General features: G+C 46.2%; 5 protein-coding genes and 1 long non-coding RNA gene across 17 annotated transcripts; 5 read left to right on the top strand and 1 right to left on the bottom strand.

Annotated features, from left to right (window-relative positions):
* Positions 1–41,876: 41,876 nt before the first annotated feature.
* Positions 41,877–45,834, top strand: DCD (dermcidin). Its single transcript, XM_001092492.5, has 5 exons — positions 41,877–41,996; positions 43,032–43,070; positions 44,484–44,585; positions 44,930–45,019; positions 45,666–45,834. Exons 1-5 carry the CDS (start codon positions 41,939–41,941, stop codon positions 45,707–45,709), a joined length of 333 nt encoding a protein of 110 aa, XP_001092492.4. The 5' UTR covers positions 41,877–41,938; the 3' UTR covers positions 45,710–45,834.
* Positions 45,835–55,830: 9,996 nt separating this feature from the next.
* On the top strand, positions 55,831–59,967 carry LACRT (lacritin). Its single transcript, NM_001038659.1, is given in 5 exon segments — positions 55,831–55,942; positions 57,529–57,582; positions 58,392–58,529; positions 58,937–59,038; positions 59,827–59,967. Coding segments are annotated over 5 exon segments (414 nt in total). The 5' UTR covers positions 55,831–55,884; the 3' UTR covers positions 59,889–59,967.
* A 21,569-nt stretch (positions 59,968–81,536) lies between these two features.
* On the top strand, positions 81,537–83,753 carry LOC144332928 (glycosylation-dependent cell adhesion molecule 1-like). The gene is made up of 4 exons (XM_077954454.1): positions 81,537–81,614; positions 82,285–82,329; positions 83,108–83,317; positions 83,569–83,753. The coding sequence occupies exons 1-4, from the start codon at positions 81,551–81,553 to the stop codon at positions 83,697–83,699; spliced, it is 450 nt and encodes a 149-aa protein (XP_077810580.1). The 5' UTR covers positions 81,537–81,550; the 3' UTR covers positions 83,700–83,753.
* An 18,982-nt stretch (positions 83,754–102,735) lies between these two features.
* Positions 102,736–103,513, top strand: LOC144332927 (uncharacterized). The gene is made up of 3 exons (XR_013401151.1): positions 102,736–102,816; positions 103,121–103,202; positions 103,388–103,513. It is a non-coding gene; the product is annotated as an uncharacterized LOC144332927 (long non-coding RNA).
* A 229-nt stretch (positions 103,514–103,742) lies between these two features.
* PPP1R1A (protein phosphatase 1 regulatory inhibitor subunit 1A) lies at positions 103,743–112,882 on the top strand. Its single transcript, NM_001266966.1, is given in 7 exon segments — positions 103,743–103,932; positions 107,991–108,051; positions 109,058–109,095; positions 109,491–109,554; positions 110,145–110,300; positions 111,145–111,251; positions 111,801–112,882. Coding segments are annotated over 7 exon segments (516 nt in total). The 5' UTR covers positions 103,743–103,848; the 3' UTR covers positions 111,807–112,882.
* A 71-nt stretch (positions 112,883–112,953) lies between these two features.
* Positions 112,954–142,584, bottom strand: PDE1B (phosphodiesterase 1B). 12 transcript variants are annotated; one of them, XM_077952629.1, is made up of 16 exons: positions 142,434–142,538; positions 141,532–142,346; positions 125,178–125,291; positions 122,824–123,006; positions 122,578–122,644; positions 121,838–121,954; positions 119,444–119,584; positions 118,936–119,036; positions 118,703–118,828; positions 118,474–118,575; positions 116,976–117,096; positions 116,565–116,646; positions 116,099–116,207; positions 115,506–115,636; positions 114,864–114,984; positions 112,954–114,349 (listed from the first exon to the last, which is right to left on the bottom strand). In XM_077952629.1, the coding sequence occupies exons 3-15, from the start codon at positions 125,279–125,281 to the stop codon at positions 114,881–114,883; spliced, it is 1,488 nt and encodes a 495-aa protein (XP_077808755.1). In that variant the 5' UTR covers positions 125,282–125,291; positions 141,532–142,346; positions 142,434–142,538; the 3' UTR covers positions 112,954–114,349; positions 114,864–114,880.
* Positions 142,585–143,082: the final 498 nt, after the last annotated feature.

Here is a 143,082-nt window from a genome sequence, read left to right as displayed (position 1 = left end):
ACACATTTCCTCAATATTGAAGAAAGAATATATTTTTACATTTCTAATTCTAACTGGGATTTTTTTTCTGAGTTAGAAAAAAACTACCGGCTTTTCTTGCATTTGTCTTCCATCCAAACATTCCCAAGTTCTTTTATGGTTCTTTTATAGGTTTTTGTTAGCAGACTACCTGAGATTTTCTGGAAATGTATCATTTAATCAGCTAGTCATCTGTAAACGAAAATAAAGTTTCTCTTTTTTACTATATTAATTCTGATCATTTCCTTTTTTAAAAAAATATGTGAGATAAAACCTTCAAAATAATATTGAGTAATAATGGAGATGGTGAGCACCCCATATTTTCCTCATAAAAGTGGCAATTGCTTTCATATTTTGTCATTTATAAAATGTTTGTTACTAATTTTTAATATATAGTCTCTATAGTTTCCTGGCTTCTCTATTTTATCTAGAGTTTAATTCAGAATGGCAGATGAGTATAATAATGACCTTTAGAGAATCTACTAAGTTGAAATAATCTACTAATAATTTTTCTCTTTGTATGTGTTGATGTGATAAAATGTATTAAAATATTTCTTAATAAGATTTTCTATGATGAATCATCCTTACGCTTATTTATATACTCTTCTTAATTATAGTACACTGTTCTTTTAATACAATGCCCACTTCATTTGCTAATATGTTCTAGAATTTTTGCCTCTATGTTAACAGGTAAAATTCTTTATAGTTTTATTTTTATATTCCTTTTTATTAGATTTTGATATTAGTATATTCATGCCTCATAAAATGAATATAAAATGAATTGGGGAGCCTGTCTTCTTTTTCTATGGACTGGAATAATTCAAATAACATCAAATTATATGGTCTTTAAAGCAGCCCTACTTCAAGTGTGGTCCTCAAACCAATGCCAGTCTGCCAAATGTACATTCCCAATCCACAACAAGGTAAACACAGTGTTTTAATTTCCTTTTGATGCAGTAACAAATTGCCACAAATTTAGTGGCATGAATGATACAGTTCTGGAGGTCAGAATTTTCAAGGAGCTAAAAATCAAGGTGTCAGGAGGGCTGTGCTCCCTCTGGAGGCTCTAGGGGAGAAGCTCTTTCCTGCCTGTTCCAGTTTCTAGAGGCTGCTCACATTCCTCAGCTCATCTAACTCCCACCTCTGCTTCACTCCTCAAGTCTCCTTCCCTTATAAGGACCTTCAAGATGGCACTGGGCTCACCTGGATAATACAGGATAATCTTTCCGTCTCAAAGTCCTTAACTTAGTCCCCTCTGCAACGTCCCTTTGCCCTGTAAGTACCATATTCATAGGTTCCAGAGATTAGGGTGTGGACATCTTTGGGGGGCATTATTCTGCCTACCAAGAATTGCGAGTGTTTAGAAATTTCTATTGCAGTTCCACAGAGTAATTTTATGTCTGCTGAATCTACTAATAGAAAATTGGGGTTTGTGTTTTGCATGGCTTTTTGTTTTATTTTTAATAGCAAAATTATACTGATACAGATATCAGTCTGCAATGTTCTGAAAATTTTTAAAGTTGATTCTTCACCTGAGAAATTTTGAGGAACACTACCTTAAAACTTAGATACAATTCAGCTCTAAAGTCAGCAGATCCCAGTGCCTTTTTAGTACTATGTAGGTTTTAGTCATCTTTTAAAATTCTGCTGTGATTCGACTGTTCATTTTTCTAAATATTCTTTAATCAATTTTGATAATGTATATGCTACTAGAAAAACCAATACCAGGTCAGCAGTGCCCTGTACTACTCACAGCCTTTTGGTTGTTATAGATTTAGTGGGCAGAGGAAGAGGTAGAAAGAAGGGGAGACCATCCTGTCAACACACCATCATACGCACTACCGCCATGTCAGGAAAGTTGTGTGGTGAGCAGCTAGGTGTGGCCATGTGGCTCCCATGTGGCAGATGGGATGGAATCAGAAATACTGAATGAGATAGATGAGAAGACTTGTTAAAGGGGGGCAGACGAGCTCCTTCTGCTCCCTTCAGAATGGTTACAGGGTCCACAGTTTCAGCACTCACTAGAGACCATGAAGTATCCATGAGGGTGAAAGCCAAACCTCAGGAGAAAATCCTCCTGAGGTTTCATGCATCAAGACTGGCCAAGGTCATTCACATCTGGTGATTTTCTCAACAGTAGGCATAATAGCCTTCCTTGCCATGGGGAACTGAGACACTAGTAATCCATGTTTTGAGCTTGCTGCATCGTATTACTCCCGTTGTCACTAGTGGTAACACTGAAAGAAGTGCAGGTCTAGAGCAAGAAAGGCACCAGGAGATGGAGTGGCTTCAGCACTTAGTTGCCATGACAACAATGGTGCGCTGTAAAAATCATAGTCACCTGGCTTCTTCTTACAGTGCTAGAGTGTATAATTAGGAGAAAGAGTGAGAAAGAGAAAGAACTACGAATATACAATCAGGAACATGTAGAGAACAGGAGGCCTTCGTAGCAGCTTTGGAGGATTCTCCCATTTCCTGCAGTCACATGGAACAAAGGGCTGAGGACCACAGCTGGGTCTGATTGGAAAGGTTTCAGAGTTGCAGCACCCGTTAAAGGTTCAGCTGCTCCAGGTCTCTTATGCGAAAGTTTGCGCACTGGTGGGAAATGAGAGGAAGCTTGGAAGGAGGGTGTTTGATCAAATGTGGTTGAGGATGAGAACTTTGAACCCTGATACCCCTGAATCTCTGTGCCCAGCAGAAGCAGCTTACTGCTGTGAATTCACTCCTTAGCAGTAAATTGGAATTCACTCTGTCTCAGCTTGTCATGTGAGGATTTGTGCTTCCTGGGGAGTTCCCTGACTTCTTGCCAGCCCAATAATGCAAGGAAAGATATGTTCTATGCAGGTACTAGTTGCTTTGTAGTGGGAGAAAATTTCAGAATATCTAGTTCATCATATTGACCCCAGTCTTTCTTGAACTCACTCCAATCAGGTTTCAGTTCCCCATGAGTAGGGTCTCAAGATTATCAATCACCTTTTGATTGATTAATCCTCACTTTGTCCTCCTTGACCATCAGCAGCCTATGACCTAGTTAATCACGGCCTCCTTGACCTACTGTATCCTGCAGGCTTCCAAGACATGCCCCACTCAGTTCCCTTGCTCTCTCACTGGGCACTGCTGCCCAGTCTCCTTTGCTGGCCCCTCCCATCTTCCTGACCTTATCCTCTTCTCCATCTGTACCATGCCCAAGGTAGTCCCACGCAATCTTTTGGCTGTAAACATCCTCCAGCCCAGAAACACCCCCAGAACTTTAGCCTTATGTATCAAACTGCCTGCTTTAAAGCTCCACCAAGATGTCTATTAAGCCTCTCAAACTTCACACAACCAAGACAACACTCCCTCACCAACGGGGCTCCTTCAAGAGCCTTTCTCAGTTCAGTCCATAGCAACCCCATTCTTGTAGCTGCTCAAGCTAAAAACGTGGCATCATCCTGACTTTGATCTTAGTCAAAGCTTATCTGCTTGGGCTGATATAACAAATTATGGTAGACTGAGTGGTTTAAACAATAAATGTTTATTTCTCACCATTGTAGAAGCTGGAAAATCCAAGATCAAAGTGCCAGCAGATACAGTGTCTGGTGAGGGCCTGCTTCCTGGTTTGCAGACAACAGTCTTCTTTTTTGTTGTATCTTCACGTGGCAGAGAAACAGTCATCTCTTTGAGGTCTCTTCTTATAACGGGCACTAATCCCATTCATGGGGGCTCCACTCTTATGACCTAATCACTTCCCAAAGGCCCCATCTCCAAATACCGTCATATTGGGGATTAGAACTTCAAAATATGAATTTTAGGGGGACACATTCAGTCCATAGTAGCAATTCCTCTCCCTCTCTCTCTCTCTCTCTCACACACACACACACACACACACACACACACAATGTTTCAGCAAATACTGTCAGATTTATCTTCAAAATATTATAGATTCTGACCACCTACACCATCTCTTCCACTACCAACTGGTACAAGCCAACGTTACCTCTCCCTGGGATTATTACAAGAGCCTTCCAACTGGTTGGTAGAGGATGCTAACTGTCATCCAAAATCCATCCTCCCCTTCTTCCTCAGGGACAAAAACCTGGACAACATGTGTAACAGATAAGCTATATTTCCTAGCTTCTCTTGCAGCTAGGTGTGGCCATGTGGCTCCCATGTGGCAGATGGGATGGAATCAGAAATGCTGAATGAGACAGATGAAAAGATTTGTTAAAGGGGGGCAGACGAGCTCCTTCTGCTCCCTTCAGAGTGGGTACAGGGTCCACAGTTTCAGCACTCACTAGAGACCATGAAGTATCCATGAGGGTGAAAGCCAAAACTCAGGATGTTGAAAAAGCAATACAGAGGCCTGCATCCTTGATGACTCTGTGGAGCTACCTTAGCAGCTCTCAACCGTGACCTCCAGATTTTTTAAGATGAAAAAAAACAAATCTTAGATTTTCTGTAACATGTAGCAAGCTGGGTAGATAAGCTTGTCTCTCTACTTCTTCAGTCTATTCTCCACATAGCAGCTAAAATGATCTAATTTTTTTTTTTGCGACAATCTTGCTCTGTCGCCCAGGCTGGAGTGCAGTGGCATGATCTCAGCTCATTGCAACCTCTGCCTCCTAGGTTCAAGCCATCCTCCCACCTCAGCCTCCTGAGTAGCTGGGACTACAGGTGCACACCACTACACCTGGCTAATTTTAAATGGTCCTTCTTAAATATAAGTCAGATCACATCCATTCTCTACCCAGAATCCTCCAGTGGTTTTGCTTCTCACTCAGGGTAAAAGCCACAGTGCTCACAGTGGTCTGCAATATCCTGCATGGTCTGCCCCCCACTGCTTCTTCCACTGCAGTTCCTACCACCGACCCTCCCACTCACTCCACTCTGCCATGCGGTATTCTCACTGCTCCCAGTGTGCCAGGACGCTGCCCCTCGGGACCTTTGCCAGGCAGACTCTTCTCTCAGATACCTGCCACACTCACTTCCCCACCTTCTGCAGCCCAGATGCCACTTCATCCAAAGGGTCTTCCCTACCCTTCATCCCCAGCATGGGATTCTCCATCACCTATCTCCATCATCACCTCCTGGCATATTATAGTTGTTTATTTTCTGTGTCCTCCTCACAACCCCCAGCAAAGATATAAGTTCCATGACTACGGGCACCTAGTCCGTTCTGATCACTACTCTATCCCAGCCAGGGCCCAATTCGGAAAACAGAAATCAAACTCACTATTTAAAACAGAAGGAATTTAAAGCAGGCAATAGTTACACAGAGGAGAAAAAGACTGAGAAACGACACGTGGCACAATGAAAGGGAAAGAAGAAGGTGAAGTAACAGGTGAGTGTGAGCAAGTCTGCCCCTTGAGTTACGCTGTGGCTCACAGGCGACAGGAACGAGGAACTAGACAGAAAACCCTTGCAGGAGCTAACCTCCCTCCGGTTTCCAAATGAAATGTAGTGGAGTTGTTTATCTTCTTCCGAGTGTCTGTCTCTCCCAAATCTGGGCAAGGCTTGCTGAATGCACCACACTCAAATTTACAGTTGTGGATCACAGAGACAGACACAGGTGTGCACACACACACAAACACATCTTACAGGCACAGGTGTTCACTGGTCATTGCTCGATGTCCCTTGTCAACCCTAAGAGAAGAAGACACAACCCGGGACTCCATTTCAACCCTCCACCCCAGCCAGGGAGAATGATTTCATGGCCGCCCTCACTCACTAGGTCCATTCTCATCTAAGGAGGGAGGTGTCTCCAAGAAACTTCAAGCCATTCCCTCCTGCAGATAGAGAAATAGGGCCACACCGGGAACATGTAGTGGAAGTTTCCAAATCTTCCCCCAGAAATCTGAGAGTTGTATGATCATCCTTAAACCCCAGAGGGGCCATCCTCAGTAGTCCACACAGGGCTCAGGCTACCTTGCCAAAAGAATCGTCCTTCAGCTCCCATTGTCCCTGTATCCTTCACCTGTCCTCAAATCCATTGATCCACCTTTTCCTGCCTGGGGACATTATTATACTTTGCTCTTTGGCAAGTGTTTTTCCAGGGTTCGGTGCCAGCACCCGCCTGGTATTTATTTTGGCATTGCTGTCACCCTGCAGTACACTCTCCCAAGGTCATAGAAAAAGTGGGCTGGCGAAGGCAAGGGGGCAGCGGTTGCAGGGACATGGACCTTGCAAGAAAAGATTCTTTTTCAAGCCACTTGGGTGCCTACCTCTCCTGGATAGATGATCCACACAGCTCCAAGCCCTAAGCCCAGAATGTCACTCAGGAGACTTGAGAAGGCAACAGAGCCACAGAAAACCACACCGTGGGCATCCTTCCGACTCAGTCTCGTACACTCTCTGCAGGCTCCTGTGGACTGGGAGCCTCACCTGTTTACATTCCTGCTGCTTGGGACACTTCTCCCAAAACTAGCCCTGGAAAATTAAAATTAAAGTGAATCATACATACAACAAGTGCACACACAGGCAAAATAGATACACAACATACATATACCAAACACACGGACCCAACACAGACACACATGCACACATCCTCAGACATAGCACATGCACACACCTCACACCCCTCATACACTCTTACACCAAAACCCTCAGGCTGCCAGCCCCTCTCCCTCTCCCTGCCTCCCAGGCAGATGCCACATCCTGTCCTGGCTGACACTGCAGTGTTTACATCTAATGCCTCCCCTCCTCTCCATACCCATTGTCCTTGAACAATATCAGACCCTTAATCTCCCTTAATCTCCTCCTTCCATTCTTCCCCCTTACGATACAAGCTAATTAACCTCCATCAGAACTAGAGGTGGGAACCCTGCCACGCCCATCTCTCAGACACAAGCGCCCAGGAAATCCTAAAGGTCACTTGGGAAATCAGGGGCAGGGCTGGAATTCAAACCTGGGGACCCTAACCCTAGAGCCTGTTATGTTGCCTCACCCATGGGGTCCTGGCCTAACCTTGCTGAACTCACAGCCACAGCTCCATTCTTCTTCCTGCCTCTCAAAATCGCTATTCCCAAGCTCCCCTGAAAGGATGGACAGAAAGCTCCCTGACTTTGCTTTGCTCCCTACCTGGGAGCCCCCATTCACCACTCAGGAGCTTCTCAATGCACAGTCTACTCCCCTGTGACAGTTAAGAGACCACCTCACCCACCCCCCATAAGATCAGCTGTGCAGCGCTGGACCCACAGCACCAGCCCTGGGCAGGCAGGCAGCCAGAGGGCTAGGAGCACACCAGGGGCTGGGGAGAGATGAGGACAGGAGCCTAAGGTCAGTTTCAGATCTTGCTATGAACAAATGCTATCGACCACTGCCAGGGAATCACCTAACCCTTCAGTGGGACCCTGCTTATTCTGCCAGTCCTTACACTCTCCCTCTCTCTCTCTCTCTCTCTCTCTCTCTTTCTCTCGCTACCCCAGTACTTCCATCTTAATTAGACTCCAGAGACTTTTTAAACCATGACAAAAGTAACTGACTACAGACCTCCTGTCATGTAGGAGATTGACAGCTTTCATCCAGGGACAGATGTTTTTCATTTATTTTGTTTTGTTTGGGGTTTTGTCTCTGTTTTTCTTTCTGTCTGCCTTTTTCTTTCTTTCTTTCTTTCTTTCTTTCTTTCTTTCTTTCTTTCTTTCTTTCTTTTCTTTCTTTCTTTCTTTCTTTCTTTCTTTCTTACAAATACATCCTGAGCACCTCTGAATGGCCTTTGCTGGAGAGGACTGAGGTTCTCCTAGGCCACAGGAGACTGAGGAGAACTAAACTAACTGGTGTGCAGACCAGTGCCTGGCAGGTGGTAAGCACTCAATAAATACTTGTTTTGTAAATGAATGAGTGTCCTCAAAAAGTGAAAGAAATTAAGAAAGGGGCCTGAGGTGACAGACAATAGCCAGGAGACAGTCCAGAGAGAGAAGCCTCGTGGGGGGATGAAAGGCCTGAGAGGAGTGGATAGTGAGAAATTCTGTCAGCCATGGCCAATAAACTTAGGCTGTGAGTGATTAATAGTCAATACAAAATTGTTTGTCATGCTGTGATGTCAACCCAAGCCTTCAGCAAGAACTTGTCTCCCACAACAGGGGGGACTGAGAGAAAGGAGACTAAGTCTGGTATGGGGGCAGTGGGGGTTTAAAGCTGACAGAATAGCTGCAGAGAACAAGGTACTAATGAGAATGGCAGTGGTGCAGGAAGAGGAAATCAGGGAGAGATGATCATTCAAAGCCCCCAGGGATCTGCAGATATTTGGGAAGAGTGGGCTGGACTTCTCCTATATGTGATTTTTCATGTATTAAAAAGAGAGATTAAAGAAGATTAGAGGACAAGGAGACTCCTAGACTTGAGATAGATAAATTATAAATATACAGCCATAGCATACACCCATACAGAAAAGCTACGTACTTACAGCAAGATGTAAAGCCAGAGTAAGGAACTCACCCAGCTCCACTAGGCACAACACACTCTGCTACACACCAGACAGGCACATTCCTTCCCTCCTCCCTGCTGTCTAATGGGTGTGGATGGAATGATATCCACCTAAGCCCCCTCCCCTCTATCTCTGATTCATGAATGAAACTGAATCCCTCCATGCATCCAGCTGGCCCATTCCTTGTGACTCCCTCAGAACAGGAAGAGGGGGAGGGAATGGAATCCTACTCCAGAGAAAACCAGAGGGAATCCAGCAGGGATTGTGGCCATTTAGGACATTTCAGGACACAATGACCTCCTGAGTTCCTGGAATCTCAGCAGGGAACAGGAGCCCTTGTGTCCTTCATACCCCACTGGGCAATTCTTTTCTCCCCAACCCCAGCTCACATGTGAACTAACAGGAACATAAAAATTGTATCTGTCCAAGTCATTTCCATAAAGGAATTGGCAACTCCTTTATCTGGGCTTGACTCCCTGGGTGCCCCCAGGGATTAAGGGGTGGGTCAGAAGGACTGGAGGTTGGCAAGGACCCAGCCCTAACTCAGGCCCCATCAGTTCTTTGGAATTGAATTGCCAAGAGCACATAAAGACAGAGAGCAAACAGGTGACTCTCTTTTCTCCTATTTAGGACTCTGTCTTATAACAGCCTCCCTTAAAAGAAATCATCCCACTCTTCAGACAACAACTTCCACCTCACATCTATGTTGTTCTTCACTTAAAATCAGTACCACTAAGCTCCTTTATCCTGGCTTTGCCCTTCCCCTTCTACATCCCAGATTCACAATGAGCAGCCTCTACCAGAGGCCCGCACTTCTACCTGCCCTCATTTCCATCGCTGCCACACAGGCTTCTTCTTTCAGGAAGCCCCCTAAAATTCATTGCTTCCCTCACAATTTCCCAGGATCTAATGACGCCTCAGCTCCCCATTCCTCTGGGACAAAGAAGTTTAGCTTTCACTAAATATGTCAGTGGCCTTGCTAAAACCAAGTCCAAGACATGAGATGGCAAGGTGAGAAGCTCAGTTTTGTCACAAATAAACCAGAACTCCTAAGTGGCCATTAGCCTCCTCAAACTAGTCACTCTAAGAGGCAAAGCACTTGTTCCAAAAAAGCAGCCATTGCTCCAAAAATATTTGTAGGGCCTCCCTTTTATAATAACTTTTAGAATCTTTTTAGCAGGCCATGCAAACCAGAAAGGCTTGCATGGTGTAGCCAAGCCCTGTTTTCAATTGAAATCTCTCTCCTCTTATTCCTTACCATTAAATGGCAATGGCATTTGACTGTTTCCAAACATCAACTCAGCCTTTATAGGTCCATAATGTGTTATTCCAAGACAATTGAAATCCTGAGACATTCATCTAAGATGTTTTTCTGGTAAATACATATAAAACTCAGCCTCTTTGCCTTCTGGGCATGCCCAGTGACCTTGACCAAGGTGACTGGTTGGCTTGTGTCCACTCAGGGAAACAGCCTCCACTGCAGTGCCTATAGGTGCTTGATAGAAAGACTGTGAAGTCAAAGTGCTGGGTATGAGATGGCTCGTGTAATAACAATTAATATCAGTGTCTTGGATATGCAAAGTATCTCCTCCATCAGATGAGGAGCTTCTAGAAGGATCTAGGTCATTCTCTCCTACAGGATTCCACATTCTCTACCCTCTGCTGTCTAGGACTGGTCCTTGCACGCAGTGTAAGGACTAGAGAAAGGACATGCAGGACACGGGGGCAGTGAGGCATGTAACCATCAGACCATCCACCAGTCCTCTGCTGAGGGCAGCCTCCCAGCCCCACTACTCACAAAGGGGTATATTTTTGTTGTTTTGTGTGTGTGTGTGTGTGTGTGTTTGGTTTTTTGTTTTTTGGTTTTTTGTTTTGTTTTGTTTTTGAAAAGGAGTCTCGTTCTGTCACCCAGACTGGAGTGCAATGGTGTGGTCTCAGCTCACTGCAACCTCCACCTCCCAGGATCAAGCGACTCTCCTGCCTCAGCCTCCCAAGTAGCTGGGATGACAGGCAAATGCCACCATGCGCGGCTAATTTTTTGTATTTTTGGTAGAGACAGGGTTCCAGCACTTTGAGAGGCTGAGGCAGGCAGATCACCTGAGGTCAGGAGTTCAAGACCAGCCTGGCCAACAAAGGAGTATGTTTTTAACCATCTCATTCTATGCCTGTCCCTCTAACCCCATTTGGGACTGATATTGAACTTGGGCCACTTTTTTTAAATTAATGAAAAAGTATTGACCAAACAGGCCCCTCTCCTTCCCCTTCATCCCTGTTAAGCGTATTCCCCTTCAACTCCTCAGCTTCAGGAGGAGAGAAAGGCAAGCAGGGCTGGAGCTGGAGAGGTAATTTCTTGCTGCAAGTTCTGAGTTGGGAACTCTGAGGGCTAATTTCCATCTGAGAAAAGGCTGGTGCTCAGTAGGACTTGCCCTATTGTGTTTTCAGGGATCTAACAAGACTGACTTTGGAGACTGAGAATGGAGTACCCACCTCTACCTGTATTCCACCAGTGCACACACACACCCCACCTCCACTCTCCCTCAGATTCCTCCACTCCTGCCAAGATCATGCTACCCTGTTAGCCATTCACACTGAATCCCATGGGCATGCCACCCTCTCCCTCGGCCTTAATCCCCACGTTCAGCCAAGGGCCAGATCTTGTCCTTACAGACACTGCTGTGTTTATTCAACACATAACCTTTTCTCTAGCCCCACTGTTCCTAAACTACCATCCCTCTCTTCTAGGGACTTCTTAGCACAGGTTACATTGATCTCAAAATCTTACATTAAGTTCAGTTTCATTCCTAGGCTGTAAAGTTTTTGAGGCAGGGAATCTTACTAAACCAATTTCTCTGACTCCAGTGCCCAGCAGCTGGAGGGGGAGCCACAGGAAACAGCGTTAGGTGGGGTTGAACAGAAAATGTAGCTGGGACTTCATTTGTCTAGCAGGTACTAGGTATCCGAGAACCAGACCACACACCCGCCTCTTGTCTAGCCTGTGTTGGGAGGAGGAAAAAAGATGAGGTTTATAATGAGCTTGATAGTAAAGTTTCAAGAATAGACCTTAATAACCAAAACACCAGAAAGTCATGGGATCTTCCCAGTGTACCATTAAAAAACAGGAAAGGAAGATTTGACCAGAGCATTCCTGGAGGCAATGATTGCAGGAAAAATGAAACCATGATATATTTACCCCACCGAGTTCAAACTGCTCCACAAACTAGTTACAGTTGTTTACAAAAATCAAATCAACCCACAAAAGACAAAGATTTGCCCATGTTGACTCTTGAAGGATCTTCTGAAGCATCTAGTAAAACTTCAGCTCCATTGCTTTCCAGTTACATATCCCCCACGAGGCCAAGCTGAAGAGCCAAGGGCATCAGGGGAGTGAAGCAGCTTGGCAGAGACCAGTCACATCAATCACAGCAGTCATGCTAAGACGCCTCTCGTAGACACAACCTGTCTACATCTGGACCTCAATGAGTCAGAGTCATTTTCTCCTTTTTGGAGTCTCTATTACCCCTTCCACTCCCAGGTAAGGTCTGCACGGGAGAAGGCAGAAGAATGGGGAAAGCTGTTCAGGAAAGTCTAATGGGTTGAGGATATCCAACTTTGCAAATAGATGGATATTTATCAGCTCTAAGAGGACTTAGTGGAGAAGAGGCTTTCGACAGGACACGTGAGAGGGGAGGAGTCTTCTTTCTGACAGGCTGCAAAGAGTATCCACCCAACAGGCACATTCAATTTCTTCTTTTCCCTTACATTTTAAAATGACATTGCATCTGAGACCTAATGTATATAATAGGGAGAAATGCCACAGAACACGTGCCCTTATGTCTCAAATCTCCATTTCTGTGAATCGTTTACCATTAATTCTTGAGGTCAGGAGTGAGGCAACAGGAAGAATGGCAAATGATAAGTAATGATGTTTAGAAAGACCCTGCTTTGTGGCAGTTTTGTGTTCGTGTCAGAGATCTGATTTCCTCTTAGAAAAGACACGCAATTCCAAAGTTTGCAACGACTGGTTCGAAGGCTCTGCTGCTGGAGATTGTTGGGGTCCTGGGTTCAGAGTTCTTCTCTTTGCCCACCCATCCGTACCCATACACACACGGACACACACATTAACACATACAAACACACACACTCACACAAACCAGTGTATTCCTAGACTCAAGCCCTCAGACATGCAGGACCTACCCATTTCCCCCACTTCTCTCATCTAATCAACTCCAAAGTCCATGCAACCTCTGAATATTTATCCAGCACATGCCCTTTACACACTGACCCTAAAGTACATCAGATCCTCATTCTCTCTCTTTTGGGAGATCCCCCATAAGAAGCCAGAGAAATCACAAATTCTTTATATCAATTTTAATGCTGACTATGAATCCTTTAAGAATAGGAACCTGCACATTTCCCCCTCCGTAATCGGTGCCTGAAAAAAATTACCTAAAGGATAAATAGGGCCCAAGTCTAGCAATCCTGTCCCATCTCCTGCTATCTCCTCCACCCCATTCTACCCCAACACTGCCAGGAATCTCCTCCTGAACACTCTCAATTACAGAACCAGCTGACTCCTAGGCCCTGCAATTCCTGATCACTTTATTTCCACTTCGTGGTGAGATCAGTGTCTCCTGCAGACCTACTGGACCTTCCTCCCTGTCTCCCAGCCCCTACAAGATGCAGCCTTTGAGATAGGGCAGGGCTGCTCACCAACAAGCCAGGAAAGGTGTCTTAATCATGAGGCCTGTCCTAGAGAACCTCATACAGCACACTCCACAGGGTGCCAGGGAAGCCCACAGCCAAAATTCCTTGCCCACACTGGAAAGGACTGGGGGAATTCAGAGAACTTCAGGAAAAGCGGTAGGTAGAAAGAAATTCCCAATTTGAGCTTTAAACGATGAGTAGATTTAGACACGCTGTGAAAATAAGACAAAAGTTCTCAGGACAACAACATGGGAAAAGTTATTAACTAATGAAAAACTTGATAAACTGAGAAATTTTCAAAAAAAATCTTGTATCAAAGGCATGAAGTCCAAATGAGATTGAGGAGAGGAAAAAAAACTAACAGCGTAGGTGGGGCTAGATCAGAAAAGGTCATGTTTGCTCTGCTAAACATCAGAGTTTTATCCCTAAGAGCAATTAGGAGGCTTTGGAACGTTTTAAGCAGGGAGTGACAGGATCATATTTGCATTTTAAAAACCATTCTGGCAGGCATCCTAACAGGTGTGCGGTGATAGCTCACTGTGGTTCTGACTTTCATTTCCCTGATAATTAGAGCACCTTTTCATACAGCTTTTGACCATTTGTATGTCTTCTTTGAAGATATCTCTATTCAAGTCTTTTGCCCATTTTTTAATAGGGCTTTGTTTTCCTGCTATTGAGGTGTAGGAGTTCCTTATATATTTTGGATGTTAACCTCTTACTAGGTATATGGTTTGCAAATATTCTCTTCCACACCAGAGGTTGCTGTTTTACTCTGTTGGTTGTTTCCTTTGCTGTATAGCAGCTTTTTAGTTTGATAAAGCCCCACTTGTCTATTTTTTACTTTTGCTGACTGCACTTTTGGTGTCATATCCAATAAACCATTGCCAAGACTAATACCAAGAAGCTTTTTCCCTATGTTGTCTTCTAGGAGCTTTATAGTTTCAGGGTCTTACATTTAAATCTTTAATCCAGTCTAGGGGGGTTTTGGGAATGATGTAAGATAAGGATCCAATATTCTTTTGCACGTTTTTATCCAGTTTTTCACACCATTTGTTGAAGAGACTATCCTTTATATTATTATTGTTTTAGGCAATATCATAAATGAGATTGATTTCTTAATTTCCTTTTTTGATAGTTCATTGTTACCGTATAGAAAGGAAACTGATTTTGGTGTGGTCATTTTTGTATCCTGCAACTTTATTAAATTTGTTTATTAGTTCTAATAGGTTTTTTTTTTTTTTTTTTTTTTTAGATGGAGTCTTGCTCTGTCACCAGGCTGCAGTACAGTGGCGCAATCTCAGCTCACTGCAGCCTCCAACTCCCTGGTTCAAGCGATTCTCCTGCCTCAGCCTCCCGAGTAGCCAGGATTATAAGCACGCACCACCACATCCAGCTAATTTTTGTATTCTTAGTAGAGACGAAGTTTCACCACGTTGACCAGGATGGTCTCAGTCTCCTGACCTCGTGGTCCAACCACCTCAGCCTCCCAGCATGCTGAGATTACAGGCATAAGCCACCGCGCCCAGCCTCTAACAGGTTTTTGTTTTGGTTTTTTTTTTGTGGATCCTTTCAGGTTTCTCATCCTTCCCCTGAGTAGAGAGACACGTTGGCTAGAGAAATGTTGTAAAATTGATAGGCAATGATAAGTGCCCAGTGTAAACTTGTAGTAATCAATTTAAACTAAGACCAACTAGCATATGATTTTCTCCAACAATGGTCAGTTGAAGAAGGCAGGAGTGGGACAGTTATGTATGTGCTTAAGGACTCTGTGACAGACTTCTTTTCATTTAAACTAATATATGATCAATTTTACACAAACTGCATTTTAAAAATATATCCAGGAAAACAACACTGGACCATCTCCCATACCCTGAGTGTCAATCCTTTGTACCCTTCCCAGATTATTGCAGACCCACTCTCTAGGGAGATGTCAGCCTTGCTGAAAGTCTTCATATGATACTTTAACAATTTGGGTTTTATTTTGTTGGTTGCTTGGATGGTTTTGTTTTGTTGTTGTTTTTCAAGATGGCGTCTCACACTGTTGCCCAGGCAGGAGTGCAGTGGCATGATCTTGGTTCACTGCAACCTCCACCTCCCTGTTCAAGCGATTCTCATGCCTTAGCCTCCTGAGTAGCTGGGACTACAGGCGCCCGCCACTACACCTGGCTAATTTTTTGTATCTTTAGTAGAGACGAGGTTTCACCATGTTGGCCAGGCTGGTCTCGAACTCCTGACCTCAGTTGGTCCACCCGCCTCAGCCTCCAAAAGTGCTGGGACTACAGGTACTTTAACAATGTGTATGACAGTCAAATCATTCTTAAAAAATAAGTCAAATGTTTTAAATATTTGAGTCCATTGAAAGATCAGTATGTGATTCAAACTATGATCCAAAAACTCAAAAAGTCAGGGAAGGTTGAGATTATTGCCTGACACTTTGTGAAAAAGAACAATGAAGCTTTGTTTCTGAATTCTCCATCCCTTTTGAGTTCTATAAAGCATGGATTCTGGCAACAGAAGTTCCAAAAATCCTGCCTTGACTTCTCCCTCTTTAGAGGGGTAAGACCTGACTACAAAGGGATATGTTTGTCACCGGAAGTTTCACTGACGTTTTCCTCCTTTTCTGAACGGTAAGATTCAGACAGCCATGCCCTGGAGCCACAAGGCCAGCTCAGTGCTCTAGTTTTAGGGACCTGAGTGGACTATCTCTGACAAAGAATCATTTCAAGGGATTAAACATTCTGATGTATTGATTCTGATGACTGGATAATATCCTAGAGGTCCCAGAAATTGTCAGGCAATGTGATTAAACATCTCTCACCTAAAGAGTTCATGGTGGACTATTTCTAGAAGACCATTAATTCCCAACACTTTTAGAGAGAGAATACAGAAGATAACAGAATAATGATCACTTAATATATTTGAGTAAATTTTAGTATAATTCAAGTACAATTGTTGAAATTTCTAGAATGTAATATAATAGACACAGCCTGCTTCAAAACCATACATTAGAAAATAACATCAGTAGAATAATTACTCTGGGTATAAACTCACAGATTGTAATCTGTTTCTCAGTCATATCTGTCTGTAACACCATGTCACCAGTTTTATTCTGAAGAACATTCTTTTCAATATGATCTTGGGTTTTCTTTTTTGTTTGTTTTCTTTTCTTAAGAAACCACCAGGCGCGGTGGTTCACGCCTGTAATCCCAGCACTTTGGGAGGCCAAGGTGGAGGGATCACGAGATCAGGAGTTAGAGACCAGCCTGACTAACATGGTGAAATCCCCTCTCTACTGAAAATACAAAAATTAGTCGGGCGTGGTGGCGGGCACCTGTAATCCCAGCTACACAGGAGGCTGAGGCAGGAGAATCTCTTGAACCTGGAAGGCGGAGGTTGCAGTGAGCTGATATTGCGTCATTGCACTCCAGCCCAGGCGACAGTGCGAGACTCCGTCTCAAAGGAAAGAAAGAAAGAAAGAAAGAAAGAGAGAAAGAGAGAAAGAAAGAAGAAACAGGGTCTTGCTCTGTCACCCAGGCTGCAGTGCAGTGGCACAATCTTAGCTCACTGTCCCACCATCTCGAGGGATCTTCCCGCCAAGTAGCTAGGACTACAGGTAATACACCCCGGCACCAGGAAAATTTTTTAATTTTTTGTAGAGACAGGGGTCTTGCCGTCTTGCCAAGGCTGGTCTCGAACTTCTGGGCTCAAGTGATTCTTCTGCCTCGGCTTCCCAAAATGCTGGGATTACAGGCGTGAGCCACTGCGCCTGGTCTTATATTTTATTAAAATTGCCAATAACCTTTGCCAAAGTTGTGTTTTATTATTTAAAAATTCAAACTTGTTGACATCGTCAATTAACTCTTTTCTGTAGATCATAATATTTTAGGTGAGAAAATACTCTGTACACGGTTGCTGAAGTACGTGGCAAACAAAAAATTCTGCCAGAAAGAATATTCTAAAGTTTTTCTCATTGAAATGTGTAAAGATTTTTACCCCAGATATTTTCACAGATACTCTCTTTTTATCCTGTTCAGAGAAGCATTGCTTAACAAATATTTTTAAAAGACAAGATGAATTGGTAAGTTATCTTTGTTTATGGTTCTTTGAATGCTTCACCAGATTTAGATGCTGAAAAATCACAGGCCTCAATTTCACCAAGTTCCAGAATACAGTATCAATATATTCATTTAAATATAGAAGCTCTATCAAAAGATTCTTCCCACAAGGTTGAGATAGTCTAAAATCTCAAGATTAAACCTTGTAAACTGTTTGAGTACTCGTCATTTAATTTGTTCAGTTGTTCGCTCGCTGTTGCAGATAAATTTCACTGTCTTTTTGTTTGCAAGCTTTGTTTTCAATCATTGAAATTTACTGAAAGATTCCAGTGGTGAAGTTTTCAGCACTGCAGTTGAATATTTTGATTAAAGATTTACAATGATTCTTAAACAAAATACACTCAACAATTCACAGATTAATGTCCATGAATATGTAACAATAGTTATTCCGCTAATTTTTTAAACTCTAATATCAGCTTCCTCACAAATTACATATATATACAAACACGTACATATATACAAAATATATTAAATATACACACTTCACATATATGTATATATAATACATGCATACATATACACATATATTTATAAATTTTGATAATCATCACTCTATATTTGGACTGGTAGAATATTATCATTTACGTGGCCTCAATTCTAAATTACATGTGTACCACAAGTACACACCATGGGTACTTTCTACTCCATTTATTTTTTATTTTAAAATATTTACCATATATTATGGCATACCAAAAACCTTGTTCACATTATCATCACAAAAACAAATAATTTTATCTTCAAAATTAAACCTTTTAACTAAATTTACAATAGCATTAACAACAATGTCAAATGAACTTCCAAAAGCTTTACTTTGAATCCAGGACTTGGCTGCAAAAAAAAAAAAAAAAATAGAATCATTACTAGAATTAACTGATTTTCTACCTAAAACACTTGAGGTCACTGATACAAAATCGTCATTTTTTAACTATTTGCAAAGTTTATTTATTAATGGAGCTAATAAATTAACAGCTATAAGTTCACATTTCATACATGCTCAAGAAAACTCAGAAATTCAAAATTGTAAAAGTTATTTAGAATAGCCATCTGATCTAAGCAAAAAGTTGTGCTTCTGTAGAGTAATACAAAAATGTGACTTCAGCAGCTGCAGGTATTAAATCATTGTTGCCTTCTCAAATAACTACTAACTGAGAGTTGATGCTAAATACTTCTTTAGCAAACTTGTGCTTTCTGGCTTTCATGTGGTCAGTGATAGCACTATGGTCTCCATAGTGGATGGTAAATATCAACATTTTGTACCAGTTTTATATTCATCAAAAGCTTTCTCTAAAAAATGAATATTGAGTACTTAATTTTTGTTTTTTTGTTTTAGTTCATTGCTGCCAAAAGTGTTCACAATTTAAAAAGCAATACCAAACAATAAAATAAGTAAATGAAAGTTGTACCATATAATGAATGACAAAACCACTGTAGCAAGGGCAAGCAGGCTATTTTCTGTAGGTCTATTGTGTAACTGATCAGCCTGTTTTTTACATATATCTCACATAATTTCCCAAGTTTCCTGCTGGCTCTATCAACCTATGCCCTGATATACTGCACATTTCCCAGCTCATTTTACAGGCCATTGAACAACTGGAAGGCACACCAAGTGGTTGGCAGGGGAGCAATATCAAATACTTCTCCCACCACCTCCAAGACCTGAACGTGAACACTGTCTCTTATTGTCCCAATATGTACACTATTTTCATCAGGGAGTGCCCTGCATGCTGTCCTTGAAAGGAGGGTGTTAGTCAAGTTGCACCTAGAAAAGACAAGAAGAAGAAAGAAAAGTTATCTCTAGTTGTATTCCAGATTTAACTATGCATGAAAGTAGTTCTCACTACAAGACCAGACTATGGCAGAAATTCAAAGGGAAAGCCTACCAAAACATGTCAGTTTATTTTTATGTAACCATTAATAATAATAACACTTGGTTAAAGTATAAAAATCCAGTCACAATGCTTACCCAGACCAGACACTTGGGGAGGGGGGCAAACAGCCCTAAACTGGGACTGTCCCAGACAAAACAGGACATGTGGCCACCCTACCTTACTCAATATCCATGTTAAGTATTTTATAATGCCTGCTTTCACCACGTGAAATATAAAACCTTACAAATTCCCCAACTCTTAAAAATATTATTCAAGTACGGGGTATTTGTTAAGAATGTATCCAAAGTGAATAAGATGCCCAAGCAGGATTGCATTAGCAGAGCTCAAATAGTAGTCCTCCGTTTCACTGATTAACCTTCTACACTGAGTTGTACTGATACTGGTCTCTAGGGGAAGAAGCTCCCTCTTCACTCATTTTCAAGGAGGGGAAATGCTTGGTTGATTGGTCAGATTCTAGACCATCATTAGGCCATGTTTTCTAGTTGAGGACCAGGGCAGAATAAATGTACCTGTGTACATGAAAACCTCTCTATGACTCATTTTCCTTTGACACTGATGGTGTGAATTTCACCTTTCCTGAGTGACAAGTTCCAAGATTTAATCTTAAGCTTAACAAATGGAACAATTTAGGACTCTAAACCACACAAAATGTATTTCCCATGTGGCCCAATTAAGCTTACTAAACTTCTATACTATGCTTTAGGACCAAAGATTCAGACAAATAATTTAATCAATCCAACAAAAAACATATTTAATGCTTCTTATGCCAGCCATGCTCCAGATGCCAGGAAATCAACATTGAACAAGACAATCTTGGTCTTGTTGGAGGAAACAAGGGTGACAAAGGTTAGAAAAATAAATTTCTTAGTACATCTTAGAATAATAAGCTCTGTGATAGTCTATTAGAGGGTGCAATGAAGTCTATTAGAACTATGTATGCCTAATCAAAAATTTCAGGATAGAAGATTCCCAGAGAAAGTGATATAAAATGAAAAATTACTCAAATATGAGTATTGGAGGAAAAAAGGAAGACAATGTTTCAGAAAGAAGGATCAGCATGTGCAAAATCCCAGAGATAAGCGCAAACAAAGTGTGCTCAAGGAACTCAAAGAAAAATGCATGGCTAGGACATAAACTAACAGGTGAAATGTGGAAGAGGTGGTACGAAGAGGCCAGATCATGAAAGACCTCAAAAGCCTTGTTTCACTGATATTTTTTAAAGGTCCAGGAGAAATTAAAGTGCAAGAAAGAGTAGCGATAATCAACAGAGCAATATTCCTGAGAAGGCAGGAGGAGACAGGAGTCAGATCTTAGATGAAGGGTTAAGTTTTAGGCAAGAGAAAGAAAAACTCTCACATAGTTACTGTAAAAAAGAAGGAAAAGGTGGACACAAGTACATGAAAGGTTATAGATATATTGGTAGGAAATAAAGGGAATTTGTGCCAAAACACTTATATTTTCTCTGTGTGGCTGATGAGGTCACTATGTGTGTGTGAGGCAGGATGTAGTGGCATGGGTGGCATACAGAGCTAGAGGAAGACCCAAAATTCTTTCTATGGAGAAGTAGAAACAGCACTAACTAGGGAAGCGTTGTAGGTTTGCTTGGAAAGAGTTGAGGGCCTAGTCGAGGTTACAAACCACAAGTTTATAATGTATAATCTTTTTGGTTTTATATCCTTTTTTCCCTAAAAGTGCTCAATAGCCCTGGAATAGGACAGAGAGAGTAGATAGCTAGATTCATTAAGGCTCAGAATTTACCAAACTTTGTAAAAATGAAGCCAGGAAGTGACACAGATTGGCAAAAAACTTCTCTAAGTGGTAGACCATGTAATTTAACCTGGAAAGGAAAGAACGTGAAGACTGGAGTAGGCATACAGAAAAAGAGAAAATAAAATGGTCAGGGAACTGAAGTTTGAAAAATAGATATAGAAGAAGTATCAGAATGAAAGACTTGGAAGGATAGGTGATATGTGGTGAGGGTGTGGGTGTTTTCAGAATTGGAGTAACTCTAAGAAATGACCAGGGCCACAGATTGACCATGGGAGATGGGGTAAAAGTTATGATAAGGTAAATTCCTACTTTTACCCCAACTTCCATGGTTCCCTAGATCCCAGATTTCTGGGTAAGCCATGGTCATGATCCATGAAGTTGTCCAGCAGCTTAAAACAAAAAGGAAGACCACCACTCAGGAGTCAGTCTTCCATGAAGGAAGGGGGGTGACTGGGAGCCCAGCAGGTGAAACAATGAGGAGGGGTAGCCAGATGACCCAAGACTTCTCCGAGGAGGAGGTATTAGTGGTATGACTGGATGGACACTGCAGTGGAGTCTACAGTGATCCACATGTCTGTGAATTCCACTGCCCAACCTGAGAAGCATGGCTGTGGGAATGAGTGAGCTGCACTTCAGAAGAGACTCAGGGAGAACCATGTTTTCCTACTGGGATTGCATTACTTAATTTAGTTAATTTCTGCTTTTATATCTATTAATGCCCTCTTCTATTTTTCACATTGTTTGATTAGACATTTTCTAGTTTCTAAACTCGAATTTATTTTTGCTACATATTCTTTTCTTATAAAATACTTAACACCAGGGATCCTGTAAGAACAGCTGGCTGCAAATAAAGGTGCACAGCGTTCACATATCCATTTCCAAAACAATCATCACTTAAGGCTCTGTTTTCCTTTTACCTAAGAAAGATTGTTCTTTTTCCCCAGGGACTCATTTTTTAAACTATTATGATTTGCCTTTCATTTTTAATGTCTAACTTGCATTATACGGTGGTAAGGAAAAGTGGCCTTTACAATTTCTTCTTCGGAGAATGGATTGAGGTATTCTTTGATACCTAGTATTTAATCGATTTTGTAAAACCACGCAGGTATTGCAAAAATGTTTATTCTTTTCATTGGCTATAACATTCAAGCAAGTTTGTCAATTGTGTTACTCAAATGTTCTGTATGGAAAATTATATTTTGTCCACATAAACTTGTCACTTTCCGAGACTTACAGATCGATGTCCCCTACAGAGAGTGTGGCTCTGTCCGGTAGTCCTCACAGTCATCAGAGTTTTTGCTTTGTTTCAATGCCAGTGTGATGCATAAAAGTTTGTAACTGTTGTATCTTCTCAGTGAATTTTACCGTTTTTAAACATATGCCATTTAAAACAGCACTTCATGTTCTCTTTAATTATTTTGGCCTTGTGTTCTATTTTGCCAGATAATGTTGCTATTCCATTTACCTAACGTTTCTCTCTCCATCTCTTTATTTTCAATGTTTGTGTGTCACTTTATTTCTGGTGTGTCTATTATAAAAGAAATCTATGACTGCAGTTCACCTTCTAACCCTGCCATTTATTTATTCTTTTCTTGTTCTTTGTTTCCTTCTGAATCTTTGCTGGATTGATCAAGTTCTTTGTTGTTGTTGCTCTTTTTTTACTCTGCCATGTTAAAAGATTTATAAATCAGTTAGAATTCAGTTCAGCTGCATGGAATAGAAACTCCAAAATAAGCAGCTTAAAGACATAAGCTTCTCCCCAGACCCTAAGTAAAAGAAGACTAGAGAAAGGCAGCCTAGGACTCCTGGTAGGAGGCCCCGCTGTCTTCAGGAATCCAGCCACCGTTTTTCTTTTGGCCCCATCATTGTCAAGGACATAAGGACACGACTTCTGTTCTCAAGGCCATAAGGCAGTTGCGATGGCTCCAGCCAACCCGTCCCATTTCCAAACAGTGGGAAGAAAGAAGGGAAATGGGCACAAAAACAGGTGTCAGCTGAGTCAGCTCCTTTTAAGAAATCTTTGCTCATATTTCACACAGTACTTCCATTTACATTCAGTCAAGTGGCCACTACTAACCGCAACTGTGGCTGGGAATGTTATCTTTTAACTAGACACCTTACCCCATAACTAAAATTAGAATTCTATTACTTAGAAAGAAAGCAAGAATGGATATTGAGTAGGCCAGTAACATCACCACCACCATCTACATACTATACCCATTCTATAAAATTTTTAAGTTTCTAACAAACCTATTTAAATCAATGCTTGTATCAGTATCAACAACTAATAACCAGACTTTACCTTCCTCAAAAAATGAGACCTGTATCATGTATAATTTATCCCTTTTTCCCTATCTTGTAAGACTTTAATAGTATCTATAACTTTATTTCAGATATTGTTGATTTTTGTTATTAATATAACATAACTGTGTTATTTTATGTATTATTTTATATATAATCATATAATTCTACAAATAATATAATTATTTTATTATATAATAGATGTATTTCTATTTTAGGATTTCTTAGCAATGGTATTAAACACAATGATAATAACAAGAATTTTTTAGATTTAACTATACATTCTGTTTCTCTGTTTACCCCTCTTTCTCGTATATCCTGTTCTTTCTTGAAATTGTATTGTTTGTAGACCAGATTTTCCAAAATGGAGCATGAGTGATATATTTTCATAGTTCTTTATTTTGGCCTCGTATTTGACTGGCTATAGAAGTCTAGTTATAACTTGGCAGGCTCCAATCCATTGTCCATTAATTTTCTGGAGCAGGCCAGAAGCCTGGTGCTAATCTTATTTGCATTCCTTTGCAAGTGACTTTTTTCTCTGAAAATTAGTAAGATTTTTTAAACCTCTGAAATCCAGAAATTTCACTCAGATGAATTTAGGTGTGGGTGTCTTTCAGAATGCCTATCTAGCACTTAGTGTATGTTTAGATCTAAAGTCTTGAAGATATCTTGCTATCAGGGAAACTTCTATTATTTCTTTGACCCTGTCTCTCCCACCTGTTTTCTTCTCTTTCACTTCTCTTAAATGAGTATTTGGTCCCCTGGGCATATCCTCCATATCTCTGAACATGAGTCCCATAATTTCTATTGTCTTTCTGCCTTCACATTACAAAAAAAAAAAAAAAAAACCTTAATTTCTAAATCACTAATTTATTCTTCGACCATGTACCTGCAGTTACTCAGCCCTTCTATTAATTGCTTTCTTCTTATAATCATTTTTTAAAATCATAAGTCTTTTTCCTTTAGTGATTGGCTCTTCTTCATGGAACTCTACCTTAGCTTTATTGATTTAATATCCACTTAATTTTTTAAGCAATTAGCATTTTATCTGAAATGAAAAGGTTTGTTTCATTGTTGATCGGTTATTCTGTTTATTCATCATGGTTCTTCTTTTCTTTTTCTTTTTTTATTTTTATTTTTCCTAACCACTAGGCTACGAGGGAGGTTCTTCTTTTTCCATACTGCTCATTTTCCTTCAATATTTAGTAATTCTTTGTTTTAAATGCAGTACCTTTGGTTCTTCCTCTCTTGGCACTTTGCAATGCCATAGACATCTGGCATAGGTTTCTATATGTCTGTTTCCATGATGAGTCTCTCTCTTTCTCTCTCTCTCTCTTTCTCTCATCCTCTCTCATGGAAGGTGTAAGGGGTGAATAGGATGAGGATGCTGACAGACAGATTTCCCAATAAGGTTGGATGGTGGATGGTGAATGTATGGAAGTGGAGTCAATAGGCAATCCAGTGTCCCTTTGTAAAGAACATTCCTCCTTTCTTTTCCTTTCTCTCTCTGTGACCATCTGAAGGCCCAGAGTTACCACAGGTCGTGCTCAACTCCTTCCTCCATTTGCTCACTCCAGGGCAAACCCTTCAACCAGTCACTCTGTAAACACAAAAAGAGGAGTGGGGAAGACGCAAATGACCAGAGACTGGCGAATAAGCAAATGACACTTCCTAGAACGGAATGGAACAGAAATGGCTGTTCCAGGAAAAGTCATTTGCTTATTTACCTTTATGATTATCCCCTGGGCCAGTTTCACCTTGGCCTTATTGATCCCTGGCTTCAACTTTCTCCAGGGTTCCTTGGGGAAGAGCAGGTCTCATCTCTGCAGTAGCCCTCCGCTGCTTTTCTTTTTGCTTAAGTTTCTCCATCATCTGATTCCAGAAGCTTTCTTTCTCTTTTAGCTTTTTAATTAGAAGAATACTCAGTGTTCATTTATTCACCAAATATTTATTGAGGCTCATATCTACAGAAGTGAAACTTTTAAACACAGTTACCAAAAGATAGTTCTGAGCCACCATAGGCCTCCTCCCACAGGAGGCTCCTAGCCTGGAGGCAAACAACAGAACACGTGCTCCCCCAGACAGCCTGGGTCCCAAAGGAAGGAAGAAAACAAGGCCCCCTGCTGGCCGCGTCTGCCACGTCTTTTCTTCCAAACTCCACACTTACTTTAAGTCACTCTTACTTAGAGGTAAAGAGAGACCTCAACTGTTGTGCCTGAAGTTTCCTCAACATGGGAACATTTGGAATGAAGCAAAACTGGTCCCTCCTCTAACGATATACAACAAACAAAAGGTTAGCAAGCAAAGTACTTAAGGAGCTACATCAGAGAGATCAAGTTTTTTCTAAATAGCAAAAAAAGCCAAAGGACATAAATGATTCATAGGAGAGAAAATACAAAAGACTACTAATCCTATCAAACTCACTGGTAAGCAGAGAAATGCAAATTAAAGTATTACCAACAAAATATCATAAAGCTTTTGCCCAACAAGTTGGCCAAAATTTAAAATATTGACCGTATCTAGTGGTGATCAGGATATGGGAAAGAGGCACTTTCACACACTATTGGTTAAGACATAACTGGAAAAACTTCAAGGAAGACAGTGTCAAAGATCTATCAATATTTTAAATAAACATATTCTTTGAACCAGCAACTCAACCCCTAAGAGTCTATCCTTCAAAATTATTCATACATGCACATAAAACAGCATTATTCCATTTCAGCTTTATTTATAATAGGGGAACATTGGAGACAACCTAACAAATCCATCAATAGGGAAGTGGCTAAATAAAATGAGTATATTCATCATTAGAAATATTAGGCTATAGTTTTAAAAGAATGAGATACAGCTATACATACTAATAAAATAAGAAAGATATACAAGAGAAAAAGTCAAACTATTAAGACGTAGAGCTTTAAATAGAAATGGAATCCTGTTTTAAATTATAAAATGATAATTAAATTATGTCAGTATATTTATAATGCTAAATACGTTAGCATTATAATTATATAATTATAATCCTGTTTTGAATTTTTAAATCAATTTTAAATAAACATATGTATTTATGTTTATAAATTGGTGGGAAAAGATTTGGAAGACTACACAGAAAATTAAAGGTGCTGCTTATAGAGAAGAACCAGTATTCAAACCTTCATGATAGCCAAACTCCATTGGCTTACCACCAGTCTCTCAAGCAGTATTCTAATCGTGGGTTTTCTTATCTCCACGACACTATGACTGTTGAAGTCAAGAAGTGAATCCCCAGGGTCAGGACACTTCTTGGTAGAATCTCAACAATTCAAAAGGAAGGAAGGAATATCCAACCATCTGCCTCTTGGTCTCAAGTGGACCTTTTAGAATCCCTACTACCTTGATCATGTGGACAATTTCCTTCTCAATAAGCCCTCTGGTATATGTGGACATGCACACATGCATTGCACACACACATGTGCACACACACACATGCACAGTTAGGGCATTTCTCCCTGTTCTAGAAGCCTGACCTGAATCCTGGAAAATCTCAGGCCTTGGGATTGCAGTCTGATTGACGTCCAGACTTTATGGTCAGTGTTTTGCTCTGGGATCATACGGTGCCATTATTTTCCTCACCAATATTTATGATTATGTATCTACTTTGAGACTCACAATATTGAGAATAGCCTAAGGTGAAACCAGTATAATGAAGATGAACTCAATGTCCATTCTCTGTTTTCTGAGAGTGCTTAAGGACCTCACCTTTAATCATACACATGTTTGTAAATTGGTGGGAAAAGATTTGGAAGGATATATAGAAAATTAAACCAGCAACTCAGCCTCTAAGAGTCTATCTTCAAAAATATTCATACATGTACAGAATGTTTTGTTCTCAGAGATACTTTAAATAGTCTAATGTACGTGAAAGCACGTTGACTTTGAAATTCTAAATTACTTTGGAAATATTATTATTTTCCCCATGAACTTCCTGCAACACAAACATGTATGTTCATGCTGAATTGTATACTACACACACATACACACAACACAACACACACACACACTCTCACTGTCTCTCTGGCTAGTGTATCCGGTAAGAAAGGCTCAGCAGAGTCTATGACAGACACAAGCAAACAAGTAGAGTAGGGCATGCATCTTTTCAGGCCCAGCGGAGCATGCTTTTAGAAAGTCCTGAGCTGGAATATATTCTACGTCCATATAATATGAAAAAAGTTTTCCTGTCATATAAAACAAAACTACCAGATCTCTACTGGTCCATGAAGATGATAGTATGGATCTCCTATTTGCCATCTTTCAACAATTCTAATGGTACACATGTAACTAACAAGGATGCATAGAAAACATAAAATATCTCTCCTTTTATTTTAAATTACATGAAATCAATGTGCCAACCTTAATTAGCTCATGCCAAACAAGTTACGTGTCTCAATTAATACAAATATAAAATTTATTATTATTTATAAAATGGGATGCTTTGTAACATAGAACTGAAGATTTCATTAGCCTCTATTATAGAGTCACCTCTGAGCAGATTTTTATTATCATTGTTATAGTAGGAATCACTGAATAATTCTTTTAATTATGCAGTTTCAAGGTGGGTAAGTACTCACTCTCCTGAGGAAATGGTGCCATCAGACCTTTTATATGTGGCTGGACAGACCAGTTGATTTATGACCCTCACTAACTACAACAGATCCCTGGAGAAAGTGGGCAAATATGCACAAAAGCCAACAAGGCATCTGTAAGGAAAGGAATGAAGACACTGACCCCTTCTCTCCTGGGATTAAATAGTAGTGCACACCCTTCTCCTTGACTGAGGTTATTCCAACAGGGTCTTTGATAGAAAAGGGTACCAGAGGTCTCCAAAAAGGATTTCCCTACACAGGGCCCAGGTTAGGATGTTGCGGGAGCCGATTCCAACCCAACATGTGGCTCTGATCAAAAAGCCAGCAACCCTGGCCTGGTATTGGGTTTTGGGAACAAAGACAGGGCGTGAGATCAATGAAAGAACCTGACCATATTTTTGAAAAATGCTAAGACAGTGTGTGTCAAGTGTGTTCACCACAAAAATAACTATGTGAGGCAATGCACACGTTACTTAGCTAGATTTGGTCATTCCACAGTGTAAATTTACTTCAAAATATCATTTTGTACATGATAAATACACACAATTTTATCTTTTAATTTTTTAAAAAGAAAATAAAAGAGCCATGACATTCAAAACATCATTTTGTACATGATAAATACATACTATTTTATCTGTTAATTTGTTAAAAAGGAAAAAAAAAAACCCCAAGACCTTGATCCTTGGCACTACCCTGTGCTGGCTCTTCCTCATCACCACACTGGCTGCCTCTCTGATGCAAGAACTTACAGCCAGGCACTCACCTTCTCTGGGATTCATCAGCCTTCCCAACTGCTAAATGTGTGGCCTAACGACTAAAACAGAGGCCAAAATACATACGATGTGTCCTTGCTGAAGTTAAGACTAAGAAGATTAAAGCATCTCAGGTTGCCAAGAGGAACATGAGCAGTGCCAAAGACCATAAACTCACAGGGAAATTAGTACAGAGAACAGCCTTGAGTTCAAACGCCACAGGCCCTGAAAGAAGATGGGGGTCTCCAAGAACGAAGCAGGCAATGAGAGGCCCTCTGGTCTCCCTCAGCATGTAGCAAACCTGGGTGACTTACACCTGAGAGATGGTAACAGCTAGATGATGGCAGATTTCCAAATTGGTTTGAATTATGAAAGAGGAACTGGGTACTATACAGTAGTCCCCTCTCTGCAGGGATATGTGCCAAGGCCCCCAGTGGATGCCCGAAACTGCAGATAGTACCCTCTGCACACTATGTTTTTTTCCTATACATACATATATATGACAAAGTTAATTTATAAATTAAACACAGTAAGAATTTAACAACAATAACTCATAATAACATAACAATATCCTGTTCATGATTTTCTGGATAGAAGATTCATTCCTACTATAGACCTTAACAACTTCAGCATATGATTTTTCTTTTCTTATTAAATCAAGAACTTTAATCTTTTCACTTAAAGGAAGCACTTTATGGCTCTCTCTGACATACTCGAATTGCCAGCATCGCTACTCTCGTGCTTGGGACCATTATTAAGTAAGGGTTATGTGAACAGAAGCATTGCAGTAGCACAACAGTCATCTGATAACCAAGAAGGTTACCAAGGGACAACAGGCGGGGGGCATAGACACCATGGATATGCTGGACGAAGGGATGATTCACATCCTGGGTGGGATGGAGCAAGAAAGCATGCAATTTCATCATACTACTCACACACAAATAGTTTATTTCTGGAATTTTCCATTTAATATTTTCAGACCATGGCTGACCACAGGTAACTGAAACCAGGGAAAGCAAAACCTGGCAAGAGCCAAGACTAGGAATCAGCCAACCAGGCGTACAGTGCCAACCTTGGGAGGGTTATGCCAGGAAAAAGGAGCAGCCATGCATAGTCATGGGGTTGGGGACAGAGCACTGGCCTTTCACAAAAATAACTATATGAGGAGCCGTTAGTACTCAGAGTGGAAATTAAAGAGGTGCAGCTACTTGGGAGGTTTAGGCAGGAGAATCACTTGAACCTAGGAGGCGGAGGTTGCAGTGAGCCGAGATCACACCATTGCATTTCAGCCTGGGCAACAGAGCGAAATCCTGTCTTTAAAAAAAAAAAAAGAGGAATACCTGAGTATTCTGGCTGGGTGGGTAGCATTCCAGGTAATTTATAAAGAAAAAAGGCTTATTTGGCTTATGATTCTGCAGGCTGTACAAGAAGCATGGCACCAACATCTGCATCTGGTGAGGCCCTCAGGCTGCTTCCATGCTTCCACTCCCCGCAGAAGGTAAAGGGGAGAGTGTCTGGAGATCACATGGTAAGACAGGAAGCAAAAAGGTGGGGAGATGCCAGGCTTCTTTTAACAACCAGCTCTCCTAGGAACGAATAGAACAAGAACTCATTACATTGAGGATGGAACCCTCCAGACACTTCTCCAGCTGTTCTCGAGCACATCCCTTCTGTAGTCTGGGACAACAACTCACCACCACCACCACTACCAGTCCCACTAATCCCCACTCTCAGCTCCCAATCCCAGGAATCCCCTGCCTCCTCCTCCTTGAGTTAGCTATATCCTCCACAAAGCCTCTTCACTCCTGCTGATCTTCCTTTCTCGCCCCTGGAGTCTATACTCAATAGATCTCAATCTCTTCTGAGGCATCCTCCACTTCCTCTCTCCACCTGCTAAACTCTAAGCTTCCTGAAAGCCTACAACAATAGTCCATGGTGTATTGCCTGACACAGTGCAGGTGCTCAAAGAAAACAACAACCCAAGGCCCCAGCAGCCTGTGTTCTTCTCTGAGAGACCAGACTGCCGCACTCAAGCCAGAACCCCACCCACCTTCGCCTCAGGCCTCACCACAATGCTGAGCACCAGAACCACCCATACAGGAGGAAGAAGTGGACATGCTGCCCACGTCCATGTCTTCCAGGGCCTTGGTTTCTTGATTATTCCCACCATGAGACTCCCATCAGGCAGGAGGCTGCAGGAGAGCAGTCCCCACCTTCCTTCCAGGGAATGGACATAGACCGATGCTCTTTGACTCTCTCTCTCTCTCTCTCTCTCTTTCTGTCTCAGAAATATTTTTGAAGTTGGATGGAGCTCCCTGAGATTTAGTTAAATAATGAACAGAGCCTACACCTAACCGGGGACCCAAGACTACTGCTCAGGACTCAACACTGCCTGCTTCTGTATTCTCTAGCCACTTGGAAGCAACACCCTTAGAGTGAGCCCTCAGTGAGCCAGCAAGGCTAGGGAGGTGCAGGGGAGTGGCTGCGATAAGGTCATCTCTCCTTTGTCGTAGAAGGTAGAAACTGAGAAGAGACTTGTTTCTTTCAGCTAGTCCTTCCTGTGACAAATATACGCCAAATATGTTTCTACGCAATGTACCTTCTGTGTACATGCGCCGTGGCAATTACAACACTGAAAAAGATAGGGGCTGGCCTGGGCTTGGTGAAGGAGAGTGGCTTAAGGCGAGGATTGCAGAAAATGCCTTCTGGGGGCATGGAGGCCCTCAGAGCTTCAGGCTATTTCCATAGTGCCCTCTGCTGGCCCAGATTTTCTATGGCTATTAGGACAGAGCTCCTGATCCTGGAGACCTAGGGGAAGAGTCTGGGAGGCCGCTCCTGCCACCACTTTTATCCTCATTCACGCAGCCGCAGCCTCCACATATTGAGAATGGATCTTGGGACTGGGGAGAAGCAGAAAACCTGCAAAGCTGGAAAAACTGTTAACCCAGTGTTTTTCCAAAGCAGAAGTGTGTTGGGGTTGGGGGGAAAAGGGTGAGGAGAGAAGAGGGTGAAGACCAGAGAGAAGAGAGTGAAGACCGTCAGCCCAGTCGTGTACTTGGAATGCTCCCTGAAAAGGTGAACTGCCCACCCACGCGGGGCTCCAGCCCCTGAGTCTCAGGTAGTCCCGTGTCAGCCCAAGAGCCCTGGGAGACCTGGGAGACCTGGGAAGGCCCAGTCCACCCACCGGGACTGTCAGAACTGACGGGGGACTGAGAGAGATCTAGGGAAACCCACTTGTTTTTCACAAGAGGAGACAGGGGCCAACGGAGGGGTAGTAGCTTTCCAGCAACACCCAGCGAGCTAATGGCAGAGCCGTGAAAAGAATCCAGGTTCTCTCAGCCACTCAGCCATGTTCCCTGGAAATGGCATTCACAGACCGAAGGTGAACCAGATGCGTGGTAGGACGCTTCCTGTGGATGGGATGTCAGTCGTGGCCAGAGATGCACAGCTTCTAAGCATTATCTACAGCAAAACTGAAAACCATTCTATGATCAAGGAGGGAAGGTAGTACCAGGTGCCTCTGCTTAAGTATAAGGAAACCCAGGGTGGCTGTGTTATCCCTACATTAGCTCCAACCCTGACCCAAAATAGGTCCAGCGTTGTGACAGACACTGTCTTGCGGTGGTGGGGGGGGGGGGCCTTTATCACTCCTCTCACTCAGATGCTGTCCTCAGAGGAGGCTCGTTTTCACGCCGTTCCCCACACCCCTGATCCTCTTTGAAAACTGATAAATGGGACCTGGAAACAGAGATGCTAAGAGTTTTGTGCTGGAAGAGACAGGGGATATCGCCAGGCCTAGGAGCCAGAATCGTCCCCGTGAATCGTTCTGGAGAATGTCACTGCCGTGCTACCACATTCTGGCCCCTGAAATCCTCCCCAGCTCCGTGTATGGATAAAATGCCTTTAGATTAACACGTTTAACCCAGCAGAAGTGGTCTGGAATGTTTAGCGTGACTTTATTTATAGAGAATAAAGATGGAATTTAAAAGACAAAAACCAGATTCACACAGCCTGGGTAAACAGAATTCTAACCCTTCTCGGGAGCGCTCCCTGCAGGGCTCAGGGGCAGCCCGGTCTCCCTAGTACCAGCCTGCCCGTTTTGTTTTCTGTATGGCAGCCAGCCAGAAGGCTGAGGAGTGTATGCAAAGCTGGAGGGTAGGCGTTTGGGTGTACAGAGGAAAGGCAGAGAGGATGCCAGAAACCAAGACTCAGTATGGCAGAACAAGCAAGGGCCTGAGGTCAACCACAGCCCAGGGAGTTAATTACCTCACCCTTCAGGTGGGACTCTCCTCTTCTGCCCAGACCTTCCTCATGTCTACGAACCAATTGCATCATTCTTATTATTGAACAATTTATGACAAAAATAACTGTGGACTTCCTGGTGAGACACTCCTCATTGTTCCCAGGCCCTCCTCAGACATACAAACCAAATTTTATCATTCTTATTACAGAATAATTTATTTTAAGAAATAACTGGCTGTAGATCTCCTGCCCTCCAAAAATGATGGCATAATCTGTCCAGATGTACGTGGTTCTGTGCATAAGAAAATATTTCAGTGAGCTTCGGGTAACATCAAAAGAAAAGACCTTTGGGTGATGCTAAAAGAAAGCCACAAAAAGGCAAATTTGAACATTTAAAATATTTTTATTTTCAGTGTTTGAAAGGACTTCGTTTATAAGTGGGCTCCCTGAGTAAGATACCCAGAAGGTAAAGGAAAACAGCGAAGTAGCAGTTGGTCAGTTTCTTATTTCACTGTTATAAAAATGGCAGTTCCTCACATGATTACCATATCTGCAAGAGCTATTATGTCATCTGCAGACATCAATATTGTAAAAGTCAGAGATAAGTTTCACCTCACTAGGGAGTCAGCAACTCACAGAGTCAAGGCTTTATTTGTTTGGAGGACTAATGCTTGACAGAGTTTGTTGCAGTTTACCACAGGATGCAAAGTTTTGTCTCTGAGGCATGTGAGGTATGTGATGTACACAATTAGTCAAAATGGGGGCATACCCAGTGTTCATTTTGCATTCTCAGCAAAGAAAGATGAAGTTCCCCGGGATGGCAGGAGACAAAGACAACTAAACTACTTAAATGTATCTGTGACCCACACAGTATTTGGCATATGGTAGGCAATCAATAAACATGTATTGAGTGAACAAATGAAGACTAAAGTTAAGTAAATGGGTATGCAGTGCTAGGAAAAAGAGAACGACCAGGAGACACTTAACGTCTAAGAAGAGATGGTGTGAGGCTCCCCATAGCAGGGAACTTCAATGGCTCAAGTTCCCTAGGGCCAATTAAATTTGGGACATGGATGATTCATGTGCATGATTAAAGTGTTTTTGTGTCGGAATTTTCAGCAAAGGCAAAAGCCTTATGTTGGTGGTGCCCAGAGAAATTCAGAGAACGGAGCTGTGTCCATATTTGGAGGGATTCAGGGAACAGGGAATAGCTGAAGGAATCAAGACACAAATGAATGATAATTCATTAGAGAAAATCACAGGGCACAGTGATTTTAAGAGTTGAAGCTCCTGAGAATCTACACAGATGTTGACAAGGGAGTTGAATATCTCCCAGTGGGAAGGAGGATTAAGTCTATTCAACATGTATTAAAAATAAGTATTAGAGGGCCTGCTGCAGTAGCTAATGGCTATAATCCCAACACTTTGAGAGGCCGAAGAGAAAGGATTGTTGGAGGTCTGGAGTTCAAGACTAGCCTGGGCAACATAGTGAGACCCCCATCTCTACAAAAAAAAAAAAAATTTTTTTCAATTAGCTGGGCATGGTGGCCCATGCCAGTAATCCCAGCTACTCAGAGGCTAGTCAGAGAATTAGGTTTAGCCTCTGAGCTAATTGATTGTTTTCAGCCTGGGAGTTTGAGATTACAGTGAGCTATGACCACACCACTGAGCTCCTGGGTGACAGAGCAAGACTCTGTCTCTAAAAATAAATAAATACATAAATAAATAAAATTATTAGATAAAGCAGATAGATCTAGAGGCTTTCTCCACTGTCCCCACATTGAGAAAGCTGGACTATGAATGCATAAAACAGAGAAAACATGTTATAGCAAGAATTACACAGAGTAAATGGCAGAGCCAAAGATAAGGAATTTATCTCTCATAGTCTCCTTTGTACCTTCAATCTAGACCAGTTGCTTCCCTTCTCTCTGCCAGTCTGACAGAGAGGGATGGAACGACTTCTCTCTCAATCCTCCCCCTTGAAGAGTCTCTAAGTCTCTGAAGAGGTTATATGTTCCCACCTACCCAGCAGCTTCATTCCTGGTCATTAGCTCAGAACAGGAAGCAGGGAAGAGGTCAGAATTTTACCCAGAAGAGAGCCAGAGGGGCAAAGGGAACCAGGGCTTGTGGCCAGTTATGGGCATTTCAGGAAAACAACCTCCTGGAGTTCCTAGAATCTCAGCAGAGATTCAACAAAGCCAGTTGCTTCCTGCAAACCTCAGTGGCAACCCTTTTCCTCAGCTCCATTCCCACAGTGCCCCAAACTCACACATGAATTAACAAGTACATAAAAGTCCTATTTATCTAAGTCACCTCCATGAGGCAATTGGCTCTCCAAGCAGCTGGGGCTGACCCCCTGCCACTTCTAGGGATTAAGGGAGTGCATCACAAAGTTGGGGAGTAGCAGACCCTACTCAGGCCCTATTAGTACTTTAGAATTGGCTCCAGTTATTCAGAGGCAGGAATGGCAGACGACCAAGATGATTTTCCTTCCCCCCTGTTTAAAACTCCATTCTAACAATTTATCTTATCCTACCAGCTGCTGCCCTCAGCTCTGTTGTGCCCTTATTTTAAGGGTTCCCAAAGTCAATTCCACTCAGTCCATATGCCCCAATTATGCATCCAAGGACAGCACTGTTATCCTTATGCTAACCAACCCCCAGCATTGAAGGCTGTCACTTCCATCTCTCTCCACAGTCTTCTTGGTCCAGGAAGTCTCTCCAGATTAATTCCCAGTAACTTCCTAAGATCTGATGACTCCTCATTTCTCCAGACCCTTGAGATAAAAAAATTTAGAATGTCCTAAATGTATCAAAGACCTTGCTAAGGTCAATTTCAAACTTGATAATAAGGAGAGGAGAACTGATTTGTCACAAATAAGCCAGAACTTCTACATCTAAATGAGCACCGCATTCTTCAAACTAGTCACCTCGGGAGGCCATACTCACCCCAAATGTGCTTTCATTGCTCCAGAATTATCTCCCCTTTTGAATTGATTTTCAGAACGTGTTTAGGAGCCAGACAAGAATGGGAACCTTATGATGAAATAACCAAGTAGAGTTTTCAACCCAAATGTCTCTCCACTTTATTCCTCATCTTGGTCCTTAATGATCATTTCCAAATATTACTTTGATTTTTAGAGGTACATGATGTGTCATCTGGAAATTATTCAAAGCCAGGGATATTGATTCTGAAGATGTTTTTTCTGGCAATTGCCTATAAAATTCAGGCAGTTTACCTTTTGTTCATACCTAATGCATTTGACAAAGATGACTGGTTAGCTTCCACTAGCTCAGAGAAACAATGCATTACTGTAGTGCCAATGGGTGCATAACAGAAACAGCAGTGAAGTCAGTTAGGATCAGCGAGAGATGGCCAGGTAAAGGCCCTATGTCCATGTCCCAGATGCAGGAATCAACCTCCCATCCTCATAAAGGCAGGGTCGCCTCCTCCCTCTGCGTTCCACATTCCCCACCCCACTGTCTAGGATGGGACTCCGTACCCAGACAGAGAAGAATGAAGAACAGGGGAAGAATGTTCTGAACAGGAGAAGGGGCAGATTAGCACCCTAGCAAGCACCAGGGTCTTCAACCAGGTGTCCACAGACAATTGCTCCCTCAAGGAACCCAGAGAACTGGGGTGTTTTTCTTTAACCACATCTAGGAGAAAGGAATTGCAGTCTTCTGGGTACCATCCCTACCCCCATTCCCATCCCGTGCCTCCCTCTCGATAATGAGTAACAGGCTAAGCTTGATAGTGAATATTACAGACTTGTTTTAAATTCATGAAAAGCATCTTTTTTAAGTGTTGGGGGACGGGTATTTACCTTACAGGCCTCTGCTCCCTCCCCACAATCCCTGGGAGTACCTGCTCCTTTCTTTCCTGAGGCCCAGGTAGGGAAGGGAGGAAAGGAGGAGTACAGAGAAGCTGCTCCTTGGCAGTGCTGATTCCAGAACCCTGAGGGCTAATCTCCTCCTGGAAAAGGCTTGTGCAAATAGCAAGAACTGTTCCTGAGGGCTGTGTAATGATCTGCCCGAGATGACCTTCCAACTGAGAAGGGAGCATCACCCTCTGCCTTCACATACCTCCCACTCAAATGTGCGTGCACTCACACACACACACACACACATGCACACACACACACACACGGGTGCTCCCCATACTCAAGCCTCCCCATCTCTGGACCTATCACTCACTTGGTTTCAGATCTTCAGGAATGGAGCACGTCCTCTCCCTCACTCTCCTGACCATAATACCCCTCAGTGCTTCCTCTAACGTTTCCCCTCTTCTCAACATCCCTGAACTGCTTCAGACCTTCATTTTTCCCTTCTAGGTACTCCTTTATGGGTCACATTAATATCGAATTATTTAGCCTATCTTTATTACCAAGCCTAGACTATGAGCTCCATGAGCATGGATACCAACTCATACTTATCCCTCGGATGCCAGTACCCAGCACCTGCAAAAGGAATGAAGGCCCTGCTTACCTTTCTCTGAATTCTCCTTGCCCTGCACAGGTCTCTACCACCCACCTTTGATATTAAACTTAACTCACCTCCTGACTCCCAACTCTTAACCACATTATTCCCACACTGGACTTCTGAACCTACCTGACCTTTTCTTCTGAGGAATCAGCTGGAAGTCATTGGTTAAACAGAAGCTGATTCTGTCCAAAGTCAAGTATTCCCCATATCTTAACCTGTCTTCTGGACCCTTCCTGGGGAATCACACCATGAACTGCATGAAAATTGAGGGCCCAGTGCTGACCCTTTTTACCACAGAACACCAAAGAGACTCTCCACACCTTTGAAAACATGCAAGCTCTTTCCTGACCCAAGGATGCTTCTATGGCCTGAATTGTCAGGTTTCTACAGGCATAAGCCCACATTACAAGACAGAGAAAGAAGGTTATCAAGTTGGGGTTGAATAAACCCCACAGATATTCCAGCAATGAGTGCATTACATTGAGAGGCTGAAGTGAGAGGATCGCTTGAGCCCAGAAGTTTGAGGGTGCAGTGAGCTATGATGGCATCTCTACACTCCAACCTGGGTCACAAAGCAAGATCCTGTCTCTTAAAAAAAAAAAAAAAAAAAAAAAAAAAAAAAAAAAAAAAGACTGTATTTAAAAAGTAGTTCAGCTTGCCTCTGGGAGTTGGGTCAGGTATCACCTGGGAAAAAGCAGGAGGAAATTTTCTGGGTTACTGGTAATGCTTCATATCTTGATTGGAGTCTGGGTTACATCAGTAGATGCATTTGTCAAGACCAAAAAATACAGTTAATATGTATGTTTCATTGTATATAAGTTGTACCTCAAAGAAAAAAACTATAAACAAATAATAGTTTCTTAAAAAGCAGCTTAGTATATCTGTTTCCAACAGATTAATGTTATTAGTCTAATCTAAGCTTTATCCACCAGTTCACATTTCTTGCCCAAATTTTGAAGGTTTCTAGCCCCACTCACTTGTAGGTTTCTAGCTGCACTTCACCCAAAGTTACTGCATTCTAACTGTATGTCTGGCATCCTCACTGGGGCTGGGTAGCACAGACAAATTAAACATGGTCCTGCACTGCACAGCTCAAGTCTAGTGTGGAAAACCAAGCACTGAACAGACAATCCCAGTTCCGTCGAAGTGAAGCATAGATAAAGAGAAGAGCAAGGGGCTGGTGGAAGTGCCCAGAACTCTGACCTCACTTTGGTGGGGAGGCGAAGCAAGACAAGAAGAATGCCCAGAAAATCTTCCAGGGGCCAGGCTCAAGCCTGTCACCCTAGCACTTTGGGAGGCCGAGGTGGGCGGATCACGAGGTCAAGACATCGAAACCATACTAGCCAACATGGTGAAGCTCCGTCTCTACTAAAACTACAAAAATTAGCCAGGTGTGATGGCACGTGCCTGTAGTCTCAGCTACTTGAGAGGCTGAGGCAGAAGAATCGCTTGAACCCAGGAGGCAGAGGTTGCAATGAGCTGAGATTGTGCCACTGCACTCCAGCCTGGTGATAGAGTGAGACTCCATCTCAAAAAAAAAAAAAAAAAGAAAAAAGAAAAAGAAAATTTTCCAGGAAGAAGGCATTTCTGATCCAAATCTTAAAGGATGAGTAAGAAAAAGCTCTGTCATCTAATCGTAGGAGGGCATTAAAGACAATACAAGGAGGAAAATACGTGAAGAGGCAGACGCAAGAAAAAATTAAATCTGTGCAAGAAACTGAAAGAAATTTAATGTGACTGAGGCAGAGTCTTGATGAGGGAGTGAAAAGGGTTGAAACTGAAGGGACAGACAGAAGCCAGCTCATGAAAGATGGTGTGCGCTCTGCACATAGTTTGTCTACTAGAAATCACTTAGACAGCTGGGAGATAGAACTTGAGACTGTCAGAGGGAAAACCATTTGTGAAGCTGTTTCTTCAGTGGATATAAAAAATGGCAAGGATCCAGACAGAGGTTTCTGAGCCAGAGCCCTGGGATTGACGAAGAAGCAGCACTTGATAGACGCCAGTGTCCTTGTATATAGGGGGCCATGAGAAGGAAAAATGTAAAATTACTCTCAGATCTCTATTTAGATAACTGGGTGAATGTCAGTACTGTTAATCAGAATGGAAGATGGTGCAGGAGGAGGAGCAGGTGATGGTGGAGATGTGGGGAAGGTAGGTAAGGCCAGTTTCAACCCCTAGGGTTCATCAGTGTTTGGTCCATCCTGTTACCGCCCATCCATTGGTGGATATTAGTGTTCAGGAGAGGGGTCTGGGCTGGAAAGAAGATGTTGGAGTCAGAAGTGTGACTCCAAGAATGAGTCACACAGGAGAGTGTATAAGAGGAGAGAAGAAGAAGGCTAAGAATAGAACACTGGAGAATAAGGGGCAGGCAAGGTGAGTCAAAGTGGGACTGAAGGGTGGTCGAAAAAAGGAAAGAGAGAAAGAAAACCCCAGCACCTCAAAAGATGAGTGGCTCTAACAGTGTCAGAGCCCACTGAGATCAGATAAGATAAAGGCCGAAAAGTGGCGACTGTATCTGAGTACCTTGGCAAGGACGTCTCTCAGTTCCAGGGATGGTGGTGGAAACACTACAGGGTGATAAGAACATAAAGCAAAACACGGATGTTGAGGCCAAAAAAAAATGGAGTTGTTTTCAAAAGCTTGGTTGCAGAATAATTGGAAAGAAGCTAGACAGGGAGAGTATAAGAACATTTTGCTTATTTTTAAGATGTCTATATGTTGAAGGAAAAAAGCCAAGAGAGGCTCACAATAAACCACAAAACAGGAGAGATGGTGGGAGCTCAGATGGACTGAGTTCCCATGGAAGTGAGAAGGAGACATCCAGAGCACAGGGAAGAGCCCCAGAAAGTTGACCCAGAAAGTGGATCTGAGCTATTCCTGTTTGAATTTCACAAGTACCCTGGGTCACACTGTAGAGACGAGAGTCAGAGAGATTATGTGACATGCCAAAATCATTCAGCCTTTAACTGGTGGAGGACACCTTTGCTTCAATCCCATAGGCTAGGAAGAGCATGCTTTCTCTTCCAGGACAGAGTCCCCTGCTACCATCGATTGTCCCTTCATCTGTCTGAGATCCTTGCCTACTGTGTATCCCCTCAAGGCAAGACACAGTCTGCTTATCTCTATCTGTCTGGGCCCAGCACGATGTCTGGCACAGACAAAGCACCTCGGGAAACAAATCTCAGTCCATTTTCACCAAGTTCCCAGGAACAGGGCAAGGGCAGGCTCCACTCCATGGAGAAAAGACATCTCGAGGAAGTAACTGGCTTTGTCAGGAGCAGAAACTAAGTTTCCAAGTTATCCTCAGCTCCCCAGCTTGGGTCTGGAATAGATGGAGGAGGGAGTTGACCAGTTTTGGCATATGTCTTCCTCACACGAAACCTGTAGGATAAGAATGATCATTTCTCACCATCAAATGCAAAACAGCTGAAGTGGAACACGAGCGCTGGAGTCAGTAATACTGTACTGAATTTGGGATTTTTGCTGGAAGAGCAGATTTTGGGTACTCTTACCAAACACACACACACACACACACACACACACAGAGAGAGAGAGAGAGAGAAAGAGAGAGAGAAAGACACAAAAGGCTAATTATGTGAAATCATGGATGTGTTCATTTGCATGACTATAGTAACCATTTCACTAAATACGTGTATATCAAAACATCATGTTACACCTTAAATATTACCATAAAATAAAAGAAGAAAGAAAAACAATTGAAGTGGGGCAGGTAAATTGCCTCTCTGAAGGCCACACAGCTAGTAAACAACAAAATCGAGTCATAAACCCATTATCTCCAGGACTGTTTCTGCCACTTTAAAGCAAACACAAGTCGGCAGAAAGGGATTCTGAGGCACAGAGAAGCACCTTCGGATTCTCCACTTCTCTGAATTATCCACACCACTAGCCTCCCTCCCCCATCTGAAGGGCAAACTGGGAACTGACTTCATATTCTGGTTAACTTATCAGGAGAATTTTCTTGGGTAGAGGATCATTAGCTGGGAATGAAGACACCTTGGTCAGGGTCTACTGAGGTTGGAAAGCTCTGGTTACCATGTGGAGACCCCTAGAGAGGACAGCAGCCTCTCTGGATCTTAGTCAGGAGGGGTCCCCAAATACTGTGAGGGTAGCCTCCTGGGATAGGCTTAACCCACTCAAGGGAAGCCTCAGCCACCCCCACTCTCTCCTAAGGAGGCTGGATCTGACATCTTGGGGCCCCCTTCTGTTTCCAGGTGGAAGGAGAGCCTTCTGAGCACAGCCCTCCTGCCAGGGCCCTCTCTAGAAACCTCTCACAGTCTCCCCCAGGACCCCAGATGCGATCAGAGATGGGAGTCCCGGGACAAGCAAGATGGGAAGGGGAGAGGCAGGCAAAGGATGCAAGTCAGGACAGTGCCAACTCCAGAGCTGCTGTCCAGGACCTACCTGCAGGGAAGGCGGGCACTAGCAAGCCCCAGCCAGCCCTTGTTGACTTAACAGGTGGCTCTGAGGTGGGAGAAGAGGAGGAGGAGAACACACCACTGGAAGACTGGCTCCCATTGGTCCCTGTCATGCTTAAAAGAGGCCCAGAGAGGCAGTCTCGACACCTTAGATCCCAAGATCTCCAAGGATTTGGTGGCATACCCGCTCTAGCACACAGAAGCATGAGGTTCATGAGTCTCCTCTTCCTGGCAGCTCTGGCAGGAGCCCTGGTCTGTGCCTGTGAGTATGGCTCTTCCCCGACACCCAACCATATAGTCCCCAGAAGACTGGGCCCTGCCTTCATTTCCCCTTCCCCTCCTCACCAGAGGCAGTTCACCCAAGTCTGCCTCCCACTGGGTTCTCCACACAGGGACCCTGTGGTCAGAGGAAGCCAGGAGCCCTGTGGCCCCAGCCTGGCTCTGCACTGCCTCTCCTCTCAGTCTGCGATTGGCCCACTCTGGCATTCTTTTTCCCCTCAATGAACCAAGCCATTTCCCACTGCCAAGACTTTTGCTCATCCTCTTGTCTTTTCCCCTGCCCATTATTTCACCCACCCATGTCAACCTCACTCCTACTCAATTTCCAAGTGTCTGCCCCGCTAGCTCTCTCTGTCCATGTATTTCCTCACAGCTGCCTTGCTGAAGCCCCAGAATCATTTTGGTCCCTGTTTTTCATTTTCTTCCCTCCTATATTTTTCCTTCCTAGCACTATCACAAATGTAATTAAACAATTGCTTATGTAATTATGTTAATTCCTCCAAATCCCCCATTGAGTGTCAGCTTCCCCGAGCAAACACTGTCTTCCCCATAGCTGTATCTCCAGCCTCTAACACCATGTCTGGTGCATAATGCGTGCTTCATTCATGCTGTTGGAAGAATAAAGAAATGGAGGGAAGGTCCTTCTGAGGTCCTTCTATCAGGTGACAATCAGAACAAGTCCTGCCCTGTCACTAGGGCAGATGCTGTGATCATGCCCTCATGGTCATGCCCCTTCATAACTTGGACATCTAAGACATAGAAGAGAGTCAGAGAATGATTCCATTTCCATAAGGATGTTCTGAGTAGTCCAGGTCTGGGGAGGATAACAGAGAGAGGGATTTGGTTGAGATACCAAAAAGCATTTCTAATGGGCCCCTTGTGTAGCAGAGATTTCTCTCCTGTCTGGCCACTGCCACGCTCCTGAGATTAGAGGCCTGGGAACTCTAGGCAGCCCTGGCTGGATATAGCTCCTGCAACTGTACCCTACTTGACATGGTCACTGTTCCCTCCTTTGCAGATGACCCAGAGGCTGCCTCTGCCCCAGGATCGGGGAACCGTGAGTCCTTCCTCTTCCTCCTGCCCCAGTCCCGGGTGGGAGAGTTAATGACTGGGGATATGAGCGGAGGAAGTCAGAGAAGCAGAAGAAGGGTTCAGGGGAAGGAAAGTTGGGAGGCCGACCTTTAGGAGACATGGAAAAGGGAGACTTCCTGAGAGACTCATGCACTGGAGAAGGACAGAGCATGGGGGAAAGGGTAGCCCTCTCTTGAAGTAGAAGTGGAGTAAGAAAAATGGGAAAGAAAGGAAAACTTTTCTTGAGCAAGAGGAGGAACTTCACATTAGATGGGTTCAGAGGTTTTCATCTGCCCCACCCTCACCAACAATTTCAATTCAAAACCTTTCATGTGGTTCCCATTCCCCATCACGAAGCTTTCACCTCCTAGCCTGACATTCAGGGAATCCATGATCTAGATCCAGGGTACTTTTCAAACGTAATTTCCCTAGGCTCCACTGCTTGCATTCTCCACATCAAATGTTATACAATTGTTTCATCGGCCAACATGAGTAACTTTCTACTACCCAACGTTCCTCTTCCCAGGTGCCTTTTCAACCCCTACCTGTCCATGCTCTAACAAGCTTCAAGTCCCAGCTGCTCTCTGAAGCCCTCCCTGCCTGGTGGATGTGGTGCCTCTGTCCCAGTCTCTCCTTTCATCCCTCGCTCTTCTGGGCTTCCGGTATATAGCAGTTCTGTCTCTTTTCCTAGACTGTAAGCCCCTGAGAGAGAGGGATCTAATTCTCATTCATTTCTACTTCCCCAGCCATGTACACACTCTGGATAATTAATGGCAGAAAGATAAACTGTATTTCTGCACATCTTCACCGCACTGCAAGCCCCAACCACAGCACACGGCTGCCCTCCCTGCCTTCTCACATACAGCCCAGAGGGAACACCAGGCACCTTGGTCTCTTCTCAGATGCCCCTGCTGCGTTTTGCACCAGTGCGATAAGAGAAGTTTTGATTCTCCAGATAAACAAATGGATTTTTTATAGATGCAGAAGTCCCCCTCAGAGACTGCCAAATTTCTGTGCTCATCCACCAACCTGCCTAGAAGAGAGAAGCTAGTGCCCTCTGCAAAACCTCCTCACACTAGGTGGCTGGTATACGGAATGAAAACTAGGGGGAGTCTCTTTAAGGTGATCTTTCTGCCAACATGACTTCACTTTTCCCTGAACCATAACCTACTCTAGAAAAAGGCCCTGGAGGAGCAGGAAAAGTCTTGGAGGCAGCAGGAAAAAGCTTGAGGGGTGCTAAAAAACCTAACACATTATGAAAGTCAAGCTCTAGAGGAATTGGGAGAGAGGGAGCTATCCTCAAGCCAGACCTTCAGGGGGTAAAAGCACCACCTGCTCCCCCACCAGGGTGGAAAGAGTGGAGGTAGCTATTATTCCTCTCACTCCGTCACCCTTGCAGCTTCCCATGAGGCATCAGCAGCTCGAAAGGAAAATGCAGGTGAAGACCCAGGGTTAGCCAGACAGGCACCAAAGCCAAGGAAGCAGAGAGCCAGCCTTCTGGGTAAGTCTCTTTGCCAATGCCTGGTATAGAATTCTGATGCATGAAACAGCAAGATATCTGGGGGCCAGTCTGCACTCACAGGCACAAGCACAGGGACACAGCTACACCCATATTCGTAGGGAGGGGTTGGGGGTGCACACCTGCTTCTACACACAGGGTTTCTGGGCCATAGGTTTTGCAGCTAATACTGGCTTACCGACCTTCCCATGACAGAGAAGTTGGTTCCCTCAGCAAAACCACTTCACCTTAGGGGTGCCCATGGTGCCTAGGAAGCGGAGGAGCTCTCCTACAAAGGAAGTAGTTTTTCTGCTTCTATGACCTCTTCTTTTCTGAATCCACCCTAGAAAAAGGCCTAGAGGGAGCAAAAAACACTCTGGGGGGACTCGGAAACCTAGGAAAAGATGCAGTTGAAGATCTAGAAAGTGTGGGTAAAGGTGAGTATGTCCCCACTCCTCCCTCAGGACCAGCCTTGGTCTCCACCCCTTGCATGAGATCTGAAACTGCCACAGCCCCGCCCCCCGTTGAAGACCCCTCACTTTGTGCTTTCAAATGTCACCAATTCCTCATCTGGACTTAAATGGCCATTCTTGTCTGATATTGACACTCCCTGGGGTCTAACTTGCTTTTTTTTTATTGCTCTTGCCCCCTGCCCCTGCCAAGGTGGGGAAGAGGGTAGGTCTTTGGGGCTCCAATGAATCTGACCTCCATCCTTCTGACTTCTGTGTAAGCCCCTCCAGGCCTCAGTGAGTTTGGAAAGCAAAAGACAGAGTTGAGGAGGAATGGAAGGGGTGGAGCTGGTGCCTGGGGCCTTGGAATCCTTATTAATATTCTCTTCCCCACCCCTTCCACTCCCCCTTCCCCTCCCTACCCCTCCCCTTCCTCTCCCTCCCCTTCCCCATTCCTCTCCTTCCACCTCCCCCTCCCGCTTTCCTCCCTCTCCCCCTCCCCTTCTCTTTCCCTCCCCCTCCCCTTCTTTCTCCCTCCCCCTCCACCTCCCTCTCCTTCCCCAATTCCCTGGCTCTCTTTCCCTTCCTTTTGTCTTCCTACCCCTTTACCCCGTGTTTTCTGTGGCTGTCCTAGGAGCCGTCCATGACGTTAAAGACGTCCTTGACTCAGTACTATAGCTGTAAGGAGAGGCTGAGAAATGATGCCCAGGAGCAGCGGGCTTTAAGTCTTCAGCCCAAAACCTAAAAAAAAAAAAAAAAAAAAAAAATTAAAAATGGCTATTAAACTGAAAGCATCTGTAATACTTGGAGTATGTGTATGTTTTCCTTAAAAAGAGATGGGGTAAGAAACGTGGCCAGGAGCCCAAGAGGTTGGAGGAGCACCCTATGAGGCTTCAGTTGGCACCCTGGCCCTTCCTCCCAAAACACAGCTTCCAGACCCAGCCTTCCCAGAAAGCATAGTTCCAGCAAGTTCTTTGATTCATGCCCAGCCCCTCACCCATATCTGCAGGGTCTAAGCCTCAAGTCGCAAACTGGTTGCCTCCTTATCCCTCACTCTGCCTGCCCAATGCCATTTTACTATGCATCAGTGTTGAGTGGGACTTTTCCCATTGCCTTGAATTTGGCTCTAGGACCCACAGCTAGAATCATAGACCCCAAATACCCCACATTCCATGGAGAACTTCTGACATCTGGAGCCTGCCCACCACCCTGGGACTTCCTTAGAGCTAGAAAAGCCAGCCCAATCCCAATCAACCACAGGACTATCATTCTCTGCCCTGTGCAAAAGGAGAAAAGTGGAATCATCAGGATCACTGGCTCTGTGAGGAATGCAGTGCTCATGGCAAAGAGATTTTTCTTGAACACCTCCATGGAAGAAGGGAGGGAGATGCTTCTTCTATCCTTCAAGTCAAGTGAAGGGCTGTGGAAATCACTCCTAGATTGAAGGTTCCAGTCCAGGAGGAGACAGGCATCTCCCCCACCAACCTCTCACCCCCAGCTGAATGCACCCTCTAGACTGACCTGAAGCTGCCCAGACTGGAGCATAGTAGGACAGCTCTTGAGAAAGCCATGTCCCCAGGTATCAAGATTATATTAATTAGGGAAGGCTAATCTACTATAAACAATAATCCAAGATATAATTGCACAAACATATACAAGTCAAGGTGGTTTGCTCCAGATTTGGGGGCAAGAAGCAATAGTCTGTCTTCTCCACAGAGTCATTTAAGGATTCCAGGATGTCAGCAACCCTGCCATCTTCAATATCTAGCTTCAAGATCATTCTGTCATCTTTATCACCATTCCAACTACAGAAAGGGGGAAGGAGCATGGAACAGATTGCTTGGAGGTTTGTATGAGCTATACTAGCAAGTAATACAAGAACCCACTCCCCATGGCCACACCTAACTGCAAGGACTGGAAATGCCTAGCAGTAAGATGATCAGAATGAATGTTTATATCTCTGTAGCAACTTCTGCCACAGGGGAAAGTGAACAAAAAGGCGGGTACCTGTTTATCATCTGACATTTCTAGAAACAAGAAGTTTTTCATGGTAGCTCATGGAAGAGATGCAAGAAGACACTCTCATCCCAGGCTCCTGAGGCCACTGAAGAGCAAAGAAGAGAACTTAGGATTCCCATTGCTCTCATGAGTACATTTAGAAGAAGGACCGAAAGCCAAGAAGCTGTACGGGGGGCTTCCAGGCTGGATGGGAGGAGGCAGCACCTGGTGAGAGGGTTGAGAGTATGGGCCACTGGCCTAAGGGAACTGTCACTCTTTGAGGGGTTCCACAGCAATGGCAGGGCTGGAGTGAAACTAACCACCATTTATCTGGTGACCGCCACACCCTGCATCAGTGGAGGCCTCCAGAGGAGCGGAAGAATGTAGACCAAGCCAGGAGATCAGGATTTCTCCCTCATTGACTGTGATCAGTGACCTTCAAAGATCTCTGTCTTTCCCGTCCCACCTCCCCTGAGATCCAGAACCAGACCCCACCCCTTTTCATGTCTCTCCAGTGAAGCATATGCTGGGGAGAGGAAAGGAAGGTAAGATTTTAAACTGGATGGATTCTCAACAACCACAAGGAACTAGAACACATGGAATCCTCTAAATCTGTCATGAATAAATGGGAAAGGGAGATTTAACAACACATATAAGATGCCCCTCAATTTAGGATGGGGTTACAGCCTGATAAATCCATCATAAGTTGAAAATATAAGTTAAAACTACATTTAATATACCTAATCTACTGAACATCATAGCTTAGTCTTGCCTACCTTACACGAGCTCAGAACACTTACATTCACCTAAAACTGGGCAAAATCATCTAACACAAAGCCTATTTTCTAATAGTGTTGAATAGCTCATGTAATTTATTGAAAACCACAATGACAGTGAAAAACAGAATGCTTTTATGGGTACTAGAAGTATGTCTACTGAATGTGTATTGTTTTCTCACTGACGTAAAGTTAAAACGTTGTTAAGTCGGGGACCATACATATTTGGGAGCACTGTTTGAAGAAAAACAAACTCCACTAAGTCCTGCCTATTCAAGAAAATATTGTTTCTAAAAATAAACCCACAAGCATCAGGATTTGTCATCATAATGATGATCAAGGGGCCGTGCACAGTGGCTCATGCCTGTAATCCCAGCACTCTAGGAGGCCGAGGTGGGTAGATTGCCTGAGCTCAGGAGTTCGATACCAGCCTAGCCAACATGGTGAAACCCCAACTCTACTAAAAATACAAAAAGAATCAACTGGGCATGGTGGCATGTGCCTGTAATTCCAGCTACTCAGGAGGCCGAGGCAGGAGAATCACTTGAACCTGGGAGGCGGAGGTTGCAGTGAGCTGAGATCTCTCCATTGCACTCTAGCCTGGGTGACAGAGTAAGACTCCACCTCAAAAAAAAAAAAAAAAAGATCAAGGACAGCCATTTCTAAAGGGGTCTTCTGTTATGTATATTAAAAATTCAAATCCAGTTCTCAAAATGTTAAGGAAAAAGCAGAGACAGAAACAAAGGTAGAGCATGATAAAGCAAGCACAATTAAATGTTGACATTTGGGAGCTCAAGTCCCCAGTGGATCTAGAAAGAGGATGTGAAAATTCTTTGTACTATTTTTACAAATCCTCTGTAAGTCTGAAGTTATTTCAAAACAAAAAGTAGGTAATGCATATGTTAATTAGCTTGATTTAGCTGTTCCACAATGCACACATATTTCAAAGCATCACATTGTATGTGATAAATATACACAATTTTCATTTGTCAATTTTTAAATTAATTAATTTTAAAATACTACAAAGTAAAACTATTAAATGAAATGTTCAGAAATAATAAGAAAATCAGGAGTTTTACAAGAGAATCCAGATTTCCAATTTTCCTTGAAGAATTGAATGTCTGCAGCCATCAGCTCAAGGCAGAGGCAGCTGACCACTTTACAAAGGGCAGGCACACTCCAGTTTGCTCCAACTCAACCACTTCCTCCTGATTTCCAACACCTGAAAGGGAAGGACAATTACTATTTATCATCGCACGTATGCTGCTGTTTGCCTTGTACCTGGACTGCCTGGCTCATTAATGGTACCTGCTTGATTCTTGTAAGCATTGAAATTTGCAACCCTTAGCCCTGGCCTTTGACCCCAAGTCCTTTTCTGGACATTGCCAGATGAGGTAGCTAGACCCCATAGGAGCCATGAGAATCCTTTTTGCTTAGACCACAGGCAGGAAGAGGGCCCGCTTATTGGTCTTTGTGGACTCTTCCACAGCTTCCTAGAGCTTACCCCTTACTCCTGTGAAACTAGAGATTAAAAAAAAAAATCCTTCCCCTTAAGATCTGGAAAAAGTTTTCCAAAGATGCACACAACATGTCTTTTTTTTTTCTCTGGGCCCAGTTGATGTGCACTAAATCTTCCAAGATCAAAATGCTGAAGGGTACTGTCCTAGTTAATTTTATATGTCAACTTTGCTGGGCCACAATGCCCAGATATGTGGTCACCAAGATCAAAATACTGAAGGGTACTGTCCTAGTTAATTTTACATGTCAACTTTGCTGGGCCACAATGCCCAGATATGTAGTCAAACATTATTCTGATGTTTTTGTGAGGGTGTTCTTGGATGAGATTAACATTTAAATTGGTAGACCTTGAGTAAGGCAGATTGCCCTTCATAATTGAAGGTGGGCCTCATCCAGTCAGTTGAGGGCTGAATAGAACAAAAGATGGACCTCCCTGAGCAAGAAACACTTCTACCAGAAGGTGGCCTTCAGACTTGAACCACAACATCAGCTATTTCCTGGGTCTTCAGCCTGGCACCCTTCAGACCTGAACGACAGCTTTTGGACTTGCCAGCCTCCATAATCACATGAACCAATTTTTTAACATAAATCAACCTCTCTCTCTTTCTCTCTCTGTCTCTCTCTGCCTCAATCTCTCTCTATATATGTGTGTGTCTGTGTGTCTATAAATATTCACACTATATATAAATACATATATATACACAAATACATGCATATCCAATTAGTACTATTTCACTGGAGAAACCTAACGAATACAGGTACCAAGTAGTTAAAACTAGAGAAACTTAACATTAGAGAGGCCTCATATTTACTTTAAAATGGAATTTAGTATTCCAGCAAGGAGTTGTGTTTGACAGCACAGACTCTGAAGCTAAGAAGCCCACGTTGAAATCCAGCTCTGCCACTCACTAGCTGTGCCATCATAGGCCAGCATCTTAAACTGCCTTAGACTTAGTCTGCTTATCTAGAAAGTAAGAGTATTAATAGTACTTTATCTCATTGGGTTGTTAGGAGGATTAAATGAGATTAAAATGGATAAAGCTCTGAGAATAGTGCTTGGCATGTACTACATGCTGTATGTATGTTAAAGAAACAGAATTCACATTTTTAAAAATTTCACTCTATTGCTTTGTCTTTACACCTCCCCAATGGCCATGGTGGAAGAAGATCAGAGGCATCAGAGGAGTGTGGCAGAGCTTGTGCAGGACACAGGGCTTTGCAGAGAAGACGAGCCATGTCGAGCACAGCAGCCAGGGTAGAATGACCTTTGGAGATCAACGTATGCCTGTGTTCTCAATGCAGGAGCAGGTCTACCCTAAATAGTCCATGTCACTTCCTCCCTTTGGAGTCTCTGCTTCCCCACCAGCCCCCAGAACACGGCCTAACACACAGGGAAGGGAATGAGGAAAAGGTATTCATCACAGTTCTTACAGGAAGTGGTGTATCAGTGGAGAGGTCCAGGCAAAAAACAGATGGCACACTCAGGAGGGCATATATATATATACACAGACACACACACACACACATATATATACACACACACACACATATATACACACACATATATATATATATATATAAAATACTTTAAGTTCTAGGGTACATGTGCACAATGTGCAGCTTTGTTACACATGTATACATGTGCCATGTTGGTTTGCTGCATCCATTAACTCATCATTTACATTAGGTATTTCTAATGCTATCCCTCCCCCATCCCCCCAGCCCACAATAGGCCCCGGTGTGTGATGTTCCCCACCATGTGTCCAAGTGTTCTCATTGTTCAATTCCCACCTATGAGTGAGAACTTGTGGTGTTTGGTTTTCTGTCCTTGTGATAATTTCTCAGAATGATGGTTTCCAGCTTCATCCATGTCGCTACAAGGACATGAACTCATCCTTTTTTAAGGCTGCATAGTATTCCATGGTGTATATGTGCCACATTTTCTTAACCCAGTCTATCATTGTGGACATTTGTGTTGGTTCCAAGTCTTTGCTATTGTGAATAGTGCCACAATAAATATATGTGTGCATGTGTCTTTATAGTAGCACGATTTATAATCCTTTGGGTATATAGCCAGTAATGGGATCATTGGGTCAAATGGTATTTCTAGTTCTAGATCCTTGAGGAATTGCCACACTGTCTTCCACAATGGTTGAGCTAGTTTACACTCCCACCAACAATGTAAAAGCATTCCTATTTCTCCACATTCTCTCTAGCACCTGTTGTTTCCTGACTTTTTAATGATCGCCATTCTAACTGGTGTAAGATGGTATCTCACTGTGGTTTTGATTTGCATTTCTCTGATGACCAGTGGTGATGAGCATTTTTTCATGTGTCTGTTGCCTGCATAAATGTCTTCTTTTGAAAAGTGTCTGTTCATATCCTTTGCCCACTTTTTGATGGGGTCGTTTGATTTTTTTTCTTGTAAATTTGTTTAAGTTCTTTGTAGATTCTCGATATTAGCCCTTTGTCAGATGGGTAGGTTACAAAAATTTTCTCCCATTCTGTAGGTTGCCTGTTCACTCTGATGGTAGTTTCTTTTGCTGTGCAGAAGCTCTTTGGTTTAATTACATCCCATTTGTCTATTTTGGTTTTTGTTGCCGTTGCTTTTGGTGTTTTAGTCATGAAGTCCTTGCCCATGCCTATGCCCTGAATGGTATTGCCTAGGTTTTCTTCTAGGGTTTTTACGGTTTTAGTCTAACATTTAAGTCTTTAATCCATCTTGAATTAATTTTTGTATAAGGTGTAAGGAAAGGATCCAGTTTCAGCTTTCTACATACGGCTAGCCAGTTTTCCCAGCACCATTTATTAAATAGGGAATCCTTTTCCCATTTCTTGTTTTTGTCAGGTTTGTCAAAGATCAGATGGTTGTAGATGTGCGGTGTTATTTCTGAGGCCTCTGTTCTGTTCCATTGGTCTATATTTCTGTTTTGGTACCAGTACTATGCTGTTTTGGTTACTGTAACCTTGTAGTATAGTGTGAAGTCAGGTAATGTGATGCCTCCAGCTTTGTTCTTTTTGCTTAAGATTGTCTTCACAATGCGGGCCCTTTTTTGGTTCCATATAAACTTTAAAGTAGTTTTTTCCAATTCTGTGAAGAAAGTCATTGGTAGCTTGATAGGGATGGCATTGAATCTATAAATTATCTTGGGCAGGTGGCTCACGCCTGTAATCCCAGCACTTTGGGAGGCCGAGGCAGATGGATCACAAGGTCGGGAGATCGAGACCACAGTGAAATCCCATCTCTACTAAAAATACAAAAAATTAGCTGGGTGTGGTGGCAGGTGCCTATAGTACCAGCTACTCAGGAGGCTGAGGCAAAATGGCGTGAACCCAGGAGATGGGGCTTGCAGTGAGCTGAGATTGTGCCACTGCACTCTAGCCTGGGCGACAGAGCAAGACTCCGTCTCAAAAAAAAAAAAAAAAAAAATTACCTTGGGCAGTATGGCCATTTTCACGGTATAGATTATTCCTATCCATGAGCATGGAATGTTCTTCCATTTGTTTGTGTCCTCTTTTATTTCATTGAGCAGTGGTTTATGGTTCTCAGGACTCTTCTTTTTTTTTTTTTAAGACTCTTTAAGGAAAAATGTATCTATTATTTACAGAGATTCAAGTAAGGACTAGCAACAGCAGGAAGTCTGAAGCAGCATGGTTGGGGGGTGAATAATGTCACCTGACACCAAGAGATGGCACTCTGGAACAGGGACAGACAGAATCTGCAGTCAGAGAGAAACAGTCATTGCCACACCATGCTGCATTAAGTATCTGTGGCTGTAAAAATTATTCAAACATTTGGTAACTTCACACATCATTTCTTATCCACAGGTGCTATGGGTCAGCAGTTCAGGTAGACACACCCTCAGACTCAGAGTCTCTAATGAGGCTGCAGTCAAGGTATCGTCAAGGCTGCAGTCACCTCAAAACTCAGCTGAGGAAAGACCCACTTCCAAGCTCAATCACGTGGTAGCTGGCAGAGTTGAGTTCCTCACGGATAGCTGGACTGAGGGCCTCGGTTCCTTACTGGCTACAGGCTGGAGGCTGCCCTCAGTTTCTTGCCACTTTGGCTTCTCCACAGGACAGCCTCACACATGGCCATTCACTTCATCAGAGCAAGCTGAGAAGATCCAGAGACAGAGCGTGTGTAAACAAGACTAAAGTCATAGTCTCAGAAGTGACTACCTCATCACTTTGCCATCTTCTATTTGTTAAGAGTGAATCTTGAGACCCAGCTCAGTTAAGCGGAGGAAATTACAGCAGGGCACCAATGCCAAGATGTGGGCCTCACCAGGAGCTATCTCTGAAGTCATCCTACCACACATGCCAAAGCAAGGGAGGGAGCAGGAGGAACAAATACCTTGACCTCTCCCTCTTCCCATCCTCCCATCTCCCACGTGTCTTCCATTAGCCAAACTCAACTCGAAGCTAGAGGGCATGGGAGCCCAGGTGATACAGCCCATAGAGGCATCCTTCCAGACCAGTGCAGGGATGAGGCAGAGGGGAGAGAGGTACAACAAGCAGCCCATGAGACAACACACAGATCAGCGAACTGACAGTCATCAAGGAGGTCAGATAACCTAGAAGACAAAACATCACACAGAGCAGCACCTCACCCATATCCATGAGGTCTGCCTCTTTCCTCTAATCTATGCACCCAATTCTTTCCCAGGCTCTGTAATTTGGGGTAACATTTCTCCTGGGCCCTGTTATAGAGTAACGAAAATTTTCTATGTAGATGCTTGCCTCTTTAATTACTGAGGCCAGGAGGAAGTGTTGGAAGAAGATAGGACTATGCAGTGACATTTGGAAAGACCCTGATCTGTGACAGTTCTAGTGTTGACGCCAAAGTTCTCATTTCCTCTTAAAAAAGTCTTGTGCAAATAGCATAATTTGCTCCTGTTGACTTTTTTAATGTGCTCATGGAGACTGCTCAGGATCTAGATCTGTTTGGGATCTGCAGGACTTCTCCTTCCTCCGTGTACACACACGTGCACACACGTATGTGCATATACCCAGGGCACTGGTGCCATCAAAACTTTCTCTTATTCCTCAGCCTTCACCATTCCAGGTAAGGCCACCACCACCTTCAAGGCTCCCAGACCCAGACCCTCAGGCAGGTAGTAATTGCCGAGGCTTTAATGTCCCACCCCATTAATTTTATCTTCCTTTAGCTCCCGAAAAGATTAATGCTCTAAACTCTGGCACCCAAAACACCCTTATGTCGAAAACTCTTCAACACGCCCTTCTCACACTCATCTTCAGAGCTACCATGAAGCAGAGAAGCCTCCAGAGTCAGCCCACGTGGGGCTGGGTGAGTGCCGACACCAAGCAAGGGGAAAGTCACAAATTGACATCCAGCACCTTATTCTCCACCCTTCAGCCCCTCAGCTGGCTCCTGCTCCATGGCCCATTCTATTAATATTTAGCATTTAGCACCAGCCTGGACAAAAACCTACCTGGAAAGATGGCACAAGAACCCCACACAACTCCATAGAAGTTCGCTGTCTAAAAAAATGCTTTGCCATATATTATCTCACTTAATCTCCACCACTATGCTGTACACAGGAGCCACAACTCCTAGAAAACAAATAAAAATCCGATAACTTTTCAAATCCTAACATTTTCATATGACAAAGCCAGAACTCAAAATCCAGACCTCTAGAGTCCCAGATCAGGAGAGGAAGAAACCCCGAGTCAAAGAGAAGCTTCTCTAGAATAATCTGCTTTTCTGGATTATTCACACCATGGGTCAGCTCCCCACTTGAAGTGAGAACCAAGCTCCAATTTCAGTGAACCACCATCATGCTTTGACCAGGAGAGTCTCTCAGAAATGCGGGGTCCCATTGATTAGGCCTGAAGGTAGAGATTGACAGGCCTATATGAGCCTGGAGGAGTTCTTTTTAGGGGCTGGATAATGTCAAGAACAGAGAACAACTCCAGAGAAGGCACACGCGCCTTCAAACCCATCCCCTCACGGAGAGAAAGTAGCCAGGAACTCAGGCCTCAAGTGTTCTGGGTGTGGCCTCCCAGGGAAAGGGGCTCACTTTGCTTGGGGAAACCTTCAAACCCTGTACTGAGTCCTATGTAGACTGGGACAGAAGGTGAACAACATAATCTCCTGAACCCTCAACCTTCTCCTGGAGAGATAACGAGATTAAGATTTCTCTACCAGAACTCTCAACAGACACATCCCAGAAACTCCCCAAGTGAAATGTGCTCTGCCTACTGTCCCTGAGAGCCCTGGGGTGTGAACCCAGAGAGCAGATATGGTGGGGAAGGGAGGAGGGAGAAAGAAAAGGGATGGCTGGGAGTTAATAGAGAAAGGCTCCCATCCAGGACCTGCCTACAAGACTCCCAGGTATCAACCAGCCCAAGCTAGCCCTTGTTGACTTAGCAGGTGACAGTCTGGGGAAGAAGGGGAGGAGGATGTGGAAGTCACACCTCTCCAAGCTTGGTTCCCATTGGCCCTTGATATCCTTAAAAGGGCCCAGCAGTTTCAGCATCCTTATTCCCCGGACCCTCTGCAGATTCTGTGGTTATACTCATTCCTCATCCCGAAGAATGAAATTCACCACTCTCCTCTTCTTGGCAGCTGTGGCTGGGGCCCTGGTCTATGCTGGTGAGTATGGCCTTTCCTCTGCACCCCACAAGAATCCTCTCAGGCCAAGGAGGCCCTCACTCTTGCCTTCACCCCTCTCCTCCTCTCTCAGTGCTATTCTGGCTTCCCTGCCTCGGCAAGTGACTCCTCTCCCAGTTCTCCACACGTGGCCTCAGCACCCCACTGGCCAGGGGAACCCAGAACTCTCTGGCCTCTGCCTGCCCTCCCAGCTCATCTCCTCACACACCATTGTTTACCCACTAGGCTCAGCTACACTGGCTTCTTGCGGTTCCTCTGGGCCACTGCATGTAGTTGAGCAGGGTGTCCCCTACACGAGGGTTCCCAGGCAAGGAGTGGTAGAAGCTAAAATCTGGCCCACACTCTACTTGCCAAGCAGTGAGCCTGGCCCCTGACTGTGTCTCTTAGGAGGAAGGGATGCTGTTTTGTTGTTGTTGTTGTTGTTGTTGTTATTGTTGTTGTTGTTGTTGAGACCGAGTCTCCCTCTGTTGCCCAGGCTGGAGTGCAGTGGCGTGATCTCGGCTCACGGCAACCTCCACCTCCTGGTTTCCACTGATTCTCCTGCCTCAGCCTCCCGGGTAGCTGGGACTACAGGCACACACCACCAAGCCCGGCTAATTTTGTATTTTTATTACAGATGGGGTTTCACCATGTTGGCCAGGTTGGTTTCGAACTCCTGACCTCAGGTGATCTGCCTGCCTCAGCCTCCCAAAGTGTTGGGATTACAGGCGTGAGGCAACATGCCCAGCTGGGATGCCTTTTTTAATCCACAGAAGCACCACTTGGGCCATGATGATCCTGCTGTTCCTTGAACATCAGGATCTTTCTTCTTATTCTTTCCTCATCTGGAATGCCTTCCCTCTCCCTGGCCCCTTCACCCAACCAACTCTAATGCCACCTGGCCAATGATTTTTCATCTAGGAAATCTCAGTTTAGATGCAATTCCCCCAAAAAGGGCTTCCCTGCACATGTGGAACAAATCAGATCCCATGTGCCCTTCTCGCACCAGGCTGCATGTTCCCTTCCAGCACTGTCACACCAGTCATTAAATAATTCCGTAAAAGGACAGATGTAAGCTCTGTCAGGGCAGGGGACTTGTCTGCCCTCTTCAGCACTGCCCCTCCATCTCTTGGCACAGAGTTTTGCATAAATGTTGTGTTGAAAGAATAAAGGGAATCAGGGCTGGGGTCTCAATCCTGGAAATCACTCAAACATGGCCCCATGACCCCCACATACTGTCCTCCTCCACCACAGAGGAGGTTGAGCCCCTCTGACCATGGCCAGCTCCCTGACAGACACCTCAGGGAAGCCTCCCAAGCCAGGGGCCAGTCAGGAGGAAGGCACTGTTCCAAGAGACATTACATTTCTCAGAGGGGAACCTGTTTCAAAAGCCACAGGAGTTAAACATCAGAGAGTGCCCCACTAGACCCACTGATATGGTGGAAGCGCACGTCCAACCAAAAGGGAAATTCCTCCCCTTCTATCCATGAGCATTCCCAGGTGATAAGCTTTGGGGTTGGGAGGGGAGGGTGGTTCGGGTGGGTGCGGTTCGGTCCTTGCTCTCATCTGGTGTGTTTCCTGCATTGCAGAAGATGCCTCCTCTGACTCGACGGATGCTGATCCTGCCCAGGAAGCTGGGACCTGTGAGTCCTCCCCTCCCACCTGTCCTAGGCCTCGTTGGGAAGGTTTAACAGTTAGGGACATGAGTGGTAGCTGGGAGATGAAGCCAGTGGGAGGAGATCTGGATTCTGTGCTTGGTGGTAATGGGGAGGGGCAGGTAATATAATAAAGAAGGTAGCATGGGTTGAAATGGCACAAAGCTAAGGACAAAAGAGGATGACCCAGAGAGGCAAGGCCAATAGGGAGCATGGGGAAAAGGTTATTGTGAATAAAAGGGAGAGAAACATGAGGTTAAGTGGTAAGGGCAATGTCTCACGTGGCGTTAATACCTTCACCTGCAAACACCTCCCATTACTCCCAATTCCTTAGTAAGGTAACCGTTATCAGGCCTCTAACCTCATTTTCCAACCCCGTTTTCCATGACTCTCTTTTATGTCGCACCCGCATCAGCTAAACTGAACTTGTTTCCATTCCCCACACCTATCCCACACATGCCTTCGCCTGACCTCTTCCTCGCTGCCTGCCCCCAGCGAAGCCCCTTTGGAACATCCTTTCCCGCTAACATCCTGCCTTCAAGATCCAGCTTCTCTATGAAGTGCTCCCTGATTCTCACCATCCCCTTGCCCAAATCCTTCCCCAACCTTGTCCACTGCATTCCAAGAGACACACAGCATGCAGAAATGCTATCTCCCTTGAGGGGGCAGGGTTTAAGCCATATCACTTCTGTATCCTGGCACCCAGCACACATTAGGTATCCTGGGGCCCTGCTACCCATTCCAAAAGAAACAAACATTTTGGCTTTGCTAAAATCAATCAATTTGTGCATTCATAGCTAAGCCTAATGAAGAGATCTCAGATCCAGCAGCATCTGCTTCACCCCCAGAGACAACCACAACAGCCCAGGAGATGTCGGCAGCAGTTCAGGGGACAGCCAAGGTTACCTCAAGCAGGCAGGAACTAAACCCCCTGAGTAAGTCTCTGTCTCCATGCCAGATCAACAACCTAGAAAAATCTCTGGCTGCAGGCCCACATCACACTTGCATGCCCAGAGATAAGCCTGGTGAGAAGCAGGTAGACTCAAACACCTGAACACAAAGGCACAAATGGGATTGTTCACTGCACCCACACACAACATTTCCACAATAGTAGATGCTGCAGCCTGCACTATACATGGTTTCTGTCCTGGCTCACACAACTTCCTATGAAAGAAGTGCTGGAGCCCTCAGCAAAGCTTCTGCACTTTAGGACTTTGTGTAGGGATGATGTCCTGGGTGGAGTGGGGGCCGGGTGGGGGGCGGGGTGCAGGCGGGGCAGTGCAGAGTTCTCTTTAAATGAGGTGAATTTTCTGCTGATATGATTGTTCTGCTCCAAAATTAGAATCCATAGTGGAGAAAAGTATCTTACTAACAGAACAAGCCTTTGCAAGAGCAGGAAAAGGAGTGCCTGGAGGCTTGGCAGGTGGAAAACAATTCATTGAAAGTGAGTGCATCCCAAGGCAAGGCTTTGTGGGAATGAGAATACTCACCACCCACTATCCAGGGGTGGGAGATGGGAGAGAACTTGCCCCCATTTCCACTCTCACATATGAGACTTGGAATTGCCACAGCCCCTGCTGTTGAAGACCCCTCACTTTGTGCTTTCATATGTTTCCAATTTCTCACCCAGATTCAAATTGCTGGCTGGGCATGGTGGTTCACGCCTGTGATCCCAGCATTTTGGGAGGCCAAGGCAGGTGGATTGCTTGAGCCCAGGAGTTCAAGACCAGCCTGGGCAACATGGCGATATGCCATCTCTACAAAAAAAATACAAAACTTAGCCAGGCGTGGTGGTGTGTGCCTGTAGTCCCAGCTACTTGGGAGGCTAAGGTGGGAGGATCACCTGAGCCCAGGAGGCAGAGGTTGCAGTGAGCCAAGATCGTGCCACTACACTCCATCCTGGGTGACAGAGAAAGACTCTGTCTCAAAAGAAAGAATAGATTCAATGTGCCTTGTTGTCTGATATTGATTCCCCTGGGGTCTAACCCCCAACCTTCCCACAGTGGAGCTGCTTGTTTCTGTTCTTCTTGCCCCCTGCCCCTGCCAAGGTGGGGAAGAGGGTAGGTCCTTCAGGCTCTGGTGAATCTAATCTCAATCCCTCCAACTTCTGTGTAAGCCTCTCCAGAGTCTCAGTAAGTCTGGAAAGCAGAAGATGGAGTTGAGAAGAAATGGAAGGAGTGGAGCTGGCACCTGGGGTCCTAAAAGCCTCATTTGTCTCATCTTTCCTTCTAGATGGAAATGAATTTGCAAAAAAATTACTGAAGAAATTCGGTCTGCCAAAACCGTGGGCATGAGAAGCTGAAAAGAATGGGATCACTGGACTTAAAGCCTTAAATACCCTTGTAGCCCAGAGTTATTAAAACAAAAGCATCCAACTTGCTGTGTGCCTGTGCTCTATGGGATGGGCCCTGGAGGAAGGGCAAGGAGAAGAGCCCTCCCTGGACCAACACAAGGCATAGGATGTCCTGACCCAGGCCCTTGGCCAGTCACAGCCTGCCTAGAAGGCAGAGCCTCTAACAAGCCCTTTTATTCACTTTGAGCCACATCCACATGTGCTGAGCCTCCTTTGAGTCCAAATGCCACTCCAGTTGTCGTCCACCTCTTATTCTTCACACATTACTCTTAGTGACATTTGAGCATTTCCAAAAATTAAATCAACTTCCAAAGGACCAGGATTTATCATCCTGAAAATAATCAAAGCCTGGGCCATTGATACTAAAGCCACTTTCTGGTACCTTTATCGGAAATTCATCTCTCCTGCCTTCTACTCGTACATTCTACATTGGGCCAAAGTGGCTGGCAATGGCTAATTAGGTCAGACAGTAAAGTAATGAGCTACTACAGTGACAACTGGCACTTGACTGAAAAGACCAATTGAATCCATTAAAGTTATTCTTGTGATGCGGTGCAGAGAAGCCACTTTTGACTGTGTTTTAGATGTGTGAATTATCTTCCCCAAAGGACTAAAGTCTTTCAAAGGGGTCTCAGTCACCTCTTCCTCCTCCTGAAACTTTGTTTTCCTCCCCCACAGTTCAGGGCTGTGTCTTGCACACAGATGAACCAGGGAAGATCACTCATGACTTCAGGGGGCAAAGAAAGCAGTCAGATCTCCTTGCCAGACTCCTTCCCAGGCTGGGCACATGGTCTTCTGCTCTTTAACATGCCCGGAGTCATTGATTCTAGACTGTTCTTCTCGCCCCATCTTAGTTTATTTTCTGTTGCTTATAACAGAACATCTAAAACTGGATAATTTACAAGAAGCAAAATGTACCTCTTACAGTTCTAGAACTGGGAAGTCCAAGGTCAAGGAGGCACATCTGGCAAGTGCTTTCTTGCTGGCAGGGAATCTCTGCAGGATCCCAAGCTAGAACAGAGAATCACATAGTGAGGTGGCTGTCCATGCTAGCTCAGGTCTCTCTTCCTCTTCTTAGAAAGCCTCCAGTCTCACTCCTGTGGCACACCATTAATCCATTAACCCATTAATTCACTAATCCATAGATGATTAATCTATTCATAAGGGCAAAGACCTCATGACCCAATCATTTCTTTTTCTTTTTCTTTTTCTTTTTTTTTTAAGACAGAGTCTTGTTCTGTCGCCCACACTGGAGTGCAGTGGCTCAATCTTGGCTCACTGCAACCTCTGCTTCCCAGGTTCAAGTAATTCTCCTGCCTCAGCCGCCCAAGTAGCTGGGATTACAGACGCCCACCAGCACACTTGGCTAATTTTTTGTATTTTTAGTAGAGACAGAGTTTCGCCATGTTGGCCAGGATGGTCTCAAACTCCTGACCTCATGTGATCCACCCGCCTTGGCCTCCCAAAGTGCTGAGATTACAGGCGTGAGCCACTGCGTCCAGCATGACCCAATCATTTCTTTTTTTTTTTTTTTTTTTTTTTTTGAGACGGAGTCTCGCTCTGTCTCCCAGGCTGGAGTGCAGTGGCGCGATCTCCACTCACTGCAAGCTCCGCCTCCCGGGTTCACGCCATTCTCCTGCCTCAGCCTCCCGTGTGGCTGGGACTACAGGTGCCCGCCACCGCGCCCGGCTAATTTTTGTATTTTTTTTTTTTAGTAGAGACGGGGTTTCACCGTGTTAGTCAGGATGGTCTCGATCTCCTGACCTCGTGATCCGCCCATCTCAGCCTCCCAACCCAATCATTTCTTAATAGCCCTGCCTTTCAATATCGTTACTTTAGGGATTAAGTTTCAATGTAAGTTTTGGAGGGGACAAACACTCAAACTATACCATTCTACTCCCGGCCCTCTGAAACTCATGTCCTTCTCAAATATAAATACATTCATTCCAACTCCAAAGCCCCAAAATCTTAGCTCATTCCAGCACCAACTCAAAAGTCCAAAGTCCACAGTATCATCTGTGAGCCTGTGAAATACAAACAAGTTATTTACTTCTAAGATACAATTGTGGTGGAAGCATAAAACAGACATTCCCATTCCAAAATGGAGAAATAGACAAAAAGAAAGGAGTAACAGGTCTCAAGCAAATCTGAAACCCAGCAGGGCAGACATTAAATCTTAAAGCTGAAGAATAAATCTCTTTTGACTCTGTGTGTGGCCTCCCATCCACACTGGGGTGTGGGTTAGGCCCCCAAGGCTTCATGCAGCCTCACGCTTATGGCTTTTCTGGGTGCAGCCCATGTGACTGCTCCTAGGTATTGCAGTCTGGTGCCTGAAGCTTTCCCAGGTGGATGTTGCATGCTGCCGGTGACTGCACACTTCTGGGGTCCCAGTAGTTGTCCCACTCCCACAGCTCCACTAGGCATTACCCTAATGGAGACTCTCTATTGTGGCATCACTTCCATGGCTCCACTAGATGAGGACTCTTTGCAGTGGCTCTGCCCCTGTGACAAATCTTTGCCTGGGCTCCTAGGCTTTTGATGACATCCTTTGAAATCTTGGTGGAGGCTGCCAAGCTGCCACAGCTTTTGCTGTCTGCAAGCTTGCAGAGTCAGCACCACCTGGACACTGTCAAGGTTTATGGCTTGTACCTTCCAAAACTGCAGCACAAGCTACAATTGGGGTCACTTGAGCCTTGGCTAGGGCAGCCATGAAGCTCTGCACTGGGATTCCAGGGGCAGAGTCCCAAGGCACTATTCTGCCCTCCTAGACTTCTGGGCCTATAACAGGAGGGGTACCCTCAAAGATCTCTGAAATGCATTTCTGGTGTTTCTTCATTGTCTTGAGGAATAGCATCTGGCTCCATTCTACCTATGCTAATCTTTTTAGCTGCATCCTTGGTTTCCTCTTCTGAATGCACTTTTTCACTCTTCATGTGGCCAGACTGACAGTTTTCCGACTCTTTCCACTTTACTTCCCTTTTAATGTAAATTTTCTTTATCTTTATAATTGTCTTTGAATTATTCCTTTGCTCCCAAATCTCAGCACAAGTGGCCAAAAGTAACCATGCACCTCCTTCTATATTTTGCTTAGAAATTTCTTCTGCAGATACTCTAGTGTGTCACTTTCAAGTTTGGCCTTCCACAAAGCCCTGAAATGTAGACACAGTTCAGCCAAGTTCTTTGTAAAATTTTTTTTTTTTTTTTTTTTTTGAGACAGAGTCTCGCTCTGTGGCCAGGAGTGCAGTGGCCGGATCTCAGCTCACTGCAAGCTCCGCCTCCCAGGTTTACACCATTCTCCTGCCTCAGCCTCCCGAGTAGCTGGGACTACAGGCGCCCGCCGCCTCAGCCAGCTAATTTTTTTGTATTTTTTAGTAGAGATGGGGTTTCACCATGCTAGCCAGGATGGTCTCGATCTCCTGACCTCGTGATCCGCCCATCTCGGCCTCCCAAAGTGCTGGGATTACAGGCTTGAGCCACTGCGCCTGGCTGGTCTTTGTAAATTTATAACAAGGATGGTCTTTACTCCAGTTTCCAATACCTTATTCCTCAGTTCCATCTGAAATATCATCAGAATGGCCTTACTCTTCATATTTCAACTAGCATTCTGGTCACAATCGCTTAACTAATCTCTAAGGAGTTCCAAACTTTCCATAGAACTGAGTTTCTCCAGGAGTTCTCCACCCCTAGCAAACTTCTGCCTGGACATCCAGGTGTTTTCATATATCCTCTGAAATCTAGGTGGAGGTTCCCAAACCCCAGTTCTTGACTTCTGTGCACTCACAGGCTCAACACCACATGCAAGTTGCCAAGGTTTGGGGCTTGCACCCTCTGGAGCCACAGCCCAAGCTCTATGTTGGCCCCTTTCAGCCATGGCTAGAGCGGCTGGAACATAGGACACCAAGTCTCTAGACTGCACAGAGCACAGGTACCCTGGGCCTAGCCCATGAAACCACTTTTTCCTCCTAGGCCTCCAGGCCTGTGATGGGAGGGGCTGCTGGGAAATCTGACATGTCCTGGAGACATTTTCCCCATCATCTTGTGGATTAACATTCGGCTCCTCATTACTTATGCAAATTTCTGCAACTGGCTTGAATTTCTCCTCAGAAAATGGGATTTTATTTTCTATTGCATTGGCAGGCTGCAAATTTTCTGAACATTTATGCTCTGCTTCCCTTATAAAATGGAATGCCTTTAACAGCACCCAAGTCACATCTTGAATGCTTTGCTGCCTAGAAACCTCTTCCACCAAAAACCCTAAATCATCCCTCTCAAGTTCAAAGTTCCACAAATCTCTGGGGCAGGGGCAAAATGCTGCCAGTCTCTTCACTAACACATAACAAGAGTCACCTTTGCTCCAGTTCCCAAAACAAGTTACTCATTTCCATCAGAGACCACCTCAGCCTGGACTTTATTGTCCATGTTGCTATCAGCATTTTGGGCAAAGCCATTCAACAAGACTCTAGGAAGCTCCAGAATTTCCCACATTTCCCTATCTTCTTCTGAGACCTCCAAACTGTTCCAGCCTCTGCCTGCTACCCAGTTCCAAAGTCGCTTTCACATTTTCAGGTATCTTTTCAGTAACACCCCACTCTACTGTATTAATCAGTACTAATACAGTACCAGTTTATGTATTAGTCCATTTTTATGCTGCTAATAAAGACATAGCTGAGACCAGGCAATTTACGAAAGAAAGAGGTTTATTGGACTTACAGTTCCACGTGGCTGGGGAGGCCTCACAATTATGGTGGAAGGGGAAAGGCACATCTCACATGGCAGCAGACAAGAGAAGAGAGCTTGTGCAGGGAATCTCCCCTTTATAAAACCATCAGATCTCATGAGATGTATTCACTGTTACCAGAACAGCATGAGAAAGGCCTGCTCCCATGATTCAATTACCTCCCACCAGGTCCCTCCCACAACACATGGGAATTCAAGATGAAATTTAGGTGGGGACACAGCCAAGCCATATCAGCAGGGATTTCTGTCTGTTCTTTTACTTCTATATCCCCAGTGCCTAGAATAGTGCCTGAAACACAAAAGGCACCCAAGAAACATTGGCTCAATGTTGAATGAGTTCACCCACTTCCACCCACCTCCTAATTTATATCCTGTGAGATGAATGTCTCCATCATCTATGTTCTTAGAATATGCATTTGCATGTCTGCTGTAATACGTCTTCGCCAGGGAGGCAACACTTCAGAAGTGGGTCCAGGTGGAATTCGTCTCAGAACGCCTAACACTCTGCAGGTAACAGGTGGTTAACAAGTTGTCTGTGTACTGAATGAAGGAGAAGCAGGCTCTGGGATTACCTGCCTACAGCACCCCCAAAATTCCCCAGGTTCATCCTCCTCAAAGGTGAGAAAACTTCAACCATTTCACATTCACAAATTGGTGACTTTGGACACACAGTGATTATGACAAAGACTGATGAAGGGGCAAGAGCTAACCCCAGATACTGTTTCAGAGAAAACCCCAGTCCTGATGAAATCCCTTCCAACCCCAGAGACAATGGCAGCAATCCAAAGGGCCTATGAGGTACAAGGAGCAGATAATTCCCCCTTGTGGCACAAGCCTGTGGACTATGTGGCTTTATTGTGAGGAGAAGGTGGATCCTGGAATGTTCGAACTACTCAAGGCATACACAAACATATCTGTACCAGATGAAAGGCTGAGCATAGCCTTCTATCTCCCCTTCCACTCAATATTTCATGAAATGACTGAAAATGCTGATTTAATGAAAAACAGGCTACTTCTGGGTTCACAGTCGTTTTCCTGCTTTCTGAGGTTATAGAAGTTTTAACATTCAGATGCGGATGATATGCTAAATAAATTATATACAAATTAATGGGAGGAAACATTCGATAACACAATTCTAAATGTAAGGAAAATAAATAAAGATATATCTACTAATTTCTTATCTTGGAAACCAACGGAATTTTACAACAAGGAAAATAAATGCAGATATGTAAATTCCATCTTAGATGAAAATAGAAAGCCCTTACAACCCCAAATAACACTTTCTTTGAAGAAATTCTGCCAATTCCAGTGAAACTGGAACCAAATGGAGGGAGGATGCTGACACAGTGTCCCATAATAACAGATCATGGGCAGAGCTGGCAATATGCAGACTTCTGTAAAGTACATGACATACCCAGAAGAGCAAAAGCAAGGTCACCTTGTTTGTAACCAGAGCAACCATATGTATAATGACTACTCCTGAAAAAAAGAACTGAACACGCAGAATAGGAAACATAAGTGAAAAAAGATTTATTTAAAATAAAACTTTAGCCAGAAGCAGTGGTGCACGCCTGTAATGCCAGTGACTCTGAAGACTGAGGCAGGAGGATTGCTTCAGCCCAGGAGTTCGATACCAGCCTGCACATAGTGTGACTCTCTCTCTCAATAGACAGAAAGAAAAAGAGAGGAAAGAAGAAAGGAAGGAAGGAAAGAAGGAAGGAAGGGGAGGGAAGGGGAGGGAGGGAGGGAGGAATGAAGGAAGGAAGGAAGGAAGGAAGGAAGGAAGGAAGGAAGGAAGGAAGGAAGGAAGAAGGGGAAGATAAAGGGAAGGAGGGAAGGGAGGGAAAAAAACTTGAATCTAGCAGAGGGCTGGGGGAAATAAGGAGTTGTTTAATAAATATAGTTTCAGTTTTTCAAGATGCAAAAGTTCTGGAGATTGGTTATACAACAACGTGAATATACTTAACACCATTGAACTGTACATTAATGGCTGAGCTGGTAGATTTTATGTTATGTGTATTTTACCACAATTAAAATTTTTAATTTAAAAAAAGCTTGAATCTACAGATTGAAAGAAAAAACTGATTCAAAAAGACCAATTTTAAGAACTGGCCTAATAGAGTTTCTTATCTTCAAATATAAAGAAGGAATCATGTGGGCATCCAGCCAAAACTATTGACACACAGGCTGAAGGGAAAAAAATTAGATCGAGCTAGCTCCTGACTTGAACATCAAAAGACCATGGAGAAATTCCTACACAGTCTTCTGGGAGAAGAAAGGTGACATCCAAGCATTTTGTCTTTAGTCAAGCTATTTTACCAGGCTAAGGCAATAGACAAATACTTTCAAGCATGCAACAGTTGAAGGAATTCCATTCTATGAACTCTTCTAAAAAACTATTAGAAAATAAACTTCAGCCAGTCAAGAGATAAATGGAGAAAATCAGGTAAAAGGAGTAGCTATGAGTGCTAAATCCATTTTAATGCAGGACAAAGCTAAAACTGCTGTGAAAATTATGGTTACAGACTAGGGGGTAAATGTTATAAACTATGAGAACGTAACAAAAAATCAGAATACAGATGGAAGAGAAAGAGGGAATTCATATAAGTAGGTGGATTTTACAACTTTTATAGTTGAAGGATCAAAAAATATTTTTAACATGCTAAATCAAATAATCAAGGTTTAAAGTAAATCACTAGAAGAATTCATAATAATACATTGCATGAAAACCAGATGATGAAAAGGAAGGGGAAAGGAGAAAGTAGAAGTATACTATTTTAATAGTTGATAGTAGAGGGAGTCAACTCCGAAGAAATGAAGATTTGAGTACATCATTTGAAGCTGATTATAAAGATAAACAATAGGACTATAAACTATAAATCTTTTATATTAGCAGAACTATACATAAAAAGGAAAAAAACACAGATCATATAGCAAAATATACATTTTAAATTGTTAAAATAAAAGGATGGCATTAAGAAGGTATAACTAGTACAAACATGTCTTTTATGTGAACAAACAAAAATAGAACAAATTCATGTCATAAAAAGCAAGAGTCTCAGATCAGGACACAAAGCAAAACCAAACTATAAACAATGGATTCAAAAATATTATACATGAAGAACAATGGAACTGCTTTACTTTGCCTCCCTTCCTGCCTGCCTATATTCCTGCCTTACTTTCTTTTTTTTTTTTTTTTTTTTTTTTTTTTTTTTGAGACAGAGTCTCACTCTGTCGCCGGCGCTGGAGCGCAGTGGCCGGATCTCAGCTCACTGCAAGCTCCGCCTCCCGGGGTTTACGCCATTCTCCTGCCTCAGCCTCCCGAGTAGCTGGGACTACAGGCGCCCGCCACCTCGCCCGGCTAGTTTTTTGTATTTTTTAGTAGAGACGGGATTTCGCTATGTTAGCCAGGATGGTCTCGATCTCCTGACCTCGTGATCCGCCCGTCTCGGCCTCCCAAAGTGCTGGGATTACAGGCTTGAGCCACCGCGCCCGGCCTCCTGCCTTACTTTCTGAGTTTCAGTACAAAAGCCAGTGGGTAGAGCTGAGCAAGGCAGGCATCTGCATGAACAGGGAGTGAGGGATTACGAGAAAGCCAGAGCAGGGTGTTGGAACAGGAAATGAGGAGGGCATCTACCAGGAGCACAGGGGGTGAAGGGGAGCAGTGACCTGGCATGGGACATCAGGACCCGAGCAGGATGAGAAGGGCACCCATCCAGCCTGATTTTGGGGGGTTGCAGCTCAAACAGGATGAGGGGGTCTAGGTGGTGCAGAGTGACTGAGCCTGAACAATGTGGTGTTAGATTGGAATTGGAGGTAATGGTGAGAACTTACGGTCTTTGATATGTAATTCGATGTAGAAATACATACAGATATAAATATGCATATATAATTTATTCATAGGAATGCACATACATATATAAATACATAGATACATTTCTTAGCTTGACCACTGGGAGACCTAGAAGCAGTAACATCCTAAGAACAATGAGCATTATATAGAGCCTATATCTTCTTTTCCAAATACCATTAAGAGAACACGGATCCTTGGAGAAATGGCTAATACCAGGGGTAGGATAGGGAAAGTACATGATAAGGCTGGAATGACTTGTTGTACCAGAAAGTAAGAAAATGCTAACAAAAAAAAAAAAGATGTACAAAATCTAATGAGAAGGTTAGCTTAATCCTAATAGTATTGAATTATCACAGACTAACAAAATTCAGCAGAAAGGAAAATTATTATAAAAGATTATAATGGAAAGAAAAAAGAAAAGGAAGGAAGGAAGGAAGGAAGGAAGGAAGGAAGGAAGGAAGGAAGGAAGGAAGGAAGGAAGGAAGGAAGGAAAAGAGAAAGACAGAAAGGAAGAAAGGACGGAGAAAGAAAAGAAGGAGAAAGAAAGAGAAAGAGAAAGAAAGAAAGAAAGAAAGAAAGAAAGAAAGAAAGAAAGAAAGAAAGAAAGAAAGAAAAGGAAAGAAAGAAAAAGGAAAGAAAGAAAGAAGAAGAGGAGGAAGAAAAGAAAGGAAGGAAGGAAGGAGAAGAAGAAGGAAGGAAGGAGAGAAAAAAGGAAGGAAGGAAAAGAAAGGAAGACTATAAATCATTGAATAAATAGAAAGGAAAGGAACAGAAGAGAAAAAAGGAAGAAAGGAAAAGAAAAGAAGATTATAAATCATTGAATAAATAGGAGCTCATGAGTCCATATTGATTAAATAAATGAATGGATAAGTAAATGGGAATATGAGAAAGGTTTTTCTTACACTAGAATGGTAGCTAATGAATTCAGAAGGAATGACTGAAGTAGAAAATCACTATCCAGCAACCATCAGGGTGATAATTCAACCAGGAAACATCAATGAGCACTAAAACTAATTGGTAAAAGTTTGATAAGGAAAAGGATACTTATGTAGTTTCAAAGTACCTTTCCACAAAATATTTATTAATTACACTAGAAGAAAAAGAGTAACTTCACAGTGGAGACACCTGGCAGACATCACCTTAATCAGTACCATCACAGAAATCAGATCAATCAAAATAATGTGCCCGCTGACAGAATGCAATGCAGAGAATGCTGTATGATTGATTGATATTTCTGCCAAAAGTGAGAAGCCTGAAATTTAAACATGAGGAACATAAGATGAACCCAAATTGGAGACACTCTACACAATAACTGGTCTATAATCTTCAAAAGTGTCAGTGTCATGAAAGTCACAGAAAGACTGAGGAACTGTGACAACTCAATGCTATGCATAATCTTGGACTGGATCCTTCTGTCATAGGATCATTATTGAAACAATGGGAAATATCTAAATGGGGTGTATGGTTGAGATGGTTATAATGTATCAGTAGTGTATCAAATATTAATTTCCTAATTTTAATGGTTGCATTGAGGTTATGATGAAATATCCTTGTTGGTAGGAATTACCAAAAAATTCAATAGAAAAAGAACATTTAAATAACTCAGAAGGATTGAAAGTTAAAAGATGAGTGAAAACCCACCAAGCAAATGAAAAATACAGAATCTTGATCTAAATATCAGTCAATATTTATTTCAGAGTAAACATATTAAATGAGACAAGGAGAAGTATTTATAAGGATAAAGGTTAGGGCCGGGCGCGGTGGCTCATGCCTGTAATCCCAGCACTTTGGGAGGCCGAGGTGGGCAGGTCACTTGAGGTCAGGAGTTCAAGACCAGCCTGGCCAATATGGTGAAACCCCGCCTCTACTAAAAATGCCAAAAATTAGCCAGGCGTAGTGGCAGGAGCCTGTAATCTCAGCTATTCAGGAGGCTGAGACAGGAGAATCGCTTGAACCCAGGAAACGGAAGTTGCAGTGAACCGAGATAGCGCCATTGCACTCCAATCTGGGCAACAAGAGCGAAACTCCGTATCAGAAAAAAAAAAAAAAGAATAAAGGTTGCACTCCACACTAAAAACAGACACAAAGATTTCTGCACCTTTTAACGAGCACCAAAACTTCAGGAAATGCAAAGAGATTCATAGTTGGGCAGGCTCTAATTCACCTGTCTCAAGCCATAAAGGTCAAATAAACAAGAAAAGTTTGACTACAGAGTATCTAAGTAACCTAAACGGGAAAACAGGGTTAATTTAATACTCCTGAAAAAACAGAATATCCTTTCATTTCAGAAACTTTTGAAAAATGCATCAAAAATTATATGATAAACAACTATACGAATACTAATGGTTAACATATCTGTCAAACTTTAAAATGTACCAGGTACTATTCATCAGTACTTTGTAGATCTTAATTCTTTTAATTCCCATAACAACCCCATGATAAAATTTGAGACACAGGGAGGTTAAACAAGATGCCTGGGGTCATGCAGCTGATACATGGGAAAACCAGGCCTTGAACCCACGCAGTGAGGATCCAGAGTCTACACTCCTAACCAACACTTGAACCCACGCAGTGTGGATCCAGAGTCTACACTCCTAACCAACACTTGAATAAACTCTAAAGTGCAGAAATGATGCAAATGAACATTCCCCAATAATAACACAATAAAACTAGAAATTAAGAACAGAACTAAGTAATTTTTAAAGTCTTATCCATATGAGAATTTATAACCCTCTTAAACAACTCTTGATTCAGAGAAGAAAACAAAACCAAAATTGCTATCTAAAATAAAATAATAATGAAAATACTATATATTAAAATCAATGAGATATAGCTAAAACAGTGTGCACAGGAAATTTCAAGTCTTAAATATTAACATTAATCAAAAAATGTTTAAAAATTAATTAAACACCCAACTCAAAAGAATGAACTAAATTTAATGAAAACATAAAGAATAAATTAGTAAAAGCAAAAATTAATTGAATAGACAACAGAAAATTATAGAATCTAAATTTAAAATATCCAGAGCTAATTATTTATGGAAAATATAAACTATTATCTAACTTTAAAAAAGAGAGAGGTAAAGAGGGTAGGCATGAGAGAAACCAGAATAAGAAATGAGGATGGGAACATTACAAAGGTAAAAAGGAAATTCAAATAATGAAAAGATCATTTTGCTTAAACCTGAGTAAATCGATTTTTAAACATGTGTGAAATGAATTATTTTCTAGAAAAAATATCCAAGACCGCTGGGTGCGTTGGCTCACACCTGTAATCCCAGCACTTTGAGAGGTCAAGGAGGGCGGATCACCTGAGGTCGGGAGTTCAAGACTAGCTTGACCAACATGCTGAAACCCCATCTCCACTAAAAATACAAAATTAGCAGAGTGTGGTGGTGCATGCCTATAATCCCAGCTACTAGGGAGGCTGAGGCAGGAGAATCGCTTGAACCCCGCAGGCAGAGGTCGCAGTGAGCTGAGATCACGCCATTGCACTCCAGCCTGGGCAACAAGAGTGATACTCCATCTCAAAAAAAAACAAAAAAAAAAGAAAAGAAAAAATATCCAAGAAAACTGACCCTGGATGAGGTGAACTACAAACAGATAAGTTGCGATACAAGACATAGAAAATATCAAGAGCTATCACACCAAAAAGCACCACACCCAGAGAATTTTACAAGTGAATTCTCTGTCCCTTTAAGGAACCCAATTTCACTAAACTGTTCCAGAACACAGAGAAGAGGAACCCTTCCAAATACATATCAAAGTCAGCAGATCATTTATTTAAAAGCCCAAAAGACTGCCCACCATAAAAGAAAATATAGAACAATCTTTCTTACTTGTAAACATTAGGGCAAAGTTCTAAATGAGATACTATCAATAAAATCTAGCAGCAAGTAGAGTGCATGCCAGGAGTGAAAGACTGGTTTGATATTAGAAAATGTATGAATTTAATTATATATAATATATATGGTTAATAAATATATAATATATATCTGTGTGCATATATATATAAATGGTTAATAAATAAAAAGCATATGTTTATATCCTCACAATGCTCCAAAGGACTTTGACAACAATTCAAGATTCATATTTTTTAAAGGTGATATTATCATTTAAATGGTAGTGGTAATAAAGCCACACTCAAAAGGTTGGCCACAAAATGTTCTACTTAGAAAACAATCATGGAAGCATTCAGATAAATCAATCTAGGAACCTGCCCCAAGAGATATGGGAAAGATAACAATTATTATCTAAAGAAATGAAAGAAAGGAAGAAGCGAATGTCATAGAACTAAATCTATAACATCACAAAACTAAAATTCTAGAAAAATTAACATGGTAGGATGTGGGGGAAGAAGACCAAAGGGACACAGCAACATGAAGTACTTTTTAGAGAAGAAATATAGATATGGGGCATCCTATTCCTTCTCACCAATATTTCAGCAATTTTTTCCACTTTTTTTCTTTGCTGGGGTTGAAAGGAGAGGTCTAAGCTGGAAGATACACATTTAGGACCAATGAATACATAGATGAGATATAGATAGGATTTAAAGTTATGAAACTGAATGAAATGGCCAAAGAACTATAAATAGAGAAAAATGTCTCCTCCAATACTTAGAGGTTGGGGAAAGTTATCGAAATAACAGCAAAGAAGCAGCAGCCAGTGAGGCAGGAAGAAAGACAGAAAAACGTGGTGTCCTTGAAGCCAAAAGAAAAAAATGTATTTCCAAGAAGATGAGGTGATCAACTGTGTCAAATGCTCCTGGTAGGTAAAATAAGAGATCTAAGGACTGACCATTAGAATTAGTAATATGGCTATCTTGACAAGAGCAATTTCAGTGGGATGGTTTGGGTGGAAGGCTGATTTAGAATGAGTGTGGTAGGAATTGGCCAAAATGAATACAACCAATCCTTTAAATAGGCTTGTTGTAAAGTGAAGTAAATCCCCTCAGAGGCATTCTGTTCAATGTCCACCCTAGAGATAATGGCCCTCAAGGACAATATACAGTAGATCCTCCCAGAAAACAGACCTGAGGGCTGACAAATTGGCCAGCAAAGGGTGCTGATTCAATGCTAGGCAGGGCATCCTTGCTATTTCTGCCCAGCAGAATATTTACTGTGAATCACTGGCTACTGGAGAAATTTATCATCATTCCTTTTTTGATGGAACTGTTCATTATATGTTCCAGTCTTCCTTCTCCACTAGTGTATACTGTATGTTTCAATGATGTATATCTTGTAAACATAGGTCATAGGACATCAAGGAATTACAACTAGGCTTGAGATCTCGATCTGCTATTAGGTACAGTAAACAGATGAGAAGCTTTCAGGTGTCTTCTTTTAGAGATGGAGGCAATGTGTTTCATCTAGCACAAAAACATTTAAGTATGTATATGTGATGAATGGTGTTTATAAATGATGGACAGCCAAAAGTGGAACTGTAGCAGACACCTAAAATAAGATGCTGAATAAAGCCAGGTGCATGTGTGACACTTCTAATCCCAATGCTTTGGGAGGCCAAGGTGGGAGGATCACTGGAGGCCAGGAGTTCAAGACTAGTCTGGGAAACATAGAGAAACCTGTCTCTATCCCCCCAGAATTTTTTTAATTAGTCAGGCATGGTGGTACGTACCTTTAGTCCCAGCTACTTGAAAGGCTAGGGTGGTAGGATGACTTGGAAAGATGCCAAATAAAATCTCTATTGTAACTATAGCTACAAGTTGAAAACAGTAAAGTGCTTAGTACTCTACAACCTAAAGAGAGCTAACAAGGAGGCACCAGACACATCCCTCAGGATTGATTCAGAAGTCACAGAATTTGTCCTGTCACCATCACCCTAGTCCCCGGTATGTGTAAAGAACAGGAGCGAGAAGGAAAATATCGGAGATTTATTAGGGTCATGAGTTGTCATCCCTTCCCTCCACCCTCAAGCCTAGCAGCAAGGGCTTGGTGCCTGCCAAAAGGAAGAATGAAATTTCATTCCAAATTCAACACCTGCTTGCACAGCGGACTTGCTGATCTGCCCTCTGTGCCTGCTCAAATAGAGGAAAAAATAGAAGACTAGACGGAGGCAAGGAGTGTGATGAGCAGCCTTTTATACTGATTGGTATGGAAAGAGGGCAAGAGTTTCCTGTGGATTAAACAGATCTTGTGACTTGAGCCATCTTGTTGGTATCCGACTCAAAAGGGGCAGTCACTTGACAAGCAGACCCCCGATGTGAGAAGATATAGGGTGGACTGCTGAATGGCTGCTGAGGGTGGTTGAAAGAGAAAACTGTACAGTAGGGAGGTCCTGCAGGTGCCCCAAATACTCACATATGCACCCCTTCCTTGAGACAGCCATCATTTGGCCTCTTGCCACAAAGAGGACATGATCAGCCGGTCTTGGCCTAAGAAGCTGTGCTAGCCGAGAAAAGAGTCTGAGAGCAATCAGATAAGGGATGTTTATTTCTTTTCATTGATTGTCTCTTCTTGCTTAAACAAGCTGGGAGGAGCAGAGAACTAACTAGAAGAAAGAAAAAGGAGGTAGAGAAAGTGAGTGTTGAATTGGATATGAAATTGAAATGTTAAATTGGACTTACCTATAGAATATACCAGAGATATTATTAAACGATTAGAAATGGAGGTTCCCCGGAGCATTTTCAAGGCAGCAATTAAAGGAAAATAAAACCATTACATATTTGAACCCCAGGTTCAGAATGTTGAATATGCCCATTAAATGCTGTTGGTTGCCTTTTTAATAGCTGCACCTCCCTTTCTCCTTGTGGACAGACTGATTTTATTCCCTATGCCCCTTTCTCATGGCCATGTGTTTCTGGGGAGGCAGGCCCCATCAGGAGATGAATCACAGTCAGCCAGAGCCAATCAAAGTGGTCCCGTTGCCTTTGCCAAAGCCTGGTTGACATGTCCCACAAAGACACGTGATGCCATTCTGGCTAGTGAGACATGAGAGAGAGTATGCTATCAAGACTCCCAAGAAAGGATTCTCTTGATCGTAAAAGGTAACACAGGAAGAGAAGGGTCATTTTTCTGCCTCTGGACATCGTGAGGATGTGACACCTGGTGCGGCAGCAGCCAGTTTGCTACCTGAAAAGAGGTAGCCAGAAGACCAGGCTGTTGGACAGAAAAGAGTAGGATGGAGAAATGGAAAGAATCTAAGTCCTTCGTGAATTCATTAAGCTGCTGAATTTACCAAGCCTACCTCTAGTGTTCTTGCATCATGAGATATGCCTTTTTTATTGTTTGAGCCAACTAAATTGGACTGTCCATTATTCCCAGGTAAGAGCATCCTACCTGAGACTGTGTAGGAAATTGGGTGCTCTGGGTTGCATCTGAAGTCTCTGTTATGAAGCCAGTACATCCCTAAACAAGCGCCCCAGTGTTAAACCCTCTTCCCCATGCCCAGGAGGGAATTAGTGGGAATACAAATCTCCCTAACACACAGATGTGACCATGACGGGTCACAACCACAACCTGTTTTGGTTTTCCCTTACTTAGAGTCCTCTCTGTGATTCACAAGTCACATGATTCCTTCCAGATTCAGAATTCCAAAATTTTTTGATCTTCAGTCTTCCCCAAGAACAACCTCCATCCTCTGACTGTGTACTCTGCCATTTGTATCTCACCTCCTGATGTGCAAGTGGGAAAGACAGGTGCCCTGGCCTTCAGGGTGTCTACCCTCCAACCATCCTGATTGGCTGTGGCCCCTTCTCACAGCTTACAGTCCTCACACTGGAATATAACCCTGCTGAACAGAGCTATTGACACAAAGCATCCAATTGGGAATTGCTTGTGTAGTTTGACGACTGACTCCTAAGGGCTTTAAGAGGAAAGGAAAAAGCCTACCCATAGATGGGTGAGTGATCACGAGGCATGCCAGGAACTGCACCTTTCCATGTAGCTGGCCCATCCAGCTCCACACCCACGGCCACTCACCCAACCCGGCGCATGGGGCTGTATGTGGGACACTGAGCAGCCAGCCCACATGGGTAACATTCCCAAGGCCCCATCTTCCAGATGGAGAGAGAGTGTGTTTTCACAGACTGCCCAGGCTGAGCCAAGTCTGGCTCAGAGCTTCCCGCGGAGAAACTGGATATGGCTGGAATGGACATGACAGCAATGGACCCTGAAGAAGGGAATAGAGACTCACTCAGAAAGAACTGCTAGATCCGGACTGGGAACAAGACAGAAGCTGCTCGCCCTCCCCACCCACACCAGGGTTCCACGGCAGTGGAACCTCTCTGCAGTTATCTCCTCTGTGCTGGCTCTCTCCTGACTCCTTTCTCTAATGACTCTCCCATCTCCAATGTGGACCTGCTCCCTCTGGCCGTGTTAGCCACCAAGGTCCCCTGTCGATGACTTTTTTCCCTCCCTATTCCAGTAACAGGGGATGAGGTGAAGTTTGGGAAGTGTTTGGAGGCAGAAACATTGATTTCCTAGAATAGTCAATGGATATGTGGGAAACAGCACAGAATGTGTGAAATGGATTTCCACCAGGAAGCCAAGGATTTATGGCTGCTGTACTGTGACGTTGACTCTAGTGATGCTTGGTGTGGGTGAGACATTATGGGAAGAGCATGGGAATCAGAGCCAAGCAGTTCCAGGTTCAAATCCCAGCCATGCCAGTTGCTGTTATGTCACTTTGGTAAATGTACTTAACCTCTCTGAGCCTCAGTTTTCCCAGTCTGTCAGAGACTGTCAATACTACCCTGTAGATTCCTATGAGAATTAAATAATCCTGCACCTGGCTCAAGGTCAGACCTCACAGAATGTTGGTCTCCTTTTTCCCCTTCTCTTCTCCAGCTCCACTGCCCCAGGGCAGCAGCCTCCATGGTGATGTCCCCCCTTATCTCTCTCTCTCACACACACACACAAATACACACACACTCTCACACACACTCTCTCTCACACACACACACTCTCACACACACTGTCACACACACACACTCTCACACACTCAGTCTCACACACACACACATACTCACACTCTCACACTCATACACTCAAACAACCAAAACAACAGACTCTGTACCTCCCAAAATCCTTACCAGAAAATAAGTTTAAACTTTGGTGTAGAAGCTATTCTGTCTGCCTAGGGTAGTCCTGTTCTCAGCATCAGAACCGCTCTGGACGCTGCTTTTTAAATGTGGGTTCCTGGGCTGCATCCCAGGCCTACTAACTGGAGAGGAAAGGGGATTGAAATGCACTCCCCAGCTGGTTGTGAAGTTTGAGAGCAACCAGCCTGATGCCATTCTTCTTGGAATAAAAATCTCCCAAGAAGTTTTCCACCCCTGTTCCAAGAGGGTGTCAGGTCTTGGAACAGGAGTCCTAGAGATCCTGGGAGATCCATCTGGACTCTCCCTCTCCTTGCTGAGGAAAAGGATGAGGTCCAGAGAAGTGGCGGTGGGGCAGGGGTTGGGGGGTGCGGCTGCCGATTGAGGACTGCGGAGTGAGTCCGTGGCGGAGCTGAATCTTGGACCCAGGTGTCCTGACTAAAAGCTAATGATGCTTGAGGTGGGGTGGGTGGAGCTTTAAAAATAGGCTTTTTCAAGTTTACAAGATTCACTCAGGTTCCATTAAGTGACAGAAGGAAGGAAGGAAGATCAGGAAGCCATGGCAGCAGGCTTCACGGAGTACCAAGCAGAGACCCGCTGGGCTGTGAGCCCCTTCAGCCGCTCTGAGGACAGTCACTTTGTCATAGCTTGAGGCCCAAGGGCTCCCCTAGACAGGAGTCTTCATCTCTCCCTCCCTCTATCCTGGCCTCTCTCTCTTCTTCTACTGTTTTTACATCTCTGAGTTTTCTTTCTCTCTGTCTCTCTGACTCAAACTTCACTGAGAGTGACCTCATTCGCCTGGTTAGGAACCATCCAGTAGAAAGCCCTGGAAATGGACAGCTCTCCTGAGAGGCCATGGGCTCCCTTGTGTCCAGCCTGTTGATTGTTACCTCTGAATAAGCCCAGACTTCCTCACAAATAGGAGTGGTTAGGGTAACAAAGACATCTGACCCAAAGTCTGGCATCTTGTATGCAAAGAACCACGTGACCTCATTTCTCACAAGGGAGTTATAGGTGTGGCAGACACGTGGTCACCTCTCCAGGACATATTTCCCGTAACTGAGTATCCAGGATGAGACTGGGCTCTGAGAAGGACAGATCAGGAAGGATGGACACGGAAAGCCTTGCCTGCTTCTAATCCAAGTCTGAGGCTGGTCTGGAACCTTCGGAGCCAAATTTAGCAAATAAACACAGAACACCCAGTTAAATGCAATTTCAGATATATTTGAGACATACTTAGGTATTGCGCAATATTTGAGGCATACTGACAACATTTTCATTGTTTCTGTGAAATTCACATTTATCTGGGTGACTTACATTTTATCTGGCACCCTTACCCGGGAGAGGAGGGACCTGGTCTGTTTTGTTCAGCACTGGAGCTTAAACACCAACACCATACCTGGTGTAGGGCAGACATTCTTGTTGAACTCTGTGTGGGAGGAGGCCTCTCAGAAGTCCCCTGCCACACACACTAAAGAGATACTTTGTTGAACAAACATATCCCCAAGGGGCCATCTTTGAAAAGGCACATTGACTCATTTGACAAACCTGACTGGAAACTTAGCAAGAGTTAAGATCTGCGCTAAATAAATTGGGATTCAGAGACAAGTAAGCTATGGCTCCTGTCCTCAACATGGTAACTGACCAGTAACAGCAATAGATTTCAAAACAGATCACTACAATAGAGTGTGATAAGTGCTAGACAACAAAGGCCTAAGGCCAGGGTCCAGGTGATTTTTTCACCATTATATCTCCAAATCTTGCTGCCTGGCAGGCACTTAATAAATAGTAGTAGAATGTAATAATGAAAAGATAAAGACATGAACAGTGCCTCGTAGAACCACAGAGGTGAGTGACTAACCAAGGGAGGAGGGATGGTGAGAAGGTTGTGTTCACTCCAGGGAGGAGATGACATCTGATCTGGATCATGCTGTGGGAACATAGCAGGCAGATGGAGAGGAAGGAGATTCCTGACAGAGCAACGGCATGAACCCAAGTATAACACTCCAGTGAGTAGGGAATAATTCACAAGGGTACGAAATGAGGCTGTGAAGGTGGAAGACCAAGGAGTTTGGACTTTATCCCATGGTGATGGATAGTCATTAAAGACTTTTGAGTACAGAAGTGGCATGAACTTCGTGAGATCCCTCCAGCATTAGTATGAAGAATGGACTGTAGTGGAGACAGACTGGAAGCAAGAAGAGCAGTGAAAAACTAAAATAGCCTAGTCTGCAGATGATAAGAACCTCAACATGTGAATTATGTATATTAGGAAATAAGCTTGCAGAGCTGAAACCCTACCCTCATAGACTTGCTGTGAATGCCCTCATCTGCCCCCGTCCTGTTCCCAAGTGCCCTGGGCTATGGGAGGAGAGGTTGCTGGTGAGAGGAGGAGTCAGGGAGGAAGGGGTGGTTGGAGGCAGCCCAAGACAAACTTCCTTCACTACACCACCTTGCCTAAAGAGAGAGCTTTGCCAGAACAATTGGAAGAAAACTGCCAGCCCCTTGGGGCTCTCCCCGGCACAGGTCTCACACTGGCTGGCACAGCCAACTGTGGTCTCCAGGCATTACCTTACCTATGCACATTCCCAGCAAGCCACGCTCCCTGCTGAGGACAAGAGACTCAGTGTTAGGGTACAGCAGCCTTCTCCTTCCTGGAGAGGTTTCAGAGAGAATATCAAACTTCCAGCTGGAGAAGGACACGAGATCAACCAGATCAGTTCCTAGGCCCACCACCAAGACCCAGGCCCTACGCACAACCCTCATCTGCTCTCCAGATGCCTTTCCGGGCATCCGACTGCTCCATCTTGTCCGCCTTTAGAGGCGCTAGACTCCAAATGTGGAGTTAGACTGAACTGGGTTCAAATCCACCCATATATGTGGCCTTATGCAAGTAACCTCACCTCTATAAACATCAGTTTTTTTTTTCCTTGGTAAATAACGCATACCTCCCAAACCATCATGAATTAAATGAGATATCCCATGGGAACAAACTCAGGATACTACTTGGCATATAGTCGGAATTTCTGTAACTGCCTCACGCCTTCATTCCTGAACTGATGGGGAGTTTTATCTACACCCTAGAGCAGGGGTTCCCAACCCCCAGGTCACAGACTGGTACTGGTCTGTGGCCTGTTAGGAACCGGGCCACACAGCAGGAGGTAAGCAACAACCAAGTGAGCATTACCACCGTGATGTGCCTCCTGTCAGATCAGTAGCAGCATTAGATTCTCATAGGAGTACAAACCCTATTGTGAACTGCACATGCAAGGGATCTAGGTTGCATGCTAATCTAACTAGTGCCTGATGATCTGAGGTGAAACAGTTTCATCCTGAAACTATCCCCATCCTCCCCCTGGCCATGGAAAAACTGTCTTCCATGAAACTGGTCCCTGGTGCTAAAAAGGATGGGGGCCACTGCCCTAGAGGACAGCCTGACCATCCCTTGATTCATTCACTCCACTAATATTTCCTAGGACTCTCCTATGTGCCAGATACCTGCTAGGTACTGGAAAAACAATAGCAAGCAAAACAGATGTAATCCCAGCCATTTTGGAACTTTCATTCTTCTGGAGGAGATAGATGTTGATTAAATGATCATACAAATGAAAGTAAAATTACACAGTAATGAGTACTATGAAAGAGGGAAACTCACACCCAGGTCCTTATTCCAAGGACTTCTGGGGATGAAACCTGGAGCCGACACACCTTTGGCATGGTCCGGGCCAGGGGGAAGGCTGGGGGCCTTACTTTCCAGTTAACTGGTTTCCAGAAACTCCAGTTCCCAAAAACAAACCTATTCAGAATGGGAAACTTGGGAGGAGAAACCTAGTATGTTCCCAGGTCCAGTTTCCCCAGAGTCCACCCTTACCTCAAAGTAGATAAAGCCCTGCCAGGCTGCCTCTTCAGCAACTCTCAGCAGCCTCCCCCAGAAAAACTGATCCTGCTACAGCTCCACCATGGAGTTCTTCGTGGTCCTGCTGCTGGCCAGCCTAGCCTCCACCTCTCTCGCCATCCTTGATGGTGAGTCTGGTCTCCTTCCACACCCCTCGGTCCCCTAAAGGTTTTTGAGCTGTCAGCTGGAGAGACCTCAGCACTAGGAAGGGCGTTCCTTAATCCTTGTAATATGCTGTGTGGAGAGATGGAAAGCTGCAGAACCAAAAGTTCACACCTGGATGTCCTAGGTATGGAGGTGAGGGACTAGGGCATATGATTCCGGGAATTCTGCTACCTAGAAAGCCCGGAGCTGGAGCCAGAGGGGCCAAAACAGATCCAAATCAGGATGCACTATGGGTCAGTGGAGGTTCAGATCAGATTCCAGCCTCTGGTGATGCTGGATAGTCCAGGCAGAGTCACTACCTTTCTCTGGACTTTTGTGCCTCCCTCTATACAATATGTACTCACACATTCATTCCATAGCTACTTACTGAGCACTAACTCTGTGTCAGACACGTAGTTCTAGGCACTTGGATACACTAATAGAATAGACAGTCATCATTGAAATTACATTCTAAGAGAAAGTAACAAACAATGAACATATTAAATAAATTACAAAGTATGTTTGAAATGCTAAGGAGGATGTAGAGGAAGGTAAGGAAGATTGAGAATGCTGGGGCAGAAGGGGTTACAGAGGGAAAAACTCATGTGTTAACTGTCTTGAGACCTCTGAAGACTTTAACCTTTTCTCTTTCAGAGCCAGAAGGTGAAATTCACTCAGAGACTCAGCCTGCAGATGCCTGTAAGTCTCATGCTGGCATCCTTTAAAGTAAGTCAATGGTGGTAAAAGATTGTCCAGTAAATGATGAATTCTCCATCTGGGAAAGAAGTGGAGCAAAGACAAACCCTCCTAGTATTGAACCTTAATCCTTCCTGCTGCACTAGTTGGCCAAAATGTGAGGGCCAAGAACCATTTGAACAGCCCTTTCTGCTGGCTAGTCATTGGAGATAGGAGTGGGGACCACACCTCACACCCAAGTGCTAGCAGGTCAAGGGTTTTAGCTCATGGAGGTGAGGATGTTGGAGTGGCTCATCTGTTCCAGGCTCCCCACTGCCACAGCCCAAAACCATGAACATTGCGGGATTCTGCTTTGTGTATTATCCATAGACATGGTTTAATCTCAGGCTAGCTTCCCCCAGTCTACCTTGGAGAAGCCAGAGAAGGCAGATTCAAGCAATATCCAGAATTCAGAAGAAAAAAAACAATATTTACTGAACTCCTCCAATGGGCCAGACAATGGGACCTATGTTTGCAAAGTTAACCTCTTCTCATTGGGAAGGTAAATTTGCTAGGGAAAGTGGAATTCCTAATCAATGGCATTCAAAATCAGAGATGTGCCTTTCAGGTGCTCATAGATTTGGATTCTGGTACAGGACCTCAGTCCTACTTGTATGTTAATTAGGCAATGACTCAACCCTGATAGGCTCCACATGTTAAGGGACATGACATAGGATGGCTGGCTGCTTCTCACCATGCGCTGTCACTCCGCCCCCCATTCCCTTTATCTTCCTGGTTCCAGCTGCCCAGGTCACCCCTAGCAGCCACCCCAAGAAGGACCACGTTTCTGATGAAGACCTCTCTAAGGAGTCCTTCATCTCCAAAGAAGAGCTGGTTTCCAAAGAGAATGCTGTCAAAAGAGCAAAGAGTCAAAAGCCCATGCCCCAAGAGGACAATTTCAAAAATGTTAAGCTCCAATTAGAAGAGACTACAGAACGGGCACCCAGGGCTGGTATGAGCCAGGGAAGGGGGAAGCCGCTGGGCAGGTATTGAGCAGGAAAGGGAAGGGGCTGGGAGCTACTTGGGTGGAAATAGGTGGGGTTAGAAAGAGAAAGGAGGCTGTGGAGGAACAATAACTAAATGCAAGTGCGAGTCAAATGAAGCATTGATCGCCAGTCCTGTGAAAGGCTGTTGCTGGGGTGGAGGGGAGAGGGTGGAAGGGAACCAGCCTTAACTTGACATTTCCCTCCCAATACTCCTCAGCAACCACCTCAGAGGGAAAACTCTCCAAACTGGGCCATAAAGTCAGGAAGAATCTGGACAAAGCTTCGAAAGGAATCATGAACTATCTGAAAAACCTAATCCCTAGCGCCAATGATGTCAAGAGGCCCTAATGATGAGGGTGCCTGAATTCCAGACTGGGCTGTGGGAGAAGCTGCATCCCAAAACCATCTTTCAGCTCCTCAAAATGTGCATTAAAGCATTGCGTCCCAAGTCTGACTCTGTGGTGGCTTTGCTGGGCTCAGGAAGAGAGGCAGGATGCCCCCACTGTACGGGGCTTCTTTTTTAGTTACCCTATCCCTTTGACCTTTGAGGTTAAACCTGTCATCCACCTCAGCTTACAAACCTGCTTATGTCTCCACATCCCAAAACATCCTCTGCAAAGTCCGGACCCTCCTCACCACTGCCCCCACCTCACCAATGCACTGCCCCGTGCCCCTCAGCTCCTGTGCACACCTCATGCCCCTACAGTCTACCATCTGCACCCATCCAGCCTCCACAACTGCTCTCCAAAGAGTCACAAACATCAACAAATCCTGTGATGGCCTCTGTAGAACTGGACACAATTACTCCTTCCAGAAACTTCTCCTCACTCACTTTCCAGGACACTGCCCTCTCCTAGTTCTCCAAGCTCTCTGTTCCTTTCCCAGCACATTTTTGGACTGCACTCTGTGCTCCCAATGTCTCATCCTGTAACCTCTTGTCTTCTCTCCACCTCTACACCCTCTACACCCTCATCTGCCAAGACTTCTGCTTCACCACAGAGTGGATGACTCCCATTCACCCACTCAACAAACACCCCCCACGTGCTTACCATGTGCCAGGCCCATCTCCCTAATATGTGCCTGTCTCCTCCCAACCCTGGCCAGTTCTCACTGTAACAGCACATGAGACTCAATGGGTAAAGAAGAGCATGGGAAAACGAAGGTTTCTGTCTTACAGAAGAAGGGAAGCTGTCACTCAAGGGCAGGTAGGAGGGCAGGAAGGGAAACATCTCGGATCTCTAGTGTCCTACCTCCAGGACACATAAAAAGATGTGCTCAGAAGATCAACAGAGCAACTGACCTACTGCAATGCAGAGCTGGTCTGTCCTGGCCCAGGAAAATCTGGAAATATGTTCAGACCTAGAGAGAGATAAAATAATCTACTTCCTCCCTTTGCTTTCTCCTAGTACAGAAAGTCGCCACATGCCCACTTTCCCTGGTTTACCCACTTTCCCCCCAGTGGAAGAACACACAACTCCACCAAAAATATCTCCCAAGCTAGATCGAAAGTTCTATTATGGGTCTTTCTCCAGATATAGCTTAAGATAAAGCAAAAATTCTTTTCAAAATAACAGAGGAGGGAAGGTAGGAGCCTGCGAAGTTCAAGAAAAAAAATTGGAGGGAAGTTTCCTGAGTGGATGATATTAGGAACATGGAAGTGTCTTGCAGATTAAGAAGCCCCAGATTCATCCTTCTGATCCTCCAGTTCAGGCCAATATAGAAAAGGATATAAGAGTTGTTACCCAGTGAGGATCAAAGCATCCATCTTACTAATGGCTGGACAGCTGTGCCACAGCCCACAGCACAGGGCTCTCTGTGAAAACCGGATAGGAGACCTCATGCTAAAGGGCCCCTGCCCACACTCCCAACCCAGACTGACTCACTGAATGAACAGAAACAGGGCTGGATAAGACACTATCAGGCTCTCATCTGTAAGATCATCTACTCTTCCCTCAGGGAGGAGGAAGGAAGGAATGGAAAGGTAGGCTGGGAAGTATTCCCCCCAACCTGCTCTTCTTGTTGGGAGGGGATAGGAAGGAATGCCCCCAACACAGAGTCACAGAAGATAGCCTTCTCTCTTCTGAAGCCTTTGGGCTTAACAGGTGAGCCTGAGATCTGCCATCAGCCACAGCTGCGATTGGAGGGGTGCGGGAGAGAAGACCAGCAGCACATCAGAGTGGTCTTCCACTCTGCAGACATTTGGCCCTTTGTGGCCTTACCATATGCTCACTGATTTAATATACAGTAGCTCCTACTATGTGGCAGGCCCTAGTTCCAAATGCTTTATACATATTTACCCATTTAGCCCTTGCAAAAGACTTAAAAAGTTTGTTATCTCCATTTTCAGATGAAAAAAATTAAGTACAGCTTCTCACCACAATTCTTTCCTCCTGAAATTGGTGAGTTGACAAGTTTACTATTGGTACCCAAGCCTCTGAATTGAGTTCAAATAGGACACAAATTAACTCCAAGACTGTACTGTTCCCTAGACTCTATTTCCTCTCTCCAATCTGCTCAGTCATGTTGCTCAGTAGAGCTCACTTGAGGGTTACAAATAAGCACTATGTAGCAGCATAAAAGATAATAATTCAACATCAGCAAAAAAAAAAATCCTAAATTTGAACATAAACCCTCTTCTAATTTCTTTTTCTTTCTTTCTTTCTCTTTCCTTCCTTCCTTCTTTCTTTCTTTCTTTTTTCTTGTTTTTTTTTTTTTTTTTTTTTTTGGCAGAGTCTCATTCTGTCATTCTGTCACCTAGGCTGGAATGCAGGGGCACAATCTCCACTCACTGCAACCTCTGCCTCATGGGCTCAAGCGATCCTCCTAATTTCAAAAGGAACAAAGAACAAAATTGAAATACACCTTTCAATGCAAGAAAAGTAAAGTCCAAAATTCCTCCCCTCCCAATTTTTTACTCATCCTTAGCCCAGAGTCTCATTCAAAAGGCATCTAGGTATGTCCATTTGTTTAGACATCTCTATTCTTAAAGAAAATTCATTTCCCAGCGAGGCATGGTGGCTCTCTCCTGTAATCCCAACAGTTTAGGAGTAGGATCACTTGAGGCCAGGAGTTTGAGACAAGCCTGAGCAATATAGCAAGACCCCGATCCTTATTTTTTATTTATTTATATATATATACACACACACACATATAATATATATACACACATATATATTAAATATATATATATAATATAAATAAATTAGCTGGGTATGGTGGTGCACACATGTAGTCCCAGCTACTTGGGTAGCTGACATAAAAGGGTTACTTAAGTCCAGGAGTTCAATGCTGCAGTGAGCTGTGATTGCGCCACTGCCCTCCAGCCCAGGGTGACAGAGCAAGACTATGTCTCTAAATAAATAAATAGAAAATCCATTCTCAAAAAACTCATTCTTTGTCTCCCCCAGCCAAGTGCCAGGCTCTGGCTGGGCCTTCAAACATGAAAAATTTTGTGACCTGTTGAGATGGGGTGGAGAGAGTGGTTTTGTTTTCTTCTTCTTCTCCTTCTCCTTCTCCTTCTCCTTCTTCCTCTTCCTCTGACGGAGTCTCGCTTTGTTACCAGGCTGGAGTGGAGTGGCACAATCTCAGCTCACTGCAACCTCCGCCTCATGGGTTCAAGCAATTCTCCTGCCTCTGCCTCCTGAGTAGTTAGGACTACAGGTGCGGGCCACCATGCCCAGCTAATTTTTGTGTTTTTAGTAGAAACGGGGTTTTACTATGTTGGCCAGGATGGTCTCAATCTCTTAACCTGGTGATCTGTACGCCTGGGCCTCCCAAGGTGCTGGGATTACAGGCGTGAGCCACCGCACCTAGCCTGGGAGTGGTTTTTGTCATTTTTGTTGCTCCCACTGTTTGGTAGAATAAGATCTGGAAAGGAAAGGAGAGGTACATACATTCTCCCTATCACTTTAGCTTCCCATTGTGGAGATAGGGTTAGGTACCTGCACCTCCATCTTGTGTCTGGCCTGGGGTAAGCCACCGCCTCAGACCTCTCGGGTGTGACTACGGGAAGGATTGTGGTGAAACCTCACAAATCTGTAGAGGATGAGGAGGACACAGAGCCACCAGCATGGGGCGTGTTCCCTGGAAGTCAGGGAAAGGCTGCTATGCCTGGAGGCAGGGGACCGGCTGCATCCTGATCTTTTTCCCCCTGAAATGTGAGTAGTTCCTCTAGCATCTACGAAGTTGACTTAATCCAACCCCAAAGAGCCCATGGGTCCCTCCTTTTCAAAGTTAGAGTAACTAGGATACATAAAATACCACCAAGCAATAATACCAAAAAGCACCAGCTCCGCACCAGCCAAACTCAAAAACACAAGCACATTCTCAGGCCCCAGAGCAATGACATGCCCAGGCCCTAGTGCGTGGTTTTTTTGTGGGGCTTCTAAGGGTTTTTTGTTTGTTTGTTTGTTTGTTCGTTTGCAGGGGTAGAAGGTGGACGAAAAAAACCTTTGACACAGCTTCAAGGTGCAGGAGAAAGATGTCATGGAGGCCAGCGCTCAGCCGCAGTGCCTCAGGTGTACCTGGCTCCATGCAGCTTCTCCAGCCACACTTCTGCTGCTGCTTGTGGGCCTCATCTCATCTGTGCTCCTCCTACATGTCATTATCAGTGAGCAGCTCATGGCAGCACAGGGGGAGGAATTTGTCTTGCTTAGCCAGGGAAGGTTCAGTTGCAATGGAAGAGGTGATGGCAAGGCATCTCAATGTCAGTCTCCTCCTCAAGGCTCAAAAGACACATGGGGCACTTGAGCTGTGCAGGAATCCCATGGCTAATGCCAGTATCATGCTGCGGTAGAAACTAAGTGGTATCTGCAAGAAGAGAGAAAGCCTCAACTTCACAAGTGGGAGAAATCTCTTGTGGAGTGAATAATGTTGGCATTAAGTTTGCCTTCGGAGGGTGGGATCATGCATACCGCCTCTTCTCTCAAAGTGGGGGCTTAGGATATTTCTATCATCTTATGATATTGAGAAATGTAAGCTTGATTCAATCATACCACAATGTATACATATATCAAAACATCACATTGTACCCCATAATTGTATACAACTATGATTTGTCAGTTTAAAAATTTTAAATTTTTGGAAAACAGAATTTCAGATGTGACTAGATCTATTTATTTCATGCATGAATTCCCTTTAGAGTGTACTTCATCTTCTCAGTAATTCTGTGGCATGCTTCCTCAGGACATGGGCAATAACAGCCCCCAAGCCCCCATTTTAAAAAAAAATAATAATAATAACAACCTGCATTCCTTTGAAATTTACCTAATAATGTTTCACCACTAAACTTCCTGATCATCTTCCCTCACTCTGTGCAAGTGACTGGGTCAACGCTCCCTCTAGCGGCCTCAAACTGTTTTGCATCGTTGTTAAATCCCTCCAGGCCCCATTCACCCTCCCTGATCTAGAAATAAATATTCTGCTCTTTTCTAGTTCCATCCTTAAAACTATTTAGGCATGGAGCCATTTCCCTTCTCTTTTAATGTATCTCAAGCATGGGTTCTATGAACTCAAACTTTCTCCCAAGAAAATCTCATCTTTTCTCCCAACTCAATCAACAGAACTGCCCTCTTTTTTCTTTTCCCTTTCTCTCTGACTTTTCTCACTATAAGACCAAGACTTGGGCCGGGCGCGGTGGCTCAAGCCTGTAATCCCAGCACTTTGGGAGGCCGAGATGGGCGGATCACGAGGTCAGGAGATCGAGACCATCCTGGCTAACACGGTGAAACCCCGTCTCTACTAAAAATACAAAAAATTAGCCGGGCGAGGTGGCGGGCGCCTGTAGTCCCAGCTACTCGGGAGGCTGAGGCAGGAGAATGGCGTGAACCCGGGAGGCGGAGCTTGCAGTGAGCTGAGATCCGGCCATTGCACTCCAGCTTGGGCGGCAGAGCGAGACTCCGTCTCAAAAAAAAAAAAGAAAAAAAAAAAAAAAAAAAAAAAAGACCAAGACTTGTATCTTATATGAACCCCATATTTCCTTGATTCTTTAGGAAAATATGATTTCTAAAGAGTGTTCCAGGTACAGGACTTGTTCATTTCTCTCGTATCTTCAAATTTATAGTAATTCCATGGAGTTTTTCTTCACTTTCACCCACATAAAGGATCCCATTATTTTTATCTGTATGAAGTCCGCCACATCTCTGTGGTTAATCCCACAGTGGGCCTCTGAAATCTGAAACCCTGGCTGGAGCTTCATAAATGTCCAACCCAAGCCACTTTGAGACTACGTGGTAGGAAATAATCTCAGGAGCCTGTGATCAGGCCGTAAACAAAATCCCTCCCGAGTCCTCTGGCTACCCTAAAAGCAGTTCAGAACAAAGCAGACATTGGGACCCGCATCCGTGGGTGAGACAAAAGAACAAGAGAAAAATGGTAAATAAAAACTAAGAAAAAAGTGAACAACAACAACAACAAAAAGGAAACCAAAGTAGACAATCAGTTGGACAGCCAACCTAGCATCACCTACTAAATATCAGCACACATCATCTGAAGCCAAAATTTCACAGCCTTATGCTCTGGACCAAGTGGAACCGGGATAATTTCATTCCAGCCTCAGCTGCACCCACACAGCCGCAGGTCAGAGTTACCTTTAGAGCGTTTGCTGTTAAAATCCACTGTATTTGGGTCCCCCAAGACCAGTCTTTGACTCCACCATCACAGCTCCAGGGAGGGCCACCAGCACGTCATCCCTCTGCCCCTCTGAGTCTGGCCAATGGAGAAGGTGTCCAGAGAACAGGGAGCAAAAAGGAGACCAAAGCATCAGTTGTATTAACGGCCAGACAAGTGCCAGGGAACCTACAGCACTCTGACCTCCCTGGCAAGGCTGAGCTGGAGAATGCTATTGAGACACAAGCCCAAAAGGGGCTTTCTCCCACTAAACAGTGAGAGAAACAGCAGGCATCCCCCAGGGGAGAGGTGGGGAGGTGAAGTCCTGTCCAAATGTGCACCCTCATGAGAGAGGGCAGGAGAGAAAGAGGCAAAGCTATTGAGGAACATTCCTGTTGATGCATTAACTCCACCCCCTGGTGAAACGTGGTGTAATAAATGTTCTGTCTCACCAGCTGTCATAGCATCTCACCCTGTGGGAAGGAGCAGTCACCCATAAGAGAGCCTTTCATCTTGTAGCAGTTTTCTAATTACAAATTACCACAAATTTACCAGCTTCAAGCAACACAGATTTATTATTTTACAGTTCTGTAGTTCCGGAGTTCCAGATGGGTCTCACTGGGCTGAAATCAAGGCATGTCCACAGGGCTGCGTTCCTTTCTGGAGCCTCTAGGGGAGAATTCATTTCCTTGCCCTTTCCAGCTTCTAGAGGCTGTCCGCAGCCTTTGGCCTATGGCCCCATTCCTCCATTTTCAAAGCCAGCCCCATCCGGCCAAGGCTTCTCACCTTGCCACCAGTCTGGTTCTCTCTTTGGAGTCCTTTGTCCACATTTAAGGATGCTTGAGATTACACCGGGCCCACCCAGATAATCTAGGAGAATTTCCCTATTTTAAGACCAGCTGATTAGCAACCTCAGTTCAATCTGCAACCTTAATTCTCTATTGCCAATGTAAGCCAACACACTCACAGGTTCTGTGATTTCCAGTGTGGACATCTTTGTGGGGCCATTAGTTATTCTGCTCCCACACATCTTCCATGGGATTAACCACCACTCACATCCCCCCCTTAAGCCACAGGAATCAGTCACCAAAGGCCTTGAAACCGTTCAGGTCGGCACCAAGGTCTAGTCCTTGTCCTGATTCCTCTTGTAGAAAGGTGGGCAACCAAGATCCTCAGGTCCTGTCTCTCTGTTGACCACAGTCACTTACAGGTCCAAGCTAAAGCTTCCAGATATACTTGTCATCCAGAACCCCAACGCTGTTTGGCTCTGACAGCCCCAAATCTAGCCCAATTCTCCCTGCCCAGTCTCTCTCTGCCAAACCCTTTTACTATGCCTTCTAGAACTCCTGATTGGTGATCAGTAAATTTCTTGATATCCCAATATCTTGTTTTGAATTTTCTCTCATTGCTTAATCTCCCTTTTTTTCTTTCTTCTCTCATCTTTCAACTGATACCCTTTTTTCCTTCTTTCTTCTCCCATCTTTCAACTGATACTGCTTAATCTAAAATAACATTTTAAGGCCAGGTGTGGTGCCTCATGCCTGTAATTCTAGAGCTTTGGGAGGCCAAGGTAGGAGGATCGCTTGAGGCCAGGTTTTCAAGATCAGATTGGGCAACATAGCAAGACCTTGTCTCTAAAATAAAAACAATTAACTGGGCATGGTGGCGCATGCCTGTAGCCCCAGCTACTTCAGAGGCTGAGGTGGGAGGATCACTCAAGCCCAGGAGTTCAAGGCTGCAGCGAGCTACAATCATGCCACTGCACTCCAGCCTGGGTGAGAGAGTAAGAACCTGTCCCTTAAAAAAAATTAATAACAGTAGTAATTTCAGATTTTCTGAGACTCTGACAACCTCTATTACACTCTCAAGTGGAAACTGCTTTCTCCTTTAGCCACCAACCACCTCAGAATCAGAAGGTGGGAAGAAGTAGTTTCCTCCTTGTTCTCCACTGCCACTTCTAAACCATTCCTCTTCCTTTCTACTCCAAAATCTCCCCTCCTTTGAAGCTCAGAACACACGCTGCCCCCTCCTACCAACCCCTCTCCCTTAAAGGGAGCCCCTAATCTCAGCACCTGGTCTTCCCCTTCCCACTTGCTCCTGTCCTCATTCTTGAGGACAGTCAGTGTTCATGCCGATGACCCCCGAACACTCTGGCTTCTCAGTCCTTAACCTTTGTACCTCAGCCTACGCGTCACTACAGCCACTTCCAAAATCCTAAATTTAAGAATCCCACCCTCTGTCCACAACTCCCTGCCCTTCCATCTCCATTACAGTAGAAGCCCAGTTGTAACAATTCTTTGACCTGGTCCAGACCTCCGATTCGCTGACCCTACCGTTTCTTCAATGTAGCTAATGACTACATTTCCCAAGCTTCCTTACAGACACGTGGCCATGTGACTAGGTTTCGGCCAGGAGGATATGAACAAATACAATAAGGGCAAATTACGGGTGGTGCCCTTGACAGAAAGAGTGTGTCCTCCCTTTCTCTTTTCTAAATCCTTCACACTGACTGGAATGAGATAAAGATATGGGAGGTAGAGGAGCCATCTTCGGCCACTAAATGGAAGCTACGTATTGAAAAGAAAGGGTAACGAGATAGAATGTCCAGAATATTGCGGAGCCACCATATTATCTCTGTTTAACTTCCGTTCTGTTGAAGTCATGCCATTACAATCTTGTTACTACCCCTGAACTAATGCCTTAACAGACCTATCCACCTCATCTTCCTGTCTCATTAAATATCACCCCCATATACTCAATTACTCAAACTAAAAACCCAAGAGTCAATCTTGATTTCTGCCTTTCCCTCAATCCCCACAATCAATTCACCAACAAGGCTATAGATTCTATCTCTGAAATATATCCTGACTTCACCCCTCTCTCCCCATCTCTCTGCCACCACCCTGTTTCCACTTCCATTGTTGACCACCCAAACCCCTGCAATGACTTTCTGAGTAACCTTGCTGCCTCCACTCTAACCCCGTACAATCCAGGCTCCATCAGTAACTAGACAAGTGGTCTTTTCAAAGTATATGTCAGATCATGTCTGCTCCTTAAAATTATCAGGTGGTTCCCATTACACTTCAAATGAAATCCAAACTCTCTACCAGGGTCTGCAAGGCCCTGAGGCCCTGTGTGGTCTGGCTTCCAAATATCCCCCCAACCTCATCTCATTCCGCTTTCCTGCCCAATACAGCATGACCACGCTGGCGCCCTTCATGGTCCTTGGACACACCAGCCTCTTTCCCAGTTTCATCCTTGTTCACTCTGCTTAGAATCCTCTTCCTCTTGCTGTCTGCATAGCTGACTCCCTCTAACCCTTCAGGTCTTGGTTCAAATGTCATCTTATCAGAGAGCTTCCCTGGTCACTCCCACCCATCCTCCCCCCAGTTACTTCTGTCACCTCGCCTTGTTTATTCCCCTCATTGCATTTCCTGTGCTCTGAAATTTTCCTATTTATACATTCATTTACTTGTCTATATACTTTTTTACCTCACAAAAATGTAAGCTCCATGAAACCTGGGAACGTATCAATCATTATTATTCACCATTTTCTCTCCAGTACCTTGAACAGTAATTACTGTGCAAAGAGTTGAAGTTCGATGAATGAATTTGAATTGAATTCATAAGTGAATTGAATAAACAAATGAATGAGTGATCAGCAAAATTAGCTACTTTTCTTTTTCTAGAAAAGAGCAAGTAAGGAACAGCTAGGGGTTAGAAGGGTTCACTCTGACACCCATCCCCTTGTGAGGAAGGGAGCAAAGTCCTCCCCTGTAATGGAAATGGGCACAGAGAAGGGGCAGCAGATAAAGGTCTCCCTTTCCCAGTGTGGTTAGAAGAAAAGGATGCTGGGAGGGACTGAGAAGCCTTCTTGCTCAAAAGCCCAGTGCTCTCCCCCCTCACCTCTACAGGATTCCTGCAGAAGTGGGGGGAAGATCACCTACCCACAGAACCTAACCCAGCATCAGAGGAAGCCTGAAGTGAGAAAGCCTGAAGCTATAGCGCAGAAAGGGCTTCTCAACACATGTTTAGGTAGAGGGACTCCAAAATGGGGACTTTCTCTTATTGGGGGTGGGAAAGGGTCTTATCAAAAAAAGAATGTCCCCCTTCACTTCCAAACTTCCTACACAGAATATGGAGTTCCATCACAGGGAGGTAGGCAGAGGGCCAGGACAGCCTCCATAGAGCCCACTGCAAGTCCTCCCTCACCCAAGGAGACAGAACAGTTGAGGCCTCAGATTATGGGGCCCTAGACTAGCAAAGCACTGATTCTTTCTACTGCCAGCTCCTTCTCTCCTGTCCCAGGGGCCCTCTTCCTTCAAGTAGAATCATGGACTCTTTCACTTATAGACTGATGCATAATTTCACAACAACCCAGGATCCCGAAGCATTGATTTGGAAAGAGCCCCCAGACAGCTTCTGCCTGGATCCCTCCATCAGCAGAGAACTCCTTCCGCATGAGGCAGCTTCCTCCAGGCCCTGGTGGTTTAGATGGGGCCTTCAGCCTCCCCGCCTATCAAACTTGTCTCCCTCTAACTTGTTCAGCCTGGTGGAGCAGCATAGGTAAGTGCGCTCTTATTTCCACAGGACAACCTTTAAAACATCTAAAGACAATCATTCTAATAATAAATAATAGCATTTAATGAGAAGTAACCAGGAACTGTGCTAAGAGTTTTGTGTATATTATCCCATTCAATGCTTGAAACATCTCTAAGATGTAGGAATTATTATTATTCTTATTTCTTAGATAAGGAAATAAGATCAGAGAAGTAAAGCAACAAGCCCAAGGTCACTGGAGTATCGGAAGAATCAGGATTTGTTCCAAGGCCAGATTGACTCCATCCAAAGCCCACGCTCTCACTCCCTCTGTTACGCCAAGCTCACCCGCCCAGCTACACAACATTGAATCTTCTTTTCTCCCAGCTAAACAACATCGAATCCTTCAAGTGTTGCTTCTCTGAAGAGTTCAAGGCTCCCATCCCCCTCCATTTCTTCCAACAACCTCTAAGTTCAATAAAATCCTTGCAGCCCCAGAGCCTCAGACCCTCTTCCTGGAAAATGGGAGAGGAAAAGGAAGCTCTTCTTCTGCTAAGGTGTCTCCCCAAGGGTCCCTCAAAACCCCAGTCTCCCCTTAGTCTCCAAACACTGCCCTAGCCACCACTCTTTGCTACCCTCTCTCCGCCTCCCTTGCTAATTTCACCTCCCTTGTCCACCAGAAATGTGTTAATCTGCTTCCCCCTTATTCTCACATTATTCTTCCCTGAATTCCTACTCAACAACAACACAAAAAAAAAAGCCTAACTCCAATTCACTCTCCTCTGCAAAGCCTTCTCTAGTTCCTTCAGGCTGCCCCTTCCTCAATGTCCCCAAAGTCCTTATTTCTGCCTCTACAACAGCAGTTACTATTTTGCAGCTCTCAGTTTCTGTTCACAAGCCTCTCTGCCAGCTGGGCTTCTCCAGGGTAGAGAGTATGGCTTTGATCTCTGCAACATAGGTGCTTAGTACATGGCTGTTAGCATCAAATGCAGACTGATTCATTTTTGATACTTCAAAAAGGAAGAATGGTGGTTAGACTGCAGAGAGCCAGGAAGCGGGGCTAATGCCAGGGAACTGATTGAGATGCCATGAGAGCTGAGCCCCAGCACCTGGGGGACATGTGGCCTCTGGAGATTGAATGAAATAATCTGGCACCAATGAGTCCAAGGCGGGAAGCAGTGTTTTAAGCAGGATCTGCTGCCCTCTGCTGGCCATTCCACCTCTGGGATGGAATGTTTGTTTTGTGTCTCGCTTTCCTTGACAAAGAGAAGCGAAGTTGCTAGTATAGACTTAGAGCCTGACACCCCTCCCTCCTGGCACAGTCTCAAACCCAGGTCCTTTTGTAAAAGGATATAAAAGTATAATTTCCAGGCACCAAGATACAACAAAGGAAATTTCAAACCGAGGCACCAAATCATCATATGAAAAATTTTAAAAACTAGTTTCTGATCCCCTCAGCCAGATCAAGGATATAAAAGAGGGTCATAGTATGGAGGGGAGGGAGGATTCTGTGAGGAGGAAATGTATGGAGAAAACTGTGCTGTCAGCCTCATCCCCTCCCTCCCAAGCAAGGAGAGAGGCGCTTACTCCCTTATAGCAAACCCAGTGAGATTCCTGCACGGGTTACCCCAAGGGCTGAGAATGTGGCCCCCAGCATTGCGAACAGAGTGTTCTGGAGTATGAGTACTGCCCAGAAGTTTGGAAGGAGAGAGAGGACTGGGGACATGTAGGCATTCCAGCAGAGCTGCTGCTGAGACACCCTGCCTGCCCCACAGGGTTTGCCTAATCAGGAAAGAACCAGCTACAGGCCCCTGAGAAGGAGACCAGTGCATTCCCCTGGGTCCACCTTGGATCCTGTGCGATAGGGCCACCTCAATGAACAAAAGGACCCCAGCAGCTGAGGAAGGAGTCTCAACTCCTGGGACACAGGTGAGGTGAACCCTGAGGACCCAGGAAAACCCCCATCAGAGAATAATCACCAGAGAACACAGAGAAAGAGTCTGAGGGTGGTACCAGCTGATGGAGGAGGCTGAGTACCAACTGATGGAGGCGGCTGAGCACCAAGCGATCTCAAAACTGATCTACCCCTGCCAGTCGGCTCTGCACCACCCCACCCCTCACCAACACACCTGACCCTGAAACAGCTTCTAGTGAGGGCGGGGGAAGGGCCAGGCTGGGGACAGAGCAGGAGGGAGAGCAGGACAGAGAAGCCGAGCAGAGCCTGCTTTCCCACACAAGCTTCTGACCGAAGCAGGGTCCAGCAGCCTGGAGAAGTGACACTAAATGGTTTCAGGTTTTGATTCATATATTGGCCTGGTTGTTCTAATTTCTGAATAGAGACTGTCCCTCACCTGAGAGTGAGCAGCAAGTTTCAGAGGCTTTCCTGGGTTCTCACCCAGAAGCAAGGAAAACTTTACCCCTGTCCACCCTGCAATAAAGTATAAAGGAATGCTGGGAAATAACAAGTATTAGGAAACCAAAATGCATCTTGGACTATGTCAGCAAAATGCAACTTCATTTTTTCATCATACGACGAGTTGTGATTGTTCATCACACAGGTTACAGTCTCCCCTTCCACTGGGACTAAATTACAGGGACCCAAGGTTTTCCCTTCCAAGTCCTCCTCTCAGCCTTCTTTGCTCCAGTCTAGAACACCGCTGCTCCCATTTCTTCCCCCTCTTCACCACTAGTAGCCTCCTCTTTAAGGCCTCTTGAGACCAGCCCAACCCCAACCACGGATTCTGAACACATCCTCCTCTTGTTGGGGAGGGGAGAGAGACAGGGGGCCACTGGCCTCCTATGCCTGCTCTGGCAGGACCCCCTATCCTAATCCTAGAGCACTGACCATCTCCCTGCCCTGTCAGGCAGTCTCCCCACGTGTAGTGGGTTGCTTAGTGTCTCCCAAAACTTCAGGTCCACCCAAAACCTCAGAATACAGAAATAAGGTGTTTGCTAATGTAATTAATTACAATTTCAAGATGAACTTATACTGGATTTGGGGTGGGCCCTAAATTCAATGATTGGTGTCCTTGTTCGAGAGGAGAGAACACAGACACACAAGAGGGAAGAAGCACCGGGTGCGGGGGCTCACGCCTGTAATCCCAACACTTTAGGAGGCCAAGGCGGGTGGATCACCCGAGGTCAAGAGTTCGAGACCAGCCTGACAAACATGGTGAAAACCTGTCTCTACTAAAAATACAAAGTATAGCCAGGCGTAGTGGAGCACGCCTGTGGTCTTAGCTACTCGGGAGGCTGACGGGGGAGGATTGTGTGAATCAGGAGGCAGACATTGCCGCAAGCTGAGATCACACCACTGCACTCACTCCAGCCTGGGCCACAGAGCAAGACCCTGCCTCAAAAAACAAAAGAGGGAAGAAGGCCTTGTGAAGATAGAGGCAGAAATCAGAGTTATGCTGCCATAAGCCAAGGAACACCAGAGCTGCTAAAAGCTGAAAGAGGCACACAGAATTCTTCCCTAAAGCCTATGGCACTGTTGACACCTTGAATCCAGACTCCTAGCCTCCAGAATTGTGAGAGAATTAATTCCTGTTCTTTAAGCCACCCAGTTAGTGGCACTTTGTTACAGCAGTCCTAGGGACTTCTCACTTCTGACCCCATGCTCCAGCCACAGCAACAAGCAACGGCTAACCCTTGACAAGACGAATGCAAGGCTGGGGCTGGGGCCCAGTACCCTCTGCCAAGCCTGGGAGGACCGGGGAAGGAGGGCTGGGCTGTAACTTTCAAATGGACCCCCCCCCCAGTACACACTCCCCTGCGGAGCAGCCCCAAGAGAAAAGCAGGCATCTGCTCCCCGGTCACCTAGAGAAACATGTCCAGAGCCCAAGGGGCCCTTGACCTCCCATTCCTGGAAACCTACCCTCATCCTGTCCTGTGGCTGGGGAATTTTCCATCCTCCCACCCGCAAGTCAAAGTCATTAGATTTAATCATTAACAGGGCGGGTGTTAATTAGCAAAACAGGGTGATTGTCCATGCTGATGAGGACACAGCTGGACATCAAGAATAGCTGATCCAGCGAGGTTGGGGAGAAGCAGGACCTGGCTGAAAAGAGGCAGGAGCTATGCTTCTATAGACAACTTCCCCATCAGTTCTGAAAGCACTGAAATCCCCATTCTTCATCCTTTTTTTTTTTTTTTCGAGAATCAAAGGAGAAAACAGTTGCAAGTGTTTAAGGGGCGCTAAGCACATTATGGACATTATCTCTTCCTACCCCTCACTATATATTATGATAATAGGGATACCTATTGTTAATCCAGTTTTAAGGGTGAGAACATTGAGGCTCAGAGAGGTTAAGCACCTTGCCCAAAGTTACAAAGCTGCTAAGTGGCAGAGCTAGGATTTGGCCTTAGGCAGACTCCTCCAGAGGCTGGGTGTTTAACCACAGTGCTGACAGGAGCTAGTGTGGAGGGGCAGAAGAGGGTCCCTGCAGTCAGAGGTCACGCTGACCTCCTTCCTGATGCCCCTTATTCTGCAGTATACTGTGCTTCCACTTTCGTAACTCATGGCTGATCATGACTCACCCACCACTGCCCTGGCTCCTGCTAGGCCGTAAGCTGTGTGTCAATGGACGGACTGTATCTCTTTTATGCTCCACTGTATCCCCAGCACTTAGCATAACATCTGACGCATAGGAATATCCAATAAATATTTGTTAAAAGAATAAATTTAACCTTTTAGAGGGTTGGGGATAGAAGGGGTTAGCTAGAGGCTAGCTAGGTATTGGGTCTTCTGGACTGTTGATAACCATTGTGTTAAAATGCATCTCCGAGACCATCCTGGCCAACATGGGGAAACCCCGTCTCTACTAAAAATACAAAAATTAGCCTGATATAGTGGTGTGTGCCTGTAATCCCAGCTACTCAGGAGGCTGAGGCAGGAGAATCACTTGAACCAGAGAGTCGGAGGTTGCAGTGAGCTGAGATCGCGCCACTGCACTCCAGCCTGGTGACAGAGCAAGACTGTCTCAAAAAAAAAAAAAAAAAAATGCATCTCAAGAGGTCATCTAGTCCATGACCTTGCTTTAGGTTCAGCCATTACCCTGCCATAGCCACCAAATCTGGTTTACTGGGGAAAGTGCTGGCCTGGCTTTTGGTCCTTGGAAGAGCTGTTCCTCCCTATTGCCTTGATGTCTCCTCTCTAGCCTGAAGGGTTGAACTGGCTGTTCTTGATGTGTCTTTCACCCTACCAGTGGATTTGGGGGTTCATGAAGAGGCAAAGCACTTTGAAAATGAGCATCCCCTCTGTTTGAATCACCAGCTCTGGCCCCATTCCCAAGACTGCCAGCTGCTGGGGGAGTGTGCACTCAAGCCTGACAGAATTGCAACGCTGGGCTTTTTTTCATAGGCAAACCAGGCCTTACACAGTCAGAAGAAGCTGGGCTTCCAAGTCATCCCCTAGGAGGCCACACATCTACTCCAATGCTGCTTCTGGGGCTCACAAGAAGCTCTGGAAACTTCTTGCAGGGAAGCCTTCTAGATGGGCTCCAACCCCTGCAGGACACACAGTCTCACTGCCAGGGACCCACATCTCTCTTCCAGATCAAGGCTTACTCCCCACCTGGCCCCGCTCTATCTTCACAAGGGTTGGCCCTTAAAGGCTCTTGGTCATTTCCAAAGGAGCAAGGCCACCCTAAAGGGTAATGATTCACCCCCCATGGGGATTGTCAGAGCATATGCCTCAAGCTCTGAGATGATTCCAAGAGTTTCCAGAAACATTTGAGTAACTGCAGCACATTGGCATGAGCATCTGGCTTCCTGGGGGGCCACTTGGATGGGGTCGCTGCTCCTGTGGGTGTATAACAGCAGTCTCTGGCCTTACCTTCTCGGAACTGTGTGTATAAAAAGTGTGTGTGCCTCGCGTTTTCAACAAGCCGGAGTGTGCCTCTGCCACACTGGCCAGGCAGGGAGAAAGGCAAAGATGCAGGTAAGGTCCTGGGGCTCCTGGGTTCTAACCCTGTTTCTGAGACTTCCTGGCTGTGTGACAGGAGCACCCTCAACTCAGAATAACAGAATATTAGAGCAGAAGAAACCTGTATAGTCACCTGGTCCCCTTCATTTTGAAGATAAGGAAACCGAGTCCGGTTGGGGGTTGGAGGAGCAACCCCAGAGTCACCCTGAGAGTTGGTAGCAGATGGAGGAATTGAAGCCTGACCGTTCATATCCTGGCCCAGGTGGCCCATCTTAGCAACACCTCTCTATACTACCCTCCCCTTGAGAAGTAAAATAAACACCCTAATACCTGCCTTCCCTCCTGGGTGGTTGTGAGGGTTAGTGGGGGTGAGAAGGGTGGATAGATAAAAGCAGAAAGTGCTGAGAGCAACAAAGAGCAGTCCCATTAACCCGGAGTCCAGCCCCGAAAATAGGGGAGGGCGAGAGTCATTAAGTGACTGCATCACCCAGTCACATCCCTGTAACTTTAAATATTTCATGGAGCCAGCAGTGCACCACATACAGCTGCTGCTCCTCCAGCCCAGGCTGTGACTGCAGCAGGGCTGTGAACACAGGCGCCTAACATAGAAACATGCAAGCTGAGGGAAGGAGTTGGGATGAGGCAGGCTCTAACTCTTACTCACTCTAGGAAAGGTTCCAAGAGCAGGTGTCAGGCCCTCTGCAGTGCCCCAGGCCTGTGTGTGAGCAACCCACACCTTCATACACCCACCGGCCCAACAGGCACTCACATAGCTATGGACATAAATAAAAGTCAAAATGACAATAAACACACACCTTCACAGACAGACCCATTCCAGCTTACCCGGCACCAAAAGCTGCACCCAACCACACTCCACCTCCCTGCTACCCATAAACGCTTCGCCCACTTTCCCCTGTCTCCTCCTCCCAAAGCCAGTACTGGGAGCCATCACTCTTCCCTCTCCCTCCTCTCTCCTCCCCTGCCTCCACCCCAGCACCAGCTGCTGCCAGGACCCCTCTTCCCACGCAGCCCCTCATCAGCCATCTCTCCAGAGCTCAAGCTCTCTTGGTCTCTCTCCTTACCCGTGGCTTTCAGGACAAAGGACTCTGAGAATCTGGGACTTGAGAAGGCAACATAGGGTGGGTGAGAGACTTTGGGAGGAATTTCCATGACCAGACCAAAGTTTGAGGGAGAGCAGGGAATCCGAAAGAGGACTAGGCAAGCTGGATGACTGGGGTGGGTGTGGAGAGGTAACCCCTCCAAGAGGTGACCACCCCTCAACTCTGCCATCCTGCTAGGAGATAACAATAAAACCAGCAGCTACAATTAACTGAGACATGCTATGCACTAGGTATGCTACCCTAGATGATACTCAACCCTAGGAGGTGGGCTCCTCTGTTTTACAAATGAGATGGAGGCTCCTGAGAGAAGCCTGAGTCCCCAGACATAGGGATGTGGGAATCCTGGCTTCACATCCCATGGCCCTGGTAGAATGGGATGGGGAATAAACAAGTCACCTATTCAGAGGATATTTGGGATCCTGCTCTGTGGATGTGTGGTTAGGAAGTGGGGTGAGTAGAAAGGAAGCCAGAGCAAGCAACTGAGCCCTAATGGGCCAGGTATCTCCCTAGCCCCCAACCCTTATCCTCTCTGCTTCAGTGCCTTCACGATCTCTTTCTCCACTGTCACTTCTTGTGGGGGAATCCGCGCAAAGTTTGGGAATGAAGGGAGACAGGGAAACCCAACCAGCTGTTTTCCATCTGGCCCTGCCACACCAGAGAGCAAAGGGGCCATGCAAGTGCAGGCTGGGTGTCGGGAGTCAATCCTGGAGTCCAAGTGACAGCAAAACAGGGGCCAGTTAACACGCAGACAGAGGTCCAGCTGGCCCACTGGGTCCCCATAACCCCAGCCTTACCCTGAGAAAACTGAGCCTGACATGTGTAAAAAGATATGGCTGGGGGGAGGGCAGGAAAAGTTATTTTGGGAGGTTAGAGGGGAAGGGGCCTTGTGAAATCAAGGTCTGGGAAGGGCTGCCCAGGAGAGGAGGCAACTGAGAGTTGAGGCTGATCCCTTAGAGGAGAAGATGATCATACGGTTCTCCAAGAACCAGGCATAAATCTGTATGGAACTTGCCAGTTGCTTGGTTTAAGACTAAAGAGACAGACCCTTTCCCCTCTTCCAGGACTCCCTGTGCCCTCCTTCCCATCCCCAGGTCTTCTCTCCACCTTCTCCTACCGGAAAGATGCATCCAGCCCTACCCCTCCCCTGTGCCCCAGCACCTCCCCTCCCCCTGTCTAGTGATCCCCAGTCCTTAGACGGCACACACCAGCTCCTGTGACTATCCTGTCTCCCTCACTGGCTTGTATTGACTGGCATCAGTCTTCCACCAAACTAGTAAGTTCTTCCCATAGCCTAACCTCCATCCCTTCAGTTACCGCAGCTCCTTTTCAGTATCCTGCCAATACTGAAATTGGAAACCAACCCTATCTGTAAACAAGCCACCCCACCAAAGGAGTTTCTCTCTCCATCCCCAGGCGTTTTCCCCTTGCAGGCCTTTCACCTACTTTACCATCCCCTAATTTAGCAAGCAGAAAGTGAACTCGATTTCACAAGCAGGATTGGCTCCCCACCCTCGTTATTCCTTTTGCCGAGTCCCAGATGGGTCCTCTCTCCCCAAGCCCTCTACCCACTCCCACAGGCACTTCAGGAGAAACGCGCCCTCCGGAGACCCTCTGAAGTCTTCAGTTTCCTCTCCCCGGCACTGAGGCAACACAGGGCCGGTGTGCAGACTTCTTATTTCCCTCCAAGTTTTTACCTCCGCCTAGTGTTTTCCTTTCAAGGGAAAGTCCCTCTCGAAGTCTAACTTTAATCCCTCCTGCTGCATGCCTAAATCCCCTTTCCATCTTTTCTCAATAATACAACCCCCTTTAAAATCATAAATGCAATCTTCCTCTCACGTTTGCAGTCTCCTCTCCTGCAGCGCCCCTCTACTTTCCCAGCCCCTACAACCTGCTCCGGCTAGGACAAGTTCTTCCTACCCGCTCCCCACCCCAACGCCCTGCCCAAAACTCCGAGGACACTGAGGTATCTGCCTGAGCTGTCCACTACGACGGCTCCCGGGCCACGCCCGGACTCGCCGGCCCTTGGGGCGGTGACCCCCGCAGTCGCCGGCGCAGCCACGACGGGGTTAAGGTTCCGGGCTGGGGGAGGGGGAGGGGGCCGGGAGGGGCGGGTGCGGAGCCAATCCGCGGCTGCAGAGTCCCCGGAGCCGCGAGCTGGGAGCGGTGTGCTGGGAGCCGGGAGCTGAGCGCGCCGGGCTGGGGCCGGGGCCGGAGCGGAGCGGAGAGGGAGCGCGCCCGCCCCAGCCCCGAGTCCCGCCGCCTTCCCTCCCGCCGCAGCGCGGGCCCAGCGGCCGCCGCCCCAGCCATGGAGCAAGACAACAGCCCCCGAAAAATCCAGTTCACGGTCCCGCTGCTGGAGCCGCACCTTGACCCCGAGGCGGCGGAGCAGGTGCGGAGCAGGGCGGGGCGGCAGGGCACTGCCCAGCCAAGGACGAGGGACCCCTGGACTGGTGGGACCCAGGATCCCTGCCTAGTCCTCCCTTAGCAGTGCGCCCTTTTGAGGACGAACGCTCAGTTTGCGGGGGGCGGGGGGTCTTCTGTCCCCTCCCCCACCGTCGGAGCCACATCTCGAATCTGTGCTTCTTTGAGACTGACCGAAGGAAGAGCGCCTCCACTCGATGCCTGGCCCCGCGAGAGTTGCTCTCTTCCTCCCAGCCCTGGGGGAGGGGGCCTGCTTGAGGACACGACCCCTCCCTCCTTAAACAACCCTGCATCCCCCACCCAGTCAACCCCCACCAGAGTTTCTGAGCTTGGTGGTGGCGCTGAAGGGAATCAGCAGCAATGCGGGAGGGGTCTGGGGAGGGGTCGGTAATGGAGAGGGAGCCTGGAAGGGTGGGAGTTGGAAGAGGAGAAACAGCTTCCGTGTCTCCTCCTAACTGAGGGCCACCTTGCTGGGCTCCGAAAGTGATAACAGGAAGGGACTGAGGACCACTGAGAGGGCTGGGGCTCCGGGGAGAGGGGAGAGGGTTGGTCGAGTTGTAGGCTGAGGCTCCGTTCTTCAGGTCTCCACACACGGTCCTTATTCCCAACTCCTGCCCTTTGGAGTGGGGAGTCCGGGTGGGACAGAGCCAGCGGCACTGGGAGGCCAGAGGTGAAGTCTTTACAGGGGCTGGGGTCCAAGCTGAACAATATGCAAGGGAGAAGCACTGTGACAGCCTTGGCTCAAGGGGTGGGAGTCCAGGGCCCTGGCCCAGCCTCCTAGCCTGGTCTATTTTTAGCTCAGAGCAGCCTGGCAGAGGGGGCAGTGTATGAGAGTGTGTGAGCAAGTGTATGCCTCCGTGAGAGTGAGCGTATGTGTGGAGAGGGTGGCCACCCGTGGTCCTTACTACTGCTCGTTTGCCAAATATTTGCTTATTTGCCTATTGCTCCATCTCTTTGTAATCTCTGTCCATTTGCCTAGACATTCCCATTCCTAAAGAATATCAATTTCCCACAAGGTCAGTTCTCTGTTTCTCCCAACAAGCTGCCAGGCTCTGGCTAGCCACCGCCCCCCACCTCTCTCTCACACACACCCAAAAAAAACTTTGTGACCTCTTGGGATGAGGTGGAGAGAGTGTTTTTTGTCATTTTTGTTGCTCCAGCTGTTTGGTAGAGTAAGGTCTGATGTGAAGGGAAGGGGGCCGGGGTACACACACTCTCCCTACCACTTTGCCTTCCCAATGTGGAGACAGGGTTTGGTACCTGCGTCTCCGTCCACCGCCTCAGAGCTCTAAGGTGGCAGTACGCGAAGGATCTTGAAGCCTCACAAATCTGTAGAGGATGAGGACGGAGAGCCATCAGCATGGGGTGTGTTCACTGGGAGTCAGGGGAAAGGCTGCTATGCCTGGAGGCAGGGCATCAGCCAGGATAGCCTCAGACCCAGGAAAAAGGGCTCAAGAGTCTGGACTGTGGAGGTTGGGGATGCGGTTCCAAGGAGAACTGCCTCCCACTGGCACAGACAGGGCCTGACACCTGTATCTGGTGTTGGAGGAGGCAGGTGTAGTGGGTGGGTAGGGAGGAGGAGGGGGAAGGCCAGCTGGTTCAGGGATCTAGGAGACAAGGGAGGGGCACAAGACAATCCTGAGGAGTCAGAGGGAAAAAGAGAGCCAGGACTTGGGCCTACTTTTGCTAATCTTCAGAATCTGTGTCTCGTAGGCCTGAAATTCTTCCTGCGGCCTGACCTCAGCCCCTCCTGCTGTGTTAGGCAAACAGCTCCAGGCTTGGCAGGTGCTGCTAACCCAGACCAACACGGGAGGGCAAAAGGAGTTGGAAGCTCTGAGTTATAGAGCACAGAGTGGCAGGGGGTGGAGGGGTGCCCACAGCTTCCAGATCCTTGGCATGACAGCTTTGGAAAGAAATCCGAGGCGAAGGTATCACATGCTCCTGACAGCTAGGATTTGGGATAGGTGTGAGAAAAAGAAAAGAGACCATCTACTTATTTCCCACTAGTTCGGATGCCTGGGAGGTACCTCAGGAAGCCTGACTTTCCTCCTTTCTGCTGTAAGGATATCACAATTCCCAAGGACTCTGAGTGCTTAGAAACCTTGTCCAAAGGAAAGGAATAGGTTAAGGAAGTGATGTGTCCAAGACCAGACAGCCCTGCTGCCCTCTGTCATACTTGCAGTCTCCTTCTTGGGCTCCCCACTCTGATGTTATCTCAATCCACTGATCGCCACTCCACCCTCTCCCTGTCTCTTCCCCTCTTCCACCACCACCACACCCTGCCGCTCCGGGATGGAAAGAAGTAGAAGAGTCTTCTAGTCGAAGGATGGCCCCCACCCCATACACATGAAACAGATGGTCCCCAGCCCATGTGTATCAGGAATGTCCAGAGACGACTGACAGTTAATGTCTGTGCAACTCATCCATGTGCACACTTACACACATACACAAAGGACTGGTACTGCAGGGACCTTGAAATGTCACCAAAAACAGATGCCACTGAATTCTCCTGGGAAAATGATGCCCTACCCCCACAGACCCTCATTCTATGCATCATGTTTCTTCTTTGGAAAGAGTCCCCCCTCAGGCTTAAACAGCCCATCTTGCCATAGCCAGCACCCCCCACTTTTCTGGGCATAGAGAAGGGCAGTGTTCACCTCCGTCATCCTCCACGGCCAGTAGTGATGATTCTAAATAATGGACACGCAAAGATAAGAGTTTGATCATTCAGTGTCCTCACCCTACTCCTCTCAGCCCAGGATAATTTTAGCCCTTTTCCCAGCCCCATTAGCCTTCCCTGCCCACTGCTAACCTAGAGGGTCTTCCTCTAACCCCCATCCTTCCACTTGCTTCCAAGCCTCTAAAGCCGCCAGAGAAAGGGGAAAAACTACACCTCCCAGGAGTCCTTGGACTGACTTCAACAACAATCAACTTTATTGGCAGCATGACAAAAGAACAACAGTGGAGGCAAGGGGACTCAGAGGCAAGGCAGTCAGTCAGCTTTATATGTTAATTTCTTCGACTGGGACCTGGAGCCTAGGATAAGATTTTTCAGCTAAACTTTGGGCCCTGACCAGGGTCCTGCCTAGGGCTCCTCCTTGTATTGACATTATATTTACCATGACGAGGATTCCCCCAACCCCATTTCTTGACAAATCAGAAAGGCAGTGTATCCAAGGATAGAGGGGACATTAGGGAGTGAGGGGTGCAGGCCAGAGGAGATGCACATTCAGATCCTCCTCTGTGCTGTCCTCCCAGGCTGGGGGTTGCTTGAAAAGGATGCTCTCTGTGGGCACTGTCACACAAAACGTTAACGTCTGCTTGGGGAGTGGGTTAGAAGACTGAGAGAAAGCGCTGTGCCCTCTTAAGTTATTTCTGACCATTGATCCAGGATGGACGGAAGGACAGCAGGCCAGAGATCAATGCATTAGAGCAGATATAGCTTAGATGGAGAGCTGGGGCCAGGACCAGCGGAAGGTGGAGACACAGAACAGGGGAATGGGGGTGTGCAGGGAAGGGAAGTGGTCTTCTGGGTCCTTAGGATTAGCCCTCCCCACGGGAGGAGGAGGAGCCCAGGGATGTTCACCCTGGGTCAGTCCAGTATAACGTCGCGGTTTTTTTTCAACTTTTCTTTTAGATCCAGGGGGGTACATGTGCAGGTTTGTTACGTGGTGCTGAGGTCTGGGGTATGATTGACCCAGAGAGTGAACATAGTACCCAATAGGTAGTGTTTCAGCCCTTGCCCTCCTCCATCCCTGTCTTGTATTCCCCGGTGTCTATTGTTCCTGTCTTTATGTCCATGAGTACTCAATGTTTAGCTCCCACTTATAAGTGAGAAAGTGCAGTATTTGGTTTTCTGTTTCTGCATAAGTTTCCTTAGGGTAACGGCCTCCAGCTGCATTAACATGGCATTTTTTGAGGTGTGTTAAGTAGGCTAGCCTGGATTATGTTACTGAGTGGTTTTGGGTGGGGCTTTGATGCTTCCACGTGTACTTGACCTCTTCGCCATTTCCCACCGTCCCTCAGATTCGGAGGCGCCGCCCCACCCCTGCCACCCTCGTGCTGACCAGTGACCAGTCATCCCCAGGTAAGCCAAAGGATATGTTACTGAAGGGGGTGGGGGCCACTATGGCAACAGGTCCCAGTGAGAAGATGGGTGCTAGATGGAAGAAGAACAGCTCTGAGAAGGTGGGGATGTCCTCAGTCCTGAAGGCAGGAAGGTGATGGCTGGATTGCAGAATATCCTTTGCTTTTGGAAAGAGGAGCAGTGCTAGGAAGGGGAGGGAGACCACCTGGCTCCTAAGCCCCCCAGGAATTGGGGTGGTCAACTGAGTGCTGGTTGCTGCGGCAACAGCCTTCCAGGTTTCTCCAGCAACTGAGATGCTGCTACCCCCACCCCCAGAGGCAGTGTCAGCTGTGAGGGGGAGGGACCGCCTCCACCAGCTCTTCACAGCCCCCAGAGAGGGAGGGGAAGGTTAGAAGCAGCTCAGGGAGCAGCTGAGATTCTGGTCACCTGCATTCCCCTCAAGGTATGGGGAGAAAACAAGGTCTCACAGAATGGTAGGGAGCTTGACAGGGGTGTGGAAGAGAGCGGGTCAGGCTAAGAAGCTAGGCTGGAGTTCAGGATGCCAGGGTCTCCAGCTTGCCTCCACCTATACCTTCCAGACCCTGCACAGAATACATTTACTGTTCTCTATCACTGTTCCCTCCTAGGCAGGGCTTAGTTCTGGCTGACCCTGGGGTGGAATGATTGGAAAGAGAAAGAGACATGATACTTCAGAGGAAGAAAACAAGCAAAAAGACCACAGATCCTGCCTTTGGGGATCTCCAGGTCTGAGGCAGAGATGCAGACACGGATGGACCACAGAGCCAAGGACAGGACTAGATGCAGGGGGATGGAGGCAGCGGAAGCACAGGAGAGGAGCTGAGGGGAGGAGGTGTGGGGCAGCCATGAGGGCCAAGAGCCTGGGGGCAGATGTGAGGGACAGATCAGGAGGAGCGCGGCTGCAGAATCCCCTCCCCTGAAAAGTCAGCTCTATGGGGATCCCTGGTTTCTTGTCCTTATCACCCTCTCCTTTTCCTGTTCCCTTCAGAGATAGATGAAGACCGGATCCCCAACCCACATCTCAAGGTGAGCGGGCCCATCCCAGTGAGCCCAGCCCAAACAACCCCCACACTCATTAGGGGATTATTCCTTAAAACCCTGCTGCCCATCTCTAGGATCTTTTTGACTCCCGCTTCCCTGTACCCCTACCCCCCAAATGTGCATGAATGAACATATACACATGCACCACACACACACTCACACACACTCACAGTCTCCTTGCTCACCATTGTCGAGGTGGTTGGGGAAGCAGGAGTTTTCTTCCCCCACTTTTTGAAGCTCACACCTACCCCAAGCTCCAATCCAAAAGCCTGGCAAAGCAGAGGAGGAAGGCAAGGGGGGCTAGAAGGCATGGGGGACTAGAGGGCAAGGGGGGCTGGAGGGCAAAGGGGGCTGGCACCTATCCTCTGTGCCCTTCACAGTCCACTTTGGCAATGTCTCCACGGCAACGGAAGAAGATGACAAGGATCACACCCACAATGAAAGGTTCGCAAGACCCCTCCCATCCCTTTTTCTCCTCTATGCCTGAAGCTGGAGAGTAGACCGAATGCCCTTTGGAAGGGAGGTCGTTAAATCTGCCTTTATTATGGTAGAACTGTTGCTAGATGAACTGAGGCTGAAATCCCAGTTTTGCCACTGACTAGCTGGGTGATCTGGGAAAAACTGCTTAACTTACTGAGCCTTGAATACTACCTCATTATGGCAGATAAAATAATATATGTGAACTCATCGGCACAGTGCACAACATGTACAAGGTACTCAAATTTTTCTTGAATCTAAATTGAGCCTTTCCACCTTCCCCCAGGGAAGACCATGTATCCCAGCAAGTGAGGAGTATCCCTTGTTCTTAAAGGCTCTTCTCCTACACCTCCCTTGTCTGTACTTTTTATGGTCTAGTTTTCATCCCTCCTTACTGCCAGCTAATGTCCCTTCCTTGTTCAGATCTCAGTGGATGGGAAAGTCAAACACCTAGCAATGTGTGCTGAGCCTTTAGTGGGGCTGTTGAATCTGGGGGCCCACAGGGGAGATGCTAGGCAGTCATATCCAGTGTTCCCTCCCTTTCTGTGTGTCCCCAGAGCTCCAGATGATGGTTGAGCATCACCTGGGGCAACAGCAGCAAGGAGAGGAGCCTGAGGGGGCCGCTGAGAGCACAGGAACCCAGGAGTCCCGCCCACCTGGGATCCCAGACACAGAAGTGGAGTCAAGGCTGGGCACCTCTGGGACAGCAAAAAGTATGTTCAGGCTGCCTAGTAGTAGGCAAAAACCGTCTCAAGGATATGGATCTATTTGCATGTTCGGCATACATTTGAATCTTTACTTTTCCTTACTGAGTGACACCAAGCCCTCCCAACTTGAACCTCAGAGCCCCACTGTGGCTACATGGGGGGACCCACCTTCAGGGGAACAGCAGTCACAGGCCTGAATCCTGGCTCTGCCACTTGCTACTTTACCAGCCGAGAGGCCTTGAACGACTTAACCTCAGAGTATAAAATGATAATGAGGGTGCCTGTTGCAGTGGGTTGCGTGTGACTATTAAATGAGACTGGCTCTTGGCACAGCACCTGACACATACAGAGCATGCAATAAGTGGAAGCTGGTAGCAGGGCGCTATGTCCCTTATCCTAGACATATTCCAGAATTCAGAACGCCTCCAATTTTGTGAAGATACAGTACATAAGCTGTGTATCACATAGTATTCCCAGCAGAGAACCCTACAATCAAACACGTAATATTTCTGCAACCCAATGAATGGTCTCACTAAGCAGAATAAAGAATAAAAATAGCCTCCTATGAGTTCATGTCGGGTTTAGACACATATTGAGTTTTGTTTTTTCAACTGTTTTTTCAACTGTTTCAAGGGTTTATTCTTTCCAATTCGATTGAAGATTTTGAAAAAGTGAACCTATAGTAGTAATTGTGAAAAAGGAAAACCCTGTTGGTCTTGCCTGATTGCACCCAACTTGATCCTGGGCCTCTCTCAGGGGCCACTGGGGTACAGATGCAGTGAGGAGAAGCAGTTCCCTCCCTAACACCCTTATGAATGCCACCCCTTCCACCCCTATTTTCCCTCCCCAGAGCCTGCAGAATCCATCCCTAAAACTCAGCAGAGAGGCAGTAAGGAACCCAGCACAAAGGAACCCTCAACCCATATACCACCATTGGATTCCAAGGGAGCCAACTCGGTAAGACCCCAGGGCTGGGCTGCCAGGCCGTAGGAGAGGAGGCTAATACTGTGGACAAAGGCAAGGGGCTAATATTTGGAGTCTAGGAAAAGGAAAACAAAGAACCAGCTTCAGTCCCTGAGAAGTTATTCTTTATGGTAAAAGGACTTGCATCTCCTCTGACAGACAAAGAAATGGATAGCTGCAGCAAGAAGGTTTGAGGTTAGACTTTGTGTAGGACTTCTGGCTCCTGGAATGGGTGAGAGCAGTAGGTCGTGGATTTTTTGATAAAGGGCATTTGGAACCCGAAGGGCGATCCTCCCCTGCCCAGCTGAGGTGGGCAGTGGCTCTCCCTGCCTGGAGGATGCATTGATTAGGTAACTTCCTGAGCTTTGATTTTACAATCCCCAGCCCCCTGCATAGACTGGACACGGGAAAGACTGCTCTCAGACATCAGAACAAGCTTTCTGACACATTAGATGTTGACAAAGGGGATGGCCAGAAGGGGAAGGGACAAAATGACCCTCTGGCCTCTCAGCTTCTCTTTCTGTCCCCCTTCCCCCATAACAGGTCTGAGAGAGGAGGAGATACCTTGGGATCAAGACTGCAGTTGGGGAATGCATGGACACCGGATTTGTTTCTTACTCCTTCACTTTTGGGGAAAATCTCTTGTTTTTAAAAAGTGATAAATTTGGTGTTAGGTCCTTGGCACTTTCCTTCTTTCCCAACTTGGAGAATCCTTTCTCCCTGCCTTCTTGCCCTGCCCTCTCTGCAGCCCCCACCCGCCTGCCAAGCTGCCTCTGGGAAGGAAGAACAGAGGAGCTGGGCAGAAGCCTCGAGCAGGGAAGAGTTCTTCCCCTAGCCCTGACTTTACTTGCTGTGGGAAGAGAGATGAGGGTCAGATAGGTGGGAGGACTAACTTCCAGGCTGCCAAGAAGGAAGAAAAGCCCCCGGTTCTCTTTTCTTATTGAGGAACGATCTGACCACCTCACAGGCCTGCCCTGCAGCTGGAACACTCGGCGCTCTAAGGCCTGTGCCGTGTCCAGCTGTGACTGTGCGGTGGGCTCCATCTGCTGGACAAAAGGGGAACTGCACCATGGCACTTGGCCCATGGGATAGAGGGTGTGGTGGGTGTACGGATACCTCCTCGCCCGCCCTCCAAGCCTCAGCTGCCTTCCTTTTGGATTCCCAAGCTTCAGGATGTGTTCCCTCTTCCAGCTGTGGGACCGCTGTCCGTTATTCAACCCGTTAGCAACAGTGGATAGAGAACACAGTGGCTATTAATGAAGAGGCCCGTGCTGGAGACTGGAAGGGTTCCCTTGTCCTAGACACTGAGGACAGATAAGACAAAAACCAAGCATACGAGAAGAAACTGTCTCAGATCTCACGGCCAGGCCTCTCTCCTGCTGCTGTTTTTGATTTTCCTAGGTAGTGGGAGAGAGGAAAGGAGGGAAGGCAAGATTCTTTCCCCCTCCCTGCTGAAGCATGTGGTACAGAGGAAAGAGCAGAGCCTGAGAAGCGTCAGGTCCCACTTCTGCCATGCAGCTACTGTGAGCCCTCGGGGCCTCCTCCTGGGCCTCAGCTTGCCCAGATACATACCTAAATGTGTGTGTATATATATATAAAAGGGAGAACACCTCACCCAGATTTTGTCCCGCTGGAAAGAGTGTATGTATGTGAAGATGCTTGGTCAACTTGCACCCAGTGAACACACACAGTCAGGCCTGGTCTCCCTTCTTTATTGTTCTCTGGCTATAGCAGGGGTCTGGGAGACCAAGGGCAGGGGTGAGTCACATGCATCTCTGCCCTACTCGGGGTGGGGTAGGGTGGAAGTATCAGGGTAGCAGGTCTAGGAGACCATGGATATGGATTTTGCATGAACAGGGCCCACTGTACAAATGCATGGTTGGTATTTACAGGAAAGAAGGAGGGCAGTCACCTGGACTTTGGCCTTTCCCGGGGCAAGGTGGGGGCAAGGAGGAGCCTGAGGAGAGGAAGGGGCACCGCGCCTGGCTGGGTTCTCTCCAGAGGACAGGAAGGCAGCAGCCCTGAGCCCCTCCTCCATCTGCCTTTCACCCACCACCCCTCACTTGTCTCAGGGGAGGAGCTTCTTAGTGCCTGCAGCTGGGCCAGTTCTGGGAAGTGGAAAGGAGGGGACAGACCCTCTCTTTTAGCAACGCAGGATTACTGGATTATACCTCACCCTCCCCAGGCACCCTTGACCCTAACCCAGCTGGTGTCGATACATCCTGAAGGTGCTTTGCTGGGGAGATCTCAAAGCACATTACAGACATTAGTCGGATGGGAGCCTCCCAGCCCCAGGCGAGAGGAAGGAGGCAAAGGGCTCAGGACTCAGCCAGGGCAGGTGACAAGCCCCAGGGTCCCAGACCAGTCCCAAGGAAGGTCCCAGGGCAGGCCTCCCGCAGCCCCTGGTCACAATGGCTCCTTTTTTCCCAGTCACTGTATCAGAAAAGGAGAGAAGGAAGATTGCAGAGGATCAGGCTGGAGATGGGGCTGAAGCAGTGCAATTCTGGGGTGAAGAGGATGTCCTACCCACCCCATTCCCAGGTCCTAGAAAGGTACCATGCCCTGAAGGAACCCACTCCCCTTCCCACACATAGGGCTCTGAAAACCCCCAGATTTCTATCCTATTCCAGCCCTTCCCAGGGGAGGAAAAGGGGGACCCAGACCTGCCAGCTAAGATCTGGGGTGGGGGGCTGAGGGAACCCCCAAAATGTATTGCTTAGAAACTTGGAGGCAAAAAGGATGGGGGAGGTCCCAGGGGGCTGGCTTCTCTGACCCTCCCCCAAGGCCCTGGGAAGCCTCCAGAAAGCTCCCCGCTCCCTGGCAGCCACCTGGCCATTAAGAGAATCCAGAGGCTAAGGGATGGGCACAGTGACCATTGGGAGCCTGAAGTTCCCCATTCTTGCTGCCGGGACATTAAAGTGCGCCCCAGTGGGTGTCAGGTGGGGAGGGGCCCTTTCCCCAACCCCAAATCTCTGGCATTTGGCCTTCGGGTGGGTTGTTTCTTCCACAACCACGCTCCCTTGGAGCAGATGGGGGAGCCAGTCCTGATGGATGGTGCTGATGACATCAAACACTTTGGACTCAATGAAGACCTGGGGAAAGAGGGAGGAACTTCAGTGCCCTGAGCTTGGCCTTCACCTCCAACCTGACCTTCCTTCTCCAAGTCCTGATCCTCACTCAGTCTCGAGTAGAGTTGTGCAAAAAATGCCCTTCAGAAGGGTGCCTAGCCAAGGGGGTGAATAGGGGCTGAAGTCGCAGTCATGTTTAGCTGCCCTCACTGAGCCGTGTGCCCTGGCTGGGCTCCTTTTTCCCTAACTCTCCCTAAGGTGCGGTGCAGGTTAGCTGTCACCTGGCATGGGCCCACACTGTTCTGCTGCTTTCTGAGAAACTACCTCCTTTCTTCCCGCAGGGACTGGGGACAGAAGAGGGTGGGAGGATTTCCCTGCTCCACCCACACTTTGGCTCCATTCTATGTCTTCACTCCCTCCATTTTACTGCTCAAAGGAGGGAGAGAGAATGTCACATCTGTTGGAGCCCAGAGACGACCCAACAAAGATGCCACGATAGACACCAGCTCTGCTATGCCCTCCACCACAACAGGTTCACCTGGGCCAGCCCCAGGGCTAGTCCAGATTCCCATTTTGATTGTGTTCATCTTCAGCAGGGGATGGGGGTGCCTCTTCGTCACAGGGGGACAACTCGTCAATGGACATCTGGTTGGTGATGCCTGTAGAGGAGCATAAAGGAGGCTGAGCTTAGGCCAAGAAGCATTCTTCCCCAGAACCCAAGGAGTATGTGGAGAAACAAGGGATTCTCATCCATCAACCTGCCTTTAAGCTGAACTACATTCAACCCATCCCCACTTGGGACGAGCCTCTGTAGCCATGCTAAAACTCAGAACCCTCAACACCACCCTACCACCCCCTCACACAGGAAGAGATTTCCCAGCCAGGGCCACCAAATTAGCCAAATCTGCAGGGGCCCCATTTACAGGGACCACGGTGTGCACACGGACCCTTGGGTTGTGGAATATCTGGCTGTCTCTATCACCTCTAGAGCCCCCATTCTTAGAACATCCCAGGTCACTGGGCCAGTCTTTCCTGTGATCTAACTGGTCTGATCAGCTCCATTCCCAACTCAAGGAGTCCGGCGAAGGGTTTCCCCAGGAGCTTAAGAAAAATGGACATCCTGGTGCTCCATGATCCACCCACACAAGTTCTCACCCCCACCCTCTGCCACGGTGCCCACCACTTGCTGCCCGTTCCTTCCATTTCTGCTTGTTCTCCTGAATGTGCTTGATCCAGGTGGAACGAAAGCTGACCACATCAGGGTTGGGGTCTCCCACTTCCACATCCAGAGAGGGCTGGCGCCACTGAAAGCTAGAAGCAGAACACCCCAACAGCCCCAAGAGGTAAGACCCAGCCCACTCCAGAACCACCTTAGCCCACTCATGGAAGACCAAGAGAAGGTTCAGGGAACTTTGTCTTCCTCTTTTCCTCTACTAGATATTCCCCAAGTCCCTGTCCCTCTCCCCCTCATTTCACCCCTCCCTCTCCACATCTTCCCTCCTGGTAGAAGGAAAATTAAAACAAGATTCTCCAGAAGGCAGTAAAGACAGCTAATGGAAGAAACAAAAATATGGTCAAGGGGAGCACAGGCACAGGTCACACCCTTCTGATCCCATCCTTCTGCCCCTGACGGCAGAGGGACTCCCAAGCTCGAAGCAGCCTGCCTCCCCACCATCCCACCACAACTGTGAGTCGGTCCTCTCCGTGAGTCCAACTCCCTCCCTACCACCGCCTTCCGGAACCAGGACAGCTGGCTACCCCAGCCGCCCTCACCTGGGCTGGTTTTTAGACTTGGAGTCCTCATCCGCCAGGGGCTGAACACTCTTCTCTGCCACATCAGTCAGCACAGAGAATGTGGGCTCCACAATGAAGTCGATGAACCCTGCAGTGGAGGAGCAATGCCATAGGGATGTCTCACTTTTATCTGGAGGGCTAGGCAGAGGATGCAGCTGGCATTGCCAGGACCCCTGGCTCCTTATGAAAGAGGCCGGAGAGGCAACCTGGGGCGGAAAACTTCCCAATGCGGGGCAGGCTTTGGGATGATGTCTTGGTGCCCCAGAGAGCTCCTCCCTGCCATTGCAGCCCCTGGCCTCCTATCCCAGGAGCCCATGCTCTAGCACAGTAGGCTTTCCTCTACAGGAAGAATGGTTTGGGGGATTGAGGACTTGGAGCAATCCTGACCCAGGCAGTATCTTTTCCCCTTCCCAGTCCTCCCCTTCCTGCAGGAGAGGACACTCACCTATCTGAGACTGTGCCACCAGCGTGGAAGTGCGGTCACAGAGAGGAGAAAAGGGCAGGCCCAACTCTGCCTCCTTGTCACCCTAGAGGAGACAGCAGGGTAGGAAAGCTGGAGAGGATACCTCAGACCTACCAGATCTGGGGTACAGGTGGCAGGTGGCAGGGGTGGGGGGTTGTGTGAAATTTTTGCAATGTTGACCTGGAAATGAAATATATGCAAATGAAATATATGCAAATGAAATGCAACTATTGTTAGGCTTTTAGGATAATGGGATTTTACCCCAAGGATTTGGTATCAGGTCAGAGACTACAGGTAGCAAAAGGAGGATATGGAGTATAAGTGGGGAACTTAGAGGGCACAAGGGGAGAGAAGGCCCCCATAGGCACAGGGGAAGCAAAGATGCTACACTACCTGGCGGAAGAATTCCTCCATGAGGGCCTTGGTCCAGCGGCTGTGGACCGACCACTGCTTGGTTGGGTGGCTGATGTCAGCAGCATGGAGCAGTAGCGATAGGGCCTTGGGCTTGTCAATCCTGGTTGGGGCGGGTGGCAAGGGAAGGGAGACTGATCTTTAAGGAAAAGGAAACCTGGACCATTCCCTAATTTCCCATGCACACCCTATCACACAGCTTCTTTTTTGTTGGGTTTTTTTTTTGAGACAGGGTCTCACTCTGTTGCTCAAGCCAGAGTGCAGTGACACAATTTCAGCTCACTGCAACCTCCGTCACCTGGGTTCAAGTGATTCTCCTACCTCAGCCTCCTGAGTAGCTGGGACTACAGGCGCACATGCCATCACACCCAGCTAATTTTTGTATTTTTTTGGTAGAGACAAGGTTTCGCCATGTTGGCCAGGCTGGTCTCAAATTCCTGACCTCAAGCGATCCACCTGCCTCGGCCTCCCAAAGTGCTGAAATTACAGGCATGAGCCACCACGCCTGGCCTCACATAATTTCAAACACCCTCCAAAGCTACACACACACACACACACCCCACACACAGACACACACACACTTATGTATATTTAGGTAGCAGCACAGGTTAGTAGCTAAGAGCCCAGGCTCTTAGAATCAAAGGGCCTGGGTTCACATCTATACCTACCACATGTTAGCTGTGTGACACTGTGCAAGTTACTTAAAATTTCCATATTTCATTTTCTTCAACTCTAAAATGGAAATAACAACCCTACGACATATCAAGTAGTTCTGAGAATTAAGTGACAAACAACAAATAAGTATTCAGGAGAGTGTCTAGCACATAATAAGTGCTCAGTAGATATTATTTAGAATAGTAATAATAATTATTATACCCTCAACAATAACCCGCTATGACACCGCATACCCTCCCACACATAAACACCATACACAGAGATTAACACACACCTTCAGGACACACACAGAGTCCACTCACACACACATTTATACATTCCCACCCACTTTTAAGCAGCATTAGATGCAATTATGGCATTTGTTCTGTGCATTTGTTTAAACCTCATATGACTCTCCCAATAGCCCTAGGAGACTAGGAAATAGGGGCAAGCTGTTGTTGGGGGAGGCATGTCATTTCCACCATTTCAGAGGTAATAAAACTGGGGTCCAGAAGGGTCGAATGAATTTTCCAACATTCCAGAGTAAGCCTGTCCTGGAGCTGCAATAAGAACCCCCATCTTAGATTCCCAGCCCAAAGCACTCTCCAGTGGATCAGCTGCCTAGGGTGTATGTAAATGTAAGGCCACACACACACACACCCCCCCACACACACCACATTTACACAGAGATGCAGTCGGATACCTGGAGCCAGTGGAGTCTCTACATCCAGGTAAAGACCTGGCACACCAACTACCCTTGTGTATACCCCCAGTCCACACAGCCCTCCCTCTGGCCTGGCCCCAGCCACACCCCACCAGATGCCACCTCTCCAGCTGTTGCAAGGCTGTCTTCATGGTCTTCACTTGCTGGAAATGGCAGGACATGTCTGTGGCCAACACCATCTCGATGACCAGGGCTCGGAGCTCTCTGAGTGGACATAAAAAGAGAAGCGATCGGCCCCCTCAGTGCTGCTGGGCAGGAGGTCCAGGAAGTGGAAAATGGGGTTTGTGGTAAGGGAGGCTCTTAGGGATGCCAAGTACTGGCTTCTGCTCACACAAACTCATCCTTGGTGAGGTTGATGAAAATGTTCAGCTCATCATCCTGCATCAGTCGGAAGACAGAGCTGATGTGGTGATTCTCCAGCACTGAACGATCATTGTACAGGATGGCACATTCTGACCTACAAAGCCACAGGTCATCATGACCACCCCCTGTGAAAAGGGACTCTGGCAACCTCCCCCACCTCCGCTTGGCCTCTCCTGCCCCTGCCACATCCCCACCCCTCACTTGGTCTGGATGTGGAAGCTGTTGGTAGTGCCCGTGTGCTCATAATCATGGATAGCTGCAGCAAAGACGATGGCCAGGACCTCAATCTCTGACAAGCAGTGCTACAGGAGGAAAGAGAAAGAATAAGAGAGGGCTGATGCCTGCTGGTCACTGCCCAAGAACCTCCACACACAGGCTAGACCACTCATCCCATCCCTTCCATGCTTCCAGGCCAGCTCTTGGTTAATGCAGCCAGGTTTCTCAGCTCCTGGAATGGCCAAGGACCTTCCTCCATCCGAACCTGCAACATTCCCATTGCATCCCAGCACATGTCCCTAGCACTGTCCAAGAAGTTTTAGTCTACCTGGGAATTCTCTAGAATGAGTTTAATCCAGTTCGACTCTGCAAAGGCTTTGGAGTGCCCAAGAAGAACCAAAGAGGAGAAATGGAAATGGGAGTACACTCTATACCTCCCAGTTCTGTAGCCATAGGCCCTGAATCACAGAAGAATCATCTCCAGGACACTTACCACCATCCCTGTGCGGAGCAAGAAGCAATGGACTGTCTGGGTAACATCAGCTGCATGGATCTGGTTGTGGTAAGGATTCTTGTACTTCCCATAGCCTGTCTCCAAGGCATCCAGGAAACTCATCAAAAACACAGTGGGAATCTGCGGTGGGGGGTGGGAGAAATGGAGGTATATCAAGGATCTGCAGGAATGGTGGTGACTACAGACCAAGATCAACAACCTCAGCTTTCTGTAGAAGGCAGTGTGGCATAGGGAGAGAGCACAGGACCTAGTCAGGTAAACCTGGCTCATATCCTGCCTCTACCACCTGCTGGCTGTGCAACTTGGGAAAGTCACATGCCTCTCTGTGCCTCAGATACTTAATTGCAGAATGAAGATAATACCACCGACCTGGAAATTAATGAGATAAGTACAAGGCATTTAGTAAATGCTCTCTAAAGAATAGCCATAATTATTATTATTTCCCTGGAGATTTCAAAGAAAAGGAAAACTTCCCTCCTACCTTCCAACCACCCCACTCCATCCCCAAATCTAAAACCATGAAGAAGGGCTTGGAAGCAAGGGAATGAAGAAGATGACCTAGAGAGGACTCTTCCAGCCAGATGTGGGTTACCCTCTCCTTTGAGAAACTCTCTGACCACCTACCGTCTACATGCACCAGTACCCCCACCCTCAGTCCCACAAACACACACAAAAGCACCATGAGCCAGAGCTCTGTCCAGCTACTCTGAATTCGGTCCCTGTCTCTGTATACACCCTTAGGGTATGTCTGCCTCCTTCAGAAGGCTCAAGGCTCCCAGAGGACAGGACTAGGGATCTGTCCCTGAATCTCTGGAGGCTAGGAAGGGACAAAGGTTCAGGACTCGGGAGGTTTCTGTAGAGATGAGCAACACAGTGACAGAGACACAGAAGAAGCACCACTAGTCAGTCAGACCCTAACATCCCCCACCCGCACCCCTGGAGGGCTGTGCCCCAAATTCAGGAAATTTTAAAGGACTGTTTCCATGACGACTGCCCTTGCTTTTGCGTTGCCATGGCGTCCCTGGAGGGAAGGGAAGAAAAAGGGAGGAGTAGGGGAGGGGCTAGGTGCCCAGGAAGAGAATGTGGAGTTTGAGAAGGGCAGCTGCTACTGGCCCTACCATCAAAGAAAACTAAAACAATAAGCACCGCCTCCTTCCTCTAACTGCCTTGGAGCAAAGCAGACTGGGACTGGGCAAACCCAACCCAAAACAGCTACTCTTGAGGTCCCCCAAACCCAGTACTTTCAGGTAAGGAGGCAGACTTTTAGGAGAAGCTAGTGACTGAAGTCTGAGAGCCAGTTTGGAGAAACATGAGCTGGGAAAAGTCTTAGGAAAAAGACAGTCCTGCTATTCTCTGTCCTGGAGAGGGCAGGAATGGAAAGAAGAGAGTAAAATTGCAGAACAGGCTTCCAGAAGGCACTTAAGAAAATTTCAACTGAGCATCTCAGGAAAGTTTTGGAAACTCCCTAGGGAGTTGTAAAAGGCGGAGTCAAGGGTGGAGGAAGGGCTCACATGCACAAATAATTTGTTCTAGTGAAGTGGAGGCAGAGGACGGATGGAATGACCTCCCAAAGATGGCCTGGGAGGGGACTCTCCACCTGGACTCCTTTGACCACCCCTCTATGGCCCTTCAGATCATCCATGTTTCCCTTCACCGTAAACACCTGCTGCTCCCCAAAGTGCTGACCCAATATCCCCATTATGGCTCCTCAACCTCCCTCACCCTCTACTTCCAAATGTGGTTTTTCCAGTGCAAGTGTTTTCTTTTTTCTCCTGGCACTTTTTCCCTCCCAAAAGATGCTCCCTCCTGGTACAGAATCTAGGAAGGACTTTACTCTCATATAATTCTTCCCATCCAGACAAGCTGAAGAGCAAATGAAGTTCACACACCGTCCCCCCGTCATACAACCCCACCCCAGCCTGTCAAGAGCTGACCTTCTCCATAAAATTCCTTGCACAGAGACCAGAACTGGGGGACAGGGGAGGGAGTGGTCAGTTTTATCCAGGAAACACATGGATTCCAGTCCCAAAGGGCACTGGCTGACAGCATCTGAACTCCAGGCCTCCAGTGTCCACACTGCAAGTCAGCCTAGAGAGGACAAGCTGGGGGGAGAAAGCAAAGCGAGAGGGAGCAGAATCCCAGGCTAGATGGTTGCAGACCTAGAATCTCCCCCTAGAAAGCAATTAATGAAGTCTGGAACTAAGACTGCGGCAAGTGACAGAAAAGGTAGACTGGGCGTGGGCGTGGGGAGACTTCCCTGCTGTTGAGACTGAGTGAGGGGATCTATGGAATCTGTCTGTTGGGAGGCTTTTAGAACAGGCATGAGGGGAGTGGAGAATCCTGCCTGCAGGTAGAGGTAGGATGCTGCCCAACCTTGAAGCGGCTGATGAGGTTATGCCGAGTCAGCAATTCAAAAACAATGGTCCTCAGGGCATGGTCATCTGCTGCCCGGTTCAAGGAAAAGACATCAAAGCACCAGAGATCCAGGTTCTGTGGAGAAACCATAGATTATGTTGCTTTCCAGCAGCAGCAAGGGTTGAAGTTAGACTTCAAGAAGGACTTCCCATGAGTACAAAGTCTTGATAAATAGGAAAGCAAAGAGATGGTGAAGTGTGCCTCTTTCTTCCCATATATCCCTCAGTATGGGAGAGACAGGAAGTCAGGAGTTTGCTCCTAGAGTGGGCAAAAGCTGTTTTGACGAATGTGAGAACAACAGTTAAAAGGGAAGGCAGGCCGGGCGCGGTGGCTCATGCCTGTAATCCCAGCACTTTGGGAGGCCAAGGTGGGCAGATCACTTGAGGTCAAGAGACCAGGCTGGCCAACATGGTGAAACCCCATCTCTACTAAAACTATAAAAATTAGCTGGGCGTGGTGGTGGGCACCTGTAATCCCAGCTACTCAGGAGGCTGAGGCAGGAGAATCGCTTGCAGGGAGGCGGAGGTTGCAGTGAGCCAAGGTCACGCCACCGCACTCCAGCCTGGGTGACAAGAGTGAGACTCCATCTCAAACAAAAAAAAAGGCAGGCAAAAATCATGCCATAAACAGGGTCTAGAAGTCCCAATGGCTATTCCATCCCCCAACCTTCTCCTCTTTCCCAAAAACCCAGAGATCACCTTGAAACAGTTGAGGACCGCAGTAGAATAAGTGGGGCCCACAGAGGTGTATGTTCTCCGGAACATCCTAAGAGAGAACAATGAGAAGAAGCCCACATATGAAGGTCTGGGAGTGGAGGTCTGGCCAGCTGGGGATATGGAGATGAGCCATGGGATCATATGGCTGGTGGTCATGGAAGACCAGGGTGGCTGGGAAAGAGGGACACAGCTAAAGGCAGAGGGAGGCTGAGTGTGGGCGAGCCTCACCGTTCCACGAAGATCCCAGCCTGCACAGCGTGCACAATGCTTCGGAACTTGGGCTTCTCCTCTGCTCGGCGGCCTTTGGCCCGGGCCTGCTGGGTGAAGGTGGAGGCCAGCCAGTCCCGCACCTCCGAAGGCACGGCATCTGACCGCAGCTCCTGCAGCTCGTCCTCCGTGTCCAAGATTTGCCTGAGACCCCAGAAGGGGAGTCACAGAGGAAAGACAGCAGGTGCTTCCACAGCCCAGAGACCCTATACCCAGTCATACCCCACATTTAGTAACTCTCATGCCAGCTCTCTCTCTGTCTTCAACCCTGTTTCCTTTCTTTTTCTATATCTTTTTATTTCTCTAACATCTCCGATAATGGTCTCTGTGTGAGGCAGTGAGCATCCCAACTATGAAAGCATTTAAGCAGGAAATGGAATGCATCTTTCAGGGATGCTATAGAGCAGCACCATCCAATAGAAATAAAATGCAATGGAAATAAAATGCCGCATATATGAAATTTTAAATTGTCTAGTAGGCCACATTAAAAAGGGAAAGAGAAACAGATGAAATTTACTTTAATGATAAATTTTATTTATTTTATTTATTTATTTATTTATTTATTTATTTATTTATTTATTTTTGAGACATAGTCTCACTCTGTTGCCCAGGCCAGAGTGCAGTGGCACGATCTCGGCTCACTGCAACGTCCGCCTCCCAGGTTCACGTGATTCTCCTGCCTCAGCCTCCTGAGTAGCTGGGATTACAGGTGCCTACCACCACACCAAGCTGGTCTTGAACTCCTGACCTCAGTTGATCCACCCGCCTCGGCCTCCCAAAGTGCTGGGATTATAGGCGTGAGCCACCGTGCCCAGCAATAAATTTTATTTTACCTAGTACCTCCAAAATATCATTTCAACATGAAACCAATAGTGTGTGTGTGTGTGTGTGTGTGTGTGTGTGTGTGTGTGTGTGTGTATTTTTAGACAGGGTCTCACTTTATCGCCCAGGCTGGAGTGCAGTGGCGTGATCACAGCTCACTGCAATCTCAACCTTCCCAGATTCAGGTGATCCTCCCCCCTCGGTCTCCCAAGGAGCTGGGACTCAGGTGCACACCACCATGCCCAGCTAATTCTTTAATTTTTTGTAGAGACAGGGTTTCATCATGTTGCCCAGGCTGGTCTCGAACTCCTGGGCTCAAGCAATCAGCCTGCCTCAGCCTCCCAAAGTGCTGGGATTACAGGCATGAGCCACCACACCCAGCCTTATAAAATAAATTAATGAGACACCAGCTGGGTGTGGTGGCTCACGCCTGTAATCCCAGCACTTTGGGAGGCCAAAGCGGGCAGATCACCTGAGGTCGGGAGTTCGAGACCAGCCTGACCAACATGGAGAAACCCCACCTCTACTAAAAATAGAAAAATTAGCAGGGCATAGTGGCGCACGCCTGTAATCCCAGCTACTCTGGAGACTGAGGCAGGAGAATTGCTTGAACCCTGGAGGCGGAGGTTGCAGTGAGCCAAGATCGCGCCACTGCACTCCAGCCTGGGCAACAAGAGCAAACTCCATCTCAAAACAAAAACAAAAATAAAACAAAAAACAAATATATATATGAATAATATATCTTACATTCTTTTTTCTAAGTCTTTGAAATCCATCACATATTTTACATACACATCTCAGTTCCTACTTGCCACATTTCAGGTGCTGGATAGCCACCCAGGATGGTGGCTCCCATGCTGGGCAGCAACGTCTGGAGGCATTCCACACTAGAATAGATGAGCTTTAAGGCGCCTTCCAACTCTGAAACAGTCTTCTGTCCTTCTTGATATCTGTGCTTGTCTCTATCTCTGCATCTCTCTGTTTGCCTCTGCTTCTTTATCTCTACTACCACTATTTCTCCCTGGATACCTGGAGCTCTTTTTTTTTTTTTTTTTTTTTTGAGACAGGGTCTTGCTGTGTCACCCAGGCTGGAGTGCAGCAGTGCAATCTCAGCTCACGGCAACCTCTGCCTCCCAGGCTCAAGCCATCCTTCCACCTCAGCCTCCCAAGTAGCTAAAACTACAGGAGCATGCCGCCATGCCTGGCTAATTTTTTTTTTTTTTTTTTTTAGAGACAGGGTCTCGCCATGTTGCCCAGGCTGGTCTCAAACTCCTGGGCTCAAAGAATCCACCCATCTTGGCCTCCAAAGTGCTAGGATTACAGGTGTGAGCCACTGTGCCCAGCCACTACCTAGAGCTCTTTATATCTGGTCCACCCTGTCTCTTTCTTCCTGTCTCTGTCCATGCCACACGTGTCTATCTTTGTCTTAACCCCTCTCTCTGGAACACTATGTCTGACATCTTTCTCCTTCTCTGTCTGTCGGTCTCTCTCACCGTGTCTCGTCTATGTAGACGGCTTCCAGCAGAGAAGCTGTGTACTCCAGATTTTTCTTCAGCTCCTCGATGTTTACCTCCCCATTCTCCAACTGCTTCACCATGTAGCGCAGCCTGCAGGGAGCAGATACAGAGAGGCTGCTTAGGCACGGCTACCTTATCATGAGAACAGGATACCCCCTAATAAGGTACATTTTACAGAAACATCCTCAGTCTTTCGTAAACAGTTAATAATTTCAACATTAATAATAATAGCAGCTAATGTTCCTTTTTAAATCTCAGGCTATTGCCACTGCCTGTATTATCTACACCCAAAGTTTAATGCCAGGTTTTTCTGACTCCGTCATCCCCACTACCAGCTAACCTCTCAAAACCCGCTCTTTAGTCAGTGCTTAGTCTTGTTTAAAATGCCAGGGCCCAGCAGAATTAGGCAGGTACAAGCCCCTGGAGTTATGTTTTTAGGATGATCTGTTCCATAGCCTGAATAATCAAGAGTTGAAACTGCTTATTTCCCCCATGGGAGAGGGCTTTGGGGTCAATAGCAATCAAGATAGCCCCCAAGAGTATTTCATTGTCTCTTGGTCATGGTGTGGGGGGTGGGGGTTAAATGTCCACAGCCCCTCTGTGCCTGGCAGGGATGGCAAAAGCACAGAACAAAGACAAATCTGAATGCTTTCGCCTGGCCTCTCTCCATGCAGGCAAAGCTAATGGATTATGATTCCAGAATCCATCAACCAGGACAAAGCCAGGTTAACCCCTGCCTTTCCAGTCTTACACCAGAGAGAACCTCTGACAGAGTTACCATACCCACCCCCGGCCTCTGTCCCCACCGAAGCTTCCTCCAGGATAAAAGTGGTGGGGTGGGCCCAGGGATCTCACTCACTGGATGCTTTGCCTGAAGGAACAATCACCTCATGTTTTACACTTACAAATTCTGGGGTTTGATGATTAACTGGGAGACTTCTTAGAAGTCTGGTGAGTTCAGCCCAGGCAGTCACAAAGCAAACAAAGCTCTTCAGATGGTGATTTTAATGAAAGCAGTTAAACATTCCTTTCTCTCCTTTCCTTCACCCTGCCCCACCCACCTAAAACCAACCCGGGGCTGAAATGGTGGCCATCCTAATTCCCCACTGAGAGGGGCTTCAAAAACCCAAGGTCACCCTATGAGTCAGGGAGGAGAAGAGAATGAGTCAGGGACCAGAGGCTGAAATTAGCATCAATTCCCAGGGATGCCGGGGGAGGGAGAACAATGGCGTTCCTGAACAGAAGTAGCTCTAGAATCCCAGGGTCTCAGCAGCTTTGGAATCGGGGTGCCCAAAATAGCCAGCCCCAGGAAGCATCACAGGCCAGTTCTCACCTCAGGGCCTAGCAGTCCTGGACAACACATCTGAGAGCAAATGGGACAGAAGGGAAAGTGGCAAAGAAGTTGGAGGGCTATCCTCAAATCTCACTTCCAGCCTTCCTGCTGCACCATCTCCAAGTGGAAACAGCAGGTTGTTTAACAAGAAAGAGGATGATTTTAGTAAAGCTCAGCCCCAGCTCCAGCTTCATTAGGGAGGAGGAACAGAGGCGAGATATCATAAAAGGCTTTCCCAGCTAAATGAGCTGGAAAGGGGCTATGAGCCAGTATCTCCCAGAGTACCCAGCCCAGAGATCACAGAACAAAGAGGTATGCTTTGCCTTTGGTGCCCAGGCACAAGCTGGGGCTTCCCTCTGCCAATCAGTCCCCATTGCCAGGGGCCCTCAAATCTGGGGACATAAAACCCAAAAAGGAAGGAAGGTCTCTTCTTCTCCCTATAGTTCTCTCTCTCCCCCAGATTCCCACCCCAGCCTTCTGCTTCATTTGGCCCTTTTTACAAAAACTTTCCCCAGGGGTCAATGCCCATCACCAAAGTTCTTCCAGTTCCCTTCTCGACCCACCTTTTGAAACCCACATCCCAGCACTGGCTCCCAAAGTGAGCAGCCACGCCCACGGTACTCATTTGCATGTATTTGCATAATCGCTAACAATGCTGCCAGCTCTACATTTTTAAAAGTGCTTTCTCCTACATTACCTCATTTTATCCTCACAATGGGCCTATGAAGGAGGGAGGCGGGGAAGGAATTGCCATTCCCATTTACAATGAGAAACCAAGGCTTAGGAGGCAGCTTTGGTGAGATGTATCCAGCAGCAGCACGAGTCTGGGAGGCAGAAATCCTGGATTCAAAGCTAGTACTTCCTGCTGTGAGCCTTTGAGCAGGTCACTAACTCTTAATCAGTACTTATTAAAATGTGGTCTGTAGACCACCAGCATCAGAATCACCTTGCATCCATGTAAAAAATATAGATTCTAAGTCTAATTCCACAGCATTTCTGAGGGTACAGTCCAGGGATCTGCTTTTTTTTTTTTTTTTTTTTTTACTTTGAGACAAGATCTCATTTTGTCAACCAGGCTAGAGTACAATGGCACAATTGCAGCTCATTGCAGCCTCCACCTGCTGGGCTTAATCGATCCTCCTGCCTCAGCCTCCTGAGTACCTAGGACTACAGGCATGTACTACCATGCCCAGCTAATGTTTTTTAATTTTTTGTAGAGATGAGGTCCTGCTATGTTGCCCAGGTTGTTCTCAAACTTCTGGCCTCAAGTGATCCTCCCACCTCATCCTCCCAAAGTGCTGAGATTACAGACACGAGCCACTGCACCCAGCCTGCTTTTTTTTTTTTTTTTTTAAGAGACACTGTCTCGCTCTGTCACCCAGATCATAACTCTGGACTTCCTGCAGAAGAACAGTGAGGTGAGGACTTTGAGTGGGTCTGGGGAGGTCTAAACTCCAAAACACTTTACAATAAGAGAAGGTCCTGCCAGGCCAGCAAGTACAGGTGTTGGGGGTGTTATTTGACTTCAGGAGGGTACAGTTCAGCACCTGGATCCTATCAGCCACTTTAGTCCAGATCCTCTTCTTAGACTTCTCACTTGTCATATGTATTATTTAATCTTCCTTTCCCTCCCTCCCCACCTCCTTCTGATGTCTGGATCATGTTTGGTTCAACAGATTTCAACAGAAGCTATGCAAGAGCTCCTGGACAAGATCTAGAGTGGTATGATCATAGCTCACTGTAACCTCAAGCTCCTGGGCTTAAGCAATCCTCAGCTTGAGGCCTCCCAAAGTGTTAGGATTACAGGTATGAACCATAGTTCCCAGCCCAATCTGCATTTTTAAAAAACACCCCAGATTATTCTAACATACACCAAACTTTGAGAATGTTTATCTTAGAGCCTCAACTTGTTCATCTATAAAATGGTAAGGATGATAATAAACATTTCACAGGGCTATTAATAAGAGGACTGAGTGATATAATACATTAAAAGGCCTGGCACATACAAAAAGTTTCCATAAATGTAATTTGAATAGGAATTGACTGATCAGCATCAAATCATGGTGGTCATACCCAGCTCACACCACACTCCCTTCAAATCCAACAAGTACCTTCTCTCTCCCAAGTCCAGATGGAGAAGACTGAGTTGGTCTGGATTGAGGCTGGTAATTAGGAAGCCCCCTAACAGAGGAAATGGGAGAAAGATAGTAGCCATGATCTTTCCTTTACAATTACAAACTTCATTTGATCTTCACAAGCTCCTTATAAGGGAGGTTAAGTGACTTGTCTAAGGTCACACAACTCATCCATCTCAGTCAGGTTATCAAGGTCTACAAGACCTACATTGGAACCTAACCGTGTCCCCAAACAATGAAACTGTTAAGGCAGAACAAGCCTAATCATGCAATTAGCTTAGAGAAAGGCTGGAACCCATTCCACCATAGCTTCTACAGTCTCAGTCCGTCCAACCTTAATTAATTCTGTCAGTTGGCCCATAGGAGACTGAGTGTCTTGATGACGCTGACAGTGACTTGTTTATCTTGGCCTCCATCCTTAGAGTACACAGAACGTGCTCAGTAAAAGTTCATTAAATAAATAAAATGGAAAGGGGAAAATTAATCAGGTGTGAGGCTATCTCCCAGAGCTCACAATGGAGATTTCTGAGCCAGGGTTTCTAAAAATAACGGTGAGCCTGAGAAGAGTAAGGTTGTAGGCTGATTTCAAGCACACACTTCCCTCGGAGTTTCTCCTTCCCTCACTTACAGATCTTGTCCAGGAGCTCTTGGATAGCTTCTGTTGAAATCTGAACCAAACATGATCCAGACACCAGAAGGAGGTGGGGAGGGAGGGAAAAAAAGATCAAAGAATAAATTTGACAAATGAGAAGTCTAAGAAGAGGACCTGGACTCAAGTGGCTGAAAGGATCCAGCTGCTGAACTGCACCCTCTTGAAGTCAAATAACCCCTCCCCCCACACACACACCCCATACTTTCTGGCCTGCCAGGGTCCTCTCTTAATCTAAAGTCCTTTAGAGTTAGGATCTCCCCAGACCACTCAAAGTCCTCACCTCACTCTTCTTCTGCAGGAAGTCCTTCTATCCCACCAACATCAGTTTTAATCCAAGCCCTCTGTTTCAGCCATCATGGAATCTGGCACAGGAAAGGTGTCTTTCCCTGTAGAACAGGATGCTCAACCCTGTCCAGTCCTCATCTGGCCCCAAGGAAAACTGGCAGCTTCCCCCAACTTTCCTTCGACCTCCATCCCTGCCCGTTTCACTACCACCACTTCTTTCTGCTTTACCTTCAGTCCCTGCATGATTGGAAAAGCCTCAGATCGTGACTCCTGGAAGTCCACAGTCTCTCCTAGCTCCAGGCAGCCATTGGGAGGAAAAGACTCTGGTAGTTATAACCCCAACACCTCAGGAGAGCTCAGCTTCTCCAGCTTCTACAGTTCATTTATTTGTATCACCATAGCTGGTGTTCTGGGGATTTCCAAAGTCCCCTGCCTCTTCTTCCAGCACCCACATTCCCAAAAAGATCACCATAAGTAGGGGGCTTAGGACAGGGAAGCCAGAGAAGGACTTCCTGCAGAAGAACAGTGAGGTGAGGACTTTGAGTGGGTCTGGGGAGATCCTAACTCTGAAGGACTTTAGAATAAGATAGGGGATGGTAGTCAGGAGAAGAATTGTATTTCCAGTTTGGGTTCTTAAGACAAGATTAAATTTCAAAGGGATGTGAGGTCCTAAGGATGTTGGGAGTCAGGAAGGAGAGAAAAGGAAGAAACACTGATAAGTTACTTGCCACAGTCAAGAAGAAGCAATTTTAAAAAGGGAGGGGGGAATGGAAATGGGAGGAGAATAAGGTAAAGGGCAAGATGGACAGAGTAAAAGGTGAAGTTGGCACGCACACACACACACAAAACATATGGGGGACTGTCAGGTCTTGATCTCTCCACTTCACTAAACTACAACTGGTGGATCCATGAGCAACCTGTCCTCTTCCTCCTCCCCCTTCCTCTCCTCATCCCTGACACCTACCTGAGGATGGGGCCCTGAAGGTGGCTCCTCTGAACAGGAACAGGGTTTGCCATGGGAATCAAAGTTTCCTGCTTCACAGCATCAAAATCTTGACCCCGGGAGCCCCAGGGCCCCTAAGCGGGGATAACTTCCTCTTTGGCCCCTGCCTTCCTCCTCCAGATCCCAGTAGAACTGAGCGACTGACCAGAGAGAACTTTGGGGAGGGGCCTGGCTGCAGGAAGAAGAGAGTGGGGAGGCAGAGACCCAGCCTACCGGAACTGGGTGAGAGGGGAGGCTGCGGGAAAAGTTTCACATCTGAATCAGATGGGAAACAAGAATCTGTTCTCAGAAGAAGCCCAGAAAGGACAGAAATAGCACAGGCCAGCCTCTTGGTCTGAGGAGGTGGGGCTCCTCTTTGGGAAAAAGGGGGTTAGCAAGAGGTTTAAGGGTGCAGGAACAGGGAACCATCCTGAATCTGTCACAGAGAGGAAGTCTGTAGTGTGAGGGGGAGGGGTCCTGTAAGAACCCCCAAAAGGAGCTTAGCAGACTCAGCTCCCTCTCAGGGTCTTTTTCTGGGGCCATTCTTCAAAATGAGCTTTAACCCACCTCACAGAATGGAAGTAAGACAGGGGGATGAACTTCCCACAGAGGATAAGAAACTGTAGGGAGGGGCTTCCTGAAGCTGTGTGTCAGGGGATCCTTATCCAGAGGCCGGCTCAACAGGGAGGGAAGGGCCCTCCACCCACAAGCAGAGAATGAAAGTCAAGAGAACTCGCTCATAGAAACCAAGGGGTTGGGCAAATTAACACCCCCAGCCCCAGTTTTCTCATTTGTAAAATGGAAATTGGGGAATACCCATGAATTAACCAGAGAGAGGTCAATCCTGCTCAGAGGTAAGGAGAAGCGACGAGATGGCCCAGGAGGGGCCAAAAGAGGCACCCAGAAGGGGTCTGAGGACCAGGACCCCCTCTCCTGCCTTCAGACTTTGCTTTCGTCAAGGTTGGGGAGGGAAGAACCCAGTCGCTGCAGCTCCAAGTGGACGTGCGCACACAGTCCCAGCCCGCCTCCTGATTGGCTAGGAGATGACATCACCAATACATGTACACTGGGGCCGTGATTGGTCAGCTGAGGAGTTGGGCGGGGCTAAGGGGGAGAGCCGGCGGGTGAAGCCCAACGCGTTGGGGAAAAGAGTTCGGGGATCTGCAGTCTCTTAGATCTAGGTCTCTGGCTGGGGGTGATGTGGTAGAGAGGAAAAGGAACTAATGGAGTTGAGTATGTCAGCAGAAAGGGAAAAGAGAAGACACAGGCCAACAGCTAGGATTTTATGACAGGAAGTTTTCCCTTTACCCCTACCCATCAAAAGCAGGAAGAAATTAAAATACTTTGTCATTATGCCAAAGCCTTGAAGAATTAGAAATAAATGAAGTTGGGGAACCCGCTGTTTCTCAGCTCCACCGAGTACTGGGACAAGTGCAAGTGGGCTTCGATCTCAACAAGAGGAGTGGAAGTCAAATATCTTAAGGCTGTTCTCTAGTGAACACCTGGTCGCCGTGAAGCAGGGCTGCTGCAGATCTTGGGAGAAAGAAACTCACTCTCTCTGTATCCCTCTCTTTCTCTCTGTGTCCCACCGCCACCCTCCCCACAATGGCCACAAGCTGATGAGTGTTTTTAGAGAGAAAGGACTAGACCCAGTGTCAGAGCCCCTGAATGCCACCCGGGAGATGAGGACAGGTCATTTGGCATGTTCTGTGGACATGCTTGCGTTGCAGGATGGGACTGGGAGTGGGGGCAGATGGCAGTGCACAGCCTGGAACACTAACAACCTCCAACCCAGGCCAGCTTCCCTGCCTCATCTTGTACCCTCACTCCAGACCCTGCCACTCTAGCCAAGTAAGTGCTAAACTCAACTCTCCTAATGAAAAGTAAAGATTTCTTAGACCAGAAAAGCCTCAAAGAGCATATCTTGTCCATTCCTCTGCTGTCTTACCCACTAGAACCAAAGCTGGTTGGACGAATGGCTGCTCAACACTTCAGCCCACGAATGCATGCTGCATACTTTGTCCTAACCTGTTATTATTATTTATTGTTCCTAATAAGGAGGGATAGTGATCAACCATCAAAAATTTCACACATAAACACTTACCCACACATATACACATACCCCACACTCTACCTCTAAGGAGACTGTCACCTGGCTGGCATGCAGGACATAAATGTGATGATCTCAACAAAGGGTCCAGTATGGATTTTCCTTTAGCCCTTAAATGTAGTTTAAAAATAGAAAGGAACCCAACTCTAATGCCTGCCCAGCCTGCAGTGAAGAATAAGGTTGAGGTAGGAAACAAAGGATGGGAGACTCTGTCTCTGGTAAGAAAAAAGGGGTGGGGGTGGGTGGGGATAATGGGGTGGTGCTTGGGAAGGGATTCACTGGCTGACTTCAAAGCTCCAAAATCTCAGAAACTGAAAGAACCAAGGAAATCATCTAATTCCAATAGAAAGAGGGCATGAGTTTAAAATCAGGAGACTTGTCTGGCTAGCTCAGTTGAAAAGAAAAAACTAAATTTAAAAAGAAATCACAAACTTTTGCCTAGATTTTATTACTATGTGTGACCTTGGGAAAGTCACACTGAGCTTCAGTTTCCTGGTCTGTAAAATGAGTAAATAATACATGCTTCACAGAATTTTCACAAGGACCTAATGAGATATGGTATGAGAACACCTTGGGAACCCTAAATGAAGGTTTAGGATATGAATGAATGTGAAGGATATGAATGTGAAGGATAATTATTTAGTCCAAATCTTTAGTTAGTTCAGCAAATATTCATTGAGTCATTCATAAATAAAGTTCCATATGCCCACTCTTACAGCCAGGACCCCTGACTTTCCATCCAGGCTTCAAATGGCACCTGGATGTTTGTGGGAAAGCTCTAGTCTCCCTGATGCCACCACTCCGGAGGTTTAGGGCTTCTCTCTGGCTTCTTATTCCAGAGGCCCCAGTGAGGCATTGGAGGCAGAGGCTGCAGAGCATGTAGAGCACGAAGCTCCAGAAACCAAGAACAACTAGCTCTCCACCTCACCCGAGCATTCCCACTCCCCCACTCCCCTGGCTTCTGGCTTCCATTGCTATACAGACAGCCCCAGTTCTGGCAGCTGGCTGGGCATTGTGGCGGGGGTGGCTCCACAGATAAAAATAGCCCCCCTGGTGGCAAAGCTGGGTTGCCATCCTGGGAGGCACTGTTGACATGGCAGCAGTGGTGAGAGAGCCCTCAGCACTGGACAGAGGAGCTACGGGTGGGGGTGGGATGAGGGAAGGGAATGGGGCAGGGCCTGGGGAAGATTGGAAGACAGTGGGGGAAGGACAGAAACCAGGAGGGTGGAGAAAGGAAAAGAGGTAGGAGGTATTAAGGGGGCAGGGAGGAAAGGAAAGGAGATTTGAAAGGTGCTGCATTAGAGAGGCTGGAAACACACTGAAGAAGTGGGAGAGACTGCTTTCAGACTCCTCCTGTGCCTGTGCCTTCTGACCAGAAGCCGTTTCTAACAGGTGTTCCTAACAACAGCCCAGCACAACTCAGATCACATGAGGAAGGGAATAATCTAAGCAGCTTGAGCCTCAGCCCAGACCAATAAGAACCCAGGTGTCCCAGCTCCCAGCCAAGAACACAAATGAGTCACCTTTCCGTCAGACTTCAGCCCTTGAGAGAGGGAGGAATTGGGAGGGGTGAGTGAGAAGGTCAGAGGAAGGCAAACTGAAGAGGAGGCTCCCAGTACCCAGTCCAGAACTCTTTCTCTGGTTCATTTGTCCACCCCTCTTTTCCCTCCCTACACCATTTGATTTTGCTCATTAACCACCTCCACACGGACCACCCCACCAGCCCTCCAAACCACATCTCAACAGCTGTTCCCAGCAGATGCCCTGCTTCCATGGGGCCTAACAGATGTTGAAGGTAGTCTGGGATGGGAAAGTAAATTAAAAACTTGGCAAGAGTCTGACTGCAAGTGTGATGAGGGCAGCATCAGATTATGGATCAGCAGGATTTGAGTCTGGTCCCAGCACTGCCCCGATTTTACTAACTATCTCTGGGGATTGTTCCTTCTCTGTAGCCCTTATGGTTCTCAGATTCAGGGACTGGGTTGGAGACACTGGGGAAGTAGGATGCTTGGGCCTTAATTTCCCAGTTCCTGAGTTCATCCTTTCTGACTGGCTCACTGCTTCCCCAAATCAGCTCTAGCCCAGTGCTTAAAGGAGAAGGGTAGCTTTTTTCTTTATCAGAGAAAGGCCACATTCTAACCTTCATGAACTTTCCAGGAAGTTCTCCGGCATATCTGTCTTCAATTTATTTCACTGCAATTAAAAACAACAGCAAATTTTCTTGGCATTTCAAAGAAGAGCAGAAGGGGAGAGAACAGGAGGGACCAAGAAGTCTTTGAGGTATCTAGTGCAATTTGGTTTATTATGTATCTTGCAGATTGGAATTTCTAAAGCAGTTGCTTGGTAGAGAGATGCTCACGGTTTAGGAAGTTTGGCAATACTGTTGGCATGTGTGTTGACTCAGTTCAGGCCGCAAGAAGTTTCCAAACAAGGTGGGCACAGAGGAGAGAACAAGGGACACAGTGCCAAGCAGATATGCAAGAGCTGATCAACAGGGGAGCAGGGAAGCCAAGGAATAGGAATGAAAGGAAAAACTTCCCTAGCCCCCAGGTCCTGCCTGCCAGAGAATCACTCAGCCTCTCCCTATGACCAGCACCCAGCCCCCAGCCCTCAACCCCCAGCCAGCCAAGCTCCCTTCCCAACCTAAATGGTGCCAACACCAGCTGGCAGCTTAGGCTGCCACTGCAGCCACCATAATTATTTGCAAATCTGACTTCTCACTGCAGTTGTGGAATCAACTGACCTGGAAGTCTGGCTCTATCCAACAGCACCACCTGAAGCACCCCCTTTCTAGCTCTTCTCCATGCCCTATGCCCCCAGGCCTTACCCCAAAAACAACCTGACGCTTCTCCCACAAAGCCTTCCTCTCTACCAAAACCGCAACACAGCTCCCTCAGTGCACTTTTGCCAGGTCTGAGTGCTGAAGTGGAATCTGAACCTGGTGTTTTCTTCTCAGACAGCAATAAGCTCCATACAGGCAACCCCAGCTGAGGGGAGAGGAGCAGTTGCAGGACTGGGGGATGCTGGGGCAGAGGGGCAAGAGCAGGGGCACTAGGGACCTCCCTGCATTGAATGGATAACAAGTTGATTTTATCCTTTTCCCTTCTCAGTCACCCTTTTTTTCCCTGCTCAATTCCCATCTATGCCCCTTCCCAAAAGAAGGGAGGAATGGTCCCACAGTTCTCTTAGACCATGTAGTCTTGCTCCCTTAGGGGACAGTTTTATTATCTAACAACTTCCAGTCTCCCCAGTTGTCTCACCTCCACCCCACCTGCTGCCCTGGTTTTGTCCCTCTTTCTCTGCTGCTATCCTGAAGAGAGTTGGAAAATAGCTACTCAACTTCCATACCTGAGAAAAATCAGCCCCTTGAGATTCAAAGGCAATTACTTGGCTTCCTCCCCAGAGGGACTAGGAGGATGAGGTCACTGAGAAGGCAAAAGACACACCTTGCAGAAGACAGGAATCGGGACTGGACTCATAAGGCCCCAGAGGGCACCTATAGCAAGCTTATCCTGTACCATTACCACAGCAACCCCTCAGTGAGATGAGGGAGCCACAGGGATTTTCTGACCCCTAGCCAAGATGAGGGAGAAGTACTGATGGCAAGAGTGAAAAGGTAAGTCAAAGGGAATGGGACAGAGAGAGGAAGTGGGACAAGGGAGAAGAGCAAAAGGGAGCCTCACAGCAAAAGAGAACCCAGAGAAAGATTAGGCAAAGGAGAAGATAGAAGAATCAGAGAAGAGAAAATAAGAGAGAGCAGAGGAGTTGGACACAAATCCTCAAGAATTCCTTTAAAGACAAAAAGAGAGGGAAGACCTGTTTTCAAGGTTTTCTGCTCCTCCATCCCAGTCTGAAGGTGGCAGAAAGATTTTTTTTAAAGGTCGGTGGAATCTGGAAGATAGGGAGGCTACCATTGCTTTGATTTCAGGAACTCCCTGGCAGGGTGTAGTTATAGATGTGCACGCTTCTTTCCTGCTGAGCATCTCACCTGGCCTTCTAGTCCCATGCATCCCCAACCTCCTTCACCTTCCTCTGGGCAAAAGTGGTAGATGCAACCTCAAATGCGGAATCCTCTGTCTTTTTTCAAATCACTTCCTGAGGCTCCTGGACAAGCAGAGTGATGTTTGGATTCTAAGAGACTTCAGTAATTTTCTAAAATAGGATGTGGTATACCTGATAATACCCTCAAGCCTAGGGACTTGGGATAAATGTCAGAAGGGAATTCCCCAATGTTCATAGAACCCACCTATGGCAGCCCCTAGGCTTCCCATGCTCGCCATGTCTCAGAACTGCAATTGCTCCATCCACTTCCAGTTTCACCATCGGGAAAAGATGATAAGGAGGAAGTTCCTCTCCTTTCTTTTGACCTCAGTGGCCCACATCCTTCATAATATTGCCCTCCTCTAGCCCCACCTATCCTTCTGGTCTCTAAGCTCAGACACGTGCCTTCTCTCCTTCCAGATAACCATCAACAAAACTCCTTCAATCACAGCTCAAACCTATTAGGTAATTCATATTCCTACCTCTTGAATCTTTGTCTCCCTCATCCCAGCCAATAGTTGCCCATCCATTCCCATTCCCCCGCCTCTTCACAAAACAAGCTCTTCCATGCTGAAAAAGACCTTCAGTCTTTATCATTTAAAAGTTACTTTTACATGATGATATTAAATGAAGAACTGAGACTCAGAGAGACTATGTGACTTAAAGAGTACATAGTTGTAATTGTTAGAACAGAATGTGAACTCGAACTCAAGTCTCCCATTATTCCCCATGCCCTTCTACTACCACCACTCTGCCTCCCTGTTTCCCTCCCTCCAGCCACCTATCCTGACCAGAGGTTTATCAAGTTCTTCCTTGGGGCTGAATTTGATCCCCTACCTCTGTACCTTCCCTTCAACTTAAGGCAGGAATTTTCTACCCTCTACCTTCCCAGAGATACCACACAGTCCTCATTCAAGAGAAAGTTGATGGAGGAAATAGAGACAGAAGACATTTGATGGAAAAGTGCAGTATGAAACAGAGGAAGGAGAGATTCCCTTTGCCATGGCTGGAAGCAGAGAAGGAAGGACTAATCCAGTGAGGACAGCACTAAAAACTATCCCTACCAAGGCATGAGAAAAATGACACTCCTTTTTCTCCAGAGGTCCAGGGAACCATAGTTTATGCTGCAATCTTCACAGCAGCTCCACATCCATAGACAGAAAAAGGAAAATGGCAGCATGATATTCAAAACTGGTAAGAGCCATAGAAGATCACTCCATGGGGCATATACAAAAAGAGGGCAAAAGGCAGGGTTAAATCAATGAGGCATCCAGCCTCAGCTTCTTCCTCCCATCCACTGGATCTCCCCAGGAATGTCAAAAAATCTGAGTGTCACAAATACATACACAAGATCACACGTAGGTATTATCCCATTACCTACATACACACATACATCATCTCATAACTAGGACAATTTCAGGTATTCAGGTAAGTGCACACCTTCCCAACACATTTATTGTTACACACGCCACTTATAAAAACAGACACATCTTCATGGAGCTCTGTCCCCAGTATACCTATCAACCTTTACCCAAACACATATGTATACGTGTCAGGCAGGCATTCACAATTTCATCCTAACATATCTCACACAATCCAAACGCCACAGTTTCTGGATCCTCTCTGTAACTCCTTCAGTTCCAGGCTCTGTCCTGAGGTCTCTAAACCCCATATCTTTTAAGCATCACTCTCAAAAAAACAACATCATCATCATCTCCCTTTCCTCCACCTCCATTTCCTACTCCTCCCCCCGCCACTCAACAAACACGGAGGTATACACGCACCACAGAATCAGAGGCAGAACTGGACCTCGTGACATATGTACATATATTCACTATTTCATTTGTTCATTCCTTTATTTAACAGCATTTATTGAGTGCCTGTTATGTTCAAGGTATCACATTAGACTCTGATGAAACAAAGATAAGCAAAAATAATCCCCAGTGGGGTCCCTGCTCCAGCTCATCTATAATGACCTTGAACCACAGCATAGAACATTGAGCCTAGACTTTGAGGGTCCTAAGTGTGCACCATGTGGGGAAAGAAGAAGAGAAAGGGACTATGTCTATACTGTCCCAAAGGAAGGGGGAAGTTCTATCTGTAAAATGTAAAATTCCAAGAGAAACCGGAGCAGAGAAAAGAGAGTGATGTTTGTACTATCCTGAGAAAAAGAGAATGCATATTTATGCTTTTCCTATGTATATAACCCCCTAAAGAAAAAAATGAGGCAGAAACCCAGAGTGGTAGAATTTCATCAGTTGGGTGGGTGTAGCAAAACAGGGAATACAGAGCCTCCCAACTCTCCACACCACTTGACGGAGTTGAAGCAGATTACAAGCTCTGTAGGAACAGGGACTATGTCTGTTTCATCCACCACTGACTGTATCCTCGGCATCCATCATGCCACCTGGTCCATAGAAGGTACTCAAGAAATAGTTGTTGGATGAATAAATGAGCTGAGGATGGCAAACCAATGTCTGCTCATCATTTTTCTTGATTCACAAAAGACATAGAAAATTATTTCTACCTCTTCTGGTCTTCTTCCCGTTCCCTAAAGCCCTCTGATCTCAGAGAAGGGTGGGCAGCCAAGTCAAAAATTTCCTCTTAGGGTTAAAAATGCTGAAAATCATCCTGGCCAACTCATCGTCTCCAGATGGCCTCTTTCACCCTCTCTTATGCCTCAGTTTATGAGTCTGCTTAATTAGGGAAATTGTCCTGAAGATAGAGGTAAAATCACACAGTTAAGAGACTCTCTTCAGTTCATATGATCTAGATTAGATTCTGAATTTATTTTTGACAGGGTATTAGTGTGGGAAACATAATTCTTGAATGCTCTTCGCAACAAAAAATTGCCCTGCACGATTATATTAGTGTGGGCTTTTCATCCAGAGTCAAAAACACCAGGCCTAGTCTCTCTGAAGAAAGTTTGGATGTCCTAATTAGAAATGAAAAGGGTAAAGGGGCAAAAATAGGATGTGTTGAGTAGAAGAATCTAGATAGATAGTTAGATAAATACATACAAGTATATATGCCATGTTTCCATTTCCAAGCAGCACCCAGTCCTAAGACATAAATCATGTCTATTTCCTATTTCCAGACTTAGCAACCCCTTTCCACCTTAACCAAAGGGGCAGGGGGATCTTTATTTCCACTTAAAAGGGGGAACACCTCCTTTCTCACCTCTTCAGAAAACATCCCATTGAGAGAGTTGGGAAACTCCCACCTCTTACCAAGCAAAGCCCTAAATCCTTTTATTTCCCTTCATCTGATAGTCAAAGCCTCCCCAGTATTCAAAAAGGCAAAATCCAGTAGTCCATGAACGTAGATCAAGTTGGGATCTACCTTGATATCAAGGTCTTTCTCTGCTTTAAGGACGTGAGACTGGGAATCTATCCCTGCCAATTAATAATCAGGAGATTGTACTTTTTTGGGTAAGTTATATTCCATGTAACTAGCTTTATTTTTTACCTGTAAAAATAGATTATTGTACAAAGCTAGCATTCCTAAGGACCAGACTGCTAAAGTGAGTGAAGACCAGAATGATCTAATCAATAACAATAGGGATCCTTGTCCACCCTAATCTCATGTAAGGACATCTCAGCTAAGGCATGAGATGGGAGGGACAGCTGCCTCTACTCCCTTCTCTTCCCAGGTTTCATGCCTCCTTCTGGGAATCCTCTTCTCTCACCACTGAGCACTTCTCACACTAAAGGAAGAAACAACAATTCATCTTCAGGAAAGGCTTTTAGTTAGAAATGTGTGGGAGATAGTGAATCTAGTAACACCCACTCTTTTGCAGGGCCCTGTTACCTGGAATAGAGGCAAGGTTAGTATGATGAGCCACTAATGTTAGGGGAACCATCCTGAATTCTCCCATTTATGGACCTGGGGCCCTTCTTCACCTTCCAATTACTTCCTTACTTTCCCTTTCCCCAGCTCATTTGCCATTAACAGAGCGTCATTTTTCTATCAAGAATCACACAGTGCTCCTCCGAACAAAAGCATCACACAGTGCTCCTCCCAACAAAAATCAATTCAATCTGGTTTTCCATTTCTTCATCCCAGAACTCATTCCAAGGCTGCGCTTCATAGAGCCCAGCAAATTGGATTGGCCAGAGGCAGCCAAGGAGGGGGACTGAGAAGTACATTTGGATTCCAAGCCTTGTTGCCCACTATGCCTCAGTTCTCCCTAAGGCCTCTCCAAGTAGCTAGTGTATAAATCAGACCCACCTGCCACAGAAAGGTGTCATCTTATCACCATAGGTGAAGTATTTAAGGGACAATACAACATAAGCATCTATCCATCCCCTACCCGCATCTCTCCCTCTCCCAGAACCCAGAAATAGAAAGCTTCGGTGCTCACTATGGAGAATATTGGGGAGGAACTGGGTTCAGGGCTATGTTTACTGTGTTTCCTCTCTAAACATCCATAGTCTCCTATCTGTTTCCTCTTTCCTGGGGCCATGTATTCATCTGAGAGAGAGGGACATCTTCTCTTGTTCCCTGATTAAGAATCAACAGACTGCGGAGATTTCCCAATGACAGCAGCTGACTGGGAGATAAACATGGTGCATGGCTTGTCTTTGACCCAATCCTCTTTTTTTTCTAAGGAGCAGGGGAAAAGTTCCTTTCCTCCCCTGGGACTGGAGTATGAGATACCTGAGTTCTTCCTTCTCCCATTTATTCCTCCCCACATGCCCTCGTACTGCAACAATAGGAAAAGATGCCCAAATGTGCTTGGAGATCCCAGAAGACCCTATATAAACAAAAAGGCTTTGATTAAGCCAGTTACCTTGCCTTTGTCAATCAATATTTCTTCACCATCATCACCTCCTTCAGCTTCCAGGTAGGGGCTCCAAGCCCCCTCCAGATTCCAGGTGGGTCCCCTCATCATTGGGACAAGTTTCCAGGTCCCAAGAGATGAGCAGCTCAGACATGGGGTGCCCCCCACCCCACTCCCTGTGCAGGAGGCAGAAACTGCCAATCCCAACTGAGACACATATGACCCACAGGTTGGCACAAGTATTCCCATGCAGTGGATTTACAGCTGTGTGCAATCACTCCACATACCTCTGTGACCCACGGTCACTCATGCACACACATGTCATGTGGCTCACATCTGCACAACTCTGCACATGGATACGTGTGAGTCAGCCTGGCACCTCTGCTGCCCTCCTGCAGCCCTGCCACACTGCATATACTGTGCTGCCTCTAAGCGCTGCGTGTCAGCCTGGGGTCCACAGGCAGAGGCACATCGTTAGCTTTGCAACTCCTAAACCCGCTCCAACCGGCCGGCTTGCTCGGCACATGCCTTGCACATGTGGCCTGGCCATGCGTGTCAGGGCCGTGCTTCCTCGCACCTGCCAACATGTGTGCCAAAGAGAATCTACCAGCCCACAGCCCCGCTCCAGTTATCCCCCCTCCTCCTCCCGCTCAGGCTCCCTAAGGTCCCTTCCCCCCATTCCCGGGCCGGTGACTTACAGAGACCGAAGCTTAATCCACATCTTCTTGCTGGGAGCTGACTTCAGCTCCAGGGGTGACGGGCAATCCGACTCCTCCAGCATCTCTGGAGGACTGCGGGGGGACAGCTCCATGCTCAGCCACGGTCTACGGAACAGAGAGAGGAGACAGCATCTCAGCTCAGCTTCAGCCCCAGCCAAGAGACCCTCACCCCCCATCCCAGGCCCTTCCCACCTGCGGCTGGCGTGGACCAGCCAGGCCGGTGTCTCTAGGCTCGGCCCGAGCTGGCAGAGCTGCAGCTCCTGCGGCTCCTCCTCTCCCGCTGCCCAGCCGAGCTTTGGGCTCCCAGTCCAAGCTCTCCGCACCGCCGCTGCTGCTGCTGCCGCTACCGCCGCCGCCGCCGCGCGCTGCCAGAGCCGCCTCCTTGCCTCTCTCCTCCTCCCCCGGCCGGGTTCCCCCCTCCCTCTGCTCTCCCTCCCTTCTCCTCAGCCTGCCCGCCAGTCTCTCACTCCTCGCAGCCACTCCTCCCCCTCCCAAAGGAACGATTGGAAGCCGGGGGCACACACAGACAGAAGCACCCAAGGGCGAGCGCACGCACACAGGCGCCGGGGACGAGTGGCTGCGTGTGCCCTGTACTGGCGGATGTGAGTGCGTGTTTACAGAGTGCAGCGGAGGCGGCGGGCAGGACTTCGGTGTGGGTGGTTGTGTGGGTTCTCTCCGTGTGTTTTGAGTTTCTGTGTGTATGTGCGTGTGGTTCCATGTATCCACGTGTGCCTAGCTGCCTGCGTGTCCCATGTGTGAGGGCGGGATAGGGGATGAGCACACATCTTTCCCGGCTAGACCTGGACTCGGAACCCAGTCAGAGCAGACCCCACCTGTGCTC

Source organism: Macaca mulatta, chromosome 11, assembly GCF_049350105.2.
Source record: "Macaca mulatta isolate MMU2019108-1 chromosome 11, T2T-MMU8v2.0, whole genome shotgun sequence".
NCBI classification, from domain to species: Eukaryota; Metazoa; Chordata; class Mammalia; order Primates; family Cercopithecidae; genus Macaca; species Macaca mulatta.
Note: the sequence above shows the minus strand (reverse complement) of the source record. Positions and strands in the feature narration are given on the sequence as shown.

Excerpts from the sequence above, each read along its gene's own strand:
- DCD (XM_001092492.5), top strand. The coding sequence starts at position 41,939 with ATGAGGTTCATGAGTCTCCTCTTCCTGGCAGCTCTGGCAGGAGCCCTG. Across the intron at positions 43,071-44,483 it reads TGCCCCAGGATCGGGGAACC|CTTCCCATGAGGCATCAGCA; the intron begins GTGAGTCCTTCC and ends TCACCCTTGCAG. Across the intron at positions 45,020-45,665 it reads TCTAGAAAGTGTGGGTAAAG|GAGCCGTCCATGACGTTAAA; the intron begins GTGAGTATGTCC and ends TGGCTGTCCTAG.
- LOC144332928 (XM_077954454.1), top strand. The coding sequence starts at position 81,551 with ATGGAGTTCTTCGTGGTCCTGCTGCTGGCCAGCCTAGCCTCCACCTCT. Across the intron at positions 81,615-82,284 it reads CTCTCTCGCCATCCTTGATG|AGCCAGAAGGTGAAATTCAC; the intron begins GTGAGTCTGGTC and ends TTTCTCTTTCAG. Across the intron at positions 82,330-83,107 it reads GACTCAGCCTGCAGATGCCT|CTGCCCAGGTCACCCCTAGC; the intron begins GTAAGTCTCATG and ends TCCTGGTTCCAG.
- PDE1B (XM_077952627.1), bottom strand. The coding sequence starts at position 141,771 with ATGGGAATACTTGTGCCAACCTGTGGGTCATATGTGTCTCAGTTGGGA. Across the intron at positions 125,292-141,531 it reads TATTGATTGACAAAGGCAAG|GCTGCGCTACATGGTGAAGC; the intron begins GTAACTGGCTTA and ends TGCTCCCTGCAG. Across the intron at positions 119,037-119,443 it reads TGCTCCGCACAGGGATGGTG|CACTGCTTGTCAGAGATTGA; the intron begins GTAAGTGTCCTG and ends TTCCTCCTGTAG.